The sequence below is a fragment of the Hydractinia symbiolongicarpus genome, chromosome 4 (genome assembly GCF_029227915.1).
Source record: "Hydractinia symbiolongicarpus strain clone_291-10 chromosome 4, HSymV2.1, whole genome shotgun sequence".
Classification (NCBI taxonomy): domain Eukaryota; kingdom Metazoa; phylum Cnidaria; class Hydrozoa; order Anthoathecata; family Hydractiniidae; genus Hydractinia; species Hydractinia symbiolongicarpus.
Genome location: NC_079878.1, coordinates 6,121,943 through 6,265,379, shown reverse-complemented (window position 1 = coordinate 6,265,379; position 143,437 = coordinate 6,121,943). Strand labels below are relative to the sequence as shown.

At 33.9% G+C, this 143,437-nt stretch overlaps 13 protein-coding genes across 17 annotated transcripts; 7 read left to right on the top strand and 6 right to left on the bottom strand.

The window, feature by feature from the left end:
• Positions 1-1,003: 1,003 nt before the first annotated feature.
• On the bottom strand, positions 1,004-7,259 carry LOC130640980 (serine/arginine-rich splicing factor 12-like). Its single transcript, XM_057447604.1, has 6 exons — positions 7,098-7,259; positions 3,200-3,304; positions 2,250-2,353; positions 2,064-2,136; positions 1,912-1,959; positions 1,004-1,343 (listed from the first exon to the last, which is right to left on the bottom strand). The coding sequence occupies exons 1-6, from the start codon at positions 7,163-7,165 to the stop codon at positions 1,130-1,132; spliced, it is 612 nt and encodes a 203-aa protein (XP_057303587.1). The 5' UTR covers positions 7,166-7,259; the 3' UTR covers positions 1,004-1,129.
• A 4,179-nt stretch (positions 7,260-11,438) lies between these two features.
• LOC130640978 (BMP-binding endothelial regulator protein-like) lies at positions 11,439-25,967 on the top strand. The gene is made up of 15 exons (XM_057447601.1): positions 11,439-12,063; positions 17,410-17,534; positions 17,736-17,827; positions 18,578-18,668; positions 18,753-18,835; positions 21,169-21,259; positions 21,592-21,668; positions 21,776-21,872; positions 22,213-22,325; positions 22,400-22,502; positions 22,831-22,868; positions 23,220-23,324; positions 23,913-23,964; positions 24,451-25,260; positions 25,732-25,967. The coding sequence occupies exons 2-15, from the start codon at positions 17,468-17,470 to the stop codon at positions 25,917-25,919; spliced, it is 2,007 nt and encodes a 668-aa protein (XP_057303584.1). The 5' UTR covers positions 11,439-12,063; positions 17,410-17,467; the 3' UTR covers positions 25,920-25,967.
• Positions 25,968-27,843: 1,876 nt separating this feature from the next.
• On the bottom strand, positions 27,844-52,567 carry LOC130640976 (myosin-IIIb-like). 3 transcript variants are annotated; one of them, XM_057447598.1, is made up of 43 exons: positions 52,294-52,563; positions 50,215-50,415; positions 49,987-50,091; positions 49,240-49,339; positions 48,944-49,166; positions 42,658-42,723; positions 42,465-42,555; positions 42,195-42,289; positions 41,798-41,870; positions 41,459-41,680; positions 40,866-41,000; positions 40,484-40,749; positions 40,144-40,255; positions 39,925-40,054; positions 39,680-39,751; positions 39,530-39,594; positions 39,153-39,226; positions 38,729-38,954; positions 38,333-38,405; positions 38,148-38,236; positions 37,662-37,743; positions 37,447-37,485; positions 37,214-37,251; positions 37,047-37,112; positions 36,736-36,900; positions 36,598-36,638; positions 35,877-35,997; positions 35,721-35,802; positions 34,869-34,949; positions 34,656-34,736; positions 34,557-34,574; positions 34,057-34,101; positions 33,756-33,872; positions 33,318-33,404; positions 32,284-32,394; positions 31,917-32,023; positions 31,533-31,586; positions 31,197-31,234; positions 31,079-31,104; positions 30,912-30,987; positions 30,118-30,463; positions 29,168-29,830; positions 27,844-28,962 (listed from the first exon to the last, which is right to left on the bottom strand). In XM_057447598.1, the coding sequence occupies exons 1-43, from the start codon at positions 52,381-52,383 to the stop codon at positions 28,894-28,896; spliced, it is 5,061 nt and encodes a 1,686-aa protein (XP_057303581.1). In that variant the 5' UTR covers positions 52,384-52,563; the 3' UTR covers positions 27,844-28,893. The 3 variants fall into 3 exon arrangements, with proteins under 3 accessions (XP_057303581.1, XP_057303582.1, XP_057303583.1); XM_057447599.1 differs by lacking the exon at positions 34,057-34,101 and having other exon boundaries at positions 52,294-52,565; XM_057447600.1 differs by lacking the exons at positions 33,318-33,404; positions 33,756-33,872; positions 34,057-34,101 and having other exon boundaries at positions 52,294-52,567.
• Positions 52,568-52,757: 190 nt separating this feature from the next.
• Positions 52,758-56,202, top strand: LOC130640979 (9,11-endoperoxide prostaglandin H2 reductase-like). 2 transcript variants are annotated; one of them, XM_057447602.1, is made up of 2 exons: positions 52,758-52,877; positions 55,206-56,202. In XM_057447602.1, the coding sequence occupies exon 2, from the start codon at positions 55,216-55,218 to the stop codon at positions 56,110-56,112; it is 897 nt and encodes a 298-aa protein (XP_057303585.1). In that variant the 5' UTR covers positions 52,758-52,877; positions 55,206-55,215; the 3' UTR covers positions 56,113-56,202. The 2 variants fall into 2 exon arrangements, with proteins under 2 accessions (XP_057303585.1, XP_057303586.1); XM_057447603.1 differs by having other exon boundaries at positions 52,865-52,948.
• Positions 56,203-58,259: 2,057 nt separating this feature from the next.
• Positions 58,260-75,296, bottom strand: LOC130640973 (myo-inositol 2-dehydrogenase-like). Of its 2 annotated transcripts, none has more exons than XM_057447594.1 (5): positions 75,164-75,296; positions 63,083-63,123; positions 60,033-60,238; positions 59,736-59,867; positions 58,260-59,354 (listed from the first exon to the last, which is right to left on the bottom strand). In XM_057447594.1, exons 2-5 carry the CDS (start codon positions 63,085-63,087, stop codon positions 58,648-58,650), a joined length of 1,050 nt encoding a protein of 349 aa, XP_057303577.1. In that variant the 5' UTR covers positions 63,088-63,123; positions 75,164-75,296; the 3' UTR covers positions 58,260-58,647. The 2 variants fall into 2 exon arrangements, with proteins under 2 accessions (XP_057303577.1, XP_057303578.1); XM_057447595.1 differs by lacking the exon at positions 75,164-75,296 and adding an exon at positions 63,820-63,843.
• LOC130640975 (small integral membrane protein 14-like) lies at positions 64,295-65,083 on the bottom strand. The gene has a single exon (XM_057447597.1). It carries the CDS (start codon positions 65,023-65,025, stop codon positions 64,714-64,716), a length of 312 nt encoding a protein of 103 aa, XP_057303580.1. The 5' UTR covers positions 65,026-65,083; the 3' UTR covers positions 64,295-64,713.
• Positions 67,929-71,325, bottom strand: LOC130640974 (uncharacterized). The gene is made up of 2 exons (XM_057447596.1): positions 69,449-71,325; positions 67,929-69,146 (listed from the first exon to the last, which is right to left on the bottom strand). The coding sequence occupies exon 2, from the start codon at positions 69,120-69,122 to the stop codon at positions 68,472-68,474; it is 651 nt and encodes a 216-aa protein (XP_057303579.1). The 5' UTR covers positions 69,123-69,146; positions 69,449-71,325; the 3' UTR covers positions 67,929-68,471.
• On the top strand, positions 69,454-71,618 carry LOC130640972 (uncharacterized). The gene is made up of 2 exons (XM_057447593.1): positions 69,454-69,589; positions 69,718-71,618. The coding sequence occupies exons 1-2, from the start codon at positions 69,478-69,480 to the stop codon at positions 71,316-71,318; spliced, it is 1,713 nt and encodes a 570-aa protein (XP_057303576.1). The 5' UTR covers positions 69,454-69,477; the 3' UTR covers positions 71,319-71,618.
• Positions 75,297-78,288: 2,992 nt separating the features above from the next.
• On the top strand, positions 78,289-80,456 carry LOC130642188 (uncharacterized). The gene is made up of 4 exons (XM_057449274.1): positions 78,289-79,411; positions 79,516-79,611; positions 80,007-80,174; positions 80,271-80,456. The coding sequence occupies exons 1-4, from the start codon at positions 79,226-79,228 to the stop codon at positions 80,454-80,456; spliced, it is 636 nt and encodes a 211-aa protein (XP_057305257.1). The 5' UTR covers positions 78,289-79,225.
• A 2,181-nt stretch (positions 80,457-82,637) lies between these two features.
• Positions 82,638-87,278, top strand: LOC130640971 (chymotrypsinogen A-like). Its single transcript, XM_057447592.1, has 9 exons — positions 82,638-82,779; positions 83,093-83,191; positions 84,198-84,314; positions 84,618-84,653; positions 85,224-85,322; positions 85,582-85,626; positions 85,703-85,903; positions 86,106-86,321; positions 86,895-87,278. The coding sequence occupies exons 1-9, from the start codon at positions 82,725-82,727 to the stop codon at positions 87,230-87,232; spliced, it is 1,206 nt and encodes a 401-aa protein (XP_057303575.1). The 5' UTR covers positions 82,638-82,724; the 3' UTR covers positions 87,233-87,278.
• Positions 87,279-88,770: 1,492 nt separating this feature from the next.
• Positions 88,771-101,834, top strand: LOC130640970 (uncharacterized). The gene is made up of 8 exons (XM_057447591.1): positions 88,771-88,912; positions 94,884-94,916; positions 95,289-95,595; positions 96,441-96,636; positions 96,832-97,278; positions 99,224-99,346; positions 99,680-99,950; positions 100,727-101,834. The coding sequence occupies exons 1-8, from the start codon at positions 88,893-88,895 to the stop codon at positions 101,100-101,102; spliced, it is 1,773 nt and encodes a 590-aa protein (XP_057303574.1). The 5' UTR covers positions 88,771-88,892; the 3' UTR covers positions 101,103-101,834.
• A 2,436-nt stretch (positions 101,835-104,270) lies between these two features.
• Positions 104,271-111,865, bottom strand: LOC130642187 (uncharacterized). Its single transcript, XM_057449273.1, has 9 exons — positions 111,839-111,865; positions 111,601-111,713; positions 111,467-111,499; positions 110,573-110,879; positions 109,477-109,672; positions 108,835-109,281; positions 106,784-106,906; positions 106,180-106,450; positions 104,271-105,426 (listed from the first exon to the last, which is right to left on the bottom strand). Exons 1-9 carry the CDS (start codon positions 111,863-111,865, stop codon positions 105,051-105,053), a joined length of 1,893 nt encoding a protein of 630 aa, XP_057305256.1. The 3' UTR covers positions 104,271-105,050.
• A 6,444-nt stretch (positions 111,866-118,309) lies between these two features.
• Positions 118,310-123,699, top strand: LOC130640969 (betaine--homocysteine S-methyltransferase 1-like). Its single transcript, XM_057447590.1, has 9 exons — positions 118,310-118,450; positions 119,525-119,663; positions 120,911-121,026; positions 121,294-121,485; positions 121,722-121,869; positions 122,340-122,522; positions 122,784-122,914; positions 123,165-123,256; positions 123,408-123,699. The coding sequence occupies exons 1-9, from the start codon at positions 118,436-118,438 to the stop codon at positions 123,463-123,465; spliced, it is 1,074 nt and encodes a 357-aa protein (XP_057303573.1). The 5' UTR covers positions 118,310-118,435; the 3' UTR covers positions 123,466-123,699.
• The last annotated feature ends 19,738 nt before the right edge of the window (positions 123,700-143,437 follow it).

The following is a 143,437-nucleotide window of genomic DNA, read 5'->3' as shown; positions in this document are numbered from 1 at the left end:
AGATAAATATTTTCTATGAAGCTATCTTAGCTAACTATAAAGCAAGCTTAGATATAAAGTAAAATAAGAAACACAAGATTTAAATAAAACAATATTGAAAGTTAAAGTCGTTTCGTATTTTTTCTGCGCCATTTTAATTCGGAAGTTACGGAACCGAAACGCTTTGGATTTTTCCGCCGCCTCTGTGCAAAAGAGAGAACCTCGGTGATGAATTGCACGCGTAAGTTACATTGCGAGGCGGTGTTGCTTATATTCCCCAGTTTTCACGCAAATCGAAAGGCAAAATAATGCAGCGTATTAAGCTTGGTTTCCAATATCCTAAATTTTGCTGCGCAACAGCTGCACAAAAGTTGATCAGCAAACATACAAAGGATATAGCAGGTCCTGGGGACTTTCATTTTGAATTTTCATTTTGAACGTGATCAGCTTGGGGAAGTTAACTTAAAAATTATTTTTGGGTTATTTTATGGAAGAGTGAACAACTTCAAAATTTGTGGGTTAGCTCAGTTTTTTTTTTCAATTTTTATTTATCATGTCTATATTATGCTATAAACTCTGCAAATTTTGGAACAATGTAGTAATATGCAAAAATATTTTCCGCAAAATAATGCATCTCGGGACCATACATCTCGCAAATAATTTGTACCATTGAGGTAATTTCTGCATTTGCAAGGAATTAAAATCATTTGTTGGGCTGATCTATCCTCATACGGCTTACATAGAAATTGAGCCAGATAGAATCAGTAAATTTGTACTATCGCACGGGTACGCGAGTCTAAGTGTATTTCATAGAATACTAATATATACCTTCTCTGCGAAAGCAAGATCTCTATATTAAAATGCTCGCTGTATTTGAGCAAAAAATGGTAGCTGCGAAGAGCAACTTCTCGTGGAACTTTTGACTGGTAGTTATAAACCACCTACTACAGCACAGCATTCCTGTAAACCTCGTTTCACTGAAAGGATAGATTTGCATTACATTTATGTAGAAAAAACAAAAAACTATTAAAAAGCTTTGTTAGCACTACTATATACAGGCGTAATCGTTAGATTAAACAACTTTCTCTTTAACAAATTGTCATGACAGAAATTTATAAAATCAACAATCAATCAATAAAACGCGTTGTCATCAGTCTTTCCCGTTTTCCTTCGGCGAAGGTGAACGCGAACGTTGTTCCCGCGATCTTGATCTCGAACGGCTGCTACTACGTGACTTCTTCGGCGAGGCTGATCTCTTGGGTGATCTTGAACGGCGTACCGGGCTTCGTGATGGACTTCTTCTTTTCCCTCGGCTTCTTGATCGAGAGCGTGATCGTGAGCGTGATGGACTTCGTCTGCGTCTCCTGCACAAGAGAAAATAAAAGAATTTTTAAGTTTAGTACCACAACATAAATTACATGTTGCCGAAGAAAAACCGTGCGATTTTAACAGTTGCAGAGTCGTGAAACACAATGAAAAAAAAATGAATACTAACTATCAAGTTATTACTACTATCAAGTTAGCAAGTCCTAATGTTCTGCGAGGAAAAAATATATTCATATGTACTTGGTAAAGCAAAGGCAAAAATTGTTGTAAATAGTTTAAAAAAATATAAATATCTGGAGAATTAATTTTCGCGCGAAATAAAATCTGTGAAATTCGTGACAATTAATTAATTCCTGACGCCATAGTGCGTAAAATAGCGATTGTTTCTGATCAATTTTTATGACGATTTAATCTGCTTTTTTGAAATTATTCACCTTTCATGAGTTTAATGTTGCGAACTGTTTTTTTTTTCAGAATTACGCGTAAAAACCGTCACAAATTAAGCAAAACCTAAGCAGAGTTTATCTTAAAAACGATTAGAAAGTTAAATGGAAGAAGCCTTCTTTTCATGTAGAACGATAATAAGAGCAAAAAAGCGTCTCTCACCTAGGTGGTGTTCTGCTACGACTTCTTGAATATCTACCTCCTCGTCTCCTAGCACAAAACAAAACATCACACAATGCAAAAGCAGAGCCAGAAAAAATATTTATGCTTAAAACGACGAATTTAATTTCCTAGTAGCAATCTTTTTAACTCACCCGCCATAACCTCCACCACCTCTTCCACCATAGTAGGAACCTGTATCCTCCTTCGTTCTCATTTGCCCAGGCGCTTAAATATAAAAAATCGCAAGTTTATTAAAAGGCATGTCTGTGATTATTACTGCTACATGGAACCAACTCTAACATCGTTAATTATAAAGATCTGTGGTGGCATGAACTCACTCTTTCGATCTCCTTCAGCGTATTGAACATCGAGTTCTCTTCCTAGAAGTCTTGTACGTTGTTCGTAATGTAAGGCATCTTCAGCATCTCTTATATCCTCATATGTGGAAACTTACGGTTAAGAAACCTACACACTTAACAAATTACCTGTTTACGTTAACTGAATATCATAGAATAAGACAACTACCTGGCTATCCCACTTGCATGATCTGTACTTGAAAAGGTCTTACTTAAGGCTTTGGCTTGACTTGTTCTACTTAAATTCTGTATGAATAAAATACTGTAGTTCTGTAAAATTCTGGGGATCAAATCTGTGTATACTTTTTCTTTCTTTCTCACGGCTCAAATTTCTTGAGTCTTGAGACGGACCTTTGCAGACAGACTGCACCTTAAGGAACACTGTATACTGTGAATGGGGACTTTGGCTTGTCTGTAAGAAGCTCTGTTCTCTCAAATCTGTAAAATAGGAATTGGTCTCTATAAGAATGCTTGTAGGATTTTATTTTGACAGCTTTGTCTTGGGTCTTTGGATCTTGGACTGACTTTTAGCACTTAGGTGTGTTTGCATCTGTCAGAAGAAACTTGATTATGTCTTGTCTCAACTCACAGAACACAATTCAAAACTAAAACAAACACAAACGCACATCAGAAAATGCACTTTATTGGAGGAAATTTTAGTGATTAGGGCTAACTACAAAATATGGCCCGATCTTACTGTTTTATCACTCACACATTTTTCCTAAAGTTTATAGCATAATCAAACTAAGAACACTTTCCTAAAGAAATGTATATACTTGTGACATTTATGGTAGTTTGCAGTAAAAAATATCTTTTCAGGTCAAAATATTGCAAAGATTCAATTTGCCTTCTTAAAAGTTAATTTAAAGGTTTACTCCAAAATTTTAAAATGTTTAAAAAGTATCAATAACCTATATAAGTGAAAAGGATATTGAACATAAGCAAATCCACGAACTTCTCGAGTGTAGTAGTCTAGTGGTATATAGATATCACGAATAGGACCATACTTGGCAAAGATTCGTCGTAAGTCTTCTGGTCTAAAAACAAAATAACTTTGGTAACATAGGGGATTCAAAACATGATTAGGCTTCATTGGTTATTAGGCTTTATCATTCATTCGGGAGATGGCACACTGGTGTGGGGCGTTGGATGTTGCACCTATGGTAGGGCGCAGAGCCTGATTGGGTCTGCATAGCTCAAAATGTGCATAAAATAATGTAGGACTCCCCATCTAAGCCATGGCCTCTTTCAGAAATAATAGAGAAGGTATATCCCTTGATATTTGTTAGGCTAGCCATATAAAATATGCATATCTATCTATTATAACACATGCAAAAATCTGGTCCTGGAAACCCCTAATTTTCCCTTTGTTCTCCAGTCTGGCCTCAAATTTATCTGAAATTCTGAGAATGGTTTATGAGAAACAATACTGCATCAGCTAGTTTGTCAGGATTGACTTCTGTTAGTTCTTTTTTTCTTCACAATAGAACTACAATGATCCTAAACCCTGAGTGTGTGATCATTAAGTTGTTAGAAAAGCAAGACTGTCTAGATTTTCAAAGTAGCAATCACACAATTGTTAGGTTTATACTTTAAACACTGTAGAATTAAAAGGTCAGGAAAAAATTTGACACTTTCAAGTGACGCTTTTCCCATTGCAATTTGACCTTGAAGAATCTTAAAAAATGATAATTTAAAATACCTATACCTATTAAGTCCTAAAGTATTTAATGCTCATTTTGTGCCACACAAACTCAATACACATTTACGATAATTCAGGAAAACAACATTCCATATCAGCTTGTTTTGTGATCGTAGGTGGTAAACATCACACCTTTATAAGAGTTTATAAATGGGGAAAACAAGTTTTTCTGAGATAACTTTTCTTGCTGCGTTTTGTTTTTAATGAAAAGCACACATACCGTAATTCATCTTTTGAGCCCCCTCCTTCTATTTAGCCCCCTTGTATTTCTAAAACTGGTGTCATGGATTTAGGCATCAGTGATCACAATTTAGTTTATGTGATCAGAAAATTCAAAAGGCCAAAATTTGAACCTAAAACATGCAAGGTTCGTAGCTACAAGAACTTCAGTGAAGAGGCTTTTCTGAAGGACCTCAGGAATTTAGACTGGTCATATTTTAATAATTATGATGACCTTGATAAAGCATGTGAGAAACTGAATAAAAATGTTAAAACAGTGGCTGACAAACATGCCCCTTTCAAAACACATAGATTTTCTGGCCGTGTTGAGGCATGGGTCACTGATGAATTAATAATAGCCATCAAAGAAAGAGACTTCTTGAAACGGAAAGCATCAAAAACAAAATCCATCATAGACTGGGAAGCTTTCAAACAAAAAAGGAACCAGGTAATAGGTCTCAAAAATCGACTCAAAAACGAGTACTATAATGACGTTTTGCAGGACTTTCAAAAACGGCCAAAACAACTTTGGAAAACCCTAAAAAAACTGGTTCCTGATAAGTCAGGCAATACTACCTCGATAAAACGAGTAGTCCAAAACGATGGTACAGAAACTTCTCACCCAAAAGAAATTTCCAACACATTCAATTCATTTTTTGTCAGTGTTGGTGCCAAACTAGCCTCTAAATTTTCTTCTGACACTACTAATGTTAATCCACCTGTTAGCGGACACGATTTTCGGTGGGCTCGTATTGAGACCAAAAGTGTCGAAAAAATAATTAGATCACTAAAACTTAATAAAGCTACAGGCTTGGACGGAATTGGTTCACGACTGCTAAAAGCAGGTTCGTCAGTTTTAAGTATTTATTTATCAAGTCTTTTCAACAAATCTTTATTTACTGGTTATGTACCTAAATGTTGGAAGACTAAAAGGGTCTCGCCTATTTTTAAAAGTGGCAATAAAACAGATCCTACTAATTATCGGCCTATCTCCATTTTGCCAATTCCTATGAAAATTTTTGAAAAGTTAGTGCATGAGCAAATGTCTCATTTTATTTCTGAGCACAACTTCCTGAATGACAGACAGTCCGGATTTCGAAAACTCTTTTCCACAGAAACTGCAGTAGTCGATGTCTCTGATTTTATTCTTACTGAGCTCGACCAACATAACTTTGTTTGTGCTGTGCTCATTGACCTTAAAAAAGCTTTTGACACTGTTGATCATAAAATTTTGTTAAAAAAACTATGGTGTTTTGGCATCAGAGATGCTGCCTTTGACTGGTTCGAGTCCTACTTAACGGACCGAATGCAGCTGACTCTTGTAAACGACACAGGATCAGATCTGCTTCATGAAGACGCTTTTGGGGTGCCGCAGGGATCTGTGTTGGGGCCCCTGCTCTTTCTTTTGTATATTGATGACTTAAAATCTGTCATCAATTCAAACTACCACCATCTATATGCGGATGATACAATAATTATTTCGTCTCATAAAAACTTGGATACCCTTGTCTCCCAGGTTGAGTTAGAACTTTCGCAAGTCGACCTCTGGCTGAATAATAACAAAATGACTATTAATACGGACAAAACTGAAACAATCTTTTTCGGCAACCACAGCCAGTTAAAAAAAGTTGAGAACAAAACTATCAACTATATGGGTATTCCTTTGAAGAGGAGCGAAAAAGTTAAATATCTTGGGGTAACATTTGATCAAAAAATGCAATGGGAAAAGCACATTAATGACATAAATAGAAAAATACTAATTAAATATTCTAAAATTAGAACCATTGCATCCTGTTTAACACCTCACACAAAAAACCTTTTAATTAATGCACTTGTCATGCCATATTTCAACTACTGCTCCTCGGCATGGGCTTGTGCCACCCAAGGTAGATTGGGAAAACTAGAAAAACGATTAAAATGTGTCCGTACCTTTCTTGGGAAAGAGAGGGAATATTCAATGAATAATTTACTCATCAAAAACGATGCCATATTAGTTTTCAAAGCCATGAATCACATTGCTCCTGATTACATGCGCTCAAAATTCCTTTTGACAAAAAACTGTCATAATCATCAAACAAGAGGAGCTTCAAAAAACAGGTTCACACTTCCCTTGGTCAACACGGAATTTGGCAAAAAAGCCTTCCCATTTAGAGCTGCAAAAGTGTGGAATAATCTTCCAGACCAAGTGACCTGTGATGGAAGTCTGCTTTCGTTTAAGACTTCCATCTCTAATGTATTTGGCAAATTCTAATGGAGATCACTTTTGAATTTTTTAATTTTTGTTTTTTATTCTTTTTCTTTTCAATTTTCACAGATTATAAATGTTACTATGTTTGATTGAGCTGAGGCAGTCTAAGGTTTATCATTTTTTGTTTCTTTTTTGTTCTAGTGGCCCCCAGTGGAAACAATCCACTAACTATAGGTTTTTGTGATTTTCTGGGCTAGCCACTTTAAATATTTATTATTATTATTATTATTATTATTATTTACAGTGTGCCATCTTCCCAATTTCCCTCACATGGCTTGGGTTAACCCGGGGCTATGGTAACATTCACTCGCCCATGTTGAATCGCCGTCAAGAGGAATCGAACCCCGGTCTCCCGCACAGAGTACGAGAGCTATAACCACTAATCTACGGCGCCACTGTATGATGCTTATATGATGCTTAGAAATTCCTGTTATTTAAAAGTGCATATCTTTGTATCTGGATTGTAACTATCATATGATGATTTAAAATTATTTTGCTTTAAATTATGATCTGCGCCTCAGATTTTATATAATGCTCGAAAATTCTTGTTCTTTATTCATTTGTGTAAGTATCTGTGTTGCATATTTTATTTTTAAATTATAATTTTAAAGTTGCTCCGAAAAGCATCAGAGATATAAATTATATAGCAGGAAAATCTTACCTCGTACCACTACCTAGATTTCGAAGGTATAAGGAAGTATTGGGTGGTCTAGCATATCTGTTTGACATGACTATAAATTCTTTAGATTTGAACAACACAACAACTCTTGTTCGCCACGAAATGGCAGAAAGAAAGGAAACCGAGAAGAACAAAGTTTAAAGACAGCAATAGGCGAGTATACCCCCGAAGCGTGTCTATAACAAAATCTCAAGAATACAAATTATAGTATAAGAGCCAACTTGTATTTTTGTAAATTATGGGCGTAAAACCATCGCATCACGAAGATTTTATCCGGGGCGGTCGCAATATGTAAGGATCAGTTTGTAACCGTACGCTTGTGCAGCCCTATTTCGCTGTATAATACAAGCAGATCCAAAGTTGTATAAAATATTTTTACACTTTTCATGTAACAAGTAGATAAGCCATTGATTGCTTTATAAACCTTCTTTAACAATAGCTGACAGCAATAAACATATTTTCCTGACTGCATTTCTAGGGAAGCATCGAGTCCTGGTGAAACACGATTAACTTTGGTTGGAGCAGAGAGAAAAGATCTACTTAAAAAACCCTAAATCAGGGGACAATAGTTGAAATTGCTACTAAAAAACATATTTTTTTAGAAGTTAAAGTTTAAAAGTCAACGTAAAATGTGTTATACGTGATAAGGCCTCAATTTTGACATTATAGTTCTCTTCAAGCTCCCTTACAGAGTTTATTAACATGATCAAAGTTGCAGAGTTTTTTTTCTTTTAATTCAACATTACCCAAATTTAAGTATCTGGTAGACTGGGTGGTTTTCCAAAAATAACGAACTTGCATTTTGACGCATTCAGTTGTAGTCCATTATTGATAAAAAAAAAACATCCAAAACACATTGTCCCCTACCCAGATTTCGAAGTTATAAGAAAGTATTTGGTGATCTAGCATATCTGTTTGACATGACTATAAATTCAAAGAAACTAAAGAATCCATTCCACACCTACCCTTTGGTACCGCTCACTCAGATAGGCTTTTATAGAAGAGAAAGCACTACACGAAAAACAGTACGCATAAAGCTTAGCTAAAAGTAATCTATGGTTTTCATAGGCGAAGGCTTTACTTAAGTCCATGTGCAACTTTTAAACAACCCTTCCTTGGTCCAGATATTTGTGACACATTTTAATCATGCGTGGATGTTTACTACTATAGCCCTTTTCAAACCCCGAGAAAAGAGTGTCATAAATGTGTGGATCTAATCAAACATCTTTTTTCAAAAACCTTAGACATAGCTGGAAGTCTACTTAAAAGGTCTGTAATTAAGCTTAGATGCTTTGTCAGCACTTTTATATACATGTTTTACATCAGCAGATTTCAACTGTTCTGGAAATTGATTTTCTCTAGATAACAGAGAATAGATCTAGTTAACGTCTGCGTCAGGTTTTTTTCTGCATAAATGTCGGAAAACTGATTAAATATCTTCTATGGTATATCACCTTCTGGTGTCGCTTTTGTTATTTTTTAACTGATGTATATACTTGTCCATGACACTAGTTTAAATACTAGTGAAAATTCATTTTTATTTCTGATGTCGGAATGTTTATTTTGATATAATACTCAGATGGTTTTCATGCTTCATAATGATACTTTTAGTTTCGTTATGTAAAAACTGTGCAGCCATACTCTGCGGAACATCATTTACATTTAACGTAGACGTAATGTTGACAAAATGATCGTTTATTTTGTTTGCAACATCCACTTTACTATTTTCTTCTATTACGACACTGACCGTTTTCTTGCTTGCAATTTGGTTTAACAGCTTTCCCAAATGTTTTGTTGTCGGATAGCTTTTTCATAAAAAGTAATTCTTTCTCGCGCCTCTGATAAGTCGTACACATTCTTTTCATTACAACTGAATATCGTTCCAATTTTCAATACACGGATCTATTGTATCGGTTCTTCTTTTTAGATCTCAATATAATTGAATTGTTTGTCATAAATAGTGACTAGTTATTTTGTAATATCTCTTCTTCATTGAAGCATGTTGATTCATAAGCTGCTTCAATCCCTTAACGAATGATGCATATAACAGTTATATTATTATTTTGCACGAAGCTCTGAATACTATCCTTGAAAAGAATCTCATTAAAGTTTTTTCTAACTACGATATTTGATAGACCACGGATCCGTTTTCGATATCCCTGCATTCAAAAACAATATTGTCTTTTTCTGAAAATCGGATAACCCCCCTTCCGCGGCGCAGGTATGATGAAAACTACGTTTATTGGACACCCATATATGATCAATACAAGAGGGTTTGTGGTCGATTTGTCGCATGTATGATCTATTATAATATCAAAAAAAATTAATTCAGTGTGTCAAAACGTTTCATAAATTCATTCATTTCGGGAACATTGAAATCTTCAAAAAGAATTGCGTTATCATATTTGAACTATCGCAGTTCAGCTTGAAAAAGACACAGAAAGGACAACGTTAATCACTAAAAGTAAGAGATCCTGTGTAGCATGTCCATCCTCTGCGTACGATAATAACCCAAACAACTTTACATTCAGATATGACTAACCAGAAGTAAAAGGTCGCCCTTTAACGGAAAATATCAGATCCTGAAATTCGAGAAAAATGGCCATGCTGATCTTATCAACTATTAGCCACATTTTTAACAAGTAAAAACTTTGAGGAGTTCAAATTGCGTGAATTTAGTATGAGTATAGAAATACCTTGCATACTAAAGATGTATAACGCAAACAGGATAAAACCTATTATTGAAGATATTATTTCGGTTTGTCTGTTCAGTATTCATATTACTGTGGAAAGAGTACAAGAACATATGCGCGCAGTGAGAAACGGAGATGTGAAGAAAAACGAAATTGCGGACCACAGCTGCAGCAGAAGTCATCAGTTTAATTGGGATGAGAAGAAAATCATTGACAGAGAATCCAGAACAACGGCCAGGAAGATTAAAGAAACCATCAACAGTGTAGAACGTAACAAACACATAAACAGCATCTCGTATCAACTTCCTGAGATTTGGTTACCAGCCCTACAAAAGAAGTAGTTACCTACATCCAGGTCCGAAAATGTTAATTACTGTATTTAACTGTAATTATCAGCTCGTTTCTGATTGGTTAATTTTTATGAATTTTGATCCTCTGCAATTATATAAATACATGCTCAACATCATTTTACTTTGTCCGATGATGGGAGAAGGATCTCCCGAAACGTCGCCTACTAAACTATTATGTTCAAGAAATGATAAACTTTCCACAGTAAGATAAAATCTATTAACAATCATGTTTCTAAGACTTTTTCTTTGCTTCTGTGTAATGCACTTGACATACCAGAAAAGTAAAGAAGAAGCCGGGAACAAATTGACCAATTATATTTTTTGTAAAAAAAATGACGCTATAAACAAAGAGAGCATACCTAATATGGTAATGGCATCAAATTGTTTACATTTTTAACACATAAGGATACTATCAAACAATAAAACTTTATTATTTCAGATGCAAGTTTCCAATAAGAAACCCTGGGTTCTAAATGTTCCAACTTCAACCGTAAATTTATCTCAATGGGTTTCTTGAAAAGTTTGTTCAACCTATTCACAATTAAAAGATCGCCATGTATTGAAACTAAGAGAGTGATTGAAATAAGAAGAACAACCTTAACCTCAGGACTTTTTCTTTTTCGATTTCAGAACGGCGAAAAAGAAAAAAAGTTATCTCGTCCCGGTATGAAAAAAGAGATAAGGAAATTGTATAAATATTTGAATATCAGCGTTTCTACGGTTATGTAAAAAAAAAGACACAAATCCAACATCGGAACTACTTTTTGTTAACTAGGTTACTACTGACTATACGAAGTAACGAATATTATATTCAACATATAACATAATCTCATTGAAGGAAAAAATATCTGGCAATGAGATTTATATAATATGGAAGGTACAGAAATAGAAACACATCTAAACACGATCTTTATTTGCTACAAAGAAATTTCCACATTTTTAAGGCGGGAAATTATATTTACTTGTTCGGTCTTATCCTCGTCCTCAGGGTTTTTTGATGTCAAAGCCACTAGCAATTACTTGCAAGAACCCTTCAGGCCGAGGTTCTTTTGGTCTCAAATTTAATTTAAGATGAAAGCATCATCGATCTCCCTTTCAACGATCGTCTCCACAACAACAAGATGGAGAATTACAAAGGACAAGAGGAAATAATGACACATGGATGGCGAAACTGACAGTCGGATCATACAGAGATAACGACTTTAACTTTTATGCAACGAGACCGAGGATTAACGACTTATGGTTTCAATTTAAACTAGGTGTTAGGCCGTAACAAAATCCACCGGTTGGTTCTACAGGTTCGCTCGTCGTACATATTCTGGTCCTTAGTTTTGTGCTCATTTTTATCTCTTTTGGTTATTCACTAAAGATGGGCGTAATGTTTGTTTTTGAAATTTTATTTTGAGCATAAATACTCTTACACAAACGTTTTTTCTTTTTACATGAAAAGGCTTATTACTCAGACATTTTTTTTTCTTTTTTGTAATAAAAATTCTATTTTAAGTTATAAATACAATTTAATTTCGTGTGCCGTAAGGAGAATATTGTAAGCAAAAAAAGGTCATAATCCCTCTCCAAAGAAAATGTTATAAATCCTATTTTATGCCGTTATGATTAATTAGTATCGTTAGAAATATAAACAAAAATAGAAGATGTGATCTGGTAACTAGGTTGTATCTGATTAGTTTGCGGCGTCAGAATAGTTAAGTTCTATTACTTTATTAATCTGCCGGTTATTAAGGTAATGAACGGTTCTAAAAGAATTAGATTTATGGCCTATAAGTATCCTGAATTTTTTTAAAATCGATGATATCAGAAGTAACTATCGCAAATCATAGTTTGAAGGAATTAGCTACTTATATGTCAAAACGTTATGTGCAAAACAGTTAGATGTCAAAAATTCAGGTGAGCTGTCATTTTGGCTTAACGTTTTTGAAAGCTACAGTGAATTATATATCAAGGAGGTGATTACCCTCACCTTCCCCCGGCACACACACGCACACTTTTGCCACACTTCCTCCTTACATATGATGAAAGGAATGCTTATTTTTATTCTTACTTAACTTACAGAAGCATTTTTGAGACTGCAAAAAAAATTGAACTAGATCACAAGATTACACCGGCTATTTTGAAGAATTGAAACAACGTTAGCTAGCTACACTGAAAACATTCCAGCTGAGTTAGCGAAAGCCAATTTGCCTTTTTATTATGAAAACCAAGTTTCCTGAAAAAGCGGTAAATTTTAGTTCATCATCTTAAAAAAAGTCAATACATTCGTTTCACCTAGAAGGATAGGTCTCACTACGATCATTTTCCTTACATTTCCGACATATGGTTTAACTGCGTCGCTACAGCTGTCTCTGATATTAGCTTTGCTTTTTAAAAAAGAACATCTACTATGCATACTGATTATGCTAATTATCAACTCTCATCCAAGGATTGTTAAGAATCAATAACTATCTCCACTTTACAAAATTAAAATTACTAAAGTAAATTGATCGTTCTCTGATTCGTTATTTTTTTTGGTTTCTCTATATCCTCAGTAGCCGCCTCTTTTAGACAGGCCTAGAATTTAATAACAGATAAAATGCATAAAACTTGCAAAGTACTTGTTTGTTTTGAGGAATTTCATTTTGAAAGTAGAGAAGTCAAGAATAAAAACTTCAGTGATGAAATAATTTTCGTCATTCTTTTTCAGCATTGTCCCGTTTTTTAAGAAACATGTTTATGATAAGAAGCATGGGGGCTTAGATGATGTAAAGTAATTGCATGCCGCAACTCTCTAAATTTCGACAAATTTAAAAAACAAAATTATCAGCTGACAAAGTACGGAGCTACTAAAAACATTTTTGGAGTTAAAAATTATGGCTTCTTAAACGTGAAAATAAGGTGACAATAAAAGATGTCCTACTCTTAATAGAAGCGTCCACAGTATTTCCGTCACTCTTGAGTTGAACGCTGTCGAAAATGAAGGGGTGTCGAGCCATATTGACAGCAGGTTTCGTCAACATAGTCCTTAAGAAAATGTAAACTAGGTAAATGAACTTTTGAAAGCAACAAATTGGTTTTGAATTTAAGGGGGTAAAATGGTAAAATGGAGGCCTCAGCGTGGTTACGACTGCCTTATTATAGGTTATTATAGGCGCTATTTAAATAATGTGTTAAGGTGCAAAAAATAGTGTTCCCAACGCTTTTAGAGCTATTGCTGAATAAAATGGAAGCTATTTTCCCCACACAAGCCTTCCAAGGATTGTTGCTTCGTAAGAACGCTTACACTAACAACAAGCAACCTCATTCTCAGGACATTTTATTTTCTGTGTCGAGGACCTGGTAACGAGGGTGACGGCGAGTAAACTACAAATAATATCACAGTTGAAATTTCAAGAGATCAATACAAAGTTTGTTCTTCCGTCTATGAATAAATCTTGTCTGTCTGTGACTAACTTTTAACATGCTAGCTAAACATTATGTTAATGCTGTCTCTTCACTAGCGTTTCTTCCGGCATGGATTAATACACGACTTAAAGGTATCAACAGAAGAAAATATTATTTCAAGTTATTAATACATTAGATTAAATCGGATATCCTGAAATAGGAACGAGTCTACTTGTCACTGGGAAGCAACTCGACAAACTTTTTTATTAAACCCGCCCCCCTCTCATATATAAATGACGTTAAAAAATTACGAAGTACACAGCGTCGATTGTCATTTTCCACCTGTGTTCGAATATTCATTACGATTGTAGGAAATATTGATGGTAAACATATATAGGTATTATTTTTTTAAATTTATCTATGTCAGTCATGCTTTTGTATAAAAGTCATCGTTAGTAACTACTTATAAAACTTAGTTCGATTCCATTCTTTTGACTGTACATGTTACAGAGACAGCGAGACGATACTTTCATCGTTAAATAGCAATACAAGTAAAAGAAACTGAGTGCATAATATTTCTCAAAAACGTTCCCAACGTTCCAATAAACTAGATTCTGTAATTCACAACATGAAATAAAACAAGCAACCTCGTGCCCAGGGCTTTGAGTGTTTTTGATTAATTTGATATATGGTCGTGGCCAGCATATACCAGGGACTATATTGGCTGATTCATAATGATGTCTCAGAGGTTAAAAGACCCTGGAGACAAGGATGGACAACAAGCAATGAACAACGAGGAAAAGATGTGTGATATTCACAAACAAGCATCTTAACTGTATTTTCTCCATAGCAGCGAAAGATTCTATAGTTACGCTATATCAGCAAATTTTTCCACGATAAAATCTAAGAATTCAAGAAACGGGTTCTGTGTCTCATCATACACATTTTTTAGATAAGAATAAAGATTCCTTGATGCCTAAAGGCGTCAGTCAAATTAGTCGTATGTAAAAGCCGCACGTTGTCACGATTGTTACTGCTGACGTGATAAGCGCAAGCCTTTGATGTGAAAGAACTTTTTGTAAAGTAATGCTGAAACTGGGCTAGATCATGGTAGTTAAAGGTAGGTAAAAAACGAGACAGAATAAAATTACCCTTCACCCACTCCTTCGTTGAGTGCAGAAAACCAATTGTCTATCCACAATGTTAACTTGAAACAAGTGTTAGCAGTTTAAGTTCCCTTCAGCATTTTCTCTTTTTCATTAAAGAATGTATTGGGTAAAAATTAAGGAATGCAGTGTCAACCCTGTCTGGAGATGACTGTATTTTCTGTATAATTTTTTTACAATCAAGCCCGATTCGTGTTGTGAAATATCTCTAACAGAAACTGATTGCTGTAATATAATTCGCAATATGCGTCTTATCTTAGTCTACCATTTTTGTCTACCATTTTTGTCTATCATCTTTGTCTATGATACTTGTGTCATGCCTGTCTTAGTCCGCCCTATCTTTGTCTGCAATCAGATGATACTGCAGCCAAGGTATCTCATTTCAAATACTCTAAATAAACAATATTAAATTTCATCGAAGTTTCTGTGATGCATTTAGTCAAAACAACATATTCAAATCAGGTTAATTGGATTTTCTCTGCTATAAAAAAGGCATCTAGTTCAAAACATCCCACCTACGGCTATTCATTTCCGTTTATCATCAACTTTTTCTCGTCGACGAAGCGACTTAGTTAGGACTTGTAGGAAGGAATGGGGAAACAAAAACTTAGGATGGACAGTAAACAACTCATTATAAAGTCACGATACGCCATATTACATAACAACACATGTGAACTTTGATTAAATTATTTTTCCCGCCAACAGACGACAAAGAATAACCCTAAAATAGTTTTTTACTCAAGTTGGTATTATTTTAAGAAATACGCCGACAATTTTGATTGTAATCACGCTACAAAGAACTAAAGAGTCATAATTAGGGAGTAATTTTTCTTATTATTACATCTTGTAGTTTTGCATGCCGCTAATAGGAAGCACAAATTCAGTTATGAGAGACGACATCTTTACTGCTACAGAGAGCTACTTTGGGAATATCCATCCCACCCGACTGTGTTATTTTTTTGTTAACGTATAAACCGTACGCATGGACGACATACACAGTGGTTATGATTTAAGGATAATTGCGCAGATATTTTTTCCAGATACACGTGCTTAGAGTTGAAAAAAGCGGCTAAAAATAAAAACCGCGGCAAAAAAACCCACAAGAAGCATAAATAACAAAACCTGCGATTAAACTTTTTTTTTGTTTACATTTTATTCAGATTTGATAAAAGACACAACAGCACATTGAGCTCTACAAAGTTTTAAGATGGGCCTTTAGGAATTGGATGTCTTTCAAACATTTTTCATCCTTTTTAAGTGTTTACATCAATGTCTACGAAAGTTTTCAATTTGCGATTTGCAGTTTTAAACAATAGCACATTATCCATCTTAAGTTTAAAATATTTCGCTTATTCGTACTCGTCCAAGTTGCGGAAGTCAAATTGTATTTATGACACCGTACAAAGAACTGCGCGCGATTTCTTCTATCCTAGAGGTTCGTTTGGTTGTCGAATGTAGGTAGCTCTCTAATATGAGAGTCGCAACGCTAGACGACAATAGCTTGAAAATTTCACGTAAGATAAACAAAATTTAACATACAAGTGATTTTCCCCCGGATCATGCAAACAGTTTATTTAAATGTTTGGAAGTTAATGTGATTATTTCGTTTATCTAGCCGCATCATCTTTTGTTAACTCCTTTTTATCCGCCTCTACTTAGCGACTTCTTGTATAGGATGTTTGGTGTGAAGTTAGTGCAGCCACGAAGACCACCAAAACATCCGACCTCAATGTTTACTGTTCCCTTAATTCCTTAAAAATGGCGCATTGTTATACGTTTTGAATTAAGAACATATGAGCGTAACATAAGCAAGAGCTAAGTGTTTAAAGATGATACTTTTTCTTTTATTATTAAAGTGAATTAAGTTCACCAAGAAGAGATGTTTTTATCAACTCAGCATAACGAGGCAACTTGCTTCAGTGCAAAAAGATGTCCTTTTACCTAGCACAACATATGACGACAAAAGTGATGTTGGAATTAAAAAAATGCAATCAACTTGTAGAAATGGCTAGACAAAATCTGATAGATACTTTTGCGCTCTTTTATGTCTTGTCTCACGTACGACGCGTTTATCAATGAGCTCCTTTCATGCAAACTAATCTACAATTCCATATCTTCAAACCGGCGCCATTAATGACATGCGCAGTAACTTAAACGGAGGCAAACCTGAACTTAGTGTGCGCTGGAATACGTCAGATATATTATTGCGGGAATGACTGACACTTGTTTATGAAATGTTTGTTTAACAGAGAACTTTAGAAATAACAATTTTGTCTGACAATACCCGTCGTCATGATAGTTGATATTTTTTAAGCTGTACATGTTATGTTCCGATAGAATGTAAATCTTCGTATGAAATAATGTTCAGTTTTTATACAAGATGATCTGTTAAAAAGCAACAGTGTTTTGTTGTTGCAAATCTGAACACGTATTTCGATTGAGCTCTTGTTTTTTTATAGAATCGCATGTAAAAGACAATATACAAAGTATTTTCTATGAAAATAAAACATGAAATATATTTAGATCAACATGCGGCGATTCTGAGAGCGCGTCTTCTGCAAAAAAGCAAATAAATTGAGTTGAAATGGATGTAAATAAATAAACAAGTAAACATGTGGACACAATTGATACTAATGGTTTTAAAATTGACATACAAATATTACAGCTATGACAGAAGAAGATATTTGAGCATGTTGGTTATTTATTTCAGGGAATATTAGTTATGTTGTAAATTGGATCGTTAACCAGATGCTTGCTCGACAGCTCGTATGGACTTCAGAATCATCTTCATTAGTTTTGTTGCTCTCGTTAGTACAAAACCAAGATTAGAAACAGGTATTGTATTTTTTGATAATGAGAAGTTTAAAATATTTTACAACTCGATATGCGACCTTTAAAATAGTTTAAAATTATGATTTTGCAGCATGTGTAAGTCGATGTCGATGTCGCTGTCATTGTTGTTTTTGTTGTTGTTGTTGTTGTTGTTGTTGTTGTTGCTGTCGTTGTTTTTGTTTTTATAATTGTTAAATTTCATAGATTTCAGGAAGTGTATAAGCACTGGATTTCAAGCCGCATTTTTACAAGTTATGAAATGGAATCCATGCTTCAAATGTATATGCACAGAAAAGGTATACAATAAGTTTGTGAATGATACGCAAATTCTACTTCAGTAGCTTTTTTCTCATACGAATAAGAAGAAAACATTAGGAGCGAACTATTTTGATGCACATACGTACGATCATATAAAAATCCTGGCGAGAGGTAGTTTTTTAAATTGTTTCTTAAAAAAACTTATATTTTTTTCAGAAAATGGATGCCAGTCCAGAATAGGCATGTATTCGAGCCAAAAGTAATTTTAGAGTTTCATTATAAACCTGTTTCTTACAAAAATGTGTATTACATGCAATGTTTTTACTTTAATATAAGTAGGAATAACTCTTAAACGCAATACGATTTAATTGCAGGAAACAAATATTTATATTGACGTAACCGTTGACGTGAAGTATCAATACACATCAAGTGTCCTTAATTTTAACCTCAATGTGCAAAAACGCAACATTTAAAGTGATCATGCAACATCATGTTGTGTCACAACTTCGTCCACAGGGCTCTTCCATGCATATGATATTCTTAAGAAAAGGTTCAAAATTAGCGCAGTCCGTTACCATTTCGTAGGCTTTAAAATATCCCTCGCGACGAGGTGGGTTATCTCATATTTTTTAAAAACAAAGATCTGTATACAAGTTACATATCTTTTCTCACATATGTTGTGTCCTCAGCAAAACACGCGGTTGTTTTTGCACCAGGCTAGTGTGGATAATCAGGCTAGTGTGGATAATCAGGCTAGTGTGGATAATCCGTGACTTAAAACTATTTAGAATGTTTGTAAAATCATGAGAGAAACTTGCCCCAACCTATCATGCAGGTTGCAAGAATCCGATCCTCAAAAATGCTGCAGAAGATGTAAAGGTAGGACACACATGTTGTAGCTACTTAACTACCAGGTTACTTCTTTATTTATTAACTCACTAAGGTAATTTTTAAACGTGCTAGGTTGCGTTGTAAGTGGACGTTACTATAATAACAAAGAAACATGGCGCAGCGAAGTAGACAAATGCACAGTTTATCAATGCAATGTGAGTATAAAACTGCTTTGTTTTTTTTAAAGTAGCCACACCTTCTCTTGCTAGGCTCAAAAAAATAGTCGATGGTAGGGAGATGACAAAGGGTTGGAAGGGACCTTATTTTGTTCAAACCACCCCTGTTCTGAAAGTTACCGGCCACTTCTCTTTGCAATAAGCAATGTTTGACAGAAGTTGTGTATAAATTTATTTAACTGCCAAACGATGATAATTTATGACGCCAACAACACTTCCCGTGAACAGTAGACGGTCCAGGTTTACACAGGAAACACGTCTCCTTGCCTTTACATTGTCGTTACCGTTTAAAAATATTCTGAGACAAAAAAGTCGCCTGTCTTCGCAGTGTTTTACCGTTTCCACTCAACAAATCAATGCTCTTTTGTCAAACTAGACAGTAATCCTTGAACATTTTGGCTTGAAAGTGTTTATTTACAACTTTATTTATAATTAAAACTTAAAATTCATTAGTAGTCATTTTCATTCTCAATTATAAAGATCTGCGAATATCGGTATCCGTGAAATGATTAAAAATTTGCCCGCGAAAATTTATCCACAAGGTAACTGGTATACTTAAAAATGTAAATAAATGTCCTCGGCGTTTTTTTTCGAAGAGTAGTCTCTTAAAGGGAGGCATTAGGCGCAAAATGGTAAAATAGTTCATGGATTACCCTAATAAAACATTAAAGTTTTCTCACTAATTATCGGACACCCTTAAAGACAGAAGGTCAGCCACAATATTCATTTTTTCACTGGCACAATCATATTCTGACGAAATATGCTTTTCAAAAAAAAAAAAAAAAAGCTCAAAATTTATTAATTTTCTAATTTCTAAAAACGAAACAGCTCCATATAGCGACAAAATATTTTTTATGACTGGGGCCTGCTAATTAAAATGAGGGTTGTACTCACATTCTTAACACCTTAATATATTTAAAAGAACTTCTTAAGTATTGCAGGTTGTATCTGGATGTTTGTATGAGTAGGGGAGTTTATTTTGATATTATCCCGTGGAAAGATCTACGATAATTCGCTAGTCATAAATAATTCTCGCTTCGGTATGTCATGCGTTCTTGTTTGCCTTTTAGCATAAAATTAATTACTTTGCAGAACGTCTGAAATAAAGTTGCGCGCTGTCATTTCGAACAGGTAGAATACAGGTATTAATATAAGAAGCTAACTAGCTTCTACTGCTTGGGTTGTAAGGACCGCTTTTAAACAGCTTTCAAATATATAGCAGTTTAATAGTCTCATTCTTTCGTGCAGTTTTGTTAAAGAAACACCAACAAGTATATACATTGTTTGTATATCATTATAAACATTACATTCTTGTCATTATTGCGAAGTAAATACAACGTTTATTTTTGTATTGTTGGCAGCTGACTGTTGTTTTAATTGCGCTTTCTGGGTTATCAATAGCTTAAAGTAAATAAAAAAATAGATAAGTTTTGTTTTGTCTGGTTTGTTTTTTGATCGTATCAAATGTTGACCTGATATCACGAGAAAGTATGACTGAAAAATTGTTACTAGCAAATTGAATTCAATATTATCCAATCAATTTTTGAATTTGCAACGTACAAGGATGTTTACGTCCTTGAAATTCCATCCTAAAGGTACTTCCTCATTTCCGAGTATAACTATTTTATTTTACATTATGAGCGATCTGTATAGCCTACCTACCACACACGCCGATTCACGGCTAGTTGATAACGTCACATGAATTAGCATGCTTACAGTTTCGTAGGACCTGGGGAGACAAACATCAGGGCTTAGTCCCCGAAAATAATTTGTTTGAAAAAAATAATACGAAATACTATGATTATTTCCTTACCAACTTTAAAACCCATTCGTTGCACCGAGTTTGGCGCTCTTTTAAAACATAACAACAAATACTAAAATTGAGCCACACAATTCCTTCCTACGACACTGTCTCAAAGGAGTCTGGGGACGAGAATAGACTCGAACCTTATGATTAAAAAAACTGCATATTGCACCACGACACCACCTGCTTTACCGCTTTGCTCTCAGGTCGAATGGTGATTTTTTCGATTTGTGCATCATGCGCACATGCGCAAACTTCAAATCGTATAACGTTAGAGTTTTGAAACTTAGACTGCAAATTGTAAGACCGTGTAACAAAATATCAATTCACCACGTGTAAATTTTTCTGCCGGATTGTTGCAGATAGAAGAATGCTAAAAAAGTATTCGACCTAAATGACAATCAACAACCCTGCTATCCAGTAAAAAAGATACCATTAAAATATTTTAAAAAACCGCAAGAGAAGGCACGAAATCGTACGCCATTTAAATTTTGTTTACATTTTATAGGAAGGCGTTGTGTCAGCAGTGTCCCCAAAATGTGTGACGTCATGTTCTAGCCCGATCAAAATAGCTGGCTCGTGTTGTCCACTTTGCATGGGTAAGAATGTAAATGATATGACTTCATCAGTTTAAATACTTGCTATTATGTATTTGAATAAAAAATATAGAGATTATACTTCTTAAGGTTGGTTTTCACTAAGATAAAATTTGTTGCAAAACAGTTAACAGTTACTGTTCGATGTCGTTGAAACTACATGTTGTACAAAAAACGGCGCATGATATATTGTTGTACAAGTGTTGTAGAGGTAGGATTTTTTCTATCTCTACAACAGTTTGGCAACAAGTGTTGCACAACAGTTTCGGACCTCAATGTAAGCCGACCTTTAGTGAATGGTTACGTTCGGTAAACGCACTGTGTTGTTGTATTAGGATGCATTTATAACGGAAGTGTCATAGCTAATGAAGAACAAAAAAAGTTTGGTCCATGTCGTACTTGCTCTTGCGAGGTAGGTAAGAATAGGCATTGATAACTGTATGTAGATCTGATCTCTTTGTCCATGTAAATCCATTCAAATACTTGATATATTTTTGTGTCTGTTTATTGATTATGCAGGGAGGAAAATTAATTTGTCAAGAACAAACGTGCCCTAACCTACATTGTTCAAAGCAAGTTAAAACTGAAGAAGAATGTTGTTCAAAGTGTGTCCAAGGTAAAATTTAATAAACTGATTTCATTTAATCACAAACTGCTTCAAGAAGGCGGACAAAACTTTAGCTGTGGACTACAATTTTCGGTCGTCGTAACTTTTGACGACAAAATTTAATTCTATAATAAACTAAACCAATATGTCTTGAGAAGAAAATTTAAAATGCATCAACATTTAAAAAAAATTAATTTACATCGACATACTTGATAAATCATACTTTAAAAGTGCTAATATATAAGTAAGTCTCCATTTCATGTTGATTGAATCAGAATATCAAAGAAATCTTTATTTCATGGTGATTCGATCTACTGTTTTTGATTTTAGTCCATATTTTCTTCCATAGATTCTTCTCCAACTTACATTAATATCAAAGAAACAAGTTGTCGTTTCAAAGGAATGCTTCTCCGAAATGGCGACAACTATAAGGTTGATAAGTGCACAACGTGCGATTGCAAGGTAAATATAAAAAATTAAAATTGTTTAAAACTGTTTTATGTAAAAATTACATTTTTGTTTGTTTTGTGTTTTAGAACGGGACACTTCAATGCACGGAACAACGATGCAGCCAAACACTGAATTGTAATGCGAAAGATATAGTACATCCTGACAATCATTGTTGTGCAGTCTGCAAAAGTAATTGAGTCGACTTTCTCTTTTTTTATTTCCTGGGGTAACTTTAGCTCCTGTAATGTTTTTGGTCATTCCAGCTTCTTCCAAGACTAAGCATATTGTTTAGCCTTTGAAACTCTTCTCATATGTGTGTTTTCTTATGTTTTTATTGGTATTTTAATTAGACAGTCTTGAATTACTTAGCATCACTACGTTGTCTAAACTTGACCTTAAAAAACATCTACATAACTAAAGATATAATTATACCTTTAGTTTTGTAGTTGAGTTTTTTTAAGCTAAAAAAGGACTGTTTTATTTTACCCATGTATATAAATTTTATGTTTGCATTTAGACAAAATATATTGTAAATACAATGGAAGAAAATATGAGGTAAGAGAATGGCCTCGCTTCATCAACTCAAATATTTTGTTGAGATATTACTAAACTTTAGGTGGGGCATTTAAAAGGGAAAAGGTAGGGTGCTTAAAAGCAAAGAGAAGTAAGTAAGGGACAGGGTTAAGTTTATATACACTAAATTTAGTTCTTTGAATAATCGATGTGAATATTTAATTAAACATAGCTTTTAAAAGCACCCTACCCCACCTCAACCCACCCCACCTCAACCCACCCCATCCTACCTCAACCCACCTCACCTCACTTTAACCCACCCCACTAACCCACCCTTTCGTGTATCGAAGGGATTTGTTATGATAGGTGTTGAATATTTGTTTTCTAATACAGAACAATGAGCAATGGTATTTAAAAGGTTGTGCAGTTTGCGTCTGCAGAAATGGTCGAAATATGTGCAGGAAGCAAAAATGTAAAAAGAAAATCAAATGTGGAAAAGTAAGTAAATTTTAAGGCTATACAAATATGATAATGGTAGTGATGAGGGTTAAGTTTTACTACTTTTTTTTTCGCAACAGTAAAAAAAATGCAGCCCAATGAAAAAAAAATCCGAGACATGGTTATTTGAGTCTTTCTATTATTTGAAGTTAATTAATTGAAGGACTTAATTAACGGTGAAATGTTTGCGTGCGCAGAACTTCAGGCGAAGACCTGTGAATAGTGAAGAACATATAATTACTTGTTCTACACAATTCCAATATTTTTATACTTTTAACTTCTTTGACTCATTTAAAGTTCACTAAATTAAATTCTCGCTTTTTCTTTTTATTAGCCATTAAAGACACTGTAGACATTTGTATGATCAAGTTTTTTTAATTGCTTTTTTTTGGCATTTGACGGAAAGTCATTTTCTTTTATATTCGTTGATCACTATTTTTTTAAAACAATATTGTTGGCTTATTCACAGAGAAAAGAAACATTCAAGCAACATGCATGCAGTTTTTTGTCATCTCTGCCTAAAAGTATTTATTTTCGATTTTTTTAACGCATTCGCTTTCAGTCTCAACAATTTATTTTTATTTTTAGGGTTTCACACAAGGTACTCATCCTGGATCTTGCTGTTTAGAATGCCTTCCAGGTATAAACCAAAGTACTATTTCATCGGTCCTCTAACACACACAAACACTTAAAATTATTTCCGAATTTCATGTAGCTTTGTGCATATCTGTGCAACACCTAGGCTTTTCTGAAATAATTTTTTGCAGTAATGAGCGGTAAAGTTTGTTGGAAGCTAAAAAATATTTCATGTAACTTTTTAGATTAACAATCGATGCTAAAAACTGTGTATTTATCAAAGCTTTATGTTGAAAGCTTTCGGCGTTTAAACAGCGACACTCAAATGCCCCATTTTCATTGCATTAAGATGGCAGCGTTTTCTGAATTTTTATTGGCTGTTCACAAAGTTGTCGGTCTACAAAGTTGTCCGTCTTAACTTCCAAAATACAGGCGTCGCAGCCAGAAAAATTCTACTGCGCATGCCCAGATACAAAACGCTAGAAGTTGAGGTTAAGAATGTCTTAATGTGTAGCGGCCTTAACTGTTTGTTTTATTTTTTCGATTCTAGTGAAAAAAACATGCATCGCATTTGGTGACCCGCATTACAGAACATTTGACGGAAAAGCGTTTTCCTACCAAGGAGTGTGCAAATACACTCTTGTCAAAGATTGTTCACCCGACAGAACTTTTCACGTTATCACAAGAAATTTTGCAGAAAATAATAACTATTTTTCCTGGATAAAAACTGTTGTTTTTATTTATGCGAATATAACGATAGTCTTACAGCAAAATAATCGAGTCAAAATCAGTGGTATAAACGTTCGAGTACCATTTTTATATTATCCATACATAGAAATTAAAAAATCAAAACGTTATATATTTATTTATACCGATCGTGGAATTACAATAAAATGGGATGGAGTAAATTATATAGAAGTTTCCTTACCTAATACATATATGAATAAAGTTTGCGGACTGTGTGGAAACTTTAATGGAAATCCAGCTGACGATTTTAAAATTAAAAACATTGGCATTGTGAATAACACAATTCATTTCGGTGACCATTGGAAACACACGTCGTCGAAATCATGTAAGATGTTGACGCGTCGGAATACACAAAGAAAAATTGACAAAAGACAATGTATAGGCTGGAGGCTACAGCATGCACATAGAGTTTGTACAAGAGCATTCTCTGATCGTAGTATATTTATATGTAAGTGGAGAGTAAACTCCAATCGATATTTTCAAGACTGCATAACAGATGTATGCCAGTGCGCGTCGCATCAACTTTACTGTGAATGTGGAGCCATACGAAGTTATTTTAATCAATGTTCGCAAAGTATAACCACGTTGTCATGGAAACGAAAAGAAAAATGTGGTAAGAATGTATACATTTTAAAGATGGTGTTTATTTTCGTATTTCCTGGGCAGCATGGGCGCTTCCTTTTGCCGTGTATCTTTATACCATACAGAGATATACGGGTTACCTATTGTCACCACGATCCTCGTACACTTTTTTTATAAGATCTAGTTAAGGCTTTAAGTTGCCAATGGTGTTAAGGGTAAAGGTTCTTTCAAGCTAAAACCTTCTTGCACCTAATATTTTATTTTATTTTATTTTATAAACTCTACTTATTATTATGTTTTCGTCAGTAGTGACACTGAAAACAAAATAATGTTTTCCAAGTGTGTTTAGACAAAGTAGGAAGGTTTCTAAGTGAGGGGAAAGTGTTTGGGGATGGGTGTCAGGTCTGCAGGTTGCTAAACAAGTTGCCAAATATGCTAAATTTTCCGTGGCAAAGATATTTGTTTTCTAAAACAAAGTTAACATCAATTTTTTCTCTTCCAGATATATCTTGTGCTGGTGGAAGCGTTTACACTGAATGTGGGTCAGCTTGCAAACCAACCTGCACTTCATTGAACTCTGTACAGTCATGTCAAAAGAAATGTGTGTCAGGCTGTCAATGTCCTGTAGGGATGGTGTGGGAAAAAGGGAAATGCATTATGTCGTTTGAATGTCCTTTTTTTAAAAAATAGAATTCTTTTTTTAATAATTAGAAGATGCTTTTTGGAATGGAAAGGAAATAGTTTTTTAACTGTTGTGAAGTTTTTTGCGAAGCAGGTCCAATTTATCCTCATTCTATTTCACATGACTTACGGGGAAAACATTTTGCGGAAAATATTTTTGCGATTAAAAACTTTTACAAGAAAATGCAGAACTAATGCTTGCATCTGGAGGGCTTTGTTTATGAAAAATACATCTTAATTTTTCAATTAAAATGACAACAGGAAAAAACCAAATAGTATTCAAATGAAATATCAAGTTTGAAAAAAGCTTATTTGTATTAGAGCTTTAAAAACTTTTTGCGATTTAATAACTTTTTTAAAAAAATTTCGGAACTAATTTTTTCGAATGATCAACTTTTTTCAACTTTTTTAAAACTTATACAACACATTCCACGTGATGTTATGCTTTGGTTTTGCATTAAGGACGATGAACATGCGCCACCACTTATTATGTTTTACACTCTCCTTCCTGGAGGTAAAAAAAGTAAAAAACAACCCCTAACCTGAATTTCCACTTAACGATATGGACGACAAATTGTGCAAGCAACAGCAGAAGTAGCTATTTTAGTCATTCAAAGCGCTTAGTGGAAATTTCTGTCTGTGTTTGTGGTCAACCACAAAAGTAAAAAAACCCATAATATTTGTTATGGATTGGTTAAATTTCATTTTAAAAAAATATTATGAAAAAAATATTTTCAGTGCCTCTCAGAATGTGTGCGTGTACAGGGTTTCCAAACTTTTCAATTTTAGTTTGAAAGTAAATTTTTTTAAGAACTTTTTGCTCAATTTTTACTCAATATCTTCAATGCCTAAAATGCTTAATTGTGCTGCAATATTTTTTCCTCACTTGTGGCATCCATCACCTTTAGAATCTCCTTAAATACTCCCAATTTACTTGTAAAATATGAAGATTTATCTCCTTCATCTTCTTAAAAAAGGTTAAACATTGTCATCAAAAGTCCTCAAATATTTTTACATTGACTTTTTACAAAGGAGTGGCAGAACAGCCAGAAGTCTGTATGAAGTTTTAGTAATAGCCATCTTATCTCATATGATTCTGCTTTTGTACCTACAATAAACATGTGCGCATATACAAAAATAGTTCCGTAAAATTTCGTAAACATTAACAAACATATAGTAGAAGAATTACTTGTTCATCACTAACATACTGTCTGGCAGTGAGCGGGATTCGATCAGCGGTCCCCAGAACTGGGAGCCACAGACGAACCCACTACACTACATGCGGCAATATGTTAGTGATGAACTCAGATAGTTTATCCATATTTCATTCTCTGTTGAGAATGAAATACGGATGTGCTATGATAAAAATATTCAGCTATACTAACAGACATATTGGCGCAAAAATGGCGTTACTAATAAATGTCGCCATTTAGAGCGCGTTTATTAAAGGGCGGCGTTTATTGGTGGGCGGCATTTATAATAAAGTGGCGTCAATTTTGAGTATTTTTTTCAGAATGTCCACCCAATATTACCTCCTCATTTTCCTAACATTCTTGAACGTTTTGATTAAATTTCTAATATTTCACTGACTTTTCCATTCAATTTTGGGTCAGAATAGATAGTCTAATAAAGCTGAGATTATTCCACATAATGTGAATTCGATAAAATGACAGGACACACCAACCTCGTTCTCAGGCGCATTTTTCTCTTTGTGACAATCGCGCCGTCTCGGATATCAAAAATGCGAAAAATTGCCCTGGGCACGAGGTTGCCACAACCAGCCATTGTTTTTACGCTAAAGTCACTACCAGGCAAAATAAGCTGGCAGTAGTACCTTAGAAAGACGTCACATTGTCTAAAGCAACGAGCGTAATTTGGTGCTTATTACTCAACCAAATTAAGATCACCTATGACATTTAAAGAAGAGTAGCAATTTGGAGAAAAAAATTGTATTTTTGTTTACATATATACACAGTTAGCAATTAACATAAAAGCGTCAGTTATCATAAATTATTAAGTATATGTTGTACTTCCAGAAAATTGAAGTTAACATCAGTGAAAATTTATTCCGTCAATGACGTTGTAAAATGATAACAAAAACACAGCAATGCTTCAATTAAAAGTTTCCATTAATTTAAATTCTCCCAACCAACAAACGCTCTGCTTCAAGCTTGAATTTTGAGATAACGCTATTGGTTTAAATTTAAATATCGCAATAAACTGTCACACCACAAAAAAAGATTATTCGGGAACAAACCTTTTTCTCATTTTTTTTTCTCACGGCATTTAATTGAAGCATTACGGTATATTGTGTTCGGTAAAATATACATTAAAAAAAGTAAATATATACATATTTAAAAAGTAGATATTATGCATTCTATCTAGGATATATTTACAGGTGTAAATATAAAATTTTTCCATGAAAACACAAGTTTTTCATTTTGTTGGCAATTTAATGTATTCTTAACAATTTAAGAATACATCAATTTAATTTTGATATCTAAACTGCTAAATGGTTTTTAACATGCCTGTAGCGAGAAAGAAGTATTGCGTATTATATTATACAAAAAAGAAGTTTGTTATAACAAAAACACTAAAAAGTTGGTATTAATAAGTTAATAAAAAAAGTAAATTTATAAATGCATTTCCAAAAAAATTTTTTGAACGCACTTTTCAATGCATAGTTGTAGGGTACGTGGGTTATATTGCAATTTCTTTTGATAAATTCCAACCATCCTATTAATTACACTCCTCCTGACACCTTGACTAATTAAAAAAGGTTTCATTTTTTGATTATCTTAGGATCTCTTTCTCAAAAAGACCTTTTCTCTCCCCTTTAATTACCACCACCCTATTTAAGGTCTGGTACTAAAATCAACTGCAGGTTATCCTGTGACCCCTACCCAACGTCTCCACTCCTAATTTAATTTCACCAATCCCTACAAGTAAGCACAAAAGTGTGAGCATTCCTTGCGGGATTTTTTTATCCAGTAACAAGTAATTGCTGAAGACGACCAGTCCTTTTTAACTTTAAATCCTGCAACATGCTGTCCTGAAAAATAAAAAATTTCTTTGTCATAATAATGATAACAAACAAAAATACAGGTAGACAAACAGACAGACAGAAAGACAGGTAGACAGAAAGACAGACAGGTAGACATAAAGACAGACAGGTAGACAGACAGACAAATGGGTAGAAAGACAGACAGGTAGACAGACAGACAGGTAGAAAAATAAAAACACAAAAAGAAAATTACCTGATTCAAGCCATAATTAAATCCCATTGGCCTTTTACTTTTTGGAACGTTAATACGGTAAGGTTCAAACATATATGGATCATCTGTTGGAAACGGAGCCTCCGTTCTCCTAGCCAGGCCCGGCAGAGGCATCGGTTTAGCTGTAGCTACGTTATGTTGTTCTACAGGTCTTGAATTGACGTACGGTTTTTTATGCCTGTCAACAGGTCTCGGGTTAGCATAGAGATCATTTCTGGAATGACGAGGCGAAGCTTTTTTCTTTTGATGCGAAGGAGTGACAATTTTTTTCTTTTTTGGTACGTCATACAACGATTCACTCCAATGATTTGTATGTTTAGTTGGGATATTTTGATTGGTTTCGTTGGACACTGGTTGTTGGTACGGCCGCTGATGTAACAGCGCACGATGGACAGGTGACTGATTGATGCTATGGCCGAGAACCTTACTGTGATCAGTTCGGTCGTTTAGCAAATAATTGTAAGGTTTGTAGTCATTATTCTTGATGCGCGTGTCGTGATGATACGGGTTACTCAACTGGAGTGGATGTTGAAACTTCGTGTTGGAACGATACTCGCGTTTTTCTCGATTATCATCGTCGCGCATGCGATTTTCGATTAGTTTTTTTTCTTGTAACACTTTGTGGTTTGTTGCCGATGGATAAAACTGGAAGATGAACAAAAAAATAACTTTCATGCAGCAAAAAGTACAAATGTTAAAGAACTGGCATGTAAAACAAAGAGGTTAAGAAGAAAACAATCAAAGTTCTCCATCTTTTACTTTGGTTTTCTTTTATGTTAGACTTAAAAGAAAAAAATTGCATGGGTTTATAGATTTTACATCTTGCTAGATCTTATATTTTTGCGACATTATATTTAGCCAAAAAATAGCGAAACATGGCGAAATATTCTACCGTGATGGTAAACAAAGAAAAGGAAAGTATATAAACCTACCCATTCGCTTTCTCTCTTAGTTGCTACAGCATTTCCAGATCTTGATGGATAATATTGATCAGCGCTATGTTTTGTGGGGCTTTTACTTGCTTTTACTTGTGGTTTCGCAGGCGGCTTGTGTTGTTGTTTTGGTTGTGTTTTCTTTTTTGAAGGTTCGGAAAATGTTGTCTTTTTTTGCGGCCTACTGGAGGAAGTGCTTTGAGATGAATAGCTTTTTCTAGGAACGTTATCTTTACTTTCTACGTTCTCCTCTCTCAAAGGCTTTTCCACTAATCCCAACATGGGAGCATTGGCATATGAATTCTTCTTTTCTTTTTCTGCCGTCGCCTTCTCTGCTGCATGTAATCTGAAACATTTGAACGTGGCTACACAAACTTATCAATTGTTTGCACAAGCAGACAGTGTGCAAATTACATTTGCATTGGAAAACCTGCATTAAAAATGTGAAATCTTCAGAGATAGGTAAACATTTTCTAAAAAGTTTAGCCATAACTTGTGGAGAGCTGACCACGCCTAAACCATAATGGCTACCCTTACAATTACCGATTTGTGATTACTTTCAAAATTATAACGTGGTATTTTATGATTGGGAAAGTAAAAAAGGGGACCACTTTTAGGTACCTATTTCCAATGTGAACGCTTCCTTAGACCTGCAGAAAATTGTAACAAGTGGAATACAAAGTAATTTTTTTTTGTGCTGGCTTGATTATCATTAACTTTCATATCTGTCAATGTTTCTACCAAAAGAAGACAATAGAGAGATAATACGGTAAGGATTGAAACACTTTTCTTACTTAGCTGATCGATATTTGGGTTGCAAAGGATCACCGTAACCGTCCACAACAGCTATCACTCTATCTTTGTGATTCACTAAATAACCAAAAAAGGTTTAAACACACACCCTAGAGTTGAAGTTTCTCTAAGTTGTAATTAATCTTGTTTTTTTAGAATATCTACTCACATTTCTGATTTCTCATTCTCGGTTCACTAAAATAAAATTTAAACATTACCAATATTGAATTGGCATACAACAGAAAATAAATAAATCATCAGGTAGAGTAGCTACAACACCATTATACCTTCCTTGTCCAGCTTTTGCACGCACTTGGTGAATAACCTAAGCGATAATACAACTCAAGTAAATGTTTTGCAAAACATTTTTTAACGGTGTACCGACTAGTAAGCCTTGTAGTGGAGCTTCCAGTGTGGAACCCCAAAGCCGAGTCAAGCCAAAGATTAAAAAAATGTAAATCAATTCTTCCCTTTGGGGTGAAATTATGATAATTTAAAAGACTGTAGTCAAGGGGTTGATGTCCTTCTTCTATCTCAAATGTTATTGGTCATTATTGACCACAGTACCAATGTTATGTATCTGGTGAATAATCGTTTTAAAAATAGTTCAACGTTTTACATACCGGGTACGCTGTTCTGTTAAGCATTTCAAACGCCTCCTTCGAAGCTAAATCAATCTAGATTGAAAAGAGACGAATTTTATTTGAGATCAGGAACGATACTGAGATTGTTTTCCGTCTTAAACAAAAGTTTGTTAAGAGGTTAAAATTTAGTGACAAAATTCAAAAAATGTTATTTTTTCTAAATATCCGATTGTTACTTTCGGATTTCAGATTTAGGATTTATGTTTACGGATTTTTGTATTAGTTGTCAACGCATGACTAATCACAGTCAGATCTAAACAGAGGTGACCATGGTATCAAAAACCTTCACAATTTATCAAAGTCAAGCATTTAAAATATTTCATCTATTTTGTGATGCACGACAAAGAGAAAGAACAGTCTTACTTGTGAGAGAAGAATAATTGCTCTTGTTTCTTCCAGAGCAGCTTGACCTTCCGGATCGCTTGCCTTCATCATTTCTACATCCCGATTAACGTCAATACTCGAATCGCCTAAAAATATATATATATACACAGGTATATAAGATCTTCCCACACAATAAAAATGGTGGACCGCAGTTGAGTTCTAAAAGCAATTTTATAAAATAAAACTTATACATATCCACAAAGACTATAGATTTCTATAAAATTTATATATCATTCAAGGAAGCAGCTACGAAAAAGAAGCCTAATCATGCAGACAGGCACACATTGAGGCAAATATCTGATTAGCAGTTAAAAATCACATTGGACACAACAGACACGTGACTTACCAATCTTTCTTTTAAGAGTAACTGGTGTCCCACTCTCGCTCTCGTAAAAGTCGTCGTAATCATTGTAACCAATTTTTTCGCGTTTCATGTTACGATAATACTGTCGTAAAGCTAAAGATACAGTAAGAACTTATGACATGTGTTTTTGCTTTTCTATTAAGCGCCTTTCCAAATTTGAAAATTCAAAACACGAAATATACTATCTATCACTATACTTAAAGTATACCATAATCAACAAGCTTAGTTAACTGTTAAGTTTCCAAGGAAATTATTACGCTAATAGAATTTCTGCAGGAATGAGAAAATTTCTTTTCAATTGGTCGATGGCAGGAATCTTTAGAACCAATGAACTTGTAGTATTATTGCTCTGTTCTGTGGAATATTATACTCGCCACGAATGACTGGTTTAGCGACTAAAATGAATTAAGTTCACTCACCTAAAAAACGGTTGGAAATATAGGCAAAAATATTTTCAAGCTGTTCGTTGGATTTCGGATTTAATTAAGATTTACTAACAACATGGTCTGTAGGAACAACACGGCTGAAACATGCTAAATTACACGCTCCTAAACTACATGCTGCGAAAATCTAGTTACAAACATGTAAATCGACCCAACTACTGAATTAAAATATTCTCAAACAAACACTGTAACTTTGACTATCTGTAGAAAGCAACTTTAAATAAGTCTTTCAATATGTTCGGTTATAGCTAGATGCCAAATCCCCTTTTAATAATCACACTTTGCTTTAAGGGTGGATTTTAGTGATATTTGGTATGGTTTGTGATACTGCTTTGAATATAGATGCATGTGCCACTACAGACAGTAAATAACAGCATAAAAATTAAACTTCTTAAAATAAATTGTACATATGTATCGTACGGTTATATGCGCTCAATGTTCATCAAGTATATATCGCATAAATAATATTGTGGCGAGATATATAATGAGTGTGTTCTGTATGTGGATATTGTTGTACATGTGTTATCTGCTTTGCTTGCATAATTCGTGTTCTTGTTATATATATATACATACTTGTACTGCTCGTACTCTCCGATAACTCTTCTTCTTTTACTTCAGCTGCAACTTTTGTTTTTTTCTTCTGTTTTTGATTTTTTTCTTCTATAGAAACAGGGCAACTCATTAAAAATGTGTATGTGATGAATATGTGTGAATGACTTTAGATTTGTTATTAGTAGCTTCAGTTGGATTGAAATATCTGATTGGTAAACACAAAGAGAGAATATTTTCAATCCCGATAACCACTTTTATTCGAAAGCTAAAAGCTGCTTTTTATATTATAAAGTGACTTATATAAATCTGAATAATTTATTGAAGCCTCACCAAATGCGTTTCCCAAACTTTAAAATTTGACAATGCGTAATAACGAATTTATATATCTTGAGGATAGTTAGATGTTGAAATATGTGACACTGGTGCGTATGCATGTGTAAGGTTACACTGCGATCTTACCAGGCCTTCGAACTGAGAAAATCTCATCCGGTTCATAAGACTGTTTACTCGATCTTTTTTCTGCAGCTGGATTCGTGTCTGCAGGTTTTGTTTTCTTTTTCTTGGATATCTCCTTGGCTATTAAGACAGGAAGATTGAAGTGAAAAAAATTACAGTTTATAGTTGGCGGAAGGTTTACTATGTGTGTTTGCGTTAGGTAGTGAACTTGCTTTGTTATACATGAACGAATCATGACAAAACGGCATAGTGACTTGGAATTTATTAAGCCAAATTGTATATGGCGGATCATTTCTTTTTTTACCTTTCGTCTTTCTTTGTTCTACCGACTTAACGATGTATGCTGCAGCTGATATAAGTAAAAATATTGCAGTTAGATTTAAAAGTCGATGTATTTGTGTTTTGTATGTGGAAATACGACATTATCAACAGTCCCCAAGAACATACCAATAGCATTATAGATGTATTAAACATTGAAAATACTCCATACAACTCAAAGGCTGGTAAGAAGAAGTATTTTAGATATTATATACGCTGTAAACAACAAGATATCTTAAAGACTGCATCTACACTTTGACGCATACAGCAAATCCTCAAAAAATTATACAAAAATCTTCCAATTTTTTGTGACAATGAAAGTTACAAGCGACTCCTTCTTTCAAGCATTCTTCTTAATAAGGATTCACTGTTTCTTCCTAACTTTAAGCTAATATCTTGGACTAGCTATTCGAATATGTATTTAAATGTATATAGATGCATTTAAGATAAATAAAGAAATATGAAAAGTATTTTATTAGGACTTACTTGCACCATCTGGCATTTCTAAAAGAACAAACGAACATATGGTTATAAGATGTGAGTGAAAATGAGCAAAGTAATTACGTAAAGAAAAAAATATATCACCTCCAGTAATTTCAGTTTTCATTCTTCTTTGCTCATCTCGCAGCTGCAGGTAGCGTTTTCGATGAAAGTAACATAACCATTCTAAAAAATCAAACACATTTTAGTGGAATTTATGAAGCTAGAATAACAACTGCGAATTAACTTTAAGTCCAAAAAATGACAATTTTTAGTCATTTTTTTATCGTAAAAATATAACATGACGTCATTACTCACGTGCTCGTATTTTGCTGGCACAGTAATATCTAAACATGCTGTACTTCTTAATTTTCTTTTTCATCAACCAAAGTCTGATTGCTAATTATAAATAAAACACATTTGTTAGGGGACAAGGGACATTTAAAACAGTTCTTCAGCATGATTTACACCTAATAAATTCGCCTGTCATGTCTGTTGAGAATGAAATACGGATGTGCCATGATAAAAATTCACCTATACATACACACCATCCGGATAAACTATCTGAGTTCATCACTAACATATTACCGCACGTAGTGTAGTGGGTTTGTCTATGCCTTCCAGTTCTGGGTACCGCGGATCGAATCCTGCTCACTGTCAGGCTGTTAGTGATGCGCAAATTAGTTCTTATTCGAAGCAATTCTTGTCTTATCTATACCTTTAATCCGTTTGAATTAAAGTAGTTTTTCCAAGCGAACGTAACAAATCTTTGTGCCTGTGTCTTTTTATCATGCAACTACGGCTGGATCTTCTAGCGCTTAATATCTGAGCATGCACACTGAAATTACTTTTGGGCTGCAGCGCCTACATTGTATGAGATTCCAAAACATATACAGCGGACATCTTCTTTTATTTCAACAGCCAATCAAAAATTCTTAAGTGTTATAGAGATTTAGAAAAACGCCGGTGTCTTAAACGCTAAAAATTATATATACGATAGATGCGATTATATACGATAGATGGGAATATATACGATTGGATTGAAAGTATCCTTTTTACTGAAGGGCTGATACCAAAAATCATTCATAAACGCAAAGTATTATTTAAAAAATATTAGTATGCGAATACAGCAGGAAACGCTAAACTTGGAAAATGATAGAGAAACATTACCCCTTTGGCATTGAAGTATTTTTCCACGATATTTCTCAAAACACTTCGACAGTCGTTCAGCATGCCAATATTTCAAAAATACCTAAAAAACAATCCAAGTCAATCAAAACTGACGACAACCTAAAAATGTGTGATAAAATCATACATGCTGTGTACCTTTGTTTTTCCCATAGCCCATGTTTCATCTTCGTCAATATCTGCTATCCTTAGCAATTTTGCGCATGTTTCAGCTGTGTATGGAACGTTCGTAGTTTCTTCATGCAAGAGAAACTTGTATCTGTTAAAAAAATAAACAATAAAATGTTTTCAATTCTTTATCTTGCTCTTCGCTTGTCATAAAAAACTTGTGTACGGTAGAAAACCGATTTCAATTATACAAATAAAGGATCCGTTTTTATATCAGGAAGATTAAGGAAACAATTTCGTCTGTTAGAATTACCAAAATCAATTTATTTTTGTGGGTATTTAATTTCACGACAGGCCAAAACAGTTTTTATCTCTAAAATTTAATTTTGCAATTAGAAAAATTAGTTAATTGTCGTGAAAATTTAATTTCACGATTGGAAATCTTATGTTTTTTTTATGGAAGTATATGTCACCATAGATGAGCAACATTTTTACTTTTGTTTTCCATGGTAAGTGAGCTACGTATTTTTCGACGTACAGAAAATACGGAACAAACATACGGGAATAATGAGAACATCAGTTCACACGATTTTAACTCTGTGGGTTCGAAATTCCTAAAAGCCGTTAAATTCGCAAAACTAGAAGAAACTTTATACGAAAGAATTAAACAAAAGTGCAAAACAATAGTTAATATTTATGATAAGAAACACGCCTTAAAACAAATAAAATCTTGACTCAAAATGCTACAAACCTTTTCACAAAATCTCTGAATGGAATTCTCTCAGAAAAGCCCTAAAGAATTAAGCACAGGGCATGTTAATTTACAAATCGAACAAAAGAAAGAATACGATATGGATATTCATGGAGCCATTTAAAGAAATCCACTTACCTGTCTTCTGATTTTTGTTGTTTCCAGAACTCCAGTATTCCTCAATTGTTCCAATACTTTATCTTGGTCGAGCATGTTTGGACTGTTTTGAATATTTGGTCGTAAACACCTCACAAAATGTGGATCAGATTTGATTACTTTTGAAAGAAGTGATCTCAAAGATTGCTAAAAGATAAAAAAAAATGATGTTACCATAAGTTGGAATGGAAGCAAGTAGATCAAGTGTTTTAGATTTTAAATTTACTCAGTAGACAAAAACAACCAAATTAAACTAACAAGATAAACAAAAACAAACAAACAAATTTAGATACCCGAAAATGAGTTGACACAGTTTGCTGGAAACGATTTGTAGCAATAGAAGAAAATTTTGAATCACCCTAAAAAATATAAAATATTGATGAGAAGGTAAAAACATACTTCTTTAAGCCACTATTAACAACAATATTAAAAAATATTTTATCACAAACCACAATCTTACCGGGTTGTTCCCACCTCTTGCTAACGGACTATTGGATCCTAGAGTCAAAAACCATAAAATAAAATTTTATAGCTAGTTACAACAAGTTGCAATGTTTTTTGTGAGAAACAGACAACGTGAACTATGTTTCACTTCCAACGAGAAACTTGCAGTAAACAAGTATATTAGGAAAAATAATTACTTGTAACAGAGTTGATATATTTTGAATCTACAATCACAAATCGAACACTTACCTGGTACATCTTGAAATAATGACGAAACTGTCTTGTCAGCTAAGAAAGAGAATATAATTTAGAAAAAATACCATGGTAGTAATAGAAATTTTATACTTAATGCCTTAAAACTTTCGATTGCACCTTAAACGAAAAATTTAGCAATCAGAAATTTTTAACAATTTTTGCTTTAACTGATTTCGTGACGAAAGAAAATAATGTGTCTGTATGCTTACTACTTTGATGCAGTACATGCATGATATCTGTTGATAGTGTGTCTCTGTTTTTTTCTAGAAAGCCAGTGGCATCATACGTCACCTGCAAAAAAATTAAAGAAATCAATGGTAAAAAAATTAAACTGTAAAAGTAATATAGTTAAAGTAAGATCTTTTAAGCAGTAAGATGAGGCTTGAGGCTCAAGCTTGTAAAGAAAAAAAATATATAGACTTAAGCAATACAGCCAAACAAGACGACCACCCTGTGGACTAAAAAAAGGGTCGTTTAAGGCAGGTGGCCGTCTTTTATCTTGTTGGTGGTTGGGTTAGGCAGGTAGTTGTGTTATAGATTAGCAAATGACCCAAAAACAGATTAGGGGAGGGAAACTCAAATGTGATTGTCTATGATAAGTAGCTGTTCACATAGGTGGTCTTAATAGCAGGTTTGATTATCGAGTCAAAAAAAAAAGCGAAAGAAAAAAGAGAAAAATAAGTGTTGAAACAAACCTTGCCAGCATAATGTGTTACAGAGAAATATGTGTTGGTTTCTTTGGATGTTTTCATGTATTCTGATAGTATATTGTCTTGAAATTTTTCTAAACAGGAAAGTATACGATTTGCATGTGCACTAAAATATGGTTAGCTTGTTTAAAACCTTGATTTCGCATAACAACAACGAAACAACTTCTTACCAACTAATGTAAGATCAGAGGCTTTAGGAAATCGACTTTCTTCATCAAGCAATGCCAAAATACCAACAGGTTTCTAATTAAAAAAATAAAAGATCAGATTGAATACCCCAGACCATACTGTCTATTATATTGACACATTGAAAGTTTGAATTCCACAGTAAAAAGTAACAAGACTTTCCAGCTTTATTTTTGTTATCCACTAATGTGGAAAGAAAAAATTGTGTAATTTTGTCTCCAAAAACACTCGCGAGCTTTTTGCGCTATAACTAAATGCATGCAATTAAACGCAAATAAACTTCTTCTGTTTAAAAGCAATTAAGCCTGACCTATTTCAGTTTATATTGAAATTGGTCCGTATTTTTGGTTGAAGGCATGTACCAAAATAGCTAAACTTACTTGCAGAAACAAATCCAAAATATCCTTATTGTTTCTAAATTCGATGCTTGCACCACATTTGATCTCCTCTATCGCATACTCTTCATATTCCCAAACAAACACATGTTCGTTAAAATAAAATTGAAGTTGTTCGTTAGCTATGTTGATACACAGCTGCTCGAATGAATTTTGTGCGAAATTTTCAAAGCCGAAGATATCTAATAAGCCAATCTTTTTATGTAATGTTCTAAAGGTAATACAATGAGAGTACAGATCAAACAAAAAAAACCCATGAGCAATACCATCTTCACGCATATCATTTTGACACACTTCTAGCATTAGACTAAAGCGAATATTGCAAACAAAGAAGAACAAAAAAATAAACCAATTAAATGCAACAAAACAAAGAAGTTAATGAAGCTTGCAGATCAACTTAAATTCATACTGAGTTTTGTCCTCAGCTCTGAGTAGAGTATTAATTTTCTTCACAATCCAACTGAATAATCGTCCATATAAAGCCTACAGAAAAAATTAGGCATTAAAGGTAAGTAGTTAGATGCACATGATGAGTGAGACGAGTGATCTTATACTTCATATTTTTAGCAACACAAATATTATCAGAAAGAGACAAAGTTATAATTTTGTAATATATAAGATAGTTTTCAAGCTGTATTGTAATTCTAATCTCACCACTGTATAATCATGCCTAAAAGATTTGTCTAAAAGATTTTCAATTACTGAGTCCTGGTAAATTCATTAAAACTAAATTTATATTTCCATTATAAACGGAAAACAGTTATGGCAGCCATTTATAAACTTTACCTTTGCCATAGCATCACGACAATCCATGGCTTGCTCAACATTATTATTTCTTGTAATGGTTTCGCCTAAAAACAGATCAAAAAATGGTCTTCTTTTTGTCATCGAACTTTTTTATGCTGATCGTTAATTCACACATACAAAAAGTCATACCTCGAGTTACATAACTGTTAGTACATAATGCTTCGTTGATGTCATTCTTGTTTATGCAAAGCAATGACGCAACTAAACATAAATATTACTATAGATAGTTCATTGTCTTCAGTTCTACTGTTAGTGACAAACAATATCAAGAAGAGTATCGGTCACAATTAAAGAAAAAAAAAAACAGAAAAAATAGAAAAAACATGCGAGTTCACATCTAAAATAATAACCAATCAAAAGTAATATATTCTTACCAATTTCGAGAGTATGAATGTTAACCACTTTTGCTTTCTCTCCTTCGTGTGCTGATATGTCATCAACCATAAAATCAATATCCCCAAGATGGATAACAGCAGCCAACAAACAATAAAGGCTTTGTATTTCCTGCATAACGATTTTATTTTATTCAATACAAAAACAAAAACATATAAACAGTGTGTGGATGACTTTATGAAGATAACACGTAAACCAACCTCTTTTAAGAAACCAAGAACTTCAAAACCTTGTTGCACAAGAGTAAAATTGACCTGCATCTCTGAAGTACATGCCACTTCAGCCAAGGATAATTCATCGGTATTTAGATACCTGAAGTAGAAAGACGCCTAGGTTAATGGTCCATTGTAAGTCGTACAAGTTAAATTTAAAACTCTGAAAAATTTATTTTAGACTAAATTTAGACTAATATATAGAAACGAAATTTTGTGTTCTAATTACTCAAATTTTAAAAAAGGATTTCTCTGTGACATTTTACTCAATTTTGTTCTATTATTTAGTCAAATTAAAAAAACTAAATCAAGTGTCTTGTGTATGAACCTATGCGTGCTGCTCGTATTCAGTTCAAATTCTTCCAGTTTTTTATGAAAATCTAAACCAGCTATCATATAGTATAGAACATGAAAATTTCTTTCTCCACGAGGCTGCGATACTACTCTTGATTTTTCCAACAAATATTCTGACAACTTTGCTCCAACTAAGGCTCCTGCATGAGTGAAATGTAATTCTAAGAACTTTCCAAATCTGGATGAATTTGGATTGATGACTGTTTGTGCATTACCAAATGCTTCAAGTAACGGATTCACCTAAAAATAACAGAATTGATTGATTGATTTGAATTAACTGACTTGAAAGCATATGGTGGTTTAAAAACAACATAAAGTTTAAAAAGAAGATGCTTCTGTATGTGACGACAACTTACTTGCAGGATTTTTTCCACAAGGCTTTTATTTATCATTCTTGAGCCATTTGATTTCCCAATAGAAGCAAACTGATGCACTAAAAAGTTCGCTGACACAGTTTTGCCACTACCACTTTCTCCACTAATAACACAACACTAAAGAGAGGAAAACACAATTTTTTAATTCTTAACCTCTTAAAAGAAGATCTCAAAGAACAAAAAAAATACCTAAAGAATTACTTAGAAATGTCTATCTAAAATATTACTTAACCTTAAAATTTATTTTAATTTCTTATTTTGTGTCTGATATATCTAATATATAACTATTTAGCAAACACCTTTTTCAGAAGAAACATATATTAAGGGAATAGTTGAACAGGTCTCTTTTTAAGATTTTCACCTTTTAAGTTGGCCACATTTTACAAAAAGGCACTTAATAGAGGTGGTACTTGTTAAAAATAAACTGAACTTTTTGACTGCATATTTTATGAACACCATCCTAACTTTTTATTTGAATTATTTTTTCATTACAAAATACAAACAACTTAGTAGTAGGACTGCATGCTACCAAAAAATTACCAATGCTGAACAGGCGAACAGAAATAAACTATTACTTGGTCATGTTGTTTGTGTATCATTGCTTGATACGATGAACATGCCACCATGTAAATATGCGGTGGTAAACTTTCTTTCTGTGTGTCTTGATACAACAACGATGCACCATCACCATATATCTTTAACTCCTTGAATGGATTGATAGCAATCAAAATTTCACCAATGTATGTGTAAATTTGATCAGCCATGTATCTTTCACTCAAATATGTGAGGATTGTATCCTGTAATAAACACACGTGTAAATACAACACCATTTCAAGATATTTCCAGATAAATATAACCTTTAGTCTCCGTATTTTGTACATATAGAGAAACCTAAAACAATGAAAATTTCATACCTCTGTAAGCCGAGGTAACGTTGCCAGATCATCTACCTCAAGCATTTTTAGATTCTTTTTCGCGTTCTTTTGTCTAAAAAGATAAAAAGGATACATTTAGTATTTCAGTACAGATCATTTTACACTGACTAGCGGAGATAGTGGTAGTGGTAGAACATACGGCTTGTAAATCTAAGGTTTCATGTTCAAATGACCACTTCAGCAAACTTAATACGTATCTCAAAATATATACGTATCTCTGACAGGAATGTAACATAGTTACAGTTAGACGGGGAAAGAGCTAGCCGTTAGGATGGAATCCCCAAAGGCGTTTAAACTATTACTTGTGCACTGACAATTTTACAGCAGCAACAATTACAATAGGAAAACAAATAAAATATTTGAAAAACTTTTTTACTTTGCTTTTAACGTTCTTGCACCAACATCACTTATTGTACTACTGTCGTATTGTTTGATGACAATATGTATCAATGACATCAACTCCTTACGTAACTAGAAAATTGAGAAAAAATAAGAACCAATCCTAATTTCTATAGCTAGAGAATGGAAGGATGTTTAAAACTTAAAAAAAAAACAAAAAAAATTTTTTGTTAAATAAAGAAAAAAACATTGAAAAAAAATTTACAATTAGAACGTTAAGTCGAGGGGAAAAATAAAAGTGAAATACCTCAGTCTCATTATCATGGCATTCCTTAAAAAAAATATCATGTGACAAGTCTTCAGCATTCGGTCTAGCCTCAAAATCTTTTGTAACAGCTCTAAAAAAAAGAATCAAAAAAAAAGTTAATATCCTATTTTTTCATACAACTATTTCCTGAGTTAAATGTTTTTATTAAAGAACAAAAAGAATAAAAACTTACTTTGCAATGAAATTAAGATATTCTTGGCTCCACTTTTTCGGTTGTTTAACTGTTGGTGGAGGGTTTCTGAAAACACGGAAAAAAATTGTGAAAAAATATCATAAGCATGCATATAAATTTGATACTATTAATTAAACATACACCTTAATATTTAAAGAACATTAGTAAATGATCTATTTAAAGTTTCAAATACGTAAAATATACATAATTAAAACGCTGACGGAATTAAACAACTCTGATGTCACTTCATATTCATGATGCCATGCTGAAAATATATTCATATTTAGACAGTGTTTGATGTTTCCAAAAATATATCAAATATATATCAAAGCGGAATACTTGTAAATTATGTATCATGTTAAACTAGGGAAATCATAGCATAACAGGTATATGGAAAGATAAGCAAAAGAGGAAAGGCCTAAACACAGTACCAAAGATCACTTAGTTGTCACGAATTCAACATATAATTAAATGTAAATACTGAAAATCTACAGTAAGGTTGACGAGGAGATTTGTATTATACAATGAGTAATACTAATAATAGTTTCTTATAAAACCATGTGTAGTGAAATGGAGCTAAATGAATATTTAGCTCATGTTTATTGTGGTGACTTCAGTAAACATTCTAGCTGTCTTGCAGAATGACAGGCACCACTCTGGATCAGTCCTAGTATGGTAATTTGGATACGATTGGAAAATAAGGCACCTTTTATCCAGTAAACCCATATGGTGGCCATATGGGCTTATATCTGCTGTGATTAATGCCTCTCTTGCATGCTTGTCAACATCAGATCTTAGACCTCTACTTCGACTCGCTTGATAAGTTAAGTCAATGAATACAGGCGCATGTATCAGTCTATTCTTTTGAGCCAGAAAGAACTGTAAGGGCTATGAACTATATCCAAATAACCCAAGAAAATTGTATATAGAACTATATCCAATTTTCTTTGACTAACAATGTTTTTTTTTCTATGTGCTGTGAAACGTGATGACACTCTCTGAATAAGACTACTTGAACAAGCTGTAACAAACTAGTCAAGCACTGCAGGCAGACAATCAAGCCCTTGGATTGGCTCACAACACCCACTCGTCGATTGATAATCACACAAGCAGCGATATATAGGGCTACACTGTTGCTCTAGTTGCACAGTTTCCTTGCACAACCATTTGGCTACACGAGTTGACAAGGTATTTGCCCAGTAAAGAGAGCAATGGTTAATTCTATGGCCATATGCGCCTTTTGACAGATGGGGATGTTGGGCTTTCTATGTCAGCCAAAAATTTGGACCTACTGTTAACCTACTTAGAGCGACTTTAACAGAACCAAAATACACCAAAGCCAAAGAGCAGCTAAAAAAGGTTTTTAGTGATCCTTCAAATTTTATGACTGGTCAAGGTAGTGATGATATCAAAATCGAGAAGACTGAAGACATTTACTATGGAGCTACCTACAGACAAAATAAAACTCAAAGTCGATTTAGAGACAACAGAAGAACATATACCCGAAAATTTGCAGATGGGAATAGAATATTGAACCCATTAGATAGAAATGGTGAGCCTAGTAGATGTGCTATCTGTGGATCAGTTTTTCACTGGGCAAAGTCATGCTCAGATACACGTCAGGGACAGGAAAACAAAACAAAACAAGCACTAGATGAAGTTCAGGTAACCCTCATTGAAGAATGCATGACAAATCTTGTTGGAGAAACTTTGAGCATGGCGATACTTGACTCTGGGTGTACCAAAACAGTTTGTGGCGAAGATTGGTTGCAATGTTATCTGAACACATTGAATGATGGAGAGTTAAAGTCTGTGATTGAAAGAAAAAGTGCAACAATATTCAAGTTTGGAAGTGGTAAACATGTGACATCTGTTAAAAATGTCACCTTACCTACAATAATTGCTGGACGAAGCGTGATGTTATCCACAGATTTGGTACAAATACCATTACCCTTATTGCTAAGCAAGGAAGCTATGAAAAAGGCAAACACTAGAATAGACTTTGCCAACAATAACATAATTCTCTTCAACACAGATATACCAGTTTCTTTCAATTCCTGTGGTCATTACTGTATTCCAATTGGAAGAGTTGGAAAGTTCAAAGAAGGAGACATTAAAGAAGAAGCACTTGCTATATGTAATGTTTTACAACAGAAAACGCCACTGCAAAAGAAGGCTGCTGCAGTCAAACTTCATCGACAATTCAGTCATCCTAATAGTTCAAGACTAAAACAGTTGCTGATAGATAGCAAATATTAATGATGTTGAGATCTTTAATCATCTTGATGAGCTTGAGCATTCCTGCCAAATTTGTTTGAAATTCAAAAAGCCAAAGGCAACCCCGATTGTAGGTTTTCCAATGGCAAGACGATTCAATGAAACAGTAGCATTAGATCTGAAAGAATGGTCAGATTCGCCAAAGGTTTGTATCTTGCATTTAGTTGACCATTTTACTCGCTACAGTACTTCGTGCGTCATCAAAACAAAAAGGAAAGAAGAAATAATCAAACGAATCTTTCAAATATGGATTTCCATATTCGGTTCTGCTGAAAAATTTCTTATTGATAACGGCAGAGAATTTGCAAATGAGGATTTTGTATCGATGTGTGAAAATGCCAACATCAGAATATGCACAACAGCTGCAGAAAGCCCTTGGAGCAATGGTTTGGTGGAAAGACATAATGCTATTCTTGGTTATAATGTTAGCAAGATGATGGAGGATAAAGTCACAATCGATTTGGACATGGCAGTAACCTGGTCAGTGAGCGCCAAAAATTCCCTGAAAAATGTCAATGGCTACAGTCCGAACCAACTTGTTTTTCGATTCAACCCAAATCTTCCGAACTGCGATAATACGAAGTTACCAGCTTTAGAAGGAAAGACTTCCAGTGAGATTGTTGCAACAAATCTAAATGCTATGAACGCTGCACGAAAAGCATTCATACAAAGTGAATCAGCGGAAAAGGTTAGAAGAGCATTAAGGCATCAAACAAGAACGTTAGGTGATGATAGATTTGAAACTGGGGACAAGGTATTTTACAAAAAGAAACACAAGCAATGCTTGGAAAGGCCCAGGTAGTGTTATAGGACGGGATGGCAAACAGGTTTTAATAAAACATGGCAGTTTGTATGTCCGTGTGCACCCTTGTCGTATCCAAAGAGACACAGGTTTTTCTCTGATTGATGCTTGATTGATAGGTTTTTCTCTGATTGATGCTGAAAGTTGCAGAAATAAACCAATAATATCTTTAACCGACACCGATAATCCTGTAAATGAAGAAGTAGTAGGTGATGGAGATATTGATGACAGTGCTGAAAATTCTGATATTGATTTGCAGAACTTCCAAAGTGATGAACCAGAAAGAAGGGATGCCATTAGAAAGGAGAGACACGTTGCACCAGATGAAATTAATGATATAAATAATCTAACTAGTAGCATAAGTCGACTTTCCTTAGATGTAACAAACAGTGACACACAAGACCAAAAGTGGTTTGATGGTTCCGGTAAACCCAAAGCTAAGTCATTTGCAAAGTGTAAGTTCAAGGACTGTGATACAGTTAAAGATGTGGAAATTATATCAAGAGGTGGTAAAGCAACTGGAAAATATAAATCCTATTTGAATATACGAGATGTAGATAGTAATTTATTGTCATGTGTCGATTGGGAGGAAATTGAAAGTTGGCAGCCAATAAACACAGAAGAGGTACTTCTTTCGCAATTTGCAGATTCAGACGTCTTGAATGCTAAAATTGAAGCATTGGAAAAATGGAAAAAGAACAAGGTTTATGAAAATGTTGAAAACCATGGACAAAAGGCATTGTCTGTGAGATGGGTCGTGACTGAGAAAATACTGAATGGGAAGAAAAGGATGAAAGCCAGATTAGTTGCACGGGGCTTCGAGGAGATAGAAAATGACATTTTAAAAGACTCCCCAACTTGCTCGAAGGAAAGTTTGCGTTTGATACTCACCGTCATTGCTCACAATAATTGGAGGTGCAATTTTATTGATATCAAATCTGCATTTTTACAAGGAAAGGAAATTGAAAGAACTGTTTACCTGAAACCTCTAAAAGAAGCTGATAATGGAAATTCTTTGTGGAAGCTTAAGAAATGGATTTATAGTTTGGTGGATGCTTCTCGCCGTTGGTATTTGCATGTAAAAGAAGAGCTCATAAATCTTAATGTCTCGGTGAGCAAGAGTGATCCTGCAATATTTTACTGGCATCATGGTCAACAATTATCAGGAGTAATGGTCATACATGTTGATGATTTTTGTTGGGGCAGGAATGAGGATTTCATCGAAAATATTATAGAACCTTTACGGAGAGTGTTTCTTGTTGGATCTGAATGTTCAACTGTATTTCGTTATCTTGGATTAAGCTTGAACCAGCACAGTTATTTTACCATTCAAATCAACTAAAATGCATATGTTGAGGAAATTGAACCTATTGAAATAGAAAAAGAAAGAAAGGGGAAGAAGAATTATCCACTGAATGAAAATGAGATCAGGGAATTCAGAGCTTTAATAGGACGGCTGTGCTGGTTAAGTGGGCAGACCAGACCCGATATCATGTTTGAAGTCTGTGAATTAGGAGCATCAGTGAAGGAAGCCACAATAGATGATTTATTGAAAGGCAACAAAGTTCTGGTAAAAGCCAAAAACGAAAATGTTATTTTACAGTTCAAAAGTACTATGAAAAATTTGACTCTTAAAGTCTACAATGACGCATCCGTTGCAAACCTTAGAAACGGAGGATCTCAAGGCGGATATATAATATTTCTGAAAGACGACTGTGGAAATCTATCACCCATTATGTGGCAGTCAAAGCGCCTGCAAAGAGTAGTAAAGAGTACAATGGCTGCAGAAACTCTGATTCAGACAGTCAACAACTATTTGAAGCAGTTCATTCGATCAAATCTGTTGTGGATAAGCGACTACGGATAGATTTGTCTATACTTAAAGAAATGATTGACAGAGGAGAAATAACAGATGTAAAGTGGATTGATAGCAAGAAACAAATTGTCTGACGAAAAGAGGAGCATCTGCTGAGGGGCTATTGAGAACCCTTCAGCGTGGTTAGCTCCATTAATCTCAATTTGTGAATGTGTAAATAGTGTACATAAAGATTGAAGAAAAGTGGGGAAGATTGTTAACCTACTGTTTGTGTTTAGACAGTATAACTAATTACAATAGTGTTGGATGGGGTTTTTGTTCTGTTTGGTGCAGATTTGATACATTGGTACAACGTTGCGTTGCTGCTGTGTTGCTGTTGTGTTTATTGATTGTTGTGTTAAACCCAAGTCAGAGCTACAACGATTATCAGGTTAGTCACATATTTCACATTTTAACAGATGCATGTGTAAGGCCTGTGTATTTTATTATTACTTGAGATTATTATGACTTATTATCATTATGGTGAGGCACACCTATTTATGAACCATGATATTATTATGTGGTAACACATGCAGAGCCAATACATGGACTGGCTTGTGCATGCCACTTTTAGCTCATAATTATTTGATAACACGTTGTGGTATACAGATATACAACATGTAGTAATGTGTTTTTAGTGAAGTGAAAATTTCATCATGATTAGAGGAAGGAGAACCAAAATATCCTTCATGTACTAGAGTAAATAATTAAATAATTAAATAGATAAATAAATAAATTAGTAATAGACAAATCAATTAGATGTGAAAGTGAACCTCGTGAATATAGAAAAAATGAAAATGAAATTCATGCATGAAGAAATTTGGGTCATGCCTTCGGAACCACTTACAATATATGGTCTTCAAGGATGTGCTATTGTGAGTAGCAACCAAAACATTCATAATCTTCTGGTAAGAAACCTCTTTGCCATGGCAAAGCATTTTTGTATGATTATCATGTGATGATTATGGGCAGGACATGTTACCTCTCCTGCTCATTTCCCAAATTTACAAATTGTGAATGGTGTTGTATGTTACAAGATATTTTATAATACAATTTTCTTTATTAATATGTGTGTTTGGACTGAGGAACCAAGATAATTAACACATGTTTTAACTGTACTTTTCTACCTAGTATTTAGTTGACCTCGTTGCTTAGAATATTTCTCTAAACTGATAAAAATAGAGTGAATTGCTATTTGGTTTAATATCAGGCAAAGATTGGATTTTGCATAGATAAGTATAAACCATTATCCAAGGTACAAAAAAAAAAACACATATCCACTTATATCAACTTTTACCAAGGTTGCTTTTTAAAAATGCAAATTTTAGTATTCAAATTCTAACCATACAAACCTTGGTATTTTAAACAAAGCTCTCATGGGATGTTCTTCAGCTAAAGGTGGGTCACCATCTGCCAATTCTATTGCTGTTATCCCCAAACTCCAAATATCACATCGGTTATCATAAGAATAGTCCAATTGCTGCTCACATGCAATAACTTCTGGTGCCATCCAAAATGGAGAACCCACAGAAGAATGCCTATGAGCCATAGTTGTTGGGACATGTGCTGAAATGCCTGTGAACAGCATACAATGTTAAAGCAGGGTTTGTAATGGAATTTGTTGCAAATCAAAATTAAAAAAACTTACCATAGTCAATTAACTTGACATGTCCATTAATAGTCATTAATATGTTTGGACCTTTGATATCACGATGAATCACATGGTTGCTGTGCAAAAACCTGATACCCTAGTACAAAAAAAATTATTCTTTTTATATATCTCTAATAATTGTATGTCCTTTTGTAGGCAAAGTAAGCAACATAATTAAAAACAAAGTTTAATGTTAAAGATATTTTAACAACTTTAACAATATAAACGATGTATTGCCAGTTTATAACATACATTTAGAATGTATACATCATACTTGAAATTAATCACATAACTTTGAGTTTATTTCTCTTTACCAGGCAATGCTTTACAAGTAACATGTTATAAAAAAATTGTTTGCCTGGTATATAAGTGTTTTTATTAACAGGTTTCAACCTTAAGTTTTTTTGCCAATGTTAAAGAAAATCGCTTAATCAAGGGGGGCGCTTAAAAAATGCTGGGCGCTTATAAATTTTTCATAACTTTGTACATATTAAAAACAGTGGTAATTTTTAATTCTGTTTTTTTTCCTGCAAAATAAAACTGAACAAAAGATGTAAGAAAATAAACTTTAGTCTTTCTAGAGTTCTCAATATAAGCGCGCGCCCAATTTCTCAAGGTAGTTTTTGATTGAGCGCTACCTTTGATCAGGTGGGCGCTTATTCAAAGGGGCGCTTAATAAGTGCTGGGCGCTTAATCGGATCATTACCGTATACAAATAAACATAATGGAACATAAAAAATCCACCTGAAGAGACTGATGCAAAATGTATTTGATTACATTCTCACTTAATCCTTGACTATTTTGAACAATTGTTTTTGCCAATTCTGAAACAGATCTTCCTTGACAATACTAAAATAAATATAATGAGATATAAAAAGACTAAAATCTTGTTTAGAAATCGTAATTCACAATGTTTTAAGAACTCAGTCAAGAAATTAAACAATACATAAACATTTTACACTGCCACCTTACCTCGATAACCAACCAGATTTGTGTTGGTAATCCTCGCTGGTTTCTGTATAGGTATGTCCCAAAATAGCCAACCAAATTTTTATGGTTATTGAAGCGTTTAAGAATGGACATTTCATTCTGTATTTCTTCATATTTACTTGGAGAGTTTTCAATAACTTTTATAGCAGCTTGTTCCTTCTTTTTATTGACACCACGATAAACCTTAAATTTATATAAAAATCATTTAATATATTTAGCTGTAAACAAATTATTTTGTTTTTTGATAATTTGGCAATTATAATATCGTAACACAGTAAAAACAGCTTTTTATTTCCATATGTTTCGGTCATGTCACAGGCCTTCTTTAGAATAAATAAAATACAAAAATTTTAGTGGTTATAATACTGTCCTAGGTAATTATAGTATGTTAATTACAATAACTCTTTAAAAAGGCAAAATAATGCTAAAAAAGAGAAAGAATATGAAAAGAAAGAAAAAAAAGGTGATTAGAAAACGAAAAAAATAACAGGATAAGTAAGTGAGCAATTTAAGAATTGAGATCAATCATTTTGCTGAAGACCAGATATATATTATCTTTAACATTCTGGTTTATAATATATAAATGAACTTTTATTGTTTTGATGGTGACAGCATGTTATCAATACTACATAAATTATTTCACTTCATATTTCTTCCCTATAGTGCAAGACACTTGAAATTAGCTGAAGTTATTATTTATTGTTAGGTTATAAATTTAACTACCAATGTCCTGGCAACAAATAGTTCATTTTTGTGGTTGTCAGGAAGATTTAAAAAGAATCTAAGAATGCATAACTTTTGTTCATAAACTTAATGCGAACATGTCTCTCTGCTCTACTTAACACTAAACACTTGTGTTATTTTGTGGATAAAAAAGTGCAGAAGATATTGTTGTTTTTCTAAAAAAATATTGAATATAATAGATCACACAAATGTTTATATTTCCTTGAATTTCATTGGCTAAAAAGCTGGAGAGAAAAAACACGTGCTAAAACAGTCAAATGAGTTCAACTTTTCGAGAGAAGCTCAGAAGCATATTTTTACTTTGAGTCAGTGATCATTCTACTTCATTGTGCATGCTTGTGGTAAAACTAGCGGAAAACTCAGTTGTATGGAAACTAGCGGAAAACTCAGTTGTATGGAAACCTATCTTTACTCTAAGCTTTTTCTTGAAAAGTTAATTATATTAGTGCGAGTCCAATTGCAAATTGAATACTAGTGTGTTTTTTGACATCTTTCAGCTGTATACTGCAGCCATTATCACGTATGAGAAATCACAATTCTGTTTTTTCTACATATAGACAAGTTTCAAGATCAATAAGAAAAAACAAAAACTATAAAAAAATCCTGAAAAAATTTACTGAAATAAATATAATGGAGAGCTCATTACGTTCTTGTTAAGAGGTGGCTACTCCCTTTAAATCACAAGACTCCTTTATTTCGAATATATAGTTGTGTGCCTCCTTAACAACAATAGAAAAATCATTAAAATTAGCGAGGCGATCACACTCCATCATATGGTCTCCTACAGCAGTGTCTTGTTGCTTAGCAATACGTTTTCCGGTCAGTGGTGAGATATTTATATGTTCGGACACCCTCACTTTAGAATGACTTAAGAAAAGACTTAAAAACAACATTTGCGCTTTTGCATGTTTTAGTCAGTAGGGAGAATGGAAAATTTGGTCTTCTTAAGTCTTCTCTTAGGAACACTTTTCAGGTTCAAGGATCAAATACCTGTCATTCTTGCTTCCAGTGTTGTTTATAAATTTTTGTGCAGTAGCTGCGATGCTACTTATGTTGGTAAAATCAAACAACATCTTGAGGTTGTTACTTCCATCCATAGCATATACCACAGGAGATAGAAAACGATGTTAAAATGTATCCTTGTAATATAAAAGCACCCCTTTTGATTGTAGAAAGGGGAACTTATTTTTAAGGGGAATTAGGGGGAGGATGGGGGGTGGTGCTTAATCAAGTATAAAATTACCTACCAATTACCTACCATTGTGTTATTTTGATATTTTGCTACTAAACAGGTTTATAAAAAATAAATGAACAAACCTCTCCATAAGTTCCTTCTCCAATAATTTCAACAAGTTCCCATTTTGAATTAACATTTTCTAATCCATTAACGAAGGCAGATCCATCCATGTTTTCAAACAAGAAAAAATTACCAAGAATAAATCATTTTATTAAATGAAAAAGTGAAGATATTCACAAAAATATACCCATGATTTTTTTGCAATGTCATACTTTAGTAACGTAGATAATTTCTTATTCTTTACAAAAATAACATATCAATTGATATATATATATATATACATTACTTATATTTTTTAGCTAACCTTGGCTACGTTTATAAAGTTGATACATCATTTAAGTGAAAAGTAAAAACGTTTATTCTTTCGGTTTCAATACTTTCTTGATAATTCTATTAATATTTTATGCTCTAGAAAGAAGAATCATGTTTATGCATAATTCAAATTGCGAGTAGCTTTTACATAACTGCGCACGATAAAAATTCAAAACAAATCCACGTGCTCTCTTTGTTGTTCACTTTCGTTGTGGGGCACAGAAGTCTCAATACCGGTACAACAACAATGTACTTTTTGACTGCCATTTTTGCATGTCCATTTTCGTAAGAGGTTTGTTTTTTCTACCTATAGCTAGATCTTCTTTATCATCTGTTGCTACGCATACAAATTTTAATGTCAGCGTAAGTGTCTAGTTAGCTAGCTTGCTTTTTTTGCATAACCAGCTAGCGCAGCTGGGCAGCTACATTGTGTCACCTTTAACAATACAATAGTCAAATGCATTTGAAAGTCTATGTTAGCTACTCCTGGTAGCCTAATTGCAGAAGGAGGTGGGAGGGACAACCTTAAATTTAAAAACATTTTCCACTCATTTTAATAGATTAATTCCAAGCGACGTTATTTGTTTACTTTTCAACGGTAAGCCCTTGGCTCTGAGTATTTATTTGCATGACAGCAAAAAAAGATGCTAGGATTTTGTGAAAAAGGTCTTTTTCCTGTGGATTCTTTTTATTAACATGTTTCGACTTTACCAAAGTCATCTTCAGAATATTATACAACAGTTGGATACATACACTCTATACACAATTTTTTTCCAAAAGTTATTTAAATATTTCCCAAAAGTACAATTTTATGTGAATTATACATTCCTATAGCTACATACTATGCCACAAAATTCTTTGCAATCTTGTGTTGCTACGAATTTTTAGATTTCTTTTTACAGACACATTATTGAGGTTTTAACTATTATCCAAAGAATACCTTCGACAATGAAATAGATTGATAATTACTTTTCTTAACCTAAACTCCATTTTTTTCCTGCCACGCTGATGCCAACGCTGAAAGAGCTAACCGCTGAAAATGTAAACACTGGAATCCAGCTATAGATGACATGTTATTGTTTACAAAAGTTATAAATTTTGCATTTTTTTTGCACATGCTCTTTGATCTTATGCTATCTTATGCTACCCAAACAATCTTTAATCTTCATTATAGTAGCCATTTTACACTGTGAGAGTCCTGCTTTTTTGTTTACACAAGAATGTATGCATGTCCATTGTTCTTAAAATGAAGTCAAAACCGCTACATCAATCTGAAATTGGTAATAAAAGTTTTAATACCCCCGCACTATGCCACACCACGTACAGTCCAGCTTTATTAGTTGGATCATACATATGGCAACCATCTTATTGCGGTTTGTCTGTTCAGTATTCATATTACTGTGGAAAGTTTATCATTTCTTGAACATGATAGTTTAGTAGGCGACGTTTTGGGAGATCCTTCTCCCATCATCGGGTAAAGTAAAATGATGTTGAGCATAATTGCAGAGGATCGAAATTCATAAAAATTAACCAATCAGAAACGAGCTGTTTTCATACAAAGTGATCAACTTTACACAGTCACTTAGTTTCACAAGAAAATGTTTAGTCACATCAAGCATCTCTTCGGCAAGTTATTACGCAAAAATTTAATATGGCAGAGCTACGCGTTAAAAAATGAATAAAGTTGAAATGTGTTTTTTAAAATTCAGTGATAAATTCTGTATAATAAGATACCTAAGACCTGTTGTATTGCATTAAAATTGAATCTGTTATGTATATTTACAAATTATATGCTACCACAGATGCTACCTCAATTGTGGTCTTTTAGTTAACCCAGAAAAAATATCCTAATTTAGAGAAATAATATCTGTACACATCTCTTGTTAGGTGACAAGTAGTTTAGTTTATCTTCATGGAAGCATTTTTAACACAAGCAAGATAGCTTTTTTAATTGTTTATCAGATTGCATTTCACTGATACTCGCCCTAAAAACTTTTATATCTACAATATAAAAAATTAGATTTTTTTCTGTTATTACAAACAGCATATTTAATCATAAAATGTTTTATCTAGATCAACGATTTTCAATTTCTGTGCTAATTTTGAAATAGAATACATTTTGGGATATATACATTATATCCTTAACACAAAAATACTCATACTTTTATATTAGGCTGTAAAAAATGCTCAGTACTATGTAGGTGGGGTTTTAGATTTAACAAACATAGGGTTATATAGTCTTTAATCTAAAATGTATGAATAAGCATCCACATTAAACTCTACTAACAGGACTAGTTCAATAGTTTCAAAAAGCAAATTTATGGATTTATATAAAATCCTCTCCCCCCCATCCTCCTTAAACTTATGCTAAATAATAATATTATGACAGTATTCATTGTTTGAGAAAACGAAAATCTCAAGATTCTTAAATTATGTTTTAATTATAACATTAAAAATATTTTTAGTATCTATAAGTATTTGCCAATTTCTTAACAAAGAACACAAGCCAATTCTCTTTCTTGCATCCAAGTGGCAACTGCAACGTTAGTAAGAGGCAAAAACTCGTGGGAACAAAGTTCTTTCTTATTAATTTATTCAACATTTGTTTCGTTCTTTCTAGCTAGCTAGCGATGTCGACGAGAAATTATTTTATACTGTGGCGAAGATGGAAACATTCTATTAGTACGAAGCACATAGCAACAAGAAGTATTCTTAAAGATGGCAACACAATGCCGCTTTTCGGCTTTGGTTGTTATAAGCTTGCCGATAATATGACGAAAAGTTCAGTTTCGACTGCTTTGAAGCACGGTTACAGATTAATCGATACAGCGCAACAATACGGTAACGAGAAGTTTATTGGACAAGCATTACGTGAATCGAAGTTACAACGAGAAGATTTTTTCGTTGTCACAAAACTTTCATATTCCAATGGTTACGCGGAAGCCATAAAATCTTGCATGGAAAGTTTAAAATTATTGCAACTCGATTATATTGACCTTTATTTAATACATTCCCCTTCAACTGGAAAAGTTATCGAGACGTGGGAAGCCTTTACTACATTACAAAAGCAGGGTTATATTCGAAGTAGCGGGGTATCGAACTTTCATAAGCATCATTTAAAGCCTCTTCTAGACAGTGGTCTTCCTGCACCAGTAGTGAATCAAATTGAGTACCATCCATGGAACCAGCAAACAGATCTTCTTAACTATTGTAGACAACACGATATAAATATAATGGGCTATTGCCCTTTAGCGAGAATGCAGCTATTTACTACCGAACATTGGAATCCTCGGATTGATGTTATATGCAAGAAATACGAAAAAACAAGGACCCAAGTAATTCTGCGTTGGTCGCTGCAGAATGGTGTAATAACAATCCCAAAGTCTTCCAGCGAAGCTCGTATCATAGAGAATGGATCTATATTTGATTTTGAATTGGACACCGCAGAGATGGAATTCATTTCTGATTTAGATAAAGGCATACAAATTGCTTCGGTCAGTGCCAAGACTGATCCATGGCTCGGTTAGTAGGTGATGCGACCTATGTGTAAAATTGCTGTAATTATTAAATAAAATTCTATTTCTTTTGGTGAAAAAAGGAGTTGTTATTTTGAAAAATTTGTCTCTTATTTATTTGTTACAAAATATCTACAACCTTCTCTATCTTTATTTAAACAGTAATTTTAATAAACGGCGATGTTTCGTAGTAATTATATTTAATGATTTAAATGAAGGAAACCAGTATTTCAACTTTACTTGATATAGCTTAAGTGAAGCAGGAATTATTTGTAGTGAAGTCGCAAACATATGAGTACTTTTTAACGCAGGAAGAGGGTGCTCAACGCCTGTGAAAAAAGCTGTAAAGTTTTACAAAAATAATTCATTTCTAATAAAACGGAAAAATAACCATCTTAGCAAAATCTAAAAGTGCAGTTAACAGTGGTTAGGGTTTTTTTGTTGCATTTGTACGTTGTTCTTAATTTTTATTAACATTCCATCTTGGTGAAAATTTATGCTGTTCTGTTTTTGACTTTTAAGAAAACTTATTCCGCAAAATAATATTGCTAGTTGACTGTGTTATTTTATTTATCCTTTCAAAAATGACGCACCACCACATATGCATCACTGTCACATGCTGCAAGCGCACAAGCGCCGGATCTGTGGCACGGTACCTACACCTAGAAGGATAGTCTACACTTAAACGCTCCTCCTGGGTTTCATGATTTTCACAAAATAGGCCCAATGAATTAATTTTCTTTGTATTTTTTTGTACATTTCTTTGTACTTTGAATTTCATTAAAAAATACCTAAAATTTATCTTAGTCAAACTAATGATTTCCCTTTTACTAAAATGAAAAAAATATCACTATATCCGTAATAATTACGTAAATTTCGAGAAAACGCGAGAAAACGCAGTCATTTGCAAAATTATATTTTACAGAACATCGAATTTTTGGATCACCTATTATCAAAACTAAGGAGAGTGTCTAGCAGACCCTAAAAAAACTTTAAAAACCATGGATTTGAACAAGTACCAGAAACGTGGAAATTTAAATTAATTTTTTAAAAAAAACCTGAAAATTTGGTCATATTTGATTTTCTAAATTTATTGGAATTGACAATATGTAATTTTCCAGGTTAAATTAAAAGTAGTTGCACAAAAATTTGTTACTAAGTTGCACAAAAATTTGTTACTAAGTTACACAAAAATTTGTTACTAAGTTGCACAAAAATTTGTTACTAAGTTGCACAAAAATTTGTTACTAAGTTCCACAAAAATTTGTTACTAAGTTGCACAAAAATTTGTTACTAAGTTGCACAAAAATTTGTTACTAAGTTGCACAAAAATTTGTTACTAAGTTGCACAAAAATTTGTTACTGAGTTACAAACATTTCTTCTCAATACTAAGAAGTTTATTTTTGGACGCTATATATTTTTAGAAATTGACACTAGCGAATATATAAATTTCAGTTCATATAACTAAAATCTCAGGTTGATTTTGTTTATTTCGTAAAAGAGAGTTTGCAGTTCCTATCGAAATAAACAATTATTTCTATAGAGAAAGACATTCCTTTTATTCATAACACTCATCGTCCCAAGGAGGTTCTCTGGCCTTAGACAGGGGGACAAATGCCCTGGAAAGGAGGTTGTTAATCAAATACAAATCTGGCTGAAAATATTTTTGCTTTTACACCATCATTTCCTTCATTTCCTTCCGCAAATTCCTTCTGTGTTTTTTGCCATTTTGATATGAAAACCCCTGGATCGAGGGTGGGTATAAGGTGGAAAATAAATCTTTCACATTCTGCTGGCGTTCAACGCCGAGTCACCTTTTTTCATCTTCTACATATTAATAATACCCGTATTCTATCTGTCATAACAAGTGATGTCATGGGAGAATATACAAGAAATAGCAATCTTACGAAGGATCATTCCACAGGCTAACGACAACTCTAATACTCGCTGTCTGTTTGTGAGCCAGTAATGGGACGTTATAAAATTGAAAACACCGTTAAATTGTAACTATAATCATAGTAATAACGACCTGTTCAGTGAATTTCTTTACTTTGTGCTAACAGGGAAGAAAAGATGCACAAAATAGAGATGCGGAAAATATATACGAAGGGCGAATCTCAGTGAAATTTTCAAGGATCAAACGACTAAACAAAAAAACTTCTATTTCTCCAAAATTTTATCTAAAACAAAATTTCCTACAAAGTAGTTTTGGATAATTTACTACCAAAATTTCGTAAAACCTAATTTTTATTACAAAAACATGTAATATGCAACAGCCTTGTCCCCAGGGCTCTTCTAAATCTGATATTCTAACGAGACGGGTTCTGTCCGTAATAGTCACCACGGAGTCGTCTTGTCAGAATATAAGCGTAGAAATGGCCCGGGAAGAAGTTGGATATGGAAAGATAGCCAACCATCAGTTCCCTGGCTTTATGGCAAAATTAGGTATGTATAAGTGGGTCTGAAAATTTGGCCAAATAATTTTTTTCAGCACTGCCAAATTTAATACGCGCTAAAATTTCTATGAATATTGTGTAATAGCTACATTATATGACTTCGTAAGTTAATGTGTCTCTACATATTCTAACTGGCTTTCCAGTGCGATGCGATTCTTCGCAAGCTGACGCGATGAGGGACACCATACTCACGTCTGTCTTTGTAATCAACGGTGGAGTGCCATCGATTATATCCAAGAAATGACGGATCTCATTCTCGTATGCTAGCGGGTATCTTTGTGGAAAAGAAAACTTTAATAGGTCGTTGCTGATGCTTTGGCCAGTTGATTTGCGGAGGTTGGTTTTGTTTTCGTTTAAACTCTCAACCATTCCTAATTCTCCCAACACTTCAACTCTCTGATCGTATCCATACGCTGCAAAACGGCTCAAATCAATTTGTGCAATTGCACCTGAAGCGAACTGCATTGTTATTGAAACCGTGTCAACATCATTCAAATCTTTAATAAATTTTCTGAACGCATGCGCTTGGGAGAAAACAGTTGTCGGATAATCCTTCATAATCCAAGTCGCCATGTCTATATCATGCACTGCACAGTCGTGATAAATGCCACCCGATATTTTTAGGTAAGCAGCACTGGGGATAGGGGAATCCCTGCTACATACTTTTATCATATGAACCTCTCCCACCTCACCGTTGTCCACAGCATCTTTCACTGCACGATGAGTAGCGTCGAATCGTCGATTGAACGCGCAAAATAGTGGCACTCCTAACCGCTCAGCTTCTTCGTAACATGAAACTATAACAATAATAGTAAACTGGGTACTAGGTTCCTGGTATAAAGATACAACGGCGTAGCAAATATTAAGGGCATTTTAGGGTCTGCAGGGTCCCCTTCTTCACACTTATTTCCATGGATAGATTAGATAGCTTCAAAAACATATTTTCTCATCCTAAAAAATCCAAACTCTAAAATTTATATAGTGATTTGCTTATCTGGAGGTTTTAAATTCTAACGCAGCCCAAAACATGGTGAGGCCGTTTTAGTCACTGACCCCTCCACTTTTAAAATCATTTCTTCGGCCAAGCATTAAACGCCTATCGTTAATCCTCATATGTTTAGAAGCTCAAAGATTTTACCCTTAGCATAAGTTATGTGTTTAATATAACTATGATCAACCTGTATCTTTTAAATTTTCGGCGATAGGCTTTTCACAGAAGATTGGCTTTTTAGCTTGAATACACTTTTTGACGTATTCTTCATGCGCGTACGTCACTGTTGCTATTATAACGCCGTCAACATTGGCATCCTCTAAATAAAAGGTTAGTAAATGACGTCATATTTCAACGGAAGTTGAATTGCGGCGTTTGAACCACAAATTGTTTTGATGAAAGATTGTAATCGAAGATTAAATAAAATTAGACACAATAAAAAGACAATATAAAAAATGAAATAAAATATAAAAAATATAAGAACCAAGAATAGTGTTGAAGTCATTAGAGTGAACCACTTTTGTATCAACCAATCCATATTCTTTTTTTACTTGTTCTGCTCTTAAAAGGTCTAGCTCAACGAAGTATTTAATATCTACTTTCGGATGTCGAACACAATTGCCTGTGTGTATGGAGCCTGCACGACCCAAACCACAAATAGCTATACCGTACCGTTTGTCGGTTGATTGGCTAAAAAACAAATAGTTGGGATTACAGAGGAGGTGGGTGTGTGGGGTGGGTGGGTGGGTGGTGGCGTGGGGTGCTTTTATCTGAACTTCTGCATTGATTTACTTTAAAGAAAGAAATTATTTTCTAAAAAACAGATTGCTGATAGGACTTCAAGAATTGTGTAAAATGCGGAATAAAAAATTGCAAACGAACATATTTTATTGAAATTGCGAAAGTTATACTTCAAATAGCTTGTTTTTATCGGATAACCCAGAATTTTACATTATCTGATGTTGTTGTAGATATCTAAAAAACAAAGTGTTTATTCGACTCGATGAATCAAAATCAAAATCCCACCAAACTAAACGCATAACATTTTTTTAAGAACTATAAACCTAGTATAGCTATGTAAAATAAATAATAAGTTTAGGCGAAAGTTGTCACAAATTTGTGAAATTGTCTAACGAAGGAAAATTACAAAGTTAAAATTTCAGCACGGCTACTTTCAAATTTAGCCGTCACAAATGGTCACATTGGTTGTTTCTATAATAGAGCCACTGATGACAAATTTTAGAGGCACTGACGACAAATTTTAGAGGCACTGACGACAAATTTTAGAGCCACTGAAGACAAATTTTAGAGGCACTGACGACAAATTTTAGAGGCACTGACGACAAATTTTAGAGCCACTGACGACAAATTTTAGAGCCACTGACGACAAATTTTAGAGCCACTGAAGACAAATTTTTGCGAATTTCATGACCTTTGTATTCCACAGTTTAGAATATTTTCTTGTGAGGGGGCGGTAAGATAAGCCATTTAGTTGCGACTTTGCAGCCTGCAGAGTAGTGATTAAAAAACGGCGTGTTTTATGAATTTCATGATGGTATTTTTCTACGTTTCTGTTAACTAGTTAGCTACAGGGTGTGTGCCGGATTTGAAAACCTGGAAATTCTTGAAATCACACAAGGTGAACTTAAAAACCCTAAATATCCTTTATGCTCGTATTATTTATATTTTTAGGTATTTTTAAAAATACGTTGTGCAGGTATTTACAAAACAAAGAGTGAGCTTGATCGTCACTAACTCTGGTATTGTCTACAGCAAAAGTTTTTGTATTCTACTGTACATTTAACTTGTTTTGACTTCGTCCATTAGGAAAACACCTTTTATATACATTTTATCGGTTGAAAAAATTCTGCATTTTGTTTAATTTTTCCTTTATCATAACACTATCATAGAGTTGAAAAGATGAAAAAATCCGAAAGAGCTGAAAAAAAGATATTTATTTTGGAAAAAATGACATCAGCAAAAAATAATGACGTCAGCATATCTTTTTTTAAATCAAATCACTTCTTTTTTAGTTAGCTACTGTGTCAAGTTCTATAGTCACAGCGCTTGTCCTTATTTAAATTTAATAGCAGGTGGTAAAAATGCCGTCTCCAAGTTACCCATCCCCTAAAAACAAGACCCCCTGAATAGGGTTAAGAAAACCTTGGTTATCAAATTAAATATTAATAATTAGTTGCAACCCAGATTCAAAATGATCACGTTGACAGGTCTATACTAGGCTCATGTTCGTATCACCAATGTCAAAAAGATACGAGATATCCTAAAGACGAGGTTGGTTATAATCTTGAAATTAAATTTATGGAATAAACCCTCGTAACTACCGAAACAAACCCTGGTAACTACCAAAACAAACCCTCTTAACTACTGAAAAAAAAACCTGGCAACTTACAAAGCAACCCATTTCAAGAAAAAAAAACATTCATTCTTAAAAAACTACTTGACTTAGAGTCCTTTTTAAAAAATTACACGGGTGGGGTTTCTCAAAGTCGCAACAGTAATTCTTCAACTTCAACGCATCTTAAAAACGAACTAATTATTAAATTTGCAATTTTGTAGTCTATTTTATTTGACTCAATTGAACACAGATCATATTTATTTTACTTAAAATGGTAGAAAGAAACAAGGAAATCATATTCAAGCATTTTTTATTCAAGTAATTTAATTAATTCATCATTTTTATTAAATTAATTCATGCTCGTCAAAAATGAATCTTCCTCAATTTATTCATGAGGTAAAGTTATCTACTGTACTCTCTAAGCACAGCTAAAGAGGAAGGTAGGATTGCCCACCTCACTAAGATCATTATATGTAACACTCCAAAAAAATTAATTTATGCAGATCAATAAATTTACCTTTCATAATTAGCACAAATTGACATTACTAAAAAATTAAATATTTTATCCCTTAATTATTCACGCAAAACAATAAAAATTCCCCTCGCATTAAATTTAATAATTACGGCAAGATTCACGAGAACTTCAAAAAAATAGACTTGAGATCTTGAATTTCTATTTTTGAACACATACTCAATCGTGAGTAAATTTCATGTGAAAACAAAGTTATCGTAATTGGAATAATTACGGCTACCATCGTGAAAGTTGACAACAAAAATAGTTTTATTAACAAATTCCTATCACACGTCTTTAGGAGGAAATATCACGCTAAAAGAAATAGCGCATAAAAACATCGAAACTATAGTAACACACATAAAGGCAGTAATATTTAGCACTGACTATATATTTTGCATTGGCTATATATTAATTTAACTGGATCTTCAGCAAAATCTGTTTTAATAAAGTCATCCGTTCCTGACTGCAGAAACACAATCTAAGGAACAAATAAACTTTAGAAATCTCAATTTTTGTTTCGTGTGGGAAGTCTTAATAAAAACCTGCAGTGTGGCCACAATTACATATATATAATTTATTTCTAAAATACAATTCAACTTGAAGATTTTATTTTTGAACACGTAATTAATCGTGAGAAAATTTTATCCAAAAAAAATCAACCAACCTCATTGTAGTAAATTGTGACGTGTCGATTGTACTAGCACTCTACAAAAAATATTATTAATAATGTGAATTATGTATTAAAAACAAACAAAAAATACAAACAAACAAAATAACAGAAGCAAATGAAATAGACATGAACATACGTAGTTATTTTGGTATGTTTGTATTATTCCAGCTGCGCAGATGCTATTAAAATTTTTTTACCTCAGTACAGATCAATGTCGATATACCTTAAACAAGCCTTTTTGTGTTTCTTTTAAAAAAAAGAGTAACTATCTAATAGACCAGTTAAATTAAGTTGGGTATTTTAATCACTCAAATGACAGGTCATTCTATACATACCCAATTAAACATGATTAAAAAAATGTGAAAATGCATATTCCAAAAAAAAAAGAATTGCTATAATGCATTTAACCTAAAATTACATTGTTATTATAGAAAGGAGGACATTCAAAAGATAAAGAGAATTAACATGCCTTGTGCTTTTCGATAATTTGTAAAGAGGAGGCTTCACAATGTCTAAATAACAGTTTTTAGAAATTCACACATGAACTGATTCTTTTCTTTACAACTTTCTTGAGAAAAAGAATATTTATCACCAAGGGATGACTCAAAAAAGTAAAAAGACTCTGAAATTATAAGCACTTAGACATACGCTCATATGAAGCATGTAGACAAAAAACCTGTTAAAAATAGTTCTTATTCTCCAAAAAACCAAAGTATCATGTTATGGCATACCTAACAGTCAATGATTCAACTCCCTCCCTCCATAACTTCGGATTAAATTGTAGCCTATACACTTTTAATTAACGAGTCACCATTATTATACAGCCCTTTTCCTTAGTATGAAGAGGAACTACACATTTTTGCAGAGCAGAAACATATTCTTTACATATATCAGAATACAACAATGATTTCATTTTCACATTTTCACAATAACAACAAAATGCATTGCATAGCACCTTTTAAAAGAAAGTGATTTACTCCACTAAAAAAGTTGGGTAGAGGAAGTAGAAATAAATATCTATAAACAAACAATAACAAACATGTATATATTTACAATACCCAATAACTATAAACAAGATGTATCAACATCTATGACACAAAAAGTATGACATATGAATATTTTTAAAATGTATAAGAGAAGAAAAATTTGTTTAAAAAAGGTCCCTGAAAACATAATTAAAAATGCTTATTTTCATTTAGTGGTGTAAAACCTTTTTTTTTCAAGTAAAGATCTTGTATAGAAACTAATGATAATGAAATAGGAATTAAAAAGAAAATGACTTGATGTGGAAATTAAAAATCGAAGCAATTTGGGACAGTAAAAAATATGCGTAACAGCTTCCCAAGTGTTCAAGTATGTTGGATTGAGAGGGTTTTAAACAATATCCCAAATATGCATTGTTGTTAGTAAAACAATTTGTCATTTTTCAAATAAGTCTGTCGTAGCAATTAAATATATAAGGAACACCCAGAGAAGGAAACACATTTTGACAAACAAAAAGTACAGAAAAATTTATAACACAATTAGGAAATATACACTTAAGTGTATATCAAAAAAAATATAATTTCCACACCATCTTTATAATAGTTTTATGTGTAATAGAATTGCGTTTTATATACAAAAAATTACATCAAGGGTGGCTGTGAATGGTGATCATCATCATGGTCATCCCTCATTTGTGAAGGTTTATTGCCATCTCGTAAACTTTGGGGTCTCATCATGTACAATACCATTGCTAAAACAACCCAAGCAATAGCCATATACACCATGGTCAAGCCTGTATCTTCATTGTTTCCAGGACTGGGGGGCGTTCCAAAGCATTGCTCATCTGTGCAATAACTTTGTGAGTTACGTAACAGTGATATTAACCTTCGCATTGCGCCTGCTGGACTAAAAATACACTCACAAGGATCGAAGGCAGGTGGTTGGTCACCCATGATTATTTTTTTATCTATATATACACTAAAAAGATATGATTTCCACAATTATTTCCACAATTATTTCAAAGGAAGACACTATATCTTATTTAGAGAATTTAAATGTTCAAGACATAGCTGTTTATGCTACATGTCATTCTGCTGCAAAATTTGTAATACCCCTAGGTTTTGTTATATTCATATTGAGATTTGCTTCGTATTGCTTTTGCCTTCTAGCTACTGGGGATCCATAAAAAACATACTTGATTAGTAGTTTACCCCCAGCCGGCTAGCTTACTATATAGCTATATTCTCTATGCAACATGTTTTAATGTTGTTTCGAGTACGATAGACATGTAGCTAGTTAGCTAGCTACCTATCCATATTGATAGCTAAAGGTACACAATATACATTTTTTTAAAAAAAATAATAGCTAGCTAGTTAGCTACTTTAAAAAATAATTTCAGTCTCTTCTCTGGATCTTGTGCTTCCAAAAAAAAAGCTGTACGAGATCTGATATTTATAATTCACCCAATTCTCTGATCCGGGTTAACATGCTTGAAATTTTCTGGTTATTTTGAACAAAAATGACCCACATATTTAAATTCAGCACTAAAATTTGTGGAAATATGCAAATTTTAAATTTTATACACCAAGTACCACTGCCTCTATTGTAGCCAAACTTTTGATGTTTTATGAAGATTTCTTCATAACCACACAAATTAACTGCAGTGAAAATTGTTCTCCACAGTTAGATATTATGGTCAGACTTAAAAACTGTAAATTACAACAAATCCTGTTCTAAAAATCCTTATGTTATATAATTTTTGCTGATAAATTCAAATATACCACTTCTTTTCTCAAAAGCTCCTTGTTTTCTTTTTTAAAAGTTGATAATGTTAACCCGGATCCGAGAATATGGTACTGCTGTTTGGACCTCTCTACACGATCGTGTACACACACATTAATCTTCGTGTACAGTCTTGCCCAACTTTTGTAAAACGTTGGTAAGTCCTTTCTAACATGTGAATTGAAATTATAGTTATACAACAATCATGCACTTATTAAAAATGTTTGCCGAACCACTAAGTTGCAAAATAGTATCTTTTTAGCTAGCCAGCTAGCTAGCTAAAACAAGTGGTGCACGTAATACCAAACGTGGCCCAGTTTTATTCGAAACTTTACTAGGTTTCTGTCTTAAATGTCAAAATATATCAAAACAAATGCCTCGGACTCCCGCATTAAACAGATTATTCTGTATATAAATCTGCAATTAACCTTAGAGCGTGAAACCATACCGCAAGGAAGCTTTGTGGCTTTAACACCGGTACATGTAAATATTTGCTTATTAAATGGGGGCCAGGGGAACCCTGGTAGTTAACAGCAAAACATGTGGAAACCTAGTTGGAAACCAGTGCAGTCTTTTAGGATTTTTTAATTTCTACAATTTGTCGTCCTATTAACTTACGTTTTTCTGTTTATTTAGTAGAAGAATCAACATTTTAAAAACATTTTAACAGTATTCTTACGTCTGTCTCTTAAGCATAAACAAAGTCCCTTGAAATAAACTTTTTTTTTCGATTGCGCGAAGGGTTAATGTAAAGTGGAGTGAATATATACTTTGACATAAAGATTCACTGGGTGGATTGTATAATTTGAGATATCACAATCCAGTCTCGTTATCACTTCTACTTTTCAGTACATATTCCAAAATGAGGCTCAAGGATGCTTATAAAAAGTACTTTTACAGGGCCAAAATATGTTAGGTTATGGCAAAAAGATTTATTGGAATATGCTTATGAAAAACACATGATCGGGCTCAAAGCATGCTTATTTAAAAAAAAATATTACATTTGAATTTTGAACACCATCAATTATTATTTAAATCTTACCTATATACTGGTTAATTCAGACATAAAGAATAAAAAGAAAAACTGCTCACGAAACAAAAAAAACTTCACAACATTTTCTTAAGCTTCACATAAAGCTTAGCCATGTGCTTAAAAATGACCAAATTTAAGCCTACGGAGGCTTATGTAATGCCTAAAAAAAATTGTAGTTCAAACGCAGAAGTCGCCGGCGTCATTGATTGAAAGATTATCAAAGGTAAAGGTAGGTCCCGTAAATTAATTAGAGAGATATGAATTTATATAATATAATAGAGTTTCACCTTTGAAAACAAATAATTTTTTTCTTTTTTTCTGTCTTTCTTAATAAAAAAATGACAAAGTCCTATTTGGGCTGACAGTACAGTTCTTTAAAACCATTTTTCCGTTTCTTTGTATCAAAAATGGTCCTTCGCAAATTATCTAAAATAGACCTATTCGCTAAATTTTTAAAATCAACTGATTCACAAAAATTTATCTTCGCGAAATGCTCCTTTCTGAACTCGCAAATCAAATCTTCGCAAAAATTAATCAAATTAATGTAAATAAAGTCTTGGTTGAAAACTAACCTTCCGAATAGGGCCTTTGTCCTAAAAATTCATTATTATCAAACACGGATAGGTCTGCAGACATTATCCATTTTGCAGCTAGGTGTGCTTTGATTAAGGCAATTGATTTGAAATACGCCTAATATGCCTTTTACGAGATCGGTAGCTCGTCAATGAAACCTCTCTGTGTCCTGCATGGAAACTATTGACAGGGTATATCCCTAGAAGTTAATAAAGCTAACCACATAAAATGTAAATCATTTTTGTAGTTATTTCACTTTGTTTAACCCCACCGCGGTAAGTTACTTTTGTAATTTGCACCAATCGAAGTGAGCGAGTTCTATTGGGTGTTCTGCACTGCAATGTTTAGCGAAAATCGCAACTTTTAACATATCGCATACATCACTATAGCTTAGTTGCGAACATTGAGTTGAGTTGCGAACAAGAAGGATCAAATATTTACGTAGATAATAAAATAAAAACAATGTCATCATCAATCAAACTTCTCGTACTTATTTTTATTGAGAAAACACAATGTATTTTATTGATACATTAACTCCTGTTTAGCCGAATCGATCTGCTGATGCCTAATGTCATATTATATAATTCTACATTGCTTAACCTTTCTGTTCCTTTAAGCATAAACATAATACCTTTTGCTAGAATATACATAAATAGAATTTTGCAATTTTAAGAAGTTGGACACCTGCTTTAAATGTACAAATACCTTAAGGGAACTTATTTTGGCGGGAACTAATTTTGGCGGATTGGGGCAAAATCCGCCAAAATTAGTTCCCGCCAAAATTAAATATTTTACTCACCCGCCAAAATTAGTTCCCGCCAAAATTAAAAAAAATCGCCACCCGCCAAAATAAGTTCCCGCCAAAATTAAAAATTTCGTTGATCCGCCAAAATAAGTTCCCCTTAAAAAATCGACAAAAATCAACTTTTTTTCAATTTTTTATATCTTTTAGAAATATACCTTTGCGCTAGAAATATTATGTCATAATAAACCTCTAATACAAGATAATTTTTAATCAATATTTATGATTTCTAAGTCCTTGCTTGACGATGGTGACGACTTTTTAGGTTTGTTGTTAACTTTTTGCCTTTTTGGGGCTGGTGCAGCTGAGGTGTTTCCAAAAAAGTTTCGAATATCTTTTTGCTTTTTCGTCTCTTTGCTTTGGCTTTTGGCTGTATTTTTTTTACGCTTTGGTCTCTCTTCGGTTGGAACCACGACATCTAAAATAACTGCAATATGTAAGAACGAACCAAGAATCAATTCCTCTTTCGGCTCTGTATACAAGGCTTCTACAAGTTGTTGGTATCTTGCAAGAACCAAAAGATTGTTTACTGTCCCTGGTAAAGTAACAGTTATTTTACAGGGGATCTCCAAGCCTCCTTGAACGAGAGGTGATCTTCGATAGTGTACACTTGTCAACGTGGATTTCATAGACGCTCCTCTGTCCAGAAGAAATTTTGTAACCCTTGAGATTTCTTTGGGTAAATGGCCAACTGGTTTGTCATTTCCGAATTCACAAACTTTGATTGCAAATCTATCGAAAACATTGTTGTTCTCATGAAAGCAGTCCAGTGATTGATTTTCCTCAGGTTTCCAATAAGTTTTATAATAATGGAATCCTCTGACAGCAGCTGTAAACTCGAACGTCTTGTTGTAAGCCATATGGACGTCTTTTCTTTTCTAGCTCTGATGAAAAACAAAAATGTCAATCGATCGATTTTTTAATTGCCTAGCATGAAAATAGAACGTTTTTGTTCTATTTGTCAGTGTAGACCGAACTTTCCCAATTAAATAGAATGTTTTTGTTCGATTGGTTAGTCTAAACGGGCCTTAGCGAAGAAAAAAAGAATGTTTTTGTTCGATTGGGTAGTCTAAACGGGCCTTAGCCAAGAAAAAAAGAATGTTTTTGTTCGATTTTTAGTGTAAATATAGGCCAAGTGAATGGAATGTTTATGTTCGAGTAAATATACAGGATACAGATAACTTACGTTTCCTTTTTTATCTCCCGGCTTTCAAAATGTCTTACATCAGGAAGTTAGCTAAATTACAAGAGAAAGAAGCTCAACAAAGGGCCGCTGAAAAGGAAAAAACTTCAGACGAAACACCTTCAAACAGTTCTAGGGAACAAAGTAAGTATTTCTCTTTGATGTTTTTTTTTGTTATACCTACCTGCGAAGAAGTTTCTTTCTTTGTTTGAAAATTTTTAATTTTTGGTCAAAATTCGCAATTACATAGTGGTTCGTTTTATTCATTTTAGGCCCACAACCAACTGACTTCCAGCAAGAATCATCCCTTGGTTCGTTAGACTACGAAGCTGTTACAGACGCGACTGAAAATGTTAAATCCAGTGGCAAAAAATCATACAACCGTTGGTCAGAAAAAGAAAGATTTGATATCGGAAAATATGTTGCGATTCATGGTGGTGCGGCTGCAATCACAAAGTTTCAAACCAAAGACAGGCCGTTAAGTGAGAGTACAGCTCGAAGATTTGGCAATCTTTACAAAAAAGAGCTGAAAGATTCAACCCGAGAAAAACGTAGCGTGGTAACCAAATTTGTTCCTTTGAAACGCGGTAGACCTCTGTTCCTTGGCAGTCTAGATGAGATGGTACAAAGATTTTTAATTGCACTGAGAAATCGAGGAGGTGTTGTTTCAAGAACAGTTGCAACCGCTGCAGCGAAAGCTCTAATATCACGAAACCCTCAATTTGAGTTGGGGCATATTAAAATTGATAACAGTTGGGCAAAAAGCCTCTTCAAGAGAATGGGTTTCAAGAAAAGAATGAAAACGACCTCCAAAGTTGAAATCACTGAAGGAGCCAAAAAGGAGTGCGAATTACTATTTCTTCACGATATTGTTTCGACCATCGAACAACACAGCATCCCTCACCAACTTGTTATGAATCTGGACCAGACACCTCTTAAGTTTGTTCCAAGAATGAATCACACCATGGCGAAAAAGGGTTCATCGTCCGTCCCTATCGTTGGATCTTCCGACAAAAGATGCCTTACTGGTACCTTTATTATTACGCTTGATGGTTCTTTTCTGCCAATGCAACTGATATATGGGGGGAAAACAAATCAAAGCCTCCCAAAGTTTGAATTCCCCGAATCGTTCTCACTAAGCGTTAATCCCAAACACTACAGCAATACACAAGAATCCATCAAAGTCATCAAAGAGATCGTTCTAAAGCACGTTGAAGACCAGAGGAAGAAGTTAAATAACCCAAAGCAAGCTGCTCTTCTAATATTCGATGTCTTTCGAGGACAAATTACTGAGGAAGTTACCGAATTGCTGAAGAAGAACAACATCTTCCTGGTTTTGGTTCCAAGTAACATGACACATATATTCCAGCCCTTGGATCTTACTGTGAATAATCATTGCAAGCAATTCATGAGAAATTTGTTCACTGAATGGTATTCAAAACAGATCGAGAAAGAGCTATCCCTTAACAAAAAGATCGAAGATATAAATATTCAATTAAAGCTGACCACCATCAAGCCTCTTCATGCAAGTTGGCTCCTCCAGTTTTATAACCATATCACTTCGGCAGATGGCCGTGAAGTCGTTTTGAATGGGTGGAAAGCATCTGGAATTTACGACGCAGTTCGCATGGGATCCACTTCACTTGAATCCCTTGACCCTTTTCAAGATCTATCACCGCTGCCAGAAAGCAATAGTGTAATTACTCAGCCCATAACCGACATAATCAATGCGCCAGATTTATTAAAGGATAGCTTCATCAACGTGCGAGTCGAAAATGACGATGACAAAGAAGAGGAGTACACGCGTGACGAGGATGACATAGACTTTAGTCGGAATGCATTTGACATTATCATAGACGATGAAGAAGAGTAGATTTTTAGTATTTGTTTTAAAATTCTTTGCTTTGTAATGCTTATTTCTACATCTTTACCAAAGAAAATTTTCGTTGAAATTTGAAAAAATCCTTCACTCGCCAAAATTAGTTCCCGCCAAAATTAAAAAATCCGCTGACCCGCCAAAATAAGTTCCCGCCAAAATTAAAAAAAACCGCCACCCGCCAAAATAAGTTCCCGCCAAAATTAAAAATTTCGTTGATCCGCCAAAATTAGTTCCCGCCAAAATTAAATTTTTTTTAGATTTCCTTCGTCCGCCAAAATTAGTTCCCGCCAAAATAAGTTCCCTTAAGGTATTCGTTATTTTTTATTCTTTGTCAATAATTCCGTTTCTTCCGTTGCAGGAACTACTTTTACAGTAGTAGGTTTCGTGGGCCATGCTTTAAGACAAAATCTCGAGAAGTTCAATAAAATTTTACAGAATTATACGTATAAAGACGTAAGAGTTTGTTTACACTTTTACTTTTTATTGACCATAGATGCGTTTTATTGCGTTGGTCAACAGCCGCTGATATTTGCTTTGTTTCTGAATTTACAGCCAGTATACTGTATGCGAATTGTTTTACCCAATTTTGGAGTATACTTTACAAACAAAAATGCAGGGGATCATCACAGTTTTAGTTTGAAGTTAAATGATAAAATATCAGAAGTCCTCAAGGAGGCTGATTCATACACAGCAATTGGTGTCTGTAATTTGGAAACAGCTACGTTTTGAAATGATGAATCAGTGGCTTCATAAATTCCATTCACATTTGTATTTTCGTACATCTTAAAGTTGGCCTCCTTTTTCTGCATTGTCAACAAAACTCGAAGAAAACGTTCACGAGCCATAGCTCTGTGTTTCAACTCTTCTGTATTACTTGCATTGGTATCAGTAATAACTTCAGTATCAACCTTCTCGCTAGAAACATTACCAGTACTGAGCAGTGGATTATTTTCATTTTTAGATAGATCTGTTACTGAATCTTCCACTATCTGTTCATTTTCCATTTCAGATTGCAACCATTTATTTTCAATATACTAACAAATCAAATTTAGCACCAAAAAAATCAATGATAAAACTTGCGTTTTGAATTTACATGGTGTCTTTCCTAAAAAAAAGAACAACAATTTTAAACTAACTGATTGAGTTTAACGATCGTGATGTAAAGTTGTGATGCAACCTTTAATTTAACACTGGGAAGCTCAAAATAAAGTTGCCTTCAAAAAATTATATAATTGCCTGATTAATAAAAAGTAAATAAAAATAAAATTAACAACCATAATTTTACATTTTCAATTTATGTAAAAAATGATCAGATACTTCAATGCAATGTGAAGTTAACTTACCAGATAAATTTATATTTTGCACAAGAAGTGTGAAATTAGATGGTAACACATACTGCAAATAAGTTTCACTACTAAAATCGTGGAAAAAATGGTGTTAGCCAAAAACGTTGTAGCACATGAGCTTAATTCTTTCATCTTCAGACACAGGAAAAAACTGGTTTTGCATGCTTATTATTTTTCATTTTTTACTTATGTTATTAGGTATATTATTACATTATGACATTAGGTATGTTATTAGGTATATGTATACCTTATAACTTAATATATAACATCATATATAATATAATATATAACATAATAACATAATATATACATGAAGCACACAATCAAGTATATCAAGCATAAATAATCAATATATATTCATTAGCAAATGTTCCTTATGTAAATAATGAGCATCATTTAATTGCATGTTGCATGTTGATATTAGTACACCCTTCCTAGATAGATAGATGTGCATATTTTACATGGCTAGCCTCACAAATATCGAGGGATATGCCCTGTCTATTATTTCCAGGAGGGCCATGGCTTAGATAAAGAATCCTTGAGTATTTAATGATCATTTTGAGCTACGCAGACCCAATTAGGGCCCGCGCTCTACTAGACATCTTCCGGCAACATCCAACTGCCCACACAGTGTGCCATCTTTCCAATTTCCCTCACATGGCTTGGGTTAACCCGGGGCTATGGTAGCATTCACTCGCCCATGTTGAATCGCCATCAAGAGGAATCGAACCACGGTCTCCCGCACAGAGTACGAGAGCTATAACAACTAATCTATGGCGCCATCCTATATATCATTGCATATTAAATTTAATAACATATATATTACACTGACAACCGTAATCCAGAACAATCAGGTGTGTACAAAGAAATTGACAGCATTAACAGTTCATGTTTTATATTTGCAGTATCTACACAGCAGCCAGACAACCTATAATCAAAACCTATATATATGTCAGGCATTCTTCAAATGGAAGCTTTACAAGATAGTAATATTGCGACCTCTTGGGAATTTTTTGATGCTGGAAAACCTTTAGTCTGAAATGTCATCCGAACCCTGCACAGAAAACCTGCAACTATTATCTTCTACGACAGCAAGATTTTCGGAAAGAAAAAGTTAGGAGGTGAGAGGCAAGAAAGGAACATCCTGGAATATCACAGAAACAACAAGAATCCACAAAAGTTTGTTTCACTCAAAAAGTTAGCCAACATTCTCCTTTATTTTTTCAAGTACCAGGCTTGTAGATTTTCATATCATAATAAGGTTTCCTAGTATTTTTAAGATTGGCAGGCATATATAAGTTGCTTGCAAGTTGTCTGGCTGAAGAGTCATAGATACTGTGTTTTTTATTTTTTTTTACAAAAGAAGTTTCAAATTGCTACGTCGAAAGACTAAGCATTTTAAGAGGTACCCACTCATGTCCATTGGATGTTTAGATGATAGATGTGCATACATTGGATTGCTAACCTCACAAATATCAAGGGATATAACCTATCTATTATTTCCAGGAGGGTTAGATGGGATGTGAGTATTCTTGTCCATTTTAAGCCCAGCAGACCTAATTAGGGTCTGCGGTCTATCCGAAAACTCCCTGTAACCTCAACGGCTTACAGTCTCCCTAATTTTCCTTTCTTCAGTTAACTGACAGTATGAAAATATTCACTCACTCATATTAAATCGCCAAAGCGAGGAGATGCATGCTGCCTTATAAAATTGGAGGATGGGTAGCTCAGTTTGTAGAGCTTTTAAGTTGTTTAAGAGATTGTGGGTTTGCGGTCTGAGCTGGGCAGAAATTTCAAAAAGACTCGCTGGTAACGGTGTGAAAACCATGGGGCTGTCAGACGACTTCCGACTTTTTTTAAAATTGTTAAAAACTGTTTTTTATAGCAATAATTCCATAAATAGCTGTAATAAAATTCAGCAAATGATAAACTAAGAGTACAATGACAAAAAATAGCACCTTCCTTCTTCTCGACAAAATTTAAACGAGAACAATGAGCTTGCGCACATTGCATTTCGGGCGGTTCCGGATGAGCCCCAGGTTTCCCTGGTGGTTACAGACGAAAACCTTGAAAAAACCCGAAAAAACGCCCATGGATGCCCTCACACATATATATACGGCACTTTCGACAAGCCGGCACCCTCGTAAAGATTTCTGTAGATTTAAACACTCTAAAACCACCAAACAAGAGTGACAGGCTCATTTAAAATTTAGTGAAGCCACATAAAATATAAATCAATACTACATGAAATGTTGTCAACTGGCTAAATTTAGTTAGTTAGTTAGTTAGCTAAAACACCATCATGCTGCTATTATGCTAGCTAGACAATCTTTTCTTGATTTTGTTGACTTTTCGCAAAAGACTTGCAGCTATCTAGCTAGCTCTCCTCTCCCATTAACGAAATTGTCCCCGTTAAGAGATTGTCTTCAAAGTGGGAGTTTTATTGCAGGATATAAGAAGAAATACGAAAAAAAATTAGGGAAAAATCCTCACCAACACTGCTTGCAACTAAGCTGCCATATTTATTAGGAACTGAACATTATTGGTGCCAAAACGCTCCGAACCCTTTCAGTGCTCTTCTGCGCGAAAACACGCTTTTTTAAAGAATATATCAAAAGTATAACCAGGCTAGTCTTTACTCTTATTTCTCATTACTTTTCTGAACAATAGACCTGTTGTTTTCAACCTAAAATTCAAGCCTGTTATTCTCGCTTATAAAGCATATTTTTATAAAAGAAAAAGCGGGTATGGTATTTTGACGAGATGGCTAGTCAAAAACGTTAGAAGTTAGCATTACGTAAAATAATCTTATCCTAAATAAGATAAAGAAAACTAATCAAACACTATCCCAAAAACATGAAATAGGATTGAAATATTTTGTATTATCTGAAGAATGTCCTTAACCTCGGCCCCAGGGTTCTTGCCTATTTAACATTGAGGCAGTCGGCAAAGAAGCTGGTTAGCCGTAAAATAAACGCTATTGGCTTCACTCAGGCAACAAACCCTGGAAACGAGGATAGAATGTTGTCTATTTAATGTTTGAGAACCTCGTACACACAGTAAGGTTGATCTACCTAATAAAAACATAGTCTTCGTTCTTATTAAACTTGTTGTTTGAGAAATTATGTCTCTCTTTTCTACTATCATCTCAAAAATATACCACTGTTCGTCAAATATTATTGGCAAGTGAACGATCAATTTCCCAAGAATAAAACTCGTTCGTTATAGCTTCTTTCCGTCTCATCTTTATTTCTTGACGGCCGGAATGAGTTGATGTCTGATTATTTCTTCTACAGGTTGAAATACAAATCAACACCAGGTATTGTTCCAATAAAGATTGTGTCGTTCCCTCCTAATTTGTTTGCAATGAATGTCGCAAATAACGCACATAATATTCTATTCGATTCTAGCAGTTTGTAATAAATGTCGCAAATAACGCACATAATATTCTCTTCGATTCTAGCAGTTTGTAATAAATGTCGCAAATAACGCAAATAATATTCTCTTCGATTCTAGCAGTTTGTAACAAATGTCGCAAATAACGCACATAATATTCTCTTCGATTCTAGCAGTTTGTAATAAATGTCGCAAATAACGCATATAATATTCTCTTCGATTCTAGCTGTTTGCAATGAATGTCGCAAATAACGCATATAATATTCTCTTCGATTCTAGCTGTTTGTAATGAATGTCGCAAATAACGCATATAATATTCTCTTCGATTCTAGCAGTTTGTAATGAATGTCGCAAATAACGCGCATAATATTCTAATGTTATGACATTGAATATTTTGTTTTCTTTATAAACAATTTTATTCTTTGTTGATTTAGCATGAAATTTAAATTCTACATCTGTGGTGAAATAGCCAAAATTCTTGCCATTAAAAAATTGCTGAGATTGTTTAATTTGAAAAGAGAAGCTTCCTTATTCTAGAACTTCTTGTAGCAGGTCCGTACAATAATTTTGCCAATTTTTTTTATATCTGCATTAGCAGTGACAACCAACAATAAGATTTTATATTTGAAACTTTCGAATTTACAAAAATTTTTAACCCTCGGTAACTTCAAGAGAAGACACTAAGACAAACCAATAAACAAACATTGATTATAAAGATGTTGACTAAACTAAAAACATGAAAGAAAAGTAGAACCAGAACTGAAAAGTTGTGTATCGACTTTTATTTAACTTTTGTAACAAACACAGTTCTTTTAAGTACAATTATGTTTTTCTTTTTTTTTTTTTTCTTTATACCATCATAAAAACGAAAATTAAAAAAATAATCATTCCAAATTTTCAGCCAACTTTTTGACAGAAAGTTTGTCGCGGTTAAAGTTTTTCGGATTACTGTTTTGAACAATCAAAAACAATCCAATTTTACAGGTTGTTTTATCACCAACATACAAATTTTGGTATTTTTATTCTCCCATGTATAATAAAATTGTTCCTATTAGAAAATAACTATGTAAAACGGTGTGTAACGTGATCCTATCCTCTAGCGTGATCACCTGAAAATAGAAGCTCACGTGATTAGAGATTTTCCCATTACATTTGACTAAAAATACTCTCGTACCATGTGTTATTTTTTTGCACAATATAAATGCGAGGTCTGGATTATGAGTTGCTCATTTTGTTGACAAGGTGAAAGTAATTGGAAAAATTAAAAATGTTTTTAGCAAAATTATTTTACATTGGTAAGTTTGAATTTAATTACTTAACTTTGTTTTGTCAAAATTATTTGGAGACAAAATTACATGGAGACAAAATTACATGGAGACAAAATTACATGGAGACAAAATTACATGGAAACAAAATTACATGGAGACAAAATTACTGTAGAAATGTTTAAAATAAATGAATTTATAACTTTAAGTTGGAGAAAGAACAACAGAGGTTTAACGAACTCCAATTCGTCTCTTTCGCTCTTCTTCATTTCATTGATAACATTGCAAACTATATAAAAAATTGTGTTGAATAGATTAAAAGACTTTGGACAATATTGTACGCAATTAGTTGTACAAATTGATATATTCTTGTACAAGATATTGTGATTACAGATATAACCACGATGTACACCATATTTTGACTTTTTTAAAATCAAATCAGTTTTGGCTTGAAGAAATTAGTAGCAGGTTCTCACTGAATCAATTTCAAAAAAATTTAATACCTCCTTTGTTTTTTGCGCATTTAAGCATTATCGAAACAAAAGTGTGAACTTTTTGTATATAATGGCACACTAGCAAGTACAATAAATTATACAATAGTTGGTACAATTGGAATTTCAAATGAAACATGTTATCCTATAAACATTTTCCCTTCTAATTTTCCGCACATTACAGGAATGGCTATACCTGTATGACAATAAAATCACAAAACCACTGTCAAAATTTGTGTTTTCACGACAACGGAAGAAAACGTAACCATGGTGCTAAAACTTTGTTTTCTTTAAATACAATATCATTTTATGCCGCATAAACATATCTAACATATCGTTTCTAACCAAAATCCGGCTGACTTTCTAAATAAAGAATTCACACAGTAAGTAAAAGAGGTATCCGAAATTCGTGTTATAATTTTTCATTCTTCTGTGTAGAACTACTTTTAAACATAAGAGATTTTATGTTGGGGAGTGTCACCTTCTAAGGAAGAGCAAAGTGGGGAGAAAAGAGAAAATAATAACTTGTTTTGAATCATTAACTTTAGCATTAAGAAAGTGTAACGAATCCTTAATGTTATGGTGTGAAAATTTTATCTGGTTGCCAATTTGTAATTAGTTTCTGTGTGTTTTTTTGTCGTTATAATTTATTTATTTTACTTGGGTGGCGTGATCATTTTTTTTAACAACTTTTCCTTTTTGTGATAATAACGTGATCGTTCAAGCTATTTTCAACCAGAATATACCGATATTGCTTTTATGATTCATTGCTCACCAAAAATAACTTCTGACTACTGAAGCAAACGTTTTTTTACTACATTTAAAACTACTAGTCGTTAGCCCGTTGAAAATCCACGGGTTCGCCCGTCCTTTATATACCGCATCGCGTGCTTCTCGCTATTGCGCAGCTAAGCTACCATTTTGCGTGTCAGACAGCCGGACGGACGGGCGGACAGACGTATACGGGCATTATAATATAGATAAAGAAAATAAAGTAACTATCAATTAAGACACTATAAATTTATTATATTTCATGTTGCAAATCAATGTGCCTTGATGCAATAAAAGAACTGCAACGCCTCAAGTCACTTTCCTTGAACTGTGCACCCCTTTGAAGGCTTTGTAAGGGTGTGACGCTAAGAAAAACGAATCCTATAGAGCATACATTATAAGATAGCAAATGCAAAGTGTAATTGTTTGTAACCTAAGTACCAACCTCGTCCCAGAATTATTATTCCTCAACGTTACTGCGCTTTAAGTAGTTAGCGAAATCACCACTACCAAGGCAAAATGTCCTGGAGTCGAGCTTGTGTTGATATGCAACGTTTTTATTTTACATTTTGTTTTAGCTACATTATATTTGTTTGCCAGTTCATACAGCCTCAATAAAACGGATAAAAGTGATGAACGTTTTTATTTTACATTTTGTTTTAGCTACATTATATTTGTTTGCCAGTTCATACAGCCTCAATAAAACGGATGAAAGTGATGAATATTCTAACGTTTGCCCATTTAAACGAATCATGGACCACTTGTTTATTGATGCTGAAAAGAGCTTACTTGCTGTAAGACATTTAAAAGCGAAACTGGTGAGTCTCCACTCCAGTGCTTCTGGATTTAATGTCATAGGATGTTTCTTCTGTTTCTGTTAACTTTTGCCTTCAATTTATACAGCGTTATTTTTCTTTTATAGGTTGATGGGTACAGCTTTAAAAAGAATAGAGGAAGAAAATCCTACAAATTAACTTCAGTGTATGTTCAGTCCATGAAAATATTCCAAGACTTTGATGTAAATATATCTTGTTTTGTGTTAAATATCTTAAATACTTCAGAGTAAAATTTTCTAGGAAATAGAGTTAGATACCTACATCAGATCTTTAGAACAAAACTTTTAAATTCTCCTCACTCTTTGAAATAGAAATAAAACCAATCTTTAGATCACTAAAGTTATTTTTTAGATAACCTCAAACCACCCTAAAGGCAACTGAACCACTCTTTAAGTAATTAGAACCACTGTTTATATAACTGAACCACTCTCTATCTAACTGAACCACCCTCTAGGTAACTAAAACCACTGTTCCTGTAACTGAACCACTTTATATGTAACTGAACCGCTCTCTATGTAACTAGAACCACACTTTAGGTAACCGAAACCACACTATAGGTAGCTGAAACATTGTTTAGGTGACTGAAAGAATGGATTTTGACTCAAATGTCGTGAGTGAATATTTACAAACATTTCACAACATTACGAGACACCAAACGAAGTCAACCTTACCTTATCTGGTGGAGATGAAGAAAGTTATAAAAAGATTATTTATACATAAATATCAACTGGAATTAAGGAAAAAGGTAAGTTGTAAATTTAGAACTAGTTCAAAAATGACAAAAAAATAGTTAAATTATTCGATACAAAGCTGATCTTAATATACTATGATTTCTTTTCAGCAACTCCTAAAACCCCCATGCCTTGGGAGAGAATACCATGTGAAATTATGGCGAAGATTTGTTCCGAAGTTTCATGCATGCTGTAAAAATAAATCAGATCAAGTCCTAAGGATTGTAGAAGATGTCGAGATCATTTTCACGATTAGGAAGTCTTGGCTTTTTATGAAAGGAGAAAGCAACTACTGACTGTACTAAATTATGGATGTGTTAACAAACTTAATGTAAATAACTAACGAGCTGGATGCTCATTTAAAACTGAGTGTTTTCTTTAAAACTGAGTGTTCTCTTTTGTGGAAGTAAAACAAATTCAGGTGAATAATAGATATAAAACATAGCTATGGTTTACTTATCCGTTTTGATATCTTCATTTTTTACCCAGGATTAGTCTATTTGGTTAAATTGACAGACCTTAATAGTGGTAATAGTTACCAGCATTGAGAATGATTCTTTTACTAAATTGCAAGGCAATAACAGGCTTTTTGCCCCGTAATTAATGATGTTAAAATAAGCGTTTTGTGAATATTAAGAGCTATTTTACTAAAAAACAAAAAATTGTGTACATATACTTTTTGTACGCAACAATAAAGCACTACCGTATTTTCCCTGATAAGAAACTCCGGAAATACTGGACCCACTACTAATAGTAGCCCTCTCTTAGAGGTCTGTTGTAGAGATAAAAAACTCACTCAAATACTAGCTTTCTTCTAATTGTAGACCACTTTCAAAATGGTGTCAAATTAATTCGTTCTATATTAGAAACAAGCGTCCACAACTGTGCGCTAGAATAACTGACAATTGACGTGGAGACGGAAATTAACTCGTTGATATTTAGTAAAAATTTTTACATAGAGTGAAAGCAAAAATAAAAAGTTTGTAATATCGAATGTTTTTATTTCATTTCCCCTCCCAAACCTAGGAATAATAGAATTCTAGGAATAACAGACCCCCTCTTATACTGGCCTCCTTCTAATTATAGCCCTTTCTTAGAGGTGTCTTCAAGTAATTAGAAGACGGGTCTATGTTAGAGGAGATTTGGTATAAGAAAATTATAGAAAAAGAGAGGAAATATTTATAATGTGACCACGTTTACAATCTAGTGAGGAAGGAAGTTTACATCATTGTTACAGCTTCCATGCTGTTTAAATAATTATTTTTAAACATTTTTTATTCTTTTAACATTTTACACAAGCAAATAACTTTAACAAAAACCATAAGTACACATTCATTACACAGGCGTGTATGCATGAAAGCCTTACTATTCTTTACTCTTCGTTCAGCAAATATTGTGAATCGTCCTCCCTCTCTATGCATCAAAAGACAAGAAATTTTGTAAAATAGCCTGTTTATTGGATAAGAAAATGTGATTATATATTGCCGAGTCTCATTGTTAAGCAATTAAGGGAGTAAAAAGTTTGTAACCCCCCCCCACCCCCAAAGTATTGAAACAGGGTTTTTCCATCTCACCCGCCCCTTCCACTGGCTCTGGCTTTTAGTAAATGTAAGCAAAGCAAATTGAAAGGGAATTAATAAGAATTTTAGAGAGTAAAAAAGTTGCAATTCAATTTACCGCCAAAAGATAACATGTTTCTTTTTATGCTGATGCACCCAAAAGTGGCAGGATGGTGACTAGAAACATAGGGAATTTGTTTTTATTAGAAATTCGTCGTCCTGTATGTACTTTCCCTGATAAAACTAGATATCACTTTTTTGTATAGACGAGACTGTTTACTAGTAATGAACTTCTGCGGTCATGAATATTTTTTCTCAATCTAACAGTTACTTTGACAGTAAACATGACTTTGTGTTGTCGTTTCTTGCAAAATAATAGTTTTTTCATAATAGAATGACTGATACAAATGATTTCATATTTTGGCACTCTTTAATGCTCAGAACACTGTCATGTTTGCACTCATTATTCAGTAATGAATATAACTAATGGCTAAATCGGAAAGACATTTGCCATCATGATTTTCCGCGCTGTCTGCTTGTACAATCTACATTGTTACGAAATTAAAATAATTTTTCACAACAAAAAAATTATAAAAAATTATAATTTTTGAACTATATTTGTCCACTGAAAGGAGTTTTTGCAAGCTCATTTCTTAACGTTTGTCTTAATTTTCTGTTCCCAAATTTTCCACGTCGCTTATAAACGGATTTGTGAATTTCATGGCATAATTAAAATGACTCATTTATTAGATAGACAAACTCTCGCGACTCTCGCGACTTTCGCATCAAGGATTAGGATATGCAGTCTGTTAAAGTTCCGTGAACTTAATTGAACGGCGTGCTTTTCGCTAAAGATCAGAGACACGCTGTGTCAATTATTTGCGTGTTTGCACCTATTGCAGAATCAGCTGCACCCATTATCTTCAAAACAAAATCAGCTATATATAATTGTTGTGCTTATTAGAACCATACATTGACGGAACAACTAGTTGGAGCATAGTCAAAATGGGGAAAGTGTTACTGGCTTTTGTCGCATGTTGCGTTGCTCAGGGAATCTTGGGTATACTTTTTTACTTTTTCTATAAACGCGATCATTAGGATGGATGCCATGTAATACCTTAGAGAACTTATTTCGCCAACATTTGCGAGTTTACCTTAATTAGTTTAATTCTTGCACAATCTTATTTTAAAAAACAATCGACACAAATATTTCCCTCTACTTTACCTAGCAGCTAACTTTATAAATTGAGCGTAAAAGGAACCTCCTATTTTGTTACTAAGTTGTAAATAATACGTTATGAAATGACCAAAATAGCGATAGACGTACAAAAACGAAGAGCAAGGATTAAGGAAACATTACTGTAATTTTTCAGGTTGCACTGATCATGCTGATTGCAGCAAATACAACAAATCGATTTGTTATCATTCTTGGTTGAAGACGAACTGCAAAAATAAATGTGGATTGTGTACAGGTATGAACAATCGTAATGAGTTATGCTTGCCATGACGTTATTTTAGAGGTGAAAACAAAAGGTTCAGCACCTCTCTGAGTTTTGTCTTTCCTAAATGTTGCTATCCATCGATCAGAGATTAATGGTTCTTACTGTGCTTATCAATGATTTGTTTCTTAATTTAATATTGGCAGGTAGAACTTCTAGAATTTTTAAATTTGCGTTTTTTTGTTCACGCTGATGGGTTAACGGCTGTCGGCATTAATTAAGGGGCTATAAGACGTTTTTTTTTAACACTGACACCTTTAGACACGCTCCGGTAAATGTTTTTACAGAAAGATTGCGGGATGTAATTCTTCTTTTTGGTAAGGTTACCCAGGTTACTCGACATTTTTGTTACACTCAAGCATTGTATGAGCTTTAAGTACGCTTTTCGTTTCAAAAAAAAAACACTATGCTTGATAGAAATATCAGGCTATGTTTTAAGTTAAAAACTATGAGTCTATTGTAATAAAAATAATGACTAGCCTGGTTATAATTTTTTGGTATTTTTATGAACAAATAGAATTAGAAATTAAATTAAGTTTTTTCGAAATGTACCAATTGTTTCTTTAAGTTATTAAAAACAGAATCAATTATCATGCCTATTCATGCAATTATCCTAATACTAAAAAATGCTGTAATATGTACAATATGGCTTCCTCACTCTTTCAAGAAATAGCGTAAGAAGCTTCGAAAGCACTGTTTTCTCCATTCTATCACAATAAAATTTTGAAATATGATTACCGTTTGTGTAAAAAATTTTCTAAAACACAATTGTTGTCTAACCTTACTAGTTACATCACTAACAGCTGCATTTTAAAAATCATATTGTCGACTCTGTAAGTTCCAATGCGAGGGGATATTGGGAAGAAGTGTCGTGAAATCGACAGGCACTATTGCAGCTTAAAGTTGCGAAAAAAAATAAGCATCCTCAAGCTGTAACGAATTATAAAAAACACGGATGTACAAACTATCTCTTATTTAGCTTCCACATGTAAAGACTTGGTTACTACTGGACAGTGCCAAAATTACAAAGGATTGTGTGGCAAGAACACTTGGGTTGACATAAACTGCAAGAAAACTTGTGGCACGTGCGCAGGAGGTTGGTAATGTATTTCGAAACTGAATATTCAAGAAAATTGTGATAGGAAAAAAGAATGGAAAAACTTACCAACTAGGAGAGTCAGATTTACTAGTTTCAAAATGAGAGCCATATTGCGATTCATCATCCCGCAAGGCATTATAGAATAGCCGTTCCGGTCTACTACGTGCTTTTCATTAAAAGCTCCAAACCAATCGGAATGTACAAAACTCACATTGCATAACCTGAGATGGTTCACAAGTAGTTTTCTGTATTGTTTTACATGCAAACTCAGCATTCATTTATTGAATTCAAATGTTTTAGGTGCCACTACACAACCACCAACGAAAAGTCCGACAGGTAATTCATTCTTTTGTCGCCAACTTTGCATTTTATATCAATTTAAATACACATGGTTTAACGAAAATAACTTCGCAGATTTGAATAATTTGATAATTATTAGGGGAAAATGTAACTAAGTGAAACAATCTAAGCAGTAAACTTAAATAAAATGTAAAAGATGCCGAAAAGGAAAAACGAACGTTGAAATACTATATTTAGCCTGTGGAAACCTATTTATAACACCCGTATGCGTCTGGTTGTCACGCAAAATGGTTACCGCAGTAGCGAGACATACGAATTGCGGAGAATAAAGGACGGGTGAACACGCGGATTTTTCCACGGGTCACCGACTAGTATCTTAAGGAATTTGCCTGTCCTACCCATTTTCCGTATCGGTATTTTGCGTATTTAATTACGCTTGCATGAAACAATAAATGACTGTGCAACAGAGAGGGGGGAAGGTTGGCCAAACCATTTTACGGGCATTAATTATTCAAAATTCTTTCACAAAGCAACAATATGGCAGTTTTTATGTACTTTACCTAAATTCTACTGACTAACTTATACTCAACTTCTTTTCTGTTTCAGCATGCACCGATAACTCTTACTGTAAAAGATATCAACAATCACAATGTAGTCATGCTTGGTTGAAACAAAACTGTAAAAACAAATGTGGTTTATGCACAGGTAAAAAAAATAAAATTAAATTGTTTGACCGAAACATGTTGCTACTACTGAAAACTGTTTGGCTGAATCTTTTTATGTTAATATTTTGCACAGTTGAATTAATACACTTGTCGCATAATCTAACCATTCAAATAAAAATCTCAGCGTGATATTTACCTGCTCATTTATCAATTAAATTATTATGCAGCAATATGCAGCCTTAAAGAGTTCCTGACATTGCAGTAAAGGACAAACTGACGTATCTGTGCTTTTCTTTTAGGGGCGAAAACGCAGACACCCACTCAAGGGCCAACTGCTGCTCCAGGTAATTTTATCCGAATCTTAAACACTTTTTCGTAGTAAGTAAATAGCTGTAATTGTTTTTAACAATTTTCCTGCAGGTAGCTGCGGCATTCCATCTATTAGCCAAAGTCGAGTGATTGCGGGCGAAAATTCAAAACAAGGTCAATGGCCATGGCAAATTGCAATGTTGAAAAACGGACGATTCTCTTGTGGAGGTTCCTTGATTTATCCACAATGGGTTGTTACAGCTGCTCATTGTGTGCCAGGTGCACGAGCTTCTACAATAAAAGTAGTGCTAGGTAAGAAATTCAGATGGTTTAAGGTTATAATAAACACATTTTTGTGTTATTTCCTCTTTGGCAAGCATTACATTCTCTAACGAAAGGTATCTAGTTAGTTTATTTCTCTTTTTTGATTTCTAAAATCTAACTAAACCTGCATGCTAACTATAGGAGAAGTGGTTTCCATTATGTCTTAATAGAGACTTTATGATACAAACAGGAGACCTTGTTCGTGACTCGAATAGTGGAACAGAGGAAACAATACAAGTCGAAAAAGTGATCTCACATCCTTCCTACAACAAACCCACTCGTTTCAATAATGATATTGCTCTGCTTAAATTATCAAAGCCGGCAAAATTAAGTCAGCACGTACGTACAGTGTGTCTGCCCAACCAAGGAGAGGAAGTTCCGGTCGGAAGCAAATGCTACATATCAGGTATTTCTACAGATTTTATTTTTTAAAGTAATTTGTTCAAAGTACTCCGGAAATGGTATGCAGTTTAAAATCTTGGCTAGTATTACCCTCATTTTTTTATTTCGCCTGCCATTTATTGGAATGACTTGAAGTTAGATATTTATCAAAACAAATTTTGTTACACCTTTGATAAGGCAAGTTTAGTACCAACATGACACAAGGAAATGTCTCGTAAGCAAATATTGTAAAGTACTATCCAGCTAACTTTAAATAAAACTGAGAACTTAGGGGATAGCTAGCTAGATACTTTGTGATTATAATTATGTGCATATCATTCAAGCTACAATCTTAGATAAAATATGTATGAACTTTACAATTTCTCACTTTCCTCACTGTTTAAGGTTGACTTTTAAAGATTAACCATTGTCATGACTTCATTATGATTGTGGGGAAAAGGTGGACCAAAATGTAATACTTGTCCGCTAATTTATCTCCAAAGTTCTAGGTTTTCAAAGCATATTGCCTTCGTGTTGCCAGCAGCTACAATTTTATGTAAATACTAAGCATTGAGTAACAAAGATATATTTTAAATAGGTTGGGGAAAGATTGCACATCCTGGCCGATCAACCAACAAACTACAACATGCAAGCCTAGCTATTCTCAGTAAAACAGAATGCGTGTCACGCAACAAAAAATACGGTACCATAACCGATCGCATGGTATGCGCCGCCAACAAGGCTGGGAGTCGACAATCCGGCTGCCATGGTGATTCAGGAGGTCCTTTTGTATGCCAGCAACCAAACGGAAGCTGGAAATTACATGGTGCTGTTAGCTGGGGTTCTCCTAGGTGTGATATTAGCGATGCAAGCACTGTTTTCGCTAGAGTGTCTCAACTTAGAAGTTGGATTGATCAAGAGGTTAACAACAATTAAAAATTGTAGCTGTAGTATTTTTAATAAATAAGATCACGCAATTAAATGTTTTGTTTAGCCGCACCCGTGAATACATGTTAATAAACAGGAGGTTTTCATCACGGACATTTAATTTGATAAGTATAAGAAATTATGCGCGAGCAAAATGGTGCTAATCATTCCTGTTTGGGTCGGAATTTTTAGTCTCAAAAGGTGATTACATGGAGATATTCAACTCGGGTTGAAATTTCATCCCGCCTTTAACTGAAAATCCGTTCACATTGGGAATTGTAATTGTATGAAGAATATATAATTACGGTTCAGGGCAGAGTAACTGCGCTAGAATTTTCGGGCCAGAGCAGTATGTCATGTAATCCCCAAAAAGTTTCGTGAAGTGTGCATTGAAAAATTTTGAGATAGCAATATCAATAAAAAATGAGATGTTTGTATTTGTGTTTTTTATTTTTTTTTAAATGTATATATCACCCAGTTTAGTTTTCACTTTTTCTAAAAAAAAGGTTAGTTTGTATAAAACTTCTGAATTTACAATTAAAATTCGTATAGTAGTTGTTAAAAATATTTTTTTTAAAGTTTGGTAATGTGTTGGATAATAGTCACCTTTTCTACCAATTTTTATTTTGTTTGAAAAAGCATTTTCCGCTAATAAAATCCCGCGCTACCACATTCTTCCCAATTGTTTCCAATTGTTTGAAACTTAACTTGTCTTCCATATTCCAGATGTTTAAGCTCGGCCGAGTTGAAAAATGATTAACCTGGGTTGAGATCATGCTCGAATCTCCATGTAATAGCAACACGGTTTCCAGCCTGGTCCTGAGTCAAAATTTCAGCGCGGGCTATAATTCTCCATATATGGGTATTATTTATCGAAAAATAGTCAGTGGTTCTATTTGTGGTGGGTGGTGCGCCCTTTACGCCCGAGAAAGGTGGGGATGGAGACCGATCATGATTAAAATTAGATTATTAGTATCAACAATGTGTTACTAAGTGTGTTAAACCATAGCCTTGTGATCATGGTTAAACTTAAACTGTACCAAATTAATTTTATACGTAAACAAAACGACACGAACATAATATGTCAGCTACAATTAAAATAAAGCCATTTTATGCTTATGGATTAAACTGTCACTAAAATTGATCGTGTATGTCAGGCTTTACAACGCTCGTGTATTTTAGGATTTAACTTTAATAAAAACTTGAGGACAATATTTAATTTTCTGGCTTTTGACAATGGAGACTGTGGAACGCAGTTGTAGATAAAAATTCTGAATAGATGACGTAAATTACATTTCGTGTTTCCGTAGCACGGTGCTTTTTTGCGTACAGACAGACAATCAGAATACGGCTAATGATATTATAGAAATACAGCATATAAGCTTTACGCCATAATAAAATTTACAGGAAATCCCCAAGTGCAATAAAAGAGACATTTCCATCAAATCTAATGAATTCTTTACAAGTCGTTAACTTTTTTAAAAATAATGCGTGAGATTAGTAGAGAAGAAAAACAAAATAAAGTTAAAATAAATATTACCAAGAATTCCATTGTTTTTTATTATTGGTGTGTTATAAACCACATTATAACGTTAAATAAAGTTACCACAACATTATTACCACGTAAGAAATGTTATAACAACAATCTGATGGTGAACAGAAAAAAAAAATGAGTTATGAGAACATGCAGTAAGCGAATTTTAATTTTTTAAAATGTCTGTAACACTTTTTGCGTTGAACTTTTTTTATAATACCAGGGAGAATAAAAAGAGTCAATAATAACAGTTTCTTTTCCATCCAAGACATACACGAATTTTTTTAAAAGCAGCTCAGAGAGGAAAGTGTTTTTCTTTTCTCTGAATTAATGTGGATGGAAATATTGAATTAATTTTGTGCTGTATTAATGAAAAACTTAAAAACATTAAGGGATAAACCACACAGTAAGCGAATTAGCGGCGCAACATGCACAAAATGCCGTCGTGCTGTCCATAGCTCGTGATCACTAAACTTTGACATATTAAAATGAGCTCTATACGAAGGGGAGTTAAATTTCAGTGCTTAACCAAGGAGGAGTCTCAGGTGGCTAGAATTCTGTTTCAAAGACAATGATTCTGGGTTTTCAAAAAGCAGCTGCGAAGTCTAAGACTTTGAGTGACAATTTATAGCAAAAAACTTGGAGAAGTTGGTCTACTAAATACCACAAATCCTGATTTTTTAATGTCAAAAATTCTCCAATAAGCAACATTTTAATTTGCGGACGATATTTTTTTCACGAAATAGTAAATATGGATTTTTTTCTCTCCAACTGGCCAAAGAAGATAAAATGAAAAAATAAACAAAATTAATCAGTTTTACAGGTATTTAATTTTAATATTTTAAGACTTTACAATCAAGCTCTGTATATACAGCTTTAACCTTTTTAATCAACCAATTCTTAAGCTTTCTTTGGCTTTAAAACCATGGAAAACCTGGATTTCAAGATCTGTCTCGACAGCTTAACCTCTTCCTAACAACCTTTCAATTGTTTAGAAGAAATAAGATGATTTACGTAATAGCCTTATTAGTGGATTTTAACCCCAACCTCATTTCCAGGGCATTTTTCTCCTTTAGATAAATTTTATCCGCGGGTTCAGGAGCCACGAGGTTGTGTTAACCCCGGTACTCTACTGTTTTGCATGTGTTACGTTTCATTTTCTTGTTTCAAAGTACATGTTTATTTCTAACGACATGAAAGACTTGTTTAATAAACAAGACTCATCATTTTTTCCATAACTGATATCTTTGATATTTTTGACGACAGAAGGGAGAGCGCACTAAAAAGGCAGGGCTAAACATCAAATCGCGCGAGAACAAGAAAAAGAGAAATGTATCCTTTTTATTACCAGTTTTAAAATGCGATTAAAAAACATAAGTAAGAATGACAAGAAAAGACCTATTGTCACAGAGGACTGCATACTGTGCGCTATCATGCATGTTGTAATCAAAAGAATTCTATTATATTCATTTTGAGATAAGTAATTTCTTATGATCTACGAACTACGAAGCAACAATTTCATTTACAAGCAGCTCGCAACATGGCTTATCGTGGTGACAGGTAAACGTTATACATTTTATTAACATTTTGTGTGTAAATAGAGTGGATTGCAAAAAGAAAAAACTAGTTAGAGGGAACTGTCTTTATAGAAATTATTTATGTTTTACTATTTTTGTTAAATATAATTTCTCCTATATATACCTAGTGTCGCACTTTAACCCTATTCGGTCCGGGGTTTTTCGAACATACTATGACCGGGGGGGGGCGGATTCCGCCCCCCCTCAATAACTTTTCATAGGGTTGTTCAAATTGAATCAAACTTGGCACACTTATAGTACGTCATAAAAGGAACAAAATGGCGCCAAAAAAAATTTGCTTGCGTCAGCACATTTTCTGTGACGTCATCAAAAGCTTTAAAATTGTTAAAAATGCCACTATCTGCTTAAAATACAATTACTTTTGTTCTAGAGCGAATTTTTACATTCTGTTTGAAGTTTCTGAAAGCTAAATAAAAGTTATTTAACATATCTTCCGGTTTTTACATGGATCGGATAAAAAATTGCCAAAAATTGCCCGAAAATCCGTTTTTTTCCGATTTTCGGGTAAAATGCGACAAAATCGGGAATCGGATTAGTCACGTGTTTAAATTATTCAAAATGATTCTTCTTGATGAAACAAAGATGTGTTGCAAGTTTCAAGTTCTAAGGATAATCCTAACAGGAGTTATTATATTTTCCCCATTATAAGGATTTCATAGAGATATTTAAGGGTAGTTTCGAGTAATGGCCAATATCAAAGCCTCTGAAAGGTATGGGACCTAAAAAATTAGCATGCAGGTGTCTAATAGATAAATGTTGAAACTCAGTAAGTATCATAGCCATATAACAAAGCAATCAGGAGTTATTAAAAAAAAACCGTCAGGGGGGGCGGAATCCGCCCCCCCCGGACCGAATAGGGAGGCTAAAATATCCTGATATCAGCTGCGAAAATCATAAGACAGAATCACATTTTTTTAAAATTACCCTGGGTTCCTTAACGTTGTTCATCGTATTGGCTAGCGCTAAAAATTGTGAGGGTGACACAGCTAAACATCCTCGTAGGAAGGAATCATGACTTGAAACTGAAGAAAATGCAAAGAAATACCATAAGTAGTGCAAGTGAAAGAAAAGAAAGTTTTGAACAATTTCTTTAAATTTGATTTACAAGATCCTACAATAAAATTTAAAAAACAGAAACCCTTTTCTGATGTCTGATGATGAATGATAGACCCACCCGAATAACATTTATTTTGTGAGTTTGAGCTACCTAGTATCATGCCACCCCAGAGGCACATTTGTTATTAAATAATAAAGTAATAAAGTATATAGAAGTAGCTATATACATTGTGTTTATGTAGCTTTCCAAGCATTCTGCCAATAAAATAGTTAGTAAAGTATGCAAGACATCGCATGTTGGTCAAATATGTTGTCACAAAAAACAGAAACCAATTTCTTTTTATCGAATATCGAAACCTGCCTTTCATAGTAAATTTCTGTAGATTGTCAAGATTCTTTTATTGTAGCTGGAAGACCTGTAGTCTCATCGTTACTTCGGCGAAGCAAATACAGTTGTTTAGCATTTTTCAATTATTGAAGTTATAAGACTTTTACTTATTACAAAAACCATGGTTTTTCATAGTTTAGTGACAATAGGGTAAGAACGAAAAGTTTACACACTCTGTGAGACATTGAAAAATTATAAATCACAAAATCGCTAATTTAAATTTAGATAATGTAAAGTTAATCCTTATGAAACTTTTTCGATGTTATTCTGTATCACCATACTTGTCGAACAATGAAATTTCCTGCAAGTGTTATCAAATATGTGTAGTTATAAGGCTAAAAACTGTGATGCAATTTAAAAAAGATCTCAATCTTCTTTCACACTTAGTCTAGCTAGCTATAGCGAGAAAGTTTAATATTCAAACTTGATCCATTTTCCTAAGTATTAACTAATAAATGCTAGTTTCATCTTAAATGTAGCTATAGGGTAGCTACGCTACCTGTAAGAACAACATTAAGCAACGTCAAAGTTGTTCTCGTTTGTAAAAATTCCCAGTGATGTTTCTGTATAAGTACCAAATTTTACGTGTATATTCCTTGCCAGTGTGAGTGTATTAAAGTGCCCAGTATATAGATCCGAAAATTGTGTGTTATTTGCTCACTCTTTACAAGTGACACCACGTAACAAAGAAACCGCATTTTACTATTTCCCGTAATCTGTACTGAGATTTATTTGTGATATATACCGGATTAAATGTCTTTAAAAAAAATTTTTGATTTAGGAAAAAAAATTGTTTCGGACGCACTCCTTTGTATGTATGATGCTGTTTATATATAAGAATGCTAAAAACGTCACGCTAAACATTTACATTGTCCAATCATTAAATGTTTACAAATTATGAGGATTATTTATAATTAAAACTCTCTCTTATACTGTAACTTAGAAGCAAACGAATTGCATACCGGAAAAACGAAACCTAGGACCCTAAAGGAGGATCCATGATGCAGGACTTTAAATAAGGACCAAATTTGAATGGGACTAAATGTTCACATGAAAATCATCACAAAGTTGATTTTTTTTCTATTTATAATCTTTATTAATAGACACGGTTTTTTCTAACGTTTGCATGCTAAAACCAAACACACTTGAAGCCTGTGAAAAAAACTTAGTTTGGGATAAATAAACAGAAGAACTAATTGGTTTCGTTGTTTTTGAAGACATAAATTTGAACTATCGTAATGATCCGAACAAGCGCCCTGGGTGCTTATTAAATTTTCGGATTTTTGCATCGGCGCTTAATCCAGGGGGGGGGGGAGGGGGGGGCTTAAAAAATGCTGGGCGGTTATAAATTTTTCCTAATTTTGTACAAATTAAAGACAGCGGTAATTTTCAATTTTGATTTTTTTATGAAAAATAAAACTGAACAAAAAATGTAACAAACTTTAGTCTTCCTAGAGTTCTCAATATAAAAAAGTGAAATTTTCAAAAAGCGCCCATTTTCTCAAGGTAGTTTTCCATTAAGCGCTCCCTTTTATCAGGTAGGCGCTTTTTCGAGAGAGGCGCTTAATAAGAGCTGTGCGCTTATTGAAATTTGAGGAAATTACCTGGGCGTTTATTCAAGGTTAACCAGAAAGGATCGATTCACGCTTTTATAGTCTCTGGCATAACTCGGCCGGGGTTTGAACCCAAGACCTTCCGCACTGTAGGCAAACGCTCTACCACAAAGCTAACTAAAATCTGTCCCGTTATTTGAACTCCGCTGATAGAAACTAGTTTCGCTTTTGTTCGAACGCTATAACACTTCGTGTATTTTTTATCTGCGTTGTGCATCTTTTACTATGGAGATGTCAAAAAGAAGCTTACTGTAAAAACATTGAATGAAAAGAAATAGAGAAATTGCTTTCTACTTTAGATATCTTATATGCAATCCCACTAAATACAATTTTGACTTAAAAATGAAGAAAAGAATTTGAAAGCTTTGGAAAACAACTCTTCTAGCAATCTGTTTGTCAAATTGAAGTCAGAAGATTCCAGAGACGGGAACGTGCTAAAATAGAGAGCTCGAATGTATTCTAAACGAATTGGATTACAGCAGTTTTTATGCGTTCCCTGCATAGCTAGACGGTTAAAAAAGGGAAAATTGCACATATTTTTCTAACACTTCCGACATTTTAATGTTTTCTGTGCAGAATAATAACGATGACGAAGAATTGGCAGCACTAAGCAAAACAGATGTTGAAAATTCCTTACAAATATTGAGAAAAAAAATTCTGTTTAATTGGAAAAGGGGTTACCAACTGCTGGATCTCATTTCTAAATTTTTTAATCACTGGTGGCTTTCCGTTCGCTTGCATTCCGGAAGGTTTTGGGTTCAAAACCCGGCCGAGTCATACGAGTGATTATAAAAGTGTATATCCATCCTTTTTGCTTAGCGCTCAGCATGAGAATAGGATTAATATCTTAGGCGGTTGTTTAGTTTAGCGGTTGTTGTGCTTGCACGACTTTTGTAGCTCAAATGGGAGCTTTAAATGTACTAGGACCTCCTCCGCAGGACCCTCATTGATAGCAGTTGCATTAGAATAATAATAATAATAGAAGCTTAATTACTAAAGAAAAGTTGGAAAAATGTAAACAAGCGCAAATAGCTAATTTATTGTTAAACAAAATAGAATAAATTTATTCAATACCGCAAATTCTCTAATTTACGGTATTGATTCAAGGTAATACCAAAATAAGTGTTGCCAATTCATCCACTTTTTGAAGAGTATCATACTGTAATGATCCGATTAAGTGCCCATCTATAATAGTAATAGCGCGACTTTACTGTACTCCAATTTATTTCTCAGAATCGATATAGAAAAGTAAGTGTCAGGTTTTCTTATGTAAGTTCTACCTAATACTGTGCCTAAATAAACGCTTTTTTAAAAAACAGTGTTTTATAAGCACCACAAGGATCAAATCATTGGAAAAACGAATCAACTATTAAGCAAATCAAGGAACCCAACAGCTTGTAAAGTATACACACTTGAGCGACATAAAGCCTTAGCCACGTGTTTAACACTTTTCCTTTTTGTTTTTTTTTAGATTTGAAATGGACGTGGTGACACAACAACCAGTGTGAGTTAAAAAAAATGCTTATACACATTTTTTACACAAAGTATTAAAATTCTAACTAGATTTTTAACCTAAAATCTCAGCTTGATATTTCTAAAAAGCTTACTGTTCTTCAACGTGTTACAAATGCCTAAGAAGGTGAACTAATGGTTCACAGCGGTGGAGTGCACATGGCCACAATAACTAAATGTGAACTTTAAATGTTGATATCCGTTTCATAAAAAATATGATTTATTTGAGAAGAAAAACATTAGCTTTTTAGCGCGCTATTTCAACATATATTTTGTGTAGATTAGCCAATCAAAGTAGGGAAAAAACCACTCATGTGATAAAATGTAGTTTAAATTCACATTTCTCATTTTCTTCATCTTATAGCCTTGGCAAAACATTCGCACCTCAACCTTTAATATCTTACCCTGAACGCGAGTCAAGAACATCAGGTGGCCTTTTCTCTATGCTTGGTGCATGCATCGTGGGTATTTGTATCATCATATTCTTCTTCCCGTTCGGTTGTATTGGTTTTATGTTCTATCCATGTTGCAGTCTGAAAGGAAGAGGAAAGTTTTTAGGAATATTGCGATCATGTTTCCAACAGTGTTGCTGTCGATGTGATTGCGTTTCACCTTTAACACTTTACCAAGCTATGTTGCGATATGAAGAAGATCCGTTAATGACTTCACAGGTTTGTGGCAAGCAATTTTGCATTTATGTTTTCGAACAATATGTTAACAAAATTGAAGTGTTTTTCCATGTTAAATACTGTTAAAATGGAAAGAGTGTAGTCGTTGGGAAATACTGCAAATTACACAGAATTACATATAATTAAAGAGAGAAAAGAATTTAAAAAGTGTAAAAAGTTTTGACCAGCGAGTATAATCAGTATAGTTATGCAAAAGTAGAGCTACTTTGTGAATGGGCAACATATTCCTCGGCAGCCAGCGGGATTAGGTCTATGGTTAACCATTCACAGTAGAGAAAGCACACATGGATGTGCCATGAGAAACAATCATCTACTTATACCTGCAACCGTACGTGTTATCGGCGTGCGACATTTATATATTGTCGAACGTAGTGTTGTGGGTTTGTCTGCAGCTCCCAGTTCACGTCCACGCTTGCAATATGTTAGTGATCAAAATAGCTCCACGTTTATATGAGTTGTTAAAGAAGTAGCAAAATACCTTATCCTTAAAGAAAATTGATAAAAAGATACCAAACCTTGTTTCAATGATTCACATTTTGCACCAACTAATTTTTAACCTTTATTTTTACTATGTATATAAGTGTTATACAGATTTGCTCGACAAAAGTTTTCTATTTCGCAAAGTGCTTAAATTTTCTGTGGAAGTGATTAATATTATTGCCCACTTAAAAAATTTTCCGATCTTTTTTATGCCAATATTTTTTACTGAACAGGTATTTACGTAGCTTGTCAACAAAGTTATATTATAACTAACCAAAAAGTCAATTTAACACTACAAAACACCTAATAAATTGTCTAAACCATCGTCTATTTTTTCCTTATTTCAGGACCTTATAACATCTGTGAGAAAAAACAAATTCATGATTGCCATCTTAGAAACGCTGACTACGCAACTTCCAAGCTTCTTTTTCACTTTCTTACCATCTGGTAGTTTGAGAGAGAGATTTGGGAAACTGTTGCCGTCTTCAAGTGTATTGGCTTCTGATTATGACATCATGCTTGTTCCTGATGCAGTAATCGTGGGTATGCACCTCATATATGCTACACATACTATACCCATATTTAGCTTTAAATAGTTACACCAAATATTCAAATGTACGGCAAACTAAATTAAACTAGGCAGGAATAATTAGAGGACTTAGTGTTAACTTTTCATGACAGATTTTCAAGACTTAAGACATCGCTTGTACTTTTTGTAGTAACTTTTCTTATCTCTAGGTGAAAATGGAGTGTCCGGTGAATCCCCGTCACCAGTGTTTCGTGCCCTACGTGCACCAAAAGAACATTCTGAGGGATACCTGTGGTTAAAGTTGGAAGATAAATATCTTTTGCAATGGGAGAAACATTGTTTGCGGCGGCATATTGACGGTGAAGGGTGCAGTTTATTATCCAGTACAAATATTCACGAAGTTATCTCTCATGTTTTAAGTAATTCAAAGGAAATTACTTCAGCAGTTGAACAACGGTATTGCGCGTTAGGAAAAGACACAAGAGTGACGTTGGAACGATCGGGTCCGGCGATGACGTTAAAAGTCGGTACTTTGACAAAGAATAAATTAATGTTCTGTGGGTGTACGTGCAGTTCAGAAGTAAGAGAAAGGTTACTGTTTCATGCTGATTTTACACTGGCACTTCATTGTTCGTACTGGCCATCAGAGGCAATGGGTATGCTATTTATTTCTAAAAGCAGTAAGAAAGATATGAAATAATTCGTATACACTGAGATAACCCTGTGTTATGTGCCAAAAACGAGACGCAAATACTTGTTTCGGATTGGGGAACAGGCGCGGATCTAGCAAATTCTTTTACTTTGTCAGAGCGTTGAGCATAAAAAAAAAATACTGGTGTCCTTGTGTGTTTTACGCCATAGCTTCAAAAGCTGTTGTTACTAAAACGAGTTTTACGCACACTAATCCGAAAGTTGTTTTTCTCAACAAGGTTGTGACACAAGGGAAAATATCAAGCCGTAATAGAGGTTAAATTTTATTCAAGTCTGAGTAATACATCTTTCTCAGCAGAGTTAAGTTTCTTCAGCCTCTTTCACGTTGCTGTACCTACAAAATAAAAAAACACATTTTTGAAAGGTGCAAGTCGTGCAAAATCAGCGATCAAAAAACACGCGCATTTGTTTATTACATTAATCATTGATCCACAATGTCATTGTTTCTTAAACCAATCATCTTCATTTTGCGAGAATTTAAACCAATCAGGATATTAAAAAATCTTAACCAACTTTTTAATCGACATGTTAGGCGAATTAAACTTTTTTGATAACTAAAGTCAATTTTATTTTAAGAAAAGAAATCACTAGAAAGCTTATAAAGCTAACAAAAACAAATAATTGGCTTAACCCATTCGCTATAGAAGACTTAAAAAACTTATCGAAAATGTTTAGCTTGATGCCTACTTAAAATGTCAACCTTTTACAATTTTTTGTTAACGAAATTTAATAAATCTTGTGGGCGGTGGTTATAAGTACAAAGGATACCACCGATATCTATTCCCTGCTCTCATCAAAAATATCAAAAAAGGAAAAACGAAGAGTTTATTTTTACCAGACTGTAGTTATAAGATAAACGCTAGAAATTAGCTAAACAAAAAATGTAGCAACCTGAAACCACAATTCCCCACAAAATTGACTGAAAACTGCTCTTCTCGGTCCAATATTTTGCACTTTTTTAATAGTTAAGATTATAATCATTCTAGCCATAGTAACAAATAAGAAGAAACACATAACTTAGCTATTATAGAAACAAAAAGGGTTAACAAAAAAAACTCACCTTAAAGCTTTTGTGCATAGATGTTTTTACATAGACATGAAGATAGTAATCTGCAGGTTAATTTCTTTGAATTAAACAAAAATCAACTTGTTTTTGTAGCATGTCAGGAAATGGTAACATAGAATTACATTTAATTTCCTCTAGCAATTCGGCATATATTTCATATATCCCATCAGAATACCTGGCTTATGAGCTGTTGCAAGCCATGTTGAGAATAACAATATCCTTCTGAACATGTGCCACCGATATTTATACCAAACGCCTATATTCTTTATCAATACCTAGAAACAACCCTGACACGGTTTGTGTTCTATAAAGTCTAGTTCCACGGTCAAACCCTTACGAAAGAACATACTGTAGTTTTGTCTAGAAACAGCCCTGACAGGGTTTGTGTGCTATAAAGTATAGCGCTACGGTCGAACACTCATCGAAGAACATAATATAGTAATACCTAGAAACAACCTTAAGAGGGTTTGTGTCCTAGAAAGTATATGTTTGCAGTCTTACATAAAATAGGTTAGGCCATCATCGGTTGATTGAACTCGCGTTGTGAGGTATGTGATATAGGAGATAAGGCGAAGCACGCCAATAAGTAGAATTTTGTTGCCAGTATTTTGGATATAATTTGAAAATCCTGGGACTTTTTTCGGAAATTTTTTCTCGTACATCGCAGCGTACTATTTCGCTCATTTTTTCTACTACGTTACACGATAGGGTTCAAATAGTCTAAATCCACGCCTGGGGACGTTCGAGATGACGAGTATTCAAAATAAAAGGAATTTACTGAATTTTTGACACTCCCATAAAATGTTCTTTTACGCAACATTTAGGCTTCTTCGACAACAATCGAAGACGGAATTGGCCTCCTGAGGAAGCAGTTAATACAATTCGCCGATTAGGCATTCATGTCGTACCAAAGCAATCGACGAACGAGCTGGTGAAGCTAACATTAGGTGAGTAGAATGTAGTAAAGCAATCCTGAAGTTAAAGGTGATAGAGAATTATCTTAAAAATGATTTACTAAGTACTCTTAAAAATTGCTCAATAAGCACTTGATATTCGATTCTACGTCTAAAATTTAAAAACTTCAACCAAAACAAAATATAATTAAAGTGTCTTCGCATAACACAGTAGAGACTTGTATATCTGAACAAAAGTCTACGTAACATACAAACTGACACAAAAAGAGATTTTTTAAGTAACATTTTTTGTAAGCCCTTACCTAAGGGCTTTAATAACCATTATAATCCATGCAACTTAAACAAAAGACTTTATATTATTCATAGAACAAGCAGAGTATACAACATATGGAAGAAGTCCAGGTTTGGAATGGAGATATTCATTTAGTCAAGCTGAAATTATTTTGTCTGATCACATACCGCATCAGGCACGAACAGCATACCTTGCTTTCAAAGCTATCAATAAACGCCATTTGAATCGAAAAGGACGACCAATGGGAAGTTATGTGCTAAAGTGCATTTTGCTTTCAGTGGTGGAAGAGAAAAGGATTGAATTCTGGGATGGAAACAATGAAGAAATCACTACAGAAGTACTAGTGTAAGGATTATCGAAGATTTGATTACATATGTTACAAATATTTAGTTTCAAATAGCGAGTACACTAAAACACATGTCGCAATACAAAGGCCACAAAGGACTTAATTTTCGCGTGAACTAATTCTCGGGAGAAATTTGCTGGAAACGTAGTTTAATTTTCACGAAGTTGGCAACTTTGCTAGAAATAAATTTCGCGAGAAATAAATTTAGCAAAACAAATTATTTTTCGCGAAAAACGAATTATATGACATTTTGTTTTTCAATTTTTATCTTTTTTCAAGAACTTTTATGTAGTAGACATAAAATTATTACTGTTGAAGTTGTGATTCACATATGTAGTTCTAGGTAAGTAGGAAGAAAAAAAATTACTGTAAATCGAACAAATCCAAATTTCGCAGGAAATAATATTCCTGAATTTCCCGAATAGCGAATTGAAAAAAAATTACGAAATTCGAGAAAAGGTAATTTTGGCGAAAATTAATCCCGGTTAGGTAGCAAATTAATCTGGAAAATTTTCTAATGCTCATATAGATTTTTTTTTTAAAATAACATAAATACCTTTTGTTGGCTAGACGACTTAAGAAGATTACTGCCTTTTTCTTGCCTCTATTGTGTAGAATGTAATGATCAAACGTAAAGGCAACTAAAAACAGTAATTTAAGACTAGTTGTTATTCGTGGTAAATACCACAGGGAAATGACCGCGGTACATATACATGTAGGCAGATAGACAGCGATTATTTTAATGTTGATTTTTTTCCATTTTTTATACACTTAGGGAAATGCTGAATCTTTTAAAGCATTATTTCGAACAACAAAGATGTCCCAATTATTGGCTTCCGAATGCATGCTTATTTGCTGGCTCGTTAACCGGAAGCGATATTATCAGAAAAGAGCGATTACTCGCAGAAATATTGCAATCGCCGAAGGAATACATAGCCGATCAGTGGTTAGAATACACAAGATGTCTACGAGTCAATTGTTGTTATTGTGGTTCAACTGGATGGGTTCCTCAATTTATCGAATCCGGTGAAGTAGTTGATATGCCAATGGAGCATGCAAATTTTTGTTGCTCGTGCAACTATAAATATAAGGATCGTGGTCCACTTTGCGGTGGTGCTTGTGACGCAGGACAAGACATGTTGGTGTACTAAATATTCCATATAGGATTGAAAGAGGCTGGTAGAAGACTAAGTGGGAAACCTATGCTAAAACTAAATAGAATCTTGTTTTACTTGTATAACAATGTTTTTTTTACGTTTATAGTATGACGTGGCAGACTTGACCACGTTTTTGTCAACATGGTAGTTTCAATTAGAGAGTTTTTACTGTGCTATAGGGTGCTGAACATGCATAAACAGGGTGTGGGGTGGATATTTTAAGGAAAGCCTTAATGGTTAATTTTTTCAGTTAAGTGACAGTTAAATTGCAATGCCATATTGTTTATTATTCAGTTCCAGTATATCGAAATTGTCCGAAGAAAAGAATCGGTAAACGAGTTGAATGCTTGGCTTGACTGAATAAATTAATAAACGAGGGTTGAAATAGGCAAGCAAGCTTGTTAACAAAAAATTAAAATTCTGAATTAAGAAAGAGAGGACGATTATTTCGTGCTCTAGAGTATTTGCGTAAAATTTGCTTTTCTGTCTCTATTCTTTGAGAAAGCCCAATCATGTAATTAGGGGATGATTTTAAGTAACATATATTTTTCTTTTGTTCTTATGCGCCATTTGATAAATATTTTTATTGTCATTGTTCATTTCACTTTGTTTCGCTTTTTTAACTAAATAAAAACATTTATTTACTTAAATGGGAATCGATTTTTGCAATGTTCATTCCACCTAATTATGTGGTCTTGTTTGTAAGAATACAAACACTTAGCATACTATCACTTATTATTACATACCCGTAAAAAATGCGGATTGTTAAATAATTCATGAATTCTTATCTCTTTAATAATAGCCGTCGTCTGTCTTTGTGTCCGCGAAAGCGGCGTCCCGTAACGGAAACACGAAATTTTTAAAATGTGCACGAATATCAAATGCGATATATTTTTATCCACTTTGTGGTAAATTTAAAGGACGAGCGAACGCGACGGGCGACCCCGTGGATTTTTCCACGGGTTAACGACTAGTCTATATTATAATACCCGTATACGTCTGTCTGGCTGTCCGTCTGTCACGCAAAATGGTAGCTTATCTGCGCAATAGCGAGGACCACGCAATGCGGTATAAAAAGAACGGGCGAACCCGTGGATTTTCCACGGGCTAACGACTAGTTATTAATATTGTTATTATTGAATTTTTATACTGGGTTCAAAATAGTTACACTTTAGTAACCCAAGTACTGCTATAAATATGTATCCTGTTTTATTTACAATAATAAAAAATATACGAAATAAAGAAATAAAAAGCATCTAACAGAAAGTAAAAGAGGAAAGATAAAATTTATTTATTTATTACAGATACAGGGGCGGATCTAGCAAACTGCGCATCATGACCTACTAAGAAAATTTGAATATACAGCTGGGGGTCTTGGGCGGAGCCCCAGAAGCTTTCACTGAAACAAGCTTTTTGCGAACCCTGAAATAGGCTTAAATGGGGACAAAAAACAATCTCGTATGCGGACGTTTTAGTCCTTGATAACAGAAACGAAACATTCTTATAAACGCCGCGATTCCGCATAAACACTTCAAATAGAAAAACAATGACAACTTAAATGTGTTTCGTTAGCATAAATCATTTTAAGACTGTTTCGCCCAGTGTCAGGGCTCGTCAACATGCCTAGGACAAACGAAAAATAGATTGAAAATATAGCTCGTTAAGCCCAACATGGACAGTCATACTGCCGCTTCGGAAACCAGGTACTGTCGGCTGGAGTCAGGCCAAGTCCGGAATAAGGAAAATTTATTTATAGAAAGAGAACAACAACTACAAAAAAAGAAAACAATGCTTAAAATAAAAATGAATAATACTGTCATACATGCAAAAGAGTGAATTGAAAATCTTTGTATCCTTTTACTTCGACGCATTTGCGTTCTTAATGCATCGTTAAAAAAAACAAAAATGTGCAAAATAACTTTGTCGGCAAGAAATAATATCAAAAGAATTTGCTACTGCTAAAATTAAAAATATTAGTCACCAAGGACTGAACTGAAAGTCAAAGAAAAATTAAAAAAAAACATCTTTATAGTTTTTTTGTTTGTTTAAGAATATATTTTTATAAAAGATTTTTTAAAATATCACACCTTTCAGGCATACTCATAATGATGGTGATACTTTCACACTTCCGAGGCTATAATTCCATATATCGTTTCTTAATTTCTCGTCGATTCGAGCGTTTCAATTTCTTTCAAGCCTTTTCAGTTTTTCTTATCGCGGTTTTCTTTTTTATTTAATGTATATAAAAAAATTTATTTTTTGAACACTTATTTATTCTTAATCTATAATTTTTTTCATTTTTATATTTCATTTTAGGGAGAAGAACAATTTTGTACAAAATTGAACCCAAATAAATGTTAATAATAATAATAATAATAATAATAATGAAAATTCAGAAGGTTGTCCTTTTTAATTTTTTTATTCGTTTAACATTTTTCTGTGACTTGCAGAAACAGAACAGAACGGCATACATTTTTAGAAATGAAAGTCTTCTTTTCAGATGGCCATTTCTTTTCGGAAAGGAAATAAAATTTACTTTTAAAAGTTATACTCAAGAGGATGATACGTGCTAAAACATTCACTCTTAACTCTTTTCAATTTAATGTGTGAAAAACCGATCAGAAAAAAAATTAGTTATTTGGATAAAGTCAATATTCCCCTTCGAAAAATAAATAAATAGTTGCACCATTGGGAAGATGCGTTAGTATAAATGGCTAATAAAAAAATCAATTTTTTGATACAATAAAGGTATACCGTCACCTTAACAAGGCTAATTTAAATGCCTTTACATTTTTGTCGAATATCTACAAGTCCTACACTGTTTTGTGCAATGTAAGTTCAGAAGGAATAAATTATGCCCGACTTATAACAAGTCGCGTTATTAATAAAACTTGTAAAAAGAAATTGTAAAATTCACCTTATCGATCCCACAACTTCAGGATATATAATAAGCTGATACTGCATGACCATTTGGTGAAAATCATTTTTTTTCACTTAGTACAAAGTAATACTGCACGAGGCGCAGCCAAGCTGAATATTGTCTTAAGGGATAGAGTATTTTTTCAGAAAAAAAAAATGGTTTTGTAGATGTTTCCAAAATTTTCGCCTAATCTTAAACAACTTTTATTTTTATTAATACTAGAGCAATTTAAACATAAAATTGATTACTTTAATTCAGGAATTATTTTACAAACTTTCCTTACGGGTATGTCATAAAAGTGATAGCTATGCTAAATGTGTGTATTCTTACAAACAACACCACATAATTAGGTGAATAAACATTGCAAAAATCTATACTCATTTAGTAAATAAATGTTTTTATTAAGTATAAAGCGAAACGAAGTGAAATGAAAAATGACTAAAATGTTTATTAAATGGTGTATGAAAATAAAAGAAAAATATATGTTGCAAAAATCACTCCTTACTTACATGATCAAGGTCTCTGAAAATATGGAGAATGAAAGGGAAATTTTATGCAAATACTCTAAGGCACGAAATAATCATCCTCTCTTTCCCAAATCAAAATTTTAATTTCTTTTCAACAACCTTGCTTGCCTATTCCAGCCTTTATTTATTAATTTATTCAGTTAAGCGAAGCATTCAACTTGTTTACTGATTCTTTCCTTCGGACAATTTCGATATACTGAGACTGAATAAAAACAAAATTGCATTGCAATTTAACTGTCACTTAACTGAAAAAACTTAACCATAAAGGCTTTCCTTAAAATATCCACCCCACACCTTGTTTATGTTCGCCTCCTATGTTCCTTTAGCACAGTAAAAACTCTTTAATTGACAAAATCTCAAAAATGTGGCCAAGTCTTCCGCCACGTCACACTATAAATGTAAAATATTATTGTAATACAAATTTTTTTTATTTAGTTTTAGCATAGGTTTCCCACTTAGTCTTCTACCAGCCTCTTTCAATCCTATATGGAATATTTAGTACACCAACATGTCTTGTCCTGCGTCACAAGCACCACCGCAAAGTGGACCACGATCCTTATATTTATAGTTGCACGAGCAACAAAAATTTGCATGCTCCATTGGCATGTCATCTACTTCACCGGATTCGATAAATTGAGGAATCCATCCAGTTGAACCACAATAACAACAATTGACTCGTAGACATCTTGTGTATTCTAACCACTGATCAGCTATGTATTCCTTCGGCGATTGCAATATTTCAGCGAGTAATCGCTCTTTTCTGATAATATCGCTTCCGGTTAACGAGCCAGCAAATAAGCATGCATTCGGAAGCCAATAATTAGGACATCTTTGTTGTTCGAAATAATGCTTTAAAAGATTCAGCATTTCCCTGAGTGTATAAAAAATGGAAAAAAATCAACATTAAAATAATCGCTGTCTATCTGCCTACATGTATATGTACCGCGGTCATATCCCTGTGGTATTTACCACGCATAACAACTAGTCTTTAATTACTGTTTTTAGTTTCCTTTACGTTTGATAATAAATAATCATTACATTCTACACAACAGAGGCAAGAAAAAGGCAGTTATCTCCTTAAGTCGTCAAGCCAACAAAAGGTATTTATGTAGCATTAGAAAATTTTCCAGATTAATTTGTTACCATACCGGGATTAATTTTCGCTAAAATTACCTTTTCTCGAATTTCGTGATTTTTTTTCAATTCGCTATTCGGGAAATTCAGGAATATTATTTCCTGCGAAATTTGGAATTGTTCGATTTACAGTAATTTTTTTTTCTTCTTACTTACCTAGAACTACATATGTGAATCACAACTTCAGCAGTAATAATTTTATGTCTACTACATAAAAGTTCTTGAAAAAAGATAAAAATTGAGAAACAAAATGTCATATAATTCGTTTTTCGCGAAAAATAATTTGTTTCGCTAAATTTATTTCTCGCTAAATTCATTTCTCGCAAGCTTGCCAACTTCGTGAAAATTAAACTACGTTTCCAGCAAATTTCTCCCGAAAATTAGTTCACGCGAAAATTAAGTCCTTTGTGGCGACACGATGTTTTAGTGTACTTGCTATTTGAAACTGAATATTTGTAACATATGTAATCAAATCTTCGATAATCCTTACACTAGTACTTCTGCAGTGATTTCTTCGTTATTTCCTTCCCAGAATTCAATCCCTTTCTCTTCCACCACTGAAAGCAAAATGCACTTTAGCACATAACTTCCCATTGGTCGTCCTTTTCGATTCAAATGGCGTTTATTTATAGCTTTGAAAGCAAGGTATGCTGTTCGTGCCTGATGCGGTATGTGATCAGACAAAATAATTTCAGCTTGACTGAATGAATATCTCCATTCCAAACCTGGACTTCTTCCATATGTTGTATACTCTGCTTGTTCTATGAATAATATAAAGTCTTTTGTTTAAGTTGCATGGATTATAATGGTTATTAAAGCCCTTAGGCAAGGGCTTACAAAAAATGTTACTTAAAAAATCTCTTTTTGTGTCAGTTTATATGTTACGTAGACTTTTGTTCAGATATACAAGTCTCTACTGTGTTATGCAAAGACACTTTAATTATATTTTGTTTTGGTTGAAGTTTTTAAATTTTAGACGTAGAATCGAATATCGAGTGCTTATTGAGCAATTTTTAAGAGTACTTAGTAAATCATTTTTAAGATAATTCTCTATCAGCTTTAACTTCAGGAATGCTTTACTACATTCTACTCACCTAATGTTAGCTTCACCAGCTCGTTGGTCGATTGCTTCGGTACAACATGAATGCCTAATCGGCGAATTGTATTAACAGCTTCCTGAGGAGGCCAATTCCGTCTTCGATTGTTGTCGAAGAAGCCTAAATGTTGCGTAAAAGAACATTTTGTGGGAGTGTCAAAAATTCAGTAAATTCCTTTTATTTTGAATACTCGTCATCTCGAACGTCCACAGGCTTTGATTTAGACTATTTCAACCCTATCGTGTGACGTAGTAGAAAAAATGAGCCAAATTGTACGCTGCAGTGTACGAGAAAAAATTTCCGAAATAAGCCCCAGGGTTTTCAAATTATATCCAAAATACTGGCAACAAAATTCTACTTATTGGCGTGCTTCGCCTTATCTACTATATCACATACCTTACAACGCGAATTCAATCAACCGATGATGGGCTAACCTATTTTATGTAAGACTGCAAACATATACTTTCTAGGACACAAACCCTCTTAAGGTTGTTTCTAGGTATTACTATATTATGTTCTTCGATAAGTGTTCGACCGTAGCGCTATACTTTATAGCACACAAACCCTGTCAGGGCTGTTTCTAGACAGTTCTTTCGTAAGGGTTTGACCGTAGAACTAGACTTTATAGAACGCAAACCGTGTCAGGGTTGTTTCTAGGTATTGATAAAGATTATAGGCGTTTGGTATAAATATCGGTGGCACATGTTCAGAAGGATATTGTTATTCTCAACATGGCTTGCAACAGCTCATAAGCCAGGTATTCTGATGGGATATATGAAATATATGCCGAATTGCTAGAGGAAATTAAATGTAATTCTATGTTACCATTTCCTGACATGCTACAAAAACAAGTTGATTTTTGTTTAATTCAAAGAAATTAACCTGCAGATTACTATCTTCATGTCTATGTAAAAACATCTATGCACAAAAGCTTTAAGGTGAGCTTTTTTTGTTAACCCTTTTTGTTTCTATAATAGCTAAGCTATGTGTTTCTTCTTATTTGTTACTATGGCTAGAATGTTTATAAACCTAACTATTAAAAAAGTGCAAAATATTGGACCGAGAAGAGCAGTTTTCAGTCAATTTTGTGAGGAATTGTGGTTTCAGGTTGCTACATTTTTTGTTTAGCTAATTTCTAGCGTTTATCTTATAACTACAGTCTGGTAAAAATACACTCTTCGTTTTTCCTTTTTTGATATTTTTGATGAGAGCAGGGAAGAGATATAGGTGGTATCCTTTGTACTTATAACCACCGCCCACAAGATTTATTAAATTTCGTTAACAAAAAATTGTAAAAAGTTGACATTTTAAGTAGGCATCAAGCTAAACATTTTCGATTAGTTTTTTATTCTTCTATAGCGAATGGGTTAAGCCAATTATTTGTTTTTGTTAGCTTTATAAGCTTTTTAGTGATTTCTTTTCTTAAAATAAAATTGACTTTAGTTATCAAAAAAGTTTAATTCGCCTAACATGTTGATTAAAAAGTTGGTTAAGATTTTTTAATATCCTGATTGGTTTAAATTCTCGCAAAATGAAGATGATTGGTTTAAGAAACAATGACATTGTGGATCAATGATTAATGTAATAAACAAATGCGCGTGTTTTTTGATCGCTGATTTTGCATGACTTGCACCTTTCAAAAATGTGTTTTTTTATTTTTTAGGTACAGCAACGTGAAAGAGGCTGAAGAAACTTAACTCTGCTGAGAAAGATGTATTACTCAGACTTGAATAAAACTTAACCTCTATTACGGCTTGATATTTTCCCTTGTGTCACAACCTTGTTGAGAAAAACAACTTTCGGATTAGTGTGCGTAAAACTCGTTTTAGTAACAACAGCTTTTGAAGCTATGGCGTAAAACACACCAGGACTCCAGTATTTTTTTATGCTCAACGCTCTGACAAAGTAAAAAATTTGCTAGATCCGCGCCTGTCCCCCAATCCGAAACAAGTATTTGCGTCTCGTTTTTGGCACATAACACAGGGTTATCCCAGTGTATACGAATTATTTCATATCTTTCTTACTGCTTTTAGGAATAAATAGCATACCCATTGCCTCTGATGGCCAGTACGAACAATGAAGTGCCAGTGTAAAATCAGCATGAAACAGTAACCTTTCTCTTACTTCTGAACTGCACGTACACCCACAGAACATTAATTTATTCTTTGTCAAAGTACCGACTTTTAACGTCATCGCCGGACCCGATCGTTCCAACGTCACTCTTGTGTCTTTTCCTAACGCGCAATACCGTTGTTCAACTGCTGAAGTAATTTCCTTTGAATTACTTAAAACATGAGAGATAACTTCGTGAATATTTGTACTGGATAATAAACTGCACCCTTCACCGTCAATATGCCGCCGCAAACAATGTTTCTCCCATTGCAAAAGATATTTATCTTCCAACTTTAACCAAAGGTATCCCTCAGAATGCTCTTTTGGTGCACGTAGGGCACGAAACACTGGTGACGGGGATTCACCGGACACTCCATTTTCACCTAGAGATAAGAAAAATTACTACAAAAAGTACAAGCGATGTCTTAAGTCTTGAAAATCTGTCATGAAAAGTTAACACTAAGTCCTCTAATTATTCCTGCCTAGTTTAATTTAGTTTGCCGTACATTTGAATATTTGGTGTAACTATTTAAAGCTAAATATGGGTATAGTATGTGTAGCATATATGAGGTGCATACCCACGATTACTGCATCAGGAACAAGCATGATGTCATAATCAGAAGCCAATACACTTGAAGACGGCAACAGTTTCCCAAATCTCTCTCTCAAACTACCAGATGGTAAGAAAGTGAAAAAGAAGCTTGGAAGTTGCGTAGTCAGCGTTTCTAAGATGGCAATCATGAATTTGTTTTTTCTCACAGATGTTATAAGGTCCTGCAATAAGGAAAAAATAGACGATGGTTTAGACAATTTATTAGGTGTTTTGTAGTGTTAAATTGACTTTTTGGTTAGTTATAATATAACTTTGTTGACAAGCTACGTAAATACCTGTTCAGTAAAAAATATTGGCATAAAAAAGATCGGCAAATTTTTTAAGTGGGCAATAATATTAGTCACTTCCACAGAAAATTTAAGCATTTTGCGAAATAGAAAACTTTTGTCGAGCAAATCTGTATAACACTTATATACATAGTAAAAATAAAGGTTAAAAATTAGTTGGTACAAAATGTAAATCATTGAAACAAGGTTTGGTATCTTTTTATCAATTTTCTTTAAGGATAAGGTATTTTGTTACTTCTTTAACAACTCATATAAACGTGGAGCTATTTTGATCACTAACATATTGCAAGCGTGGACGTGAACTGGGAGCTGCAGACAAACCCACAACACTACGTTCGACAATATATAAATGTCGCACGCCGATAACACGTATGGTTGCAGGTATAAGTAGATGATTGTTTCTCATGGCACATCCGTGTGTGCATTCTCTACTGTGAATGGCTAACCATGGAGCTAATCCCACTTGTTTCCGAGCAATATGATACCGATGCATGAAGTAGCTCTACTTTTGCATAACTATACTGTTGATACTCGCCCGTCACGATTAGAAGTTTGAAAGGATGTGCTATGACAAACTATTATCTACGATTTGGGGAGGTTAGCGCACTTTTTAAATTCTTTTCTCTCTTTAATTATATGTAATTCTGTGTAATTCGCAGTATCTTTTAACGACTACACTCTTCTTATTTTAACAGTATTTAACATGGAAAAACACTTCAATTTTGTGAACACATATTGTTTAATAATATAAATGCAAAAGTGCTTGCCACAAACCTGTGAAGACATTAACGGATCTTCTTCATATCGCAACATAGCTTGGTAAAGTGTTAAAGGTGAAACGCAATCACATCGACAGCAACACTGTTGGAAACATGATCGCCATATTCCTAAAAACTTTCCTCTTCCTTTCAGACTGCAACATGGATAGAACATGAAACCAATACAACCGAACGGGAAGAAGAATATGATAAAACATATACCCAAGATGCATGCACCAAGCATGGAGAAAAGGCCACCTGATGCTCTTGACTCCCCTTCAGGGTAAGATATTAAGGGTTGAGGTGCGGATGATTTGGTAAGGCTATAAGAAGAAGAAAATGAAAAATGTGAATTTAAACTACATATCATCACATGGTTGTTTTTTCCCTACTTTGATTGACTAATCCACACAAAATATATGTTATATGTTTGCTTTTTAACGTGAAACAAATACAATTTCTACTTTTATTTAATACTCTAGTACAAAAAGCTTATATTTTTTCTCTCAATGGCTGAGATAGCATGCTATAAAGCTAATATTTATTTCAGATGGGTTTGGTAAAATCGTTTTTTTCTTGAAAAATGAGAAACGGGAAATTTATTTCAAAGTTTTCTGCTCAAATAAAAGATATTGTTTATGAAACGGATATCAACATCCAAAGTTCACATGTAGTTATTAGTGGCAATATGCACTCCACCGCTGTGTATCATTAGTTCACCTGCAACTTCTCAGACATTTGGAACACGTTGCAGAAGAGTATGCCTTATAGAAATATCAAACTGAGATTTTAGGTTAAAACAATAGGTCTATTTTTTAAAAAAAAAAGTTAAATAAGAATAATGACCAATCTTGTTGGAATTTTAATACTTTTTATAAAAAGACGTTTAAAAGGAATTTTTATAACTCACAGTGGTTGTTGTGTCACCACATCCATTTCCAATCTAAACAAAAAACAAGAAAAAAGAAAAGTGTTGAACACGTTTTCTTGCTGGTGCGGGTCCCGTATATATTCGGGATAGCAACGATCGTTTTACAGGCTCGCCCAGCTCCGTCACAAGCAATTTCAACAAACTGGTTTTGGTCAGATCTAGTAGTAAGACCGAAACGTTGCCCCCCTCCCCCGGTGGGAGGCGACGGACGCCTAGACTCAAATTTCTAGACGCCGAAATTGATTGAACATTAAACCAAAATTGAACATCTAGTTCATTTTTGTTCTTGAGTTATGGCCAATTGAAGTTGGAATAGATGTTGTGTTAAAATTGGCCCTTTGATTAACAGACCGCACCAAAGCTTGGCAAAGGCTCCATGTCGATTAAATTTGTATACTTTACAGCCTAAAGGATTCCTTGATTCTTGTGTGTTGCCAACTACTTAAAAAGATCAAAATGAAGTTTCCCTTCTTAATTAGTTAGGCTAATACGCAAATAAACGTTAAAGGAAATTCTCAGAAGCTACTTTTTGTTAACAATTCATGTTGTTTTCTCTTTTTCTTTTTATTTACTCGCCTTAGACTGAATGTTGCTTGATAGTTGATTCGTTTTCGAATGATTTGATCCTTATGGTGCTTATAAAACACTGTTTTTTAAAAAAGCGTATATTTATAGGCACAGTGCTTGGTAAAATTTAAATAAGAAATCCCTACACTTATTTTTCCATATCGATCTGAGAAATAGATTGAAGTACAGTAAAGTCGCGCTATCTCGAAGAAAAACTTTCGCCCATCTGCATGTACGGTCTCGTCAACTGAAATCTGTCACGCTATCCCGAAATAATTATAGTTCCTTTGGACAATTTACAACTTTGTATAAAATATCGCTGATAGAAACTAATTTTGTTTTTGTTCCAACGCTATAACACTTTCGACTTTTCGAGCAACTTAGAGAATGTTTTGTGTATCTTTTATTATCCAGATGTCAAAACGAAGCTTGCTGTAAAAAACATTCAATGAAAGAAATAGAGAAAGGGATTTTAAATAAAGATATCCTTTATTCAGTCCCGCCAAGTACAATTTTGACTTAAAAATGAAGAAAAGTATTTGAAAGCTTTGGAAAACAACTTTTCCAGCAAAAAGCAAAAATTAAGAGAGAGTAATTTTAATAAACTCGACAGTGTGGTGCTCCGGGTCTCTTTGTCAAATCGAGGTCAAAAGATTCCAGAAGACGGCAACTTGCTAGAAGAGAGAGCTGGAATGTATTCCCAACGAGTTGGGTAATAGCAGTTTTCATGCATCGCCTGGTTAGCTAGCCTTGTAAAAAAAGATGAAAATTGTACATATTTCTGTGAAAAGAATATATTTCTAACACTTCTAATATTTTAATGTTTCCCGTGCCGATTGATAATGATGACGAAGATTTGGCAGCACTAAGCAACAGAGATGTTGACAATTCCTTACAAATATTGAAAAAAAATTCTGTTTAAGCAAAAAAGAGGTGATCAAATGCTAACATTTTTTTCACTCCACTCAGAGTTCGAGATAGCAGGACTCCACTGTATACGTTATCAGACGAAAAAAAGGTCGGACAAATGTGACTAACTTTTTGGAAGTGACTAAAATTTTATTCTTAAAGCCGGTCTTCTGAGAGCTGTTAGGCTGTGAAATTTTATATATACAATGACAAAAAGTGATAGTGGAAGTACAGAAAATAAAAAACTACAACAACATATCTTACGAGCGATTAAAACTGTTTTTCGAAATAAACTTTTATATATTACAGTTACACATAACATATAAAATAATGACGATGAGTTTAGTTTTATGTCCTAAAAGGGATTTTCTACTCTTTCGAAAACATTTTGTGCATCGTTGATTGCTTCACAGATATAAGCTTCGTCACAATCTTTGACTATGATCACTTTTTCGTTTTGCATGTGATTATACAAATTTACGATCCAACCAAATATGACCTTTTAAGTAAATATTACTATATTACTTGGAGAGGATAGTTAAAAAATGTCTTTAAAATACGCTTTTAAACGGCTCGTTAATAAAAAAAACAGACGAACCATACACCGAGTGACAATGAGTGACAACGAGTGAAAACAAGCCATACAACGAGTGACAATGAGAGACGACAAGTGGCAACAACCCATACAACGAGTGACAATGAAAGGCGACAAGTGACAACGAGTGACCAAGTGTAAACCAAGCTCAAAATATGTATAAGCTTTTCTTGCTAATTCAAAATTCGAAATTGATTTTTGAAGAATAAAAAGTGTTGATCGTGCTGTTATAAAAAAAAAATTGCAAGGAAACTAAGAGTGAGTAGAAATGTGAAGAAGAAAGAAAAGTTGAGAGTAACTAAACTGAAAAGTTTAATATTAAATTGGCAAGTAATTCTTTAAAATATTTAATAAAAAAATAAAAGGAAAAGGGTATGGGAAAAGTAGAATCATTGTCAAATCAGATTTAAACGACACTCTCAGTATGGTAATGTAATCATTATGCAGTTTTTACACCAGCCTCTAAGAAACGTATTTTTGATTCTTTTAAGTAAGGCGACTCCAAATTATTTAGTTGTTCTACGGTCGAAGCAGATAGTAACTTATGGTTGATCGGTATGTATAGTCAGAACAGGAAAAAATAAATTAAGGGTTATTGTAATTTTGATGCTGTTCTTTTATAATTTCAAGATACATACCTTGTTTTGTGTTTCTATATGGCTATTATGTGAAATATTTCTTTCTTCTCAACACGTTACGAAAAGCTTTTACAACTAAAACAATTGATTTCTTATAAAGAACGTACAAAGGTCTGTGTCATCTTCCCATTTTGAACTTGTAAAGCTTTTATCAAACGCTAGAATTGTCAATGCAAGTGCATGAAACAAAATAATCTTGTATTATACAATACATTTTGTCTTACTATATTCCACAACTACAACACAAAAAAGTTATTTAAAAATCAAAATTGTGCAACATGATTGGTTAATAATTATTTTATTTTTTCACAGACTTTCAAGTGTGTTTGGTTTTAGCATGCGAATGTGAGAACGTGTCTATTTTTCTGGTATTCGTTTGCATCTAAGTTATCGTATGAGAGAAGGTTTTCATTTTAAATAATTCTAATACTTTTGAAACATTTAATGATTGGACAATATAGATGTTTAGCGTGACGTTTTTAGCATTCTTATGTATAAACAGCATCATACATACAAAGAAGTGCGTCCCCGAAACAATTTTTATTTCCTGGGTCAAAACGTTTTCTTTACCAAAAAAGGTAAATCGTAAATAATTTCTATAAAAGACAGTTTCCTCTAACTAGTTTTTTCTTTTTGCAATCCACTCTATTTACACAAATATTAATAAAATAAAAAACGTTTACCCGTCACCATGATAAGCCATGTTGCGAGCTGCTTGTAAATGAACTTGTTAGTTCGCTTTTTGAGTTCTTGTGCATAAATAAGTTGATTTAAAACAATAAAGTAAAAGAATTCCTAGAAAAACTTGAATTTATACGTGGGAAAGTAATTTTGGTACCTTAGATAGATCATAAGAAATTATTTATGCCATTATGATGCTCTCGAAATGAATATAATAAATTTATTTTATTACAAAATACTTCAGACATTTTCATGCATAAATAGCACACAGTATGTTGTCCTCTGTGATAATAGGTCCTATTTTAATGCGTGTCATTCTCATTTATGCTTTACCCGCGGATAAAATTCATCTAAAGGAGAAAAATGCCCTGGAAATGAGGTTGGGGTTAAAATCCACTAATATGGCTATTACTTAAATCATCTTATTTCTTCTAAACACTTTTTCTTTGGAAATTTCTCACTGCCTATAATTAGATCGTGTCGTCTAAACCTGGCTTTTTTGGAAAACCCAGCAGGATCCGATTTTTACAGAAAAAGGGATATAAGGATAAATAAAGACGAATGAAGATAAATACACTGCCACACTTTTTAGAGTCACATAAAAATCTTGAACTCACCAATTTTAAGATTTTGACTGCAAACGTAGATTTCAAGCAAGGATTCTAAAAAGCAGCAAGCTAGTCTTATTTATTCCTATAATTTTAACGGGACAGTCGGGCAGTTGATTATTATATAATAGACTAGTCAGTGTCCCTCGGAATCTAGCGACAGGTTTGTACCAAGTGACATCTACCTGAAACCGAGGCTTATTAGTACAAGTAGAAAATTTAGAAGATTTTGACTGTAACATTAATACCACCAAAACAGCATTTTTACATGTCGGACTAAATTAAAATTTATACACACACCAATTTAATGATGCTGAATATGATCTTAAAGTCAAAACATCAAAGTTATAAAAAACATGTAATTCAGGAAATTTGTATTTTTTCTTTTTCTTTATAAATTTTCAAAAAACTTGCAATAGCTAATTTCTTCTATAAAGCAGCAAGAAAACTCTTTATCACTGTAAAGTCCCCATACTTTTGCTTTGAAGTTTTGCTTTGAATTATACAAAAACACAGCGTATATACCACCTGTGTTTCTATGTATTATCTTAAGTGCATGTTATGTCCTTAGTTTAATTATCATTGTTTAAGTTGTGTTTAAATATAGATGCATGTTACATGTCATGTTATGTATAAAGTTATATTCAGTCTATTATATTTTATTTCCATTGTGTATCTATGAATTCCCTTATAGAATTTGTGTATTGTTTGTATTACCTCATGATATTCATGAATTGTGTTGTATAGTTTCTTTGTTACAATTTAAATTGTTATATATGTTAGGGTGCTCTGTAGTATGTCTTTTAATGTCAGTATGTGTCAGTCTGTCTTGTTTATTTTCATACTTGGTGTATAGTTTTTTATCATTTGTTTTAGAGTTTTTAGTTTGATTAAGTTAAAAATTACAATCCTACAAAAAAGTTGACGCTACAAGATTTTTATTAATCAATTTTAACGAAGTTTATCATGGTCACTCGCCGACACCATGGAAGTGAACATTCCAAAATACAATGTGTCGCAATAGAAAAAACAACCTGATTTTCTCTCTTTTATATAAAACAGGTAATGTAGATGCTGTCAACACACACGATTGACTAATTTTCGACGGAGATTATGTAATATTCGTGGAAATATAGTGGACAAAAGTCCAAGCCAACTACAAGGGTGAAGCACAACTGCTGACAATAGTGTGATGTCAGCGATACTAAGCATGGTCAAATTTATTGCTTTGCGATATTTTGCTGTATACAACCATATTCAACTGTGGTTTGTAGCAGAACGAAAGAAACAAAAAAAGCTAATTTCCCTAAGGACAAAATATCTTTAAAAACTAGATGGTTATATACGCAAACTCGTTCCCAGGGCTCTTTTTTCACTTTCTTATGGCTGACGGCGCTTTCTTTATTGAGCGCCGTCAGTCATAAAAAAGTGAAAAAAGAGCCAAATCTACACAAAGGGCGAGATAGCACAAGGGACTATACGAGCGAGGAGAGAATCGCCTTGTGAGAGCCCTTACACGAATTTGGAGACAAGAACAGGGTCATGGCACGCACACACAAAATAAAACAAATACACAAATTCTATGTACATCCAGCGGCGGCTGTGACATTATGAACTGGAATAGCATGCCGTAATCATGCCGTATCTCAAAAAAAAAAAGTCAGCAAAAATATAAGTCACTTGGACAAAATTTGATCACTTTTTGCAGACTAAATTTTTGAATTTAGTCACTTTTTGCCGACCAATTTCCAGACAAAAAAGTTACTGGAAATTTTGACATCATACTGTGAAAATAAATAAAAATTGAATCAAACTGTTAAAAAGTAGCAACAAGGTAGAAAACACGCAAAAGAGGTGGTCAGCAAAAAATTTTCCTCAGTAAAAAATCAGCAAAAAGTGGTGTCCGGCAAAAAAAAAAAAAAAAAAAAAGAAATCGGCAAAACAGTTTGGTCGGGTAAAAAAAGTCGGCAAAAAAGCTTGGTCGGTAATAAAAAAGTCGGCAAAAATTTTAATCGGCAAAAAATATTAGTCACAAGTCACTAGATACTTAAACCTTTAAATTCAAGACTGGACCATTCCAGGATCTCTTTCTTTTCTGGCTAAATCTTCAATATGTTCCAGATTGGTTCATTTGTATTATTTATATTTGCTTGTAAGTTTTTTATTAACGTTTTTATTGTAACGGTTTGACTATGAAAAATCCATGTTTTACCCCATGCAAATTTGGGCATGGAACGGGATCACGTGACGACGTGTTCGCTAGGATCGGGAAGTTTATTGTCGGACTTCTTGAACATTACTGGTCACTTAGCTAGGGAAAAATTCTAACTAACAAATAAACTTTGACAAGTTTAAAATGAGTGGATAATAGCCCATACAGTTATTTGTTGTTGAATTTCGAAATTAGCCATCTTATATAAACATATTTTAAACAAGATTATGGCTAGCAGGCTAGATATTTTCACTCTAAACCAAAATATATTTTGGGAAATGAAAGTAGCTAAAAATCACAAGTTAGCTAGGGTAATTGGAGATTATAAAAAGTTCAAAATTTTCTTGAAGTGGAAAACAGCGTTAAGGCAAAACTCGTATTGGACGTTTTCATTAAAAAGAAGTGCTTATTTTTCCACCCATACTTATGTAATTACAAGTGTCACAAAGCTACAACGGTTTTTCCTGCTGTTTTGTGATCTTTTATTTATCAGTAACATGATCACTATTTCTGCACAATTGGAGAATTAAGCAAATACTCCCCCATGTCGGTTTTTCGAATCAACCAGAAATACACCGTAAAACTTCGTGCAAAAACGACTGCATAATCTCGTCCGCTTATTGTAACATGAGCTTTGTTAAACACTTATAGATAAAATCAAAATTTTTTGTTTAGTCTTACAACTTGTTGCAAAAAAAAGAAAAGGTTGCAAACATTATTATTCGACGTCGTTAAGACATGAATTTATCTGAGGTATACCTTACTGACAATTATAACACGTTTAATTTTTCTTGTACATTTTATTCTTGTGTTAGTTTAAGTATGAAATATAGATTTTATTATTTTAACTTCACTATTCTTATCTAAGAAATTCGTCCTATTAAAAAGGGCTACTTTATTCAGTCTATCCTTTTTACTTTATGATAATAACGCTGTATGATCTTTATTAAGATATAAAATTACTGATTACTGGATAGGTAATATGGTGGCTTCCGTAAACAAAAGATTGTTTCAAATTTTAAGCTTACTCAAAAGCGAAAAACGTATCCAAGAAATAGACAATATTCATGCATATTGAAAGTTGTTTCAAAACTAACAGTTAAAAAATCCTGGCAGAAAATTTGTTTATAACGATTTACTTCGTTATCATATAGTCAATTTTTAATTTTTGCTGAAGAATAGTTAAGTTACGTAATAGATTCACCCTCGTCTCCAGGGTTTTTGATTGTTTATTTGCTGCTAGAATGAAAAACGTCGCTAAATTTCGAATGAAGTCAGTTTCGTCGTCGAGCTCAAAAGCTGCTCTTTTGCACAAAGCATCTTTTAACAGGCAGTACTTAATAAAATTTCGCATGCATCAACTAAAAAAGAAATTGCATGTAAATAGAAACAAACCGCATGCAAGTACAATAATAAATAACTATTTAAAATTGACCCAAATTGACGTGAGTCCTTTATCGTTACTAGAATTTTTATGTTGATTTAAAACGCTATTTAATAATAAAATACATCTGCACGTCAACGTTTCAAAAGTCAATTTAGGCGAAGATTGACTACGCGACTACGCCATTTTTTTTTTCACTCGCAAAGGCTTTTTCTTCTATAAAAAATCTTTTCGCTTATGTCCCACAGGATCCTAAATTTTAGAAGAGTTGATTTTACGCAAAAGGATAAAGAAATTTATAAGAAACATATGTTTACTTTAAATTAATATAGGCGCCAGCAACAAACCTCAGTTAGATGTGGGATAAATAGTCAGCTCTTCTTTGCACAAAACCCCACCTTTAAAAAATGCCTAATTTCTTAAATATTAATTTCTTCTTGTAGAAAAGAACCATTCTTGATCGTCTTAATGCTGGAGAAGTTATCATCTGCGATGGAGGGTACACACATGTGTTGGAACGAAGAGGATATGTCACTGCTGGTCCTTACACACCGGAAGTAGTTCTTGAATATCCTACTGCAGGTACATTTGTTACTTTGTTACTTATTCTCCAGTAAATACATTAATTTATTGTCTGTGAAGCAGTTTTCGTGCAGAGCACACGTTTTTATTATCGGCAGCCCAATCTTCATTTTAAACTCGGTTGCTAAGGAAATCGCAAACCTAACTTTCCCCATTTTTAGTCTGGTAAAATACTTGTCTTCTATTTACGTTTTCATCCAGATCTTAGCCCGAGCCTTTAGCAACCTACAACCTTGGATAAAAATATTGAGACGAAGGCAAATTTTTCCTCATATTTGAAATATGGAGACAAAAGTCAAATCAAAAATAAAACAGCCAATGGGCTACGTACAAAAGGCTACCATTCGCTACTTTTGCACACATATGGACCAGGTAGACAACGTTGAAAAGGTGCTAGTCACATTCTCTGGCACGCTCGCACACCAAATTATCCACCCTTGTCACACCAAATTATCCACGTTTGGGCATACGAAGTCATCCAAATTTTTGAAAGTAACAATGTTGACGTCAGCAACAATTAGCAAATTTTAAGAGTTTGGACTTAACCAAATAACCTAACATCCTAACTCCTAAGTCTGCTCTAAAGATAAAAGTCAAAATGTCAAAATGTGTGAATAATATTAATATTAATAATACTATAGAAGTTAGTTGTCTTATGTCTGAAACATATTTTGATCAAGAGTGTAGTTGCTTATAACAGAACGCTTAGTAGTACTAACACTGTTTAGATTTTAGAGACATATAACTGTCCCATGGCTATCATTTTGTTAATTATAGCCGTATTCCGTCTGTCATTTTGTGCGCGAAAAACACGTCGTGCTACAGAAACACGAAAAGCGATATATAAAGGACGGCCTCGTGGATTATTCCAAGGGCTAACGACTAGTTGATACTACTAGCTAAAATAGGTGAATATTAAATGTTAATAATAAGATATAAATGACTACGCTTTAATAATGTACTGGTTGTTAGCCCTCCTTGGATTTTCTCTCTCCTTGCATATTTTCTGTATGTATATTTTGTGTTTTATTTCTCCCGTTAGTGATGAAATGATTAAATGGCTCTCTGGAGGGTCTAAAATAAAACTGCACGAAACGGTTATAAACAGAATACGGTGATTATTATAGTGACTTATTTATATCAAGTTATGTCTGTAAAAAGCTTAACCAATGATGACAGAAGATGCCCAGTCAATAATTTAAAGCTTGCGTATTTTTTACCAAAATCTATAACATTTCGTTTTGTAGTAAGAGAAATTCATCGGGAGTTTGCACTTTGTGGGGCAGATATACTGGAAGCATTTTCATTCAACGGAACAGATGACAATCTGAACAAAGCAAGAATGGCTGACAACAAGCTTTGCGTAAGTGTTTAACATTTATTTTTAATAGGATCTAAAACAATTAAATTATTGGAAAGTTTAAACATAAAATACAATAAAAGAAAGTATATTGTTACGTTAAGGGACTAATTTTGTTTACAAATTTCACTATTTAGATTTTTGATCCACCGAGAAAACCCTAGATTTAAATCATAAACCCGTCGGTTCATCTTCAATATGTTTCTTATTTTATATTCTGATTTTATACTATCAGAGCATCATTACATAACATTAATATATTTTTGTTAGGCAAAAGAGATTTGTGAGGATGGGTGTAAAATTGTTCAAGAAGTTGCTAAGGAACAAGGATGTCTAGCAGCTGGACCAGTAAGCAGTACCGATTCTTATCGAAAAAAATTAGGAAAGGAAAAAGTCCAAGAAGAATTCCGAACACAAATTGCTGTTTACCAATCGTTTCGAATGGATCTGTTGATAGCAGAAGTAAGTTCTTCTTCTTGATAAAATATCCTGAACTGGTGGTACTATACATAACCAGTGCTGCTATCTCATCACCCTCTTATTGCTACATATTCGTGTGCGCCTTGTGAACTGATTTTATATATTCTGACCATTTGATGACAAAAAGCGAATGCATTAGTGTTTGTATCACATCCGATTACAAAACTCCTTTTTACGAAAGGAACAACTCCTATTTGCTAGTAACTTTTATATTTAAGTTTTTCATGAATGTTGAGGAAGCAGAATGGGCAGTGGAAGTTATGCAAGAGACAGGTTTGCCTGTTGCTATATCTATGTGCATCGGTCCACTTGGTGATCACAACAATATTTCTATTGAAGAATGCGGAATTAGGTTGGCTAAATCAGGTCAGGATTTTAAAAGAGATTTTTTGTATGGAAATTTGTGAACGAAGAATTTTTTGTCCACAAACATAAGATGTATTATGGCAAGCCGTATCACGATCAGATTTATATATCGTGTTGATAATAATGGCTGGCAACCCTCTGTTATGTTTCCTTCCAGACAATGATAGTCCTTATTCCAAATTCCTTTCCCTGAATGACTTGTAATCGAATAATGTCCCCCCTATTGAAAGTTTTTCATTTCCTAAACAAGATAGTTTAGTAGGCGCGTAAAATTTCATAATTCATAAGTAATGACCAATCAGGAACAAGAGGAGAATTGTTTTATTGTCGATAGGGTAAGTCGTCCTGGAAGGGAAAACCGTAAATCATAAAACGTGTTATTTAAAAAGAAACCTGCTATTTGTAACTCGGTTTAAATTTTCTGTCAGAAATATTGTTAGACTCTTGTTTCACACATCATTTTTCCATAGGTGCAGATATAATTGGTCTCAACTGCCGATTTGAACCCGATATCTGTTTAAATACGTTAAAAAGAATGAAGGCAGCCGTTGAAAAAGAAGGAATTAAAGTTCACTGGATGTGTCAACCAGCTGGGTATCGCACGGCTGATGGTGGACGAGATGGGTTTGCAAGTATACCTGAAACTGCACTTGGTATGTCTCTATCGTGGTTAAATCATGTTTTAAAGTTTTTTTTTTATTTCTTTGAACCGAAAAACCAAACAAAAGGATCCTGTGTATTTTAGTAATCAACGTGCACAAAATTAATGACAAGCCTGCAAACATTCCCCTTTTTCCAACTTTAATGATGTAGATTTCCAGGGAGATACGCTTCAATTCAAAGAAAAAACAGGATTATTTAACCAATTATCTTGTTACGTACATGATAAATAAACTTTCTCTGTTCTTCCACAGCACTAGAATCCCGATTAATTTCACGTTGGGATGCTCATAAATTTGCAAGAAGAGCATATGAAGAAGGCGTGCGCTTTATCGGCGGTTGTTGTGGGTTTGAACCATACCATATCAGAGCACTGGCGGAAGAGGTAAAAAACTTTATAGGCTTGGATGCAATTATCTTTAAAGCGGGAATCCCTGTTCGTTCTTTTAAATGATTTTAAAAGTGTAAAATTGAGAAACTGATACATCCATTTTTGTTGTATCAGACATGGGTTAATAAATTTCCAGCACTTTTATTGACGCAATATGAGACCAACTGGAATGCACAAAATTTTTAAATTTCAAACAATGTTTTCTAGTTTTCTGCTTCTACTTAAGTCATTTCTATTTTTTCAGTTACATGAAGAAAGAGGTCGATTACCGAAGAACAGTCGTGGTCTTTATGCAAGCTCGTTGAAGTACCATCACAACCCAATAGTGCAAGCCAGGTATAACAGAAATTTATTCTTTACCTTCACTTTATATTTCACTCATTCTGTCTTTTCTATCTTAGCTATGATCTCTGTCATTAAATTTCGATTTCATATAAATATATAAAACCTTATGTCACAGTTATTTTCTATTTCTGCTTTGTCACAGAGCGAACAAGGAATATTGGTACAATCTGATACCAACAGATGGAAGAAAAGCAACCTAATGTGCTAAAGAATGTAATTTGTAAACAGTAAATGGAAGTCAAATTTTGCATATATCTTTATTTTAATATTAACCGTATGGTCCTTCATACTGAGTGATGTTGTGTCAAAAAAGCGCGAAATAGGAATCCTATGACGTGCGAAAATCTAACGACCGTTGGACCCGTGGATTCTTGCACTGGCTAACTGTAATTCTCGCCAATTTATCTGCAAGTTGTGTCGTGGCTAGCTATTTTTTTTAAAATAAGTAAAATACTTCGTATCAAGATGTCACTCTTTTGCTCGTTTTTTTTCGTTAATTACAAAAATATTTTTCCAGGTTTTTTTTAGCAAAAATTACACGAGTATACCGACCGACTTGCCGCAAATACATCCTATTAGCACTAACTAAATTTATAATTGACGTAAAATTTATCTATTAACAAAAACTGCATTGGCCAGGCGTGCTTTTCCTTGTGACAGGAGTGTTTATTAACGGTACGACAAGGAGCGTTGTATCCCAAGAGTTCTGTACTTAGATGGGAAACGTAGGGCTGCGTAATACGATTTGCTTGATAATTATATAGTTAATTAAGATTTATTTTTGTTTAAACTCTGTTTACTTTAAGGTTGGTCTTTTTTGTGACCAAGTCGAATTGAAAGCATTGTTTTGCATTTTGGCCATATATACTTGATTCTCCTAAGCCAGTCCTTTATTCTTATATGTTAATAGGAGGGAAAAAGCTGGTAAGGATTTGTAAACACATTGACATTTTTTGTTTACAGAGATGGGCAATTAAATTAGTTATACGACACCTCACACGAACTACACATTATCCACATCTGATCTGAGATAATAAACTTAGTAATTCATCTGCAGCATTTAACCTAACTCTCAGAAATGTTTTAGAATCAACTCAAAATAGCTAATTGAGTGATAACCAACCAAGTCTGGCGTTGATTGTATTACAGCTACCTCTTAGCAGAAGCAAAAGCATTCCTCAGAGAATTTTAAAGTTTCCACATAAAAAAGTATAAGATGTCGGTCAGAAATGTTCGTTCTAGTTATACCACAGACGTTTTACAAAAATTTTATAGAGAATTGCATGTGAATATGGGAGGAACGTACCAACTAGCGTAAGAACGGTTCTTTTGTCTTGGTATAGAACAAAATATTCAGCGAAAAAAAAGAAAATAAATAAAATTGCAGTCAATATCATCGACAACACCAACAGAAGCTAATAGGCATTGATTTTCTCCATCTCGCTAAATCAAATGGTTATGAAAACCTTCTGATCAACACAGACAATTTGCCTCGATTTACTCAAGTTTGCCCAACTCGTAACGAAGCTGCAAAGTGTATGCTGTCGCACAGATACGAGACCTACAATATACCAGTGAATATATAGGGACTGGGGAGCAATAATGCTGCAAAGAAAAGTAGGGTAATAATGATAAAGAAAAGGGAAGGTTTCGTAGAAAAACTTGAAAGAATCAACTTGACGGAGAGGAAAAAGAACAAGCAAGAAACAAATGTGTGTATTTATTTATTTTTTTGTGAGAATGTTATTACAACCAAATGATGACGGGAGTAAGTAGAGACCATACTTTGTGTTATTATCAAGCCCCATGGTTAAGATGGATTAAGGTTACAATAAGGTAGAGAAAAAAATATTTACAATTTCTGTAGAGTTGTAGAAAAATGTAATACTAAAAATGTCGCGAATAATCTAGGTCATTAAAAATCAAGAAACGTTTGGTGGTATTCTTAAATTGCGCGAACAAGCAAATATATTTTTGTTATCATCAAAGTTTGTGTTCCATAACAATTGCCCAAGATAAAATGGTTACTATCTACTGGTTACTAGTATAGCCTTTGGAATAGTAAGACTCTTTTTTGAACATCTTGTTTATTAACTGTGTTTTAATTCCGAAAATTGATTTCAAAAAGTCATGGGCACAGTGCAATACTCGATTTTATGCATAAACCATACCTGATTTTATACAAAACACTAGACCTGGTGTATGTTCAGTTTATACATACTCAATGCCCCATTTTTCCTTAATAATGGCTCGTCTGTGGTGTGTCTGTCCATGGAAAACATCTGACATGCATGCTATTGTACGTAATTAATTCTTTTGCGCTGTAGTCAATTCTTTCATTCTTACATTACATTCTTCCACTCTATTTTTATAATGCCTGCTACTTGATGGGATTTTTCTGAGAGGCTTAAACCAATGTTTACAAAAAAATCATTTAACCCATTTGCTATAGATGCTTTGTTATTTATTCAGCTCCAAATAATTAGGTAGATTAGTGACACTATTAGAGTAACCAATTATATTCTTATTGTTTTAGCACCATTTCTGGACTTTTCGATTAAAATGGAATAATGGCGCTTTTTAGAAAATGTTTGCTTTTCTCTTTATAAATGAATTTGCTACCACGGGCTTAACAGGCTTTTGCGTGTATTTTCAGTAATGCTTTTACATACTGTGTGTGGAGAAGATAATTTACAAAGAGGCGGCTAACCACTGCAATGATGAACTCAAACTGTTAGGTCTTTAAGAATCAACTAGAGGTTACACCCCTCCAAAAAGGATGCTTTTAGGGACATAATTCACTTTTTTTAGGGGAAATGATAAAAAAGAACAAAACAAATAAAAACAATGTCACAGCACATGTAAAAAGATCGACAGAACTCTAATCAAGGGCAAATAGATTTCGAGCCATTCTTCTGAACATGAGTTCTAGCTGGGTTATCTCAAGCGGACCGTGGAAGTCATCAGCAGAAACTAGACATCCCAATCATCCTAAAATAAACTTTACTGTTTTCTATCCAAATCTTTTATCGTTTGATTTGTTTGACCCAGTTCATAGGTAGATCCGTCACTCTCAAAAGACAAGACTGAGTGCAGTCAAGCCCACTTGCTGACTTATTCTACTTTAAAGACTGTTACCTTAGCTGTTCTAAGAAGAAAATGTATGACTCGTGGCTGTTAATAATGCGCTCATCGCAGGAAATTACCACTGTATCGTTGCAATGGATCCACTTTTAAATCATTTGGTCGAAGGCTATAGTTGTGTAATGACCGTTATTTAAGTTACTGCAGTGGTTAATAATTGCTCTTAATTAAAAATGTTTACGTCTATGGTAAAACGTATGGAGATGGTGCCAGGGTAAGCAGTGATATGGGAGGTAATTTTTGACACAAGTCCATTGCTTCTGGCAAAGCGTTTTAGCTGTAAAATGAGATTAGAACCGCACGACACCACCTCTTTTTTAACTAGAGCAGTCTGATGAACAATGCAAACAACTGGCAAAGAGTATACCAAGCTGACGTCGTGAAAAAAGTATGCAAAACAAAACATATACGGAACGACGCGTTGTGACGACTGTACCTACTGAAAGCTATTGGAAAGTAAATAACCAGAATACGAAATTGTTGGACTAATGTTATGAAACTGATGTATTTTTATACTTTATATTTTTGTACATTTTATTTATCACTGTTTTTTGCTGTTTAAAAACGTGACACTCATCATTGAGGGTGTGGTGTGTTGGAGTCTTAGGACTGTCGTTTCACTCATTTGCAACTCGTTTTTGGAGCCCACGTTTTCAGGCACTATATTTGTCATAATTGTGTGTTCTCGAAGCCGTGAGCTAGCACCATTCTTGATAGAACTGCAAACTTATATAACATTGTAGTTTATTGAGACTTTATGTATGTTAATATCAACCTGTCCGACCAAAAAGTTTTGTTAACCATGTGCGACTAAGTTGACAGTCTCAGCGTCACGGGGTCGCAGTGTCACGGGGTCGTAGCGTCACGGGGTCGCAGCGTCACGGGGTCGCAGTGTCACGGGGTCGCAGCGTCACGGGGTATGACCACCACACAAGGTCATGTTTTTTTAAAACAAAACAAAAATACGATTTATTATTTGTTATAGAGTTGTTCTGGCAGATTGTAAGAATAATCAAAATAATCTTTATATTAATTTGTTTGTCTATGAAAAACGTGTCGTGTTGGCCACGTATGAAATTTAAGTTACGAATAACCAATATATTTTTATCGACTTTACTCTGACAGGTAAATCCCGTGGATTTTCCACGTGCTAAGGACTAGTCGATTGAATAATCAGGACTTTAATAATTAAACAAGACGTATGATACACGTAAACAACCTCGCGAAGAAAGTTTATAAAAAGCTGTCTATCAAATTGTGATTTCTGTTACGAGATCTTCTTGAACGAAAAATTCCTCGAAATTTTAATTTTCGTTGGGTCAGTCTGGAGTTAACTGACTGACAGGAAGAAGAAAAACCACAAGCTGCACCTAAAATTTTCGAAATTCAGTAATCCCCCCCCCCCCCCTCAAAAAAAAGGACCGGGTATAAGAAAGTCACTCAGTGAGAAAAAGAAAAATAATATACGATGTTAATTGTTTAAAAAAGGAAATGGCTTTAGTTAAAAAAATATATTACCAGAACTGTCACTCCTGTACGCTTATGACGCGGAGACAAATAAGAGGAAGGGAATCGAAAAATTTACGTTTTTCGGAGTGTTTCCGAAATCATATTTCACTATGTTGCCGTGTCATTAGCGTAGCGAAAAGAATTTCGCTCTTGTCATTAATTATATAAGGTGTAGCGTTTTCGTTTTTCTCTTACGTATTTTTGTGGAAATTTTATTTTTTGCAGACTACTTTCCAGGCATTTGGGGAGACCTTAACTCTGCCTACATTCACTTTGGAAAACTTTGGTGGAAACACCTTTACTTTACCAGTTAGTTAAATACATCTTTTCAACACTTATCTTTTTAAACAATATACAAGATGCAGGAGGTGCTTAAGCAATCTCGCTATTAAAAATGCACAACTATGAAACACCGAAAATGCAACCCAATTCTACAATTTCTGCTAACAAAAAATACAGCCTATCATTCATGGTTGAAAGTTGCGCGGTTGAAACGTTTATGGTCTTAAACGGCATTTAGTTGACAAAAAATTAACATTTTGATGTCACTATCATGTTCAGCCTACTTTTTTTGTTAACTGTGCCAAATTTTGTCGAAAATAAAGTAATTTTAATTTTTGGACCAATTTTGGCCTATAATGACATTTAGGTGATAAAAATCAAAATTTTGATGTCACCATCATGTTCAGCATACTTTTTTGTCAACTGTGCTATTTTTTGTCGAAAATAAAGCAGTTTTAATTTTTAGACCAACTTTGGCCTAAAATGACATTAAGCAAAACTTTGATGGCACCATCATGTTCGGCATACTTTTTTTTAACTTTGTCGAAAATAAAGTAGTTTTAATTTTCAGACAAATTTTGGCCTAAAATGACATTTAGGTGAAAAAAATCCAAATTATGATGTCACAATCATAATTTTTTTGTTAACTGTGCCAAATTTTGTCGAAAATAATACCAATTTTGGCCTGAAATGTCATTTAGATGAATTCCAAGTACTTAGAGAGTTTAGTTACGAAGTTTAAATCTGTGACGTTGCGATTGACCATTTGGTTAGTTAGTTACGAGTTGGAAACACACCCTCGCAGGCAAGATAGTGAAAAGAAAAAAAAAGTAAAAATAGTGACCAAGATGAGATTCGAACACACGACTACTCCCGTGTCGGTGCTCAGAGAGGCAAAAATTTCCATTCTTGTAGGACAAATTTGCGTTTTAATACAAGCTCACGAGCTTGTAATAATAAGGAGGCTTTTCCTCTTACTGCGTATGAAAAATTGTTTATTTTTCAATTTTTTCCTAATATTATGTCACAAACAGAACAAGAATATTTTTATTGTATTGTGCCCTATACCTTTAATTATAGAATACCAAATAAAGTATTTTAAACGGTGTGCTGGTAATGCCACTTTATTCGATAATAGGTCCACAAGTCGTTATGAGTTTATTTGCTGAAATAAAATTCGCAAAACATTAATCAAAAAAGTTAGGAGAAGAGGATATACACCTACATTTTACTCATACAGAGGCAATATATTCTGTGAGCAGTTAATAAAGTCGACTGTTTACAAAGATGATGTTGTGGAAATTGGTATTGACGAGACCTATTGTCTAGAATTTTGGAATAGGAATATTTTTAATTAATAAATCCACATAGTAATTAAGTTGCAGACGTGAAAGTGCCACCAAATAAATGCGAAGTTACCCGCAACACATGCAACACTTACTCGACGACGGTGAGTACGCTTTGCAATCAATTACACTGATATCCCATGTTGTCCTATCTATCGATTTAATTCAACAGCCAGTAACTATAAAGGGAAGGATAAACACAACCAGCGATATTGAAACTTGTACGCCGGGTAAGGCCCTAGTTATGGAAGATATTGATGCATCGATATTGATTCCAAAACAGTAGCTGCACTACACCTTTAAGAAACGGGTAGATCCGCCACCTGAATTCTCAATATTGTTTTGGAATCACACGACGAACTTAATGCTCTTTTCAAAAGTTATGAAGACTTTTTCGTAAAATGATTTTAACTTAAAAATGTTGAAGTTAAGTTTTAGGTACAGGTAAATTACTTGAGTTGCTCGACCACCGAAACGTTTGCCCGTTTTGGTTCATAATAAAATGGACAAATCCTTTGAACCTGAAGATTTAAGGAAAAGCTATTAAACCACACACGTGGCTAAATCCCTTTGCAGGTGGTCCAAAAAAGTGATATACGATTTTGTGTTGATACAAAAGTCACAAACGCGTTCATAATATGAGAAGAACTCTAGCATGTGTTTATCAGTGAAATGCTGTAACACACTGGCCTTAACCCTATTCCTGCTAGGTTATGTGGGTGTTTCCCAGTGCTGGAAGGGAGGAGGGGGCAATTTTAGAAGTTGTTGGACTATGGGCATGGAGTTTGCCACAAATATTACCCAAATAACTTGAACAAAAATTGCTGATGTCAGCATTTTAGTAACGACGTCATCAAATTTGCTGAAATGGTTCAATATTTGCTGAAATTTCAGATTCTGTATACTTGTATAATTATTATTATTATTATTATTATTATTATTATTATTATTATTATTATTATTATTATTATTATTATTATTATTATTATTATTATTATTATTATTATTATTATTATTATTATTATTATTATTATTATAATATGAATATTCGGATAGATTTGCATCATTTTTCTTTGCTACCGTAGGATTTCATATACTTATAAGAAATGTTTTTTTGTCATTATTTGGACAAGATTAGGATAAATACTGATTATTCGAATAAAAATCTGTTTTATTTGGAGCTGTGTTACTTGAATTTTGGTGTTTTTTCCTTTTTGGTAATAATTGATAATAATTGATAATAATTGATAATAATTTTCCAAATTGTTATCAATTATTTGTATACTTATGAGCGACTCGCCCAACGGCAACCGGCCTCATAATGTTTGACAACTTCATAATAATTGACAATTTCGCAACAACTGTTGACTCGACCACGGATTTGCATTTATACCATATCAAATAAAAGGTATTGGTGCCAACCAATTCAAATATAGCGAGTAGTTAAGGTTAAAAATTGCAGGCGTACATGTGAAATTATTGCCACTTTATTATTGGTATACTAATGTGGCACCACAGCCATGTCCCCAGGGACATCCTAATACTAGTAATTGAAAAAGAGCCCTGGGGACGAGGTTGATGGTACCAAAGTTAGCCCCTTCCAATCACATTTCAAACATTTTTTCTTTATTTATATCAGGATGGGAAAAAGTTTGTACCGTCGTCCCGATGTCAGAAAATATACAAGATGCTTTGGGGATGAGGTTGAGCAACTTTTAAAGTTACTACCGTGTAATCAGATTTACCATATGAAAACTGATTTTTAATTATTACCCATGATTTACTCCGGAGTTCAGGCGGTATATTTTGTAAAGCATTAGTTAAAAAGAAGATGCCGGCGGCTTTTACAGACACCCGGCAATATTCGTTTTATTCCTAAGAAACCTGCCGGCGACAGGGTATTACTTTCAAAGAGAATTAGTTATGCTTTGGTTAATCGCTTTCTTCTTTTAGGCGCCCCACACTTGATTAAACACCTCCTCTTTCAATGATCTTCTAATAAACTCCCCCCTTCAGAGGGCCTTTTTTCGAAACGGAAGTTTCACTGATAAGATAAATACCTATACTATATGAAGTATGGAAAGAAGATATGCCGACGTTGAACGCTCTCAATTTAATTGGCGAAGACGATATTGATAATGATGCAGATATTATGTGAAAATATATGTATTCCATCGGCAAAAGAAAAGAAAAAAATACAAACATTTATTGAACGCCTTCTCTAATATACGCCCCTTCTAATAAGACCCCTATATAAATCGAAAATTTATTAAAAACCCCAGGTGTTAATTCGAAGAGTTACGGTCCACACGGGCATTAGGATCTGCGATTATATCTTTACAAGAAAAACTCAAAAGGTTGAGAAATTCGGATGAAATTAGCACAGCCATTTTTCTTCTAATTTTATACCTTCGCGGGTCATGTTAAAGATTGTTCGGTAATGCAAGCATCGCAAAAAGCGAAAGTGGTGAATGCAACGCTCTTAACATGACCTTGCTCGTGAGAGAAATCTAATTCTGCAGCCTCCCGACTTTAAAGTTATTGCTTGCCTGCTTAGAGTAATGGTCGCAGAGAGTCAAAAAAATTCGCTTTTTTTTATCTTCCAGAACTTAATAAAAACTAAATAAGAAAATTGTCAAAAGTACAGGTGTAGTGAACAGGTAATCGTACAAATCTCATACAGTCTCATCTCAAAATAGAAAAATGAGAAAAACATTAAAAAACAAAATTAAATAACACAAATGCCGATATGTGAACAAACTTATGGATCAAGATTTAATGACGCCATCCGAAGTCTGCAAACTGTGAACCAGTGCTAGAAAACAGTGACGCCACAATTGATATTTACCCCCATACAGCCTACGCGTATTCTTTCCCGAAATACAAGAGATCTTTTTACTGCTGGGGATTGTATGACGTCTTTAAATTATGATCCGCTACAACAACAAAATTTAGCTTTTCGTTAATAATATGATAAAATAGAGACGCCCGGTAACTTTTTTTCGATGATACCTCAATGGAATTAGTACCGTAGCATTAAAGAAGTCACAATCAAACTTTGACGATATTTTAAAAAAAAATTTAAGCGTTGGATAATAATAGTCGAAAGTTCCTTAAGGACATTTCTGGCAAGAAACATTTTCCAGGTTTCGGAAGTTGAGTTATGAAATGATTTTGCAAGAAAGTGTTTTTCAAAGTACAATATAGACATGAAAAGATAATTTAAATCAATAAAAAATATCTACATGTAACCGATATTTGACTTTACTGTCATTAGTATTTTCTAAACAAAAGTTAACTTAAAAGTCATGGTTAATAAATAACAAGAAGATATTCGTAACTCAGTTCTTTTTTCACAACATCTGTCGGCCATTATGAAGCTGAACGCAAAGTAGTAGGCTTGTCACATCTCCTGGCACTGAAAAAAAAAATTGTGATCCAACAGTATATTTTATATGAGCACAACTTAGACAGGTAACCCCAATCTGTTGTAAGGATCAAAACAAATCGCAATTTCATGACAATGGGTATGGAAGTATCCAATCAAATTCGCCACTGTAATACACTGTAGACTAACAAAAAACACAAACGTCGATCAACTTACCTTTCTTTTAGATTTTTTATTCTTTTTTGTTTTTTCGTAGGACAATCTAGTTCGGATTTGGGTGAAAGAATACTTTTCTAGAAGTCCTGTACCCTCAAAACATTCGTCCACTCTATCTTCAGTAAGCTTTCCGCCCTTTATTAACTTCTTTCCTCGAGATACCAACACATCTAAGTCACTTTCTGAAAACAAGCAACGACGCTGAGACGGAGACCTTTTCACTTTGTTCAGCACTCTGAGTTTGTCATATACTTGTCTCGGTGAAGCATCTATTGAACTAAGTGTCTCACATTTCTTCTTAACAAAACCATAACTAGTTTCCTCATTTTTAAAAGCGGTTTCTATTTCACTCACTTCTTTTTCAGACCATAACTTCCGTTTGTTTTGCGAAGTAGGGGTGCATACTGATTGCGGAGTTGCTATTTTATCAGGTGTAGTAGCTATTGGTCGGTTTTTGTCATGGTAATCACTTCCGTAGAATAGATCTGTAACCACATTCGTCCCAACACTGGCTGACTTTCTCATATTTCTTATGTAATAATGGTCTTCCGCCGTACTCTTACTATGCGACATCAGGTTGTCAACTTCAGCGGTAAAATTGCTTTTATTTTAATCCGGTGCTTGTGGATTCCCTTATGATGTTCGCAGTTAGATTTTTTGGTGCCTCTTTGCTCACAAAGTTTCCTGCTTTCTTCCATGCTAAATGCAATCTTTTACTTACGTCACCAGAGTTAATTTTCTGTCCTGACCAAGTTACAAAAACATTCTCAAATTTTGGGGATGTTTGAGGCCTTGCTCTAATGACGTAAATCTTCAACAGTTCGTAGTTCTCTGCCGTTAAAATCACCTTAGCCGGACCGTAGTGCTCAACTGTCTTATGATCCCATACTTCTATGAGCCATTTCCCATCTTCTTGCAACTCTGAACTTTTGAATTCTGCGATTGTCATGTTTGACGTTACGCCTGAGCGTGGTGCACTTGTAAAATGGATCTTTGTGTACAAGTGATCCCTGATGAGGCAATACTCCCGTTGTTTCAACTGATAGTTCGGGAATTTTGATAATGTTTCAAAGATCGCAACAGAGTTTTTAGCATTTTTACTATTATTATAGCGTTTTACCTGTTCATCATCTACAAGCATCGTAAAATCATTAACAGACCTTTTATGTTTTAAAATCTTCTCCTGCCTTTTATAATTTTTCCTCCACTGTTTAATTTTTTCAATTAATGTGTGCATGTCTCTCCTCTTTACATTCGCCATGACTATGTCCTCTGCAAGTAAAAATTCGCAGAAGTCTATCAGCGAGTACAGATATTTCTTGATACTTGAGGGCTTAGTTCCTTTGGCACCGCAATGTTTGACAATATACAGATCACGGAAATCCACACCTCCATTTCTAAAAATGATATCTAAGTCATCTTTCACTCCAACGGCAAAAAAAATTCGCCGCACGTCACCAACGATAACGGATATTGAACGCTCCTTTCGGTTTCTGTCAGGACCAATCATGTAGTTAAAAAATCTGTCTAATAATTTGTTTACATTTGGTCCCAGACTCATTGCAAGGCTCCAATCGGTAGTTTCGTCAATCGACCAATCGTATTCTTCTTCACTTTCGCTGGATGTGCATTCCTTACCTGAACTCTCATAACTATCGGGTGAACTCTGTGAAACTATACCTTCCTCTTTTTTGGAGTCCTTTTTAGCGGAGTTAATCCTCATGCTTCGTAAATGCAAATGTGAAAGTCCAGTTGTTTCTGCGTTCAAACTTATCGTTATGTTTTGAGCAGATGACTTTTCTATATGTTTTTTAGAGATTTCTGGTTTTTGGTGGTGCTGTTTGACGACTTGTTCTATATCAGTATTACCAGTATTAGTTGTTGAATTCGCAGATCTATTTAATGGTGCTGTAACAGTGTGTGATGAGACGATGTTCCGTAAGCGCAGCTGTGAAAATCCAGTTGTTTCCAAATTCTTATCTACCGTTGTGTTTTGTGAAGGATTTTCAATATCTTTCCTCGGAATTTCCGGTTTTTGGTTGTCTTGCTTGGCGACAGTATCATTGGTCAAGTTTGCAGGTCTATATAATGGCGTTGTAACAGTGTGTGATACAGCAAAGCTCTGTTCTTTGTGCGCCATTATTAACTTTCGTGGAGATTCCAAGAGGTTTTCTGGCATTATTTCCACGTTATACCTGACAGCACTCTTCAACAAGTCGTAGTAGAGCGGACCTTTAGGGATTTTATGTTTTGTTAATAAATGCTCAGGCATATTTGTTCTTACTTGCAGACAATTATCAATCGGGCAAATTTTTTTTACATGATAATTTTTACCATTGTTATCTTTTTTTTTGCGACACAACTTCAACTCGAACTGAGAAGTGGCAGCTGATGCACTTTGACGAGACCAGCCGTGCGTTTCCCTCAGATGACGACAAATGTTTGTTCTCTCTTGGTTACAAACTGGGCATTTCAAGGACTTCCTTGAGTTTGTTTTGATTGTTGATTTCTTTCGCCTACTTCGGATAGCAGAAACATCCACACTGTCTATAGACGGATCATTGGGCACATCTATTTTTTTCTCTTCCCCAAGAATATGATCGATGATGTCCGTCAGCGTCTTTTCTGCAATAGTTAGGTCGCTACTAAGAGCGTCCTTGTTCTCCTTCTTTGAAGTCAGAAGAATTTTCACAGAAGGTGCGAAGGAGTTTTTTAAATCAATTTCCTTCACTGTACTTTTAACTTGTTTTTCTCCATTACTTCGTATAACCGAAAAATCCACACTCTCTGCAGAATGATGATCTTTCTCTTCAGCAACAATATGATCGACGATGTCCGCTAGTGTCATCTCTACAATTTCTATGTCTTTGTTAAGAGCGTTCTTGTTTTCTATTTTTTTAATGGCGTTAGTACATAACTTTATTGACTCAACTTCTTTCAGAATACTTTCAATTTGTTTTTGCCAGTTTGACATTCCTATTTGAACCATTTCCTTAAAGGTTACTGCGTTTAGAGTTGATTCTCCTTCTTCTTCTTCTTTACTAAGTAAGGAAGAAAACCTCTTGAATATGAATTCCGATTTGTCCTTAGAGACATTTAATGCTTTTGAAAACATTCTGACTACCAATTCAGGAAGAATTACCTTATAACGATAATCCCAAGGTGCTTTTGAAAGGATGTTTGAGCAAGCTATTTCTTCGTTAATGATTTCTACGATGTTGCTGTCAAGGAACTGAACAATATCTGTATCATCCAGGAATCTTCTCTCTTTCCCTCCTTTGCAGTATGATTTATGTCTCCTGGATTCTGTCTTTCCATTCATTAATCCATTGATTACTGCGCTGAACACAATTTCTTTTACCAATTTCCTGTCAAACTTTGATGTTCCTTCAATAATTTTAACCCTCAGATCGACAAAATCTTTCTTATCTGACTCTGCATTTATTTGATTTGATAATTCATCTAAGATTGCATACTTTTCAGGATTTTGAGTTTGACTCACATGTTTCTCAGTTTGTAGATGTTTTTCAAGATCTGAATAAGATTGCTCGCAAATTTCACAATACTTCTTAGGCACAAGGTCACAGCATTTATTTGAAATTCCTCTTTCTTCTCCTTGTGCATGGAAAAGAACCGCTTTACTTTCATCTTTAAAGTTAAAAGCTGGAATGGCAAAGTTACGATACACCTGCGGTCGATATGCTCTGGACTTGTCTTCTATTTTCAAGTACGGTTCTTGAAGCATCTCAGCAGAACTATCGATGGACTTAAAGAGCTTTTTTTTGGCAACAGGTGAAACAGAGGGATTTAATTTGAATATGTTTTCCCCAGCCGTAGATCGGATTGTATCTTCTTGTCTGTAAGGGCCTTCTGAATTCAATACACCTATCAATACTTCTTCAGCAGTAACTGTTTTTGTTGTTTTAGCTTTAAACGGGTCTTCTGAAGTTTTCATTTTTAGCATGGCTAAGTTAAATGGCTTTTCATATTTTTTGTTATTTCTCCATGGTAGAAACTTTTTCAGCTCACCGTAGTCGTACCTCAGTTCTGTATTCGGTGATATATCTTTAACGGCAATTAGGCAAAGATGTGGTCTGTTGTCGCTTAATTTCAGCATCATTTTACAATTTGCGTATTGCGATGGCGAGTCATTCACAAATCTAGCAAGACAGTCCGATTCAGTAGCGTCTATGCACATTTCTTTATTACCATTCTTGAAGTAAAACAAATAACTGCCAACGTCGTCTGCGTATGCCATTGCCCTTTCATTTGCCTCAGTTGCACTTAATAAAGCACCGCGATATGTTAGGAGGGCATCTCCTTTTCTGTACGTTTGACATGAAAATACACCATGTCCTATAAGTGATGATAATAATATTGTTACTCCTATTGTACAGGCATTACTTCTTACAATAAACAGTGACTACAACTTACAATTACTTAACCCTATTCGCTCCGGGATTTTTTCGTACATATGGGAGGGGCGGGGCCCCTGCAAAACTTTTGATAGGATTTTCCAAATTAGATCAAACTTGGCACACTCAAATATAGCACGTCATAAAAAAATCAAAATGGCAGCAATAATTTCTTGCTTATGTTAGCACTTTTTCTGTGACATCACCAGAAGCTTGAAATTTGTCCAAAATACCACTATCTGCTTAAATGCAATTACTTTACTTTTAGAACAAATTATAATACTCTGTTTCAAATTTCTAAGAGCCAAGTAAAAGTTGTTTAATCCAATTTTTGAAAATTTTCAGGTGAAATCTGAAATAATCGGAAAATCGGATTAATCACGTGTCCAAACTTTAAAGAATAATTCCCCTTAATGGAATACAATTGTGTTGTGACTTTCCAGTTTCAGTTTATAAGGATTGAATAGAAATTTAAGGGGTGGGTTCAAGTAATGACTAATATCTAAGGCTCTAAAAGGTATGGCACCTAAAATTTTGGTATGCAGGTGGTAAATAGATAAATATAACAACTCAGTGGTATCATAACCTTGTAGCCTACCAAAAAAGAGTAATTAAGAATAACCTGGCAGGAGAGGCGAATCCGTCGTGCCCTCGGAGATGAAAAAACTGCGGATTTTTTAAACATTTGCGTGTTTCATAGATCATATATGCGAAATATTATTTTTCTATATACTTTTTTATTTGATTTTGGTTCATTTTCATTGTAGGCTCTAGTTTCTTCAAATTTTTTACGTGGATTTAACTTAATAGATGACGCAAATAATTTATATAATTCACTTAATCCTTTATCAACGAAGGAGGTGGCACATTTCCCGGCCCATGTTGCCTTTCTTGCTGCCCCGGATTGATAAAGTAAGCTACCTGAGTTTTACAAAAATCCTGTTAAACAAGATGTTGTGAATTCATTAGTCCCCAGGCCTTCCTGCCCTTGATTTATTAGCCATTATTTAGAACTATCGATATACTTCTTTGGGAATTCTTGTAAAATAAAAAATCGTATAACTTTTGTTCGTCTCAGTTGAGTGTTTAACTAGAACTTGAAATTTTGATTCAGAACTCTAGTACTTAAGTGAACACATATATTCTCGTTATTTTTCGGAATCTTGATGACGTCATAGATAAAGTAACATAAGCGTTTGACGCAATTTTGTTGCTCCTATAAATTTTAATCATTTCACTAAATTTCATCACATTCGTATTACACTATCATTAGTTTCCTCTGGAGATAGTTTGATAAAAAAATCCAAATGAATTAGGGCTAACGTACACTAGCGATTGAGAAAAAAGAACTATTCAGCATAATACATAAATACTTCATATGATATAAAAAATACCCTTTATATGAATCGCATCGCAGTGGAGGGAATTTGCAATTGGCCTAACTAAGAAGTATTTCATTATTCAATCATACCTATGACAGAATCGATTTGATAATGGACAAATCCACTTCCGTCTGACAACAGTGTATCCCTCCATGGTCTAATTGCATAATTTCTCACCTAAGAACAAAAAATATACAACAATTAAAATGTTTGCCTTAAAAAACACAAGGTTAAAATACCGTAAATGATTCTTAAGGTTTTTAAGGGCGCTTATTCGAAAGGAGCGGTTATTGGAATAAGGGGGCGCTTATTTAAAAAGTTGAAATTTTATTGTTTAAATGTTTTTGCTAAAACAAGTATCTCTTTTCCAGCCTCTTCTATATCAGAATTTGTCACACCGAAGTAGAAGATGGGGGACTTTTCGGACACATTCCAATTATCAATTTAGAATGTCCAATTTTTTGGTGTGGCCAAAGAAAGAGAAATAGGGAGGTTGGACTTGTTGTGCCAGCCATGTACAGTGTTATGACAGAAAACAAAGAAATCATTCAAAACAGTAAACTCAAAAAAAAGGAAAAATGTAACCATTTTGAGATGAATTTTGACCATGTAATAGAGATAAAAAAGAGAACTGTGTACTTATAAATGCTATTTTCTATTTTATAAATTAATAAAAATTTAAAATAAGCGCGCTCTTTTGTTCCTAATTTCATACTCGAATAACCGCCCGGGGCCGCTTATTCGAGTAGGGGCGCTTATTTCAAATTTTCGTTTTCAGGGAAAGGTTGCTTATTCGAACATCTACGGTAAATAACAAAAACGACACTTACCCTCGTTCTGGAAGAAGTCATAATTTTGTATTTGCTGAACTAGTTGCAAGCCTAAAAAGAATACATAAAAAATCGACAAATGAGCGAGGTTTTTCAAAGTTGGCGTAAATATTTTATTAAGTGTTTAATACTAATGTATCAGTATATCTATCACGCAAAACTTGCGTGATAGATATACTGATTCTTTAGTCAAGAAAAAATTGTAAGAAAATCTAGACTGAATTCAGTAAGGAACGTCTACCAGTCCCTCAAAAACGTACACTCAATTTTGGACGAAAAATTCATGATATAGGTTTTGTCTTTGCTTATTTTGTGTTATAAACGCAAATCTCCCATAGCACTAATTTTTTCATTCTAAATGAATTTTTACAAGAACGCACAAAATGGAAAATATTAAATACTTTAAAAACAGCAAAAACGGGGGAAAATTCGAAAAAATTGTGGGGCGTAACTAGGGGTAGTATTAAGGTCCTGTGGCGTAAATGGGTGTTATTAGCAAAATGTGTAATGGTTCTGAAGTATTTACACAGTACCATGAATGAAAACACTGATATATCAAAAAATTAGAATCATTTTGAGATAGTGCTATTAATAACGGGCGTGTTATACCATATGCTTGCCGTACCACCTGCTTCCTGCTTTTCTAAAAACATCGTTTCGTCCTTTTATTCCAAATTAAAAAATATCGCCTTTGTAAAAGTCACAGACAGACAGACAGAAGCTCCGTACTAGTATAAGAGATAAGAAAAACCCAGCTATCAGAGGTTTCAGGGCATTGAGTTAACCGTTCTAATGTTCCCTTGGCCTGAATAGGCAATGATATAACTTGTAATAGATTGATAAAAATATTAAAAATAATTTTATAAAGATGTATATAATACGAAGATAGTACCTTACTGCGATAGCAACGTCTTTTCTTGTTTTCGAATTTAAACGCGGAACAGTCTAATTTTCCAATAAAGTTTAAAACAGTGTTAAATCAAATTTACTTTCAATATCGTGTTCTTTAACTCCAGGTATTCGCAAATTAGAACGCAATAATATATAACTATTCTCTCAAAAATATAATCATCTACACTTTCCAATCAATTTAAGAATTAAAAAAAGACCCATGCTGTGTCACTGCACAAACATGTCTTCAATAGAACAGCTGCTGTAACTTGCTTCCTATTGAATTGCTAACAAAAGCCACACTTATTGGGTGCTAACAAGTGATGTAACGATTGTAGTGACAAGTGGATGTGGAAGTAATAGAAATACAGTTGACTATCGATAACTCGAATACTTAAAAACTTCGAACATCTCGTTAGGTCGAACAAATGTGTCGTTCCCTTAAACCTACGAAAAGAAATCAGTATAATTCGAGTACTCGAAAATTCGAACATCTCGGTTGGTAGAACAAATTTGTCAGTCTATCGGAGGAATTTCTCTCTATAAGTCTTTTTAACTAGAATTCGAACATTCAAATGTTTCCAAATCGTTCAATTTTGAAAACATTGTCAAAGCAACCAAAACTAAAACAAAACAACCAACTCTTGTGTTTAATGCTGTGCAAGATGGCGCCTGCAAAATGGAGATTAAACAAGCTAGGGATTAAAAAACAAGGACGTGGAAGAAAGTAATAAATATAAATTGACTACTTTATTGAAAAAGAAGGGAATGTCTTCGGTTGAAAAACTTAAACAAAGCTTTGTACCGGATTTTTCCACAGAAAATAACAAAAAAAATAAAAAGCTTCCAAAGTCACATGTCTTCAAAAACTCGAACTCTCGATAGGTATTTTTTTAAGGTCTCGCCTTTTAGCATGAACTAATCAAATTACTTTGCGGGTCAGAAATCAAACTGCCATTTTTAAGAGACAGACCACGGAATACTAATATAGAGATTAGTGTTTAGCCCATGCAACAATCCACGACAATTGGCCGATCGTACATTTTTCCCAAATCGGTGTTTCTTGCCGCCTTGTTTGTTTGTTACCACGAAGTAAGGGATACGAAGTAAAAGTTCTCCCTTCCGTGAAAAATCAACTCTGCTGGGGACTAGGAATGAAGCTGCACATAGCCATTTTGAACAAACAGAATAAGGCTATTATTAAATAGACTAGTCGTTGCCCGTGGAAAAATCCACGGGGTCGCCCGTCCTTTAAATTTACCCGTCGCAAAAAAGTGGACAAAAATATATCGCATTTGGTATTGGTACACATTTTAAAAATTTCGTGTTTCCGTTACAGGACGCGGATCTCGCGGACACACGGACAAAATGCGGCTATTATTAAAGAGACTAGTCGTTAGCCCGTGAAAAAATCCACGGGGTCGCCCGTCCTTTAAATTAACCCGTTGTAGCAAAGTGGACAGAAATATATCGCATTTGGTATTGATATTGATGCGCATTTTAAAAATTTCGTGTTTCCGTTATGGGACACGGCTTTTGCGGACACACAGACAGACAGACGATTGCTATTTTTAAAGAGACTTATTCGGTAAACCGTGGATCAATCCACGGGTTCGCCCATCCTCTATATATCGCCTCAGACATGACTTTCGACTCACGAACAGACGGACAGACAGACAGAGTACGGGTTTTAGTAAGGAGACTAATCATTAGCCTGTGGAAAATCCAACATAGGAGGTTCATTACACATCGAAGTTCAGAAGAACTCTGGGCGTATTGTATACGATAACCAAAACAAGCCGTTCGTTTGAGTCCTAAGTTGAGTGAACGTAAACGTCTTTTTATGACCGCGGAAAAAAACTCATTTGAATTATCCGTTGATGTCTTCTGAAAGTAGTTGCGTATTACTGCGAGGATAGAATTCAATCATTAAGACTTTACTGAAAGAATTTAATACTATGCGTCTACTGGAATAGTCCTTAATCGATATCGTCGCGATAATACGTTACTTTAGCATTTAATAGATTCTAAAATGTCTCACCGAAATAGCCTGGAATCGACGTCATTACGATATTATGCTACCATTATTTATTATTTATTATGTTATTATATAACATCTACTGAAATAGCATGATAACGAGGTTGTTACTATACTCCGCTACGGGTTCCATTCAACTGAAATACGCCTTTTCAGAATTAGCACAGCCTTATTTAATTTTCCCGCAAGTGGAGCAAGGCAGACAAAGACCCACCGTTCTCGGTAGCAAAGCCTACAAAAAGTGCTAAATGTAGAGACTCTTTTTAGAGATGTTTACCTTGGGATGTTTTTTTTATTCTTATACATCAGCATCTTATTTAAACCTGTCAAGTCTTGTTTTATAGCAAAATTATATAAGTTCCAAATATGCCATATCCATGGTGTTTCGGAAATTCGTGAATTATAACAGGATACTAGGTCTAGAATTTAATACTGGTGCAAAATGGAGACGAAAATCTGCCCAGTTAAGCAATAAATCTTTTAAAACTCCTTTTTGGATCTTCTATTATGCTTCACTACCAAGAACGGTAAGTTAGGCAAAGTCCAACTTAATAAAAAGATTAAGTATAGCTGCGCTAATTCCGAAAAGGCTAATAGCATGGAATCAAGGCTGTTAATATATTACGCTAATTATGCCATGACACCTTCAAATATTGCTGGCGTACACCCTTTGTCAAACTAAAAGTCAAAATTTTTTGCCATTTAAGTTAGGAAATCCCGTAAAACAGGAA

Bases quoted from the DNA above. Each gene is read 5' to 3' on its own strand.
- LOC130640974 (XM_057447596.1), bottom strand. From the start codon at position 69,122: ATGGCTTACAACAAGACGTTCGAGTTTACAGCTGCTGTCAGAGGATTC.
- LOC130640975 (XM_057447597.1), bottom strand. From the start codon at position 65,025: ATGGGTGACCAACCACCTGCCTTCGATCCTTGTGAGTGTATTTTTAGT.
- LOC130640969 (XM_057447590.1), top strand. The intron at 119,664-120,910 runs GTACATTTGTTA...TTCGTTTTGTAG, and splicing joins TCTTGAATATCCTACTGCAG to TAAGAGAAATTCATCGGGAG. The intron at 122,915-123,164 runs GTAAAAAACTTT...CTATTTTTTCAG, and splicing joins TCAGAGCACTGGCGGAAGAG to TTACATGAAGAAAGAGGTCG.
- LOC130642187 (XM_057449273.1), bottom strand. From the start codon at position 111,865: ATGGAGCCTTTGCCAAGCTTTGGTGCG. The intron at 111,500-111,600 runs GCGAGCCTGTAA...TTTTTTGTTTAG, and splicing joins ATTGCTTGTGACGGAGCTGG to ATTGGAAATGGATGTGGTGA. The intron at 106,907-108,834 runs GTATGCTATTTA...CGCAACATTTAG, and splicing joins CTGGCCATCAGAGGCAATGG to GCTTCTTCGACAACAATCGA.
- LOC130640971 (XM_057447592.1), top strand. From the start codon at position 82,725: ATGGGGAAAGTGTTACTGGCTTTTGTCGCATGTTGCGTTGCTCAGGGA. The intron at 82,780-83,092 runs GTATACTTTTTT...GTAATTTTTCAG, and splicing joins CGTTGCTCAGGGAATCTTGG to GTTGCACTGATCATGCTGAT. The intron at 85,627-85,702 runs GTAATTTTATCC...ATTTTCCTGCAG, and splicing joins AGGGCCAACTGCTGCTCCAG to GTAGCTGCGGCATTCCATCT.
- LOC130640976 (XM_057447598.1), bottom strand. From the start codon at position 52,383: ATGGATGGATCTGCCTTCGTTAATGGATTAGAAAATGTTAATTCAAAA. The intron at 40,055-40,143 runs GTTGGTTTACGT...ATCGTTATGCAG, and splicing joins TTCTTGGTTTCTTAAAAGAG to GAAATACAAAGCCTTTATTG. The intron at 37,486-37,661 runs GTAAGCATACAG...TCTCTTTCTTAG, and splicing joins GCATGTACTGCATCAAAGTA to CTGACAAGACAGTTTCGTCA.
- LOC130640973 (XM_057447594.1), bottom strand. The intron at 59,868-60,032 runs GTTCTTATATTT...CCTTTTATTTAG, and splicing joins TGACTTCAACACTATTCTTG to AGGATGCCAATGTTGACGGC. The intron at 59,355-59,735 runs GTTGATCATAGT...TTATTGTTATAG, and splicing joins CGAAAATTTAAAAGATACAG to TTTCATGTTACGAAGAAGCT.
- LOC130640979 (XM_057447602.1), top strand. From the start codon at position 55,216: ATGTCGACGAGAAATTATTTTATACTGTGGCGAAGATGGAAACATTCT.
- LOC130640970 (XM_057447591.1), top strand. From the start codon at position 88,893: ATGAGTTATGAGAACATGCA. The intron at 94,917-95,288 runs GTGAGTTAAAAA...TTCATCTTATAG, and splicing joins GTGGTGACACAACAACCAGT to CCTTGGCAAAACATTCGCAC. The intron at 96,637-96,831 runs GTATGCACCTCA...TCTTATCTCTAG, and splicing joins TCCTGATGCAGTAATCGTGG to GTGAAAATGGAGTGTCCGGT.
- LOC130640972 (XM_057447593.1), top strand. From the start codon at position 69,478: ATGTCTTACATCAGGAAGTTAGCTAAATTACAAGAGAAAGAAGCTCAA. The intron at 69,590-69,717 runs GTAAGTATTTCT...TATTCATTTTAG, and splicing joins AAACAGTTCTAGGGAACAAA to GCCCACAACCAACTGACTTC.
- LOC130642188 (XM_057449274.1), top strand. From the start codon at position 79,226: ATGAACGTTTTTATTTTACATTTTGTTTTAGCTACATTATATTTGTTT. The intron at 79,412-79,515 runs GTGAGTCTCCAC...TTTCTTTTATAG, and splicing joins GACATTTAAAAGCGAAACTG to GTTGATGGGTACAGCTTTAA. The intron at 80,175-80,270 runs GTAAGTTGTAAA...ATTTCTTTTCAG, and splicing joins AACTGGAATTAAGGAAAAAG to CAACTCCTAAAACCCCCATG.
- LOC130640978 (XM_057447601.1), top strand. From the start codon at position 17,468: ATGGACTTCAGAATCATCTTCATTAGTTTTGTTGCTCTCGTTAGTACA. The intron at 18,669-18,752 runs GTAGGACACACA...TAAACGTGCTAG, and splicing joins ATGCTGCAGAAGATGTAAAG to GTTGCGTTGTAAGTGGACGT. The intron at 23,325-23,912 runs GTAAGTAAATTT...TTTTATTTTTAG, and splicing joins AGAAAATCAAATGTGGAAAA to GGTTTCACACAAGGTACTCA.
- LOC130640980 (XM_057447604.1), bottom strand. From the start codon at position 7,165: ATGTCAAACAGATATGCTAGACCACCCAATACTTCCTTATACCTTCGA. The intron at 2,137-2,249 runs GTGAGTTCATGC...TTTATATTTAAG, and splicing joins CGCTGAAGGAGATCGAAAGA to CGCCTGGGCAAATGAGAACG. The intron at 1,960-2,063 runs GTGAGTTAAAAA...GTTTTGTGCTAG, and splicing joins GGTGGTGGAGGTTATGGCGG to GAGACGAGGAGGTAGATATT.